The sequence below is a fragment of the Lynx rufus genome, unplaced genomic scaffold, assembly GCF_022079265.1.
Source record: "Lynx rufus isolate CCGP_SWC_20201006 ecotype Redwood Valley unplaced genomic scaffold, mLynRuf1.p SCAF_7, whole genome shotgun sequence".
NCBI lineage: Eukaryota > Metazoa > Chordata > Mammalia > Carnivora > Felidae > Lynx > Lynx rufus.
In genome coordinates this window covers 25,262,001-25,406,179 of record NW_025814889.1, presented here as the reverse complement: position 1 = coordinate 25,406,179, position 144,179 = coordinate 25,262,001, and the positions used below count along the sequence as shown (strand labels likewise).

The 144,179-nt window shown below is 39.5% G+C and overlaps 1 protein-coding gene across 1 annotated transcript; it reads left to right on the top strand.

The window, feature by feature from the left end:
* The first annotated feature begins 41,229 nt into the window (after nt 1-41,229).
* Nucleotides 41,230-104,217, top strand: MKX (mohawk homeobox). Its single transcript, XM_047065050.1, has 6 exons — nt 41,230-41,417; nt 43,199-43,358; nt 52,075-52,228; nt 52,657-52,992; nt 103,892-103,925; nt 104,031-104,217. The coding sequence occupies exons 1-6, from the start codon at nt 41,230-41,232 to the stop codon at nt 104,215-104,217; spliced, it is 1,059 nt and encodes a 352-aa protein (XP_046921006.1).
* Nucleotides 104,218-144,179: the final 39,962 nt, after the last annotated feature.

The following is a 144,179-nucleotide window of genomic DNA, read 5'->3' as shown; positions in this document are numbered from 1 at the left end:
CTCTTTCTGGCTTCTATCCCTCCTAATAAAAGTTCTGACGGTATTAAAAAATCCATCCAGTCAAACAAGGTGGGTATAAGACTTTTTCTCATTCACTATCAACAATGCAGGAGATTCCTGGTATAGTTGCAAAATTTGAACAAATGGTGTCGTTATCTTTTTGTTCTAAACTGTTCTACATTTACAGTCTGCTTAATTAAAAAAAATGTTATATACGTGAAGGGAAGGTGCTTAGAAATAGGACTTGGGGAATGTGTCCTTATCTATTGTGACAATAACAATGCAAAACAGTCACAGACCCTCACTGGCAGAGAATTTTGTGTTCATTACTCATGCATCTGGGGTGACTTGAGGATTGGCTTAGCAGTTCTGCCGATCTCCACTGGACCAGTTCACACAGCTGGGGGTCAGCTGGCCATTACCTGATCCAGGTGACTAGGCATGACCAGGGTCATTTCTCACATCCTCCAGTAGGCTAGCCCATAGATATTCTCATGGTGATGTCCAAGGTGTCAGCCACAGATGCCGTTTTCCAAGACTTCACTTGTGTGTCAGGTCAGCTAACATCCCGTGAGCCAAAGCAAGTCAGCTGGCTAAGCCCAGTGTTGAGGGATAGGCCGTCACTCCATTCATTCACTTGCAAGGAGATGGCCAAGGGTGTGAATACAGGCAAGGGAGAAAGAACTGGAGCCATCACTGTAATTCTACAACTATTGGAAAAACAAATCCAATAATATCAAGCCCTGAAATGGCGTACTGAGAACTAAAGAAAGATGTTAAAATGATGAAATAAAACATTGGAAAAACAGAATTTTTAAGCAGAAATGGGAGACTAATGGTGTAACTCTGTCGGCTTTCAATCTGCTAAATGCCAGAGAATATGAAGGAAGGAATTGGCTCCTAATTGCTACTGTTTTTCTCCAATCTAATAGATGACTGTTAAAATCTATGGACAAATTATAATGTCTTCAAGAAAACTTGAAGGAAAAAAACATGTCACTGTGAGTATACTTCAAACTAAGCAGTTAAACTGCATCATAAAATATCGATGAAGTCACCGAAATTATCAGGGAATAAATATGTTTTCGTCAACTGCTAAGAAATATATTAATTAGGTACAACAAGCTATATTCTTAAATCTCTTAATAATTTGAAAATCAACTTTGAGATGCTATTCTATCAAATTTCATATTATTTGTTTATTTGATGTTAAGCAATGAAACAGATGTTTGGCAGAACATTATTAAAATAGGGAGCCTGGAAACTTCCAATAGCTCTACAGCACAGTTCCCTTGGTTTTCTCAATTCCAATTAGGTGTTCCTTTAAATGATTTCATTTATATACAAATCAAAATAAAAGTGGTTCCTAGACCTTTTAACATTCCCAAGTTGCCTGGCTCTTGATCTGAAAAGGCAGATACAGTTTTTTAAACTTTACAAAAATGCCTTAAACTGACTGCATGATATTTAATGAAATTATCACATTATTTTCAAGATTTGGAATACAGAAGATGAATTTGTGTATAAATGCTAAAATGGCTTTCTCTCTGGATCAGATGAATTACAGAAACAAAAGGACTCATTAGTAATCACCTCCACATAAGACACAGAAAAATAGAAATCTGGTAAGATTTTAAAATTTCACGTAGCTAAGATAACAAGAAATTATAAAGTATGCATGTTTTTTAAATGTTTAGCTATCATTTTTTCTACATTAAGGAGTACTTTTCCATAAATGTGGTATTTTTATGTGGTATTGGAACATCAATATATTTTTTAGACAAGAACATTTTTGTACTTGAAGGAAACTTAGGGGTCACCTTATTTATCCCCTCAATTTACAGAACTGGAAAGTAATCCTCAAATAAGTTGAAGTGATTTGCCCAAAATCATGCAGCAATTTAGCCATCATCATGATAATATCTATTACTTACGTAGTTTACAAAGGATTTTACATTCACAATGTCCATTAATTTTAATAACAGCTTTTTTAAAGTATGTAGTACAGTTTTCATCATCTTTGTTTTGTTTTGTTTTTTTAGATGAGTAAAGCAAAGCACGGAGAGATTAAATAACTTATCCAACATCACAAAACTATATAAAGGTACACAACGATTTCACTATATCTCTGCGTATCCTTATAGCATCAAGGTAGCCCAGCTGGCAATACAAGCTAAAACCACAGCGGGATGCACCACACACCTATTGGAATCAGAATGTCTGAACACCAAACAAAACTGACCATATCAAGTGTTGGTGATGATGTGGAGGAAATGGAGCTCTCACACCCTGCTGGTAGGATGTGACATCCACTTTGGATAATAGTTTGGCAATTTCTTTAGAAATTAAGCATATACCTACCGTAAGACCCAGACTTTTTACTCCTCAGTATTTACCCTAAAGAAGAGAAAGCCTATGTCCATGCAAAGCCTTGTACACAAATGTTCACAGCAACTCTTTGCTAATGGCCTCAAACTGGAAACAACAATATAGATGACTCTCAAAATAGTTACGCTGATTGAAAGAAGCCAGACACATACAAAAAAAGAGTATGTAATTTATGATTTCATTTATTTGAAACACTACAAAAATTCAAACTAATCTTCAGTGACAAAAAGCAGCATGGGGAGTGGGAGTGTTGGAAGGATCTGGAAAGAAAACAAGGGCCAAGAGGAAACTTAGACATGATGGAAAAATTCTTTATCTTGATTGTGCTTGATGGTTTCATGGGCGTATACACATGTCAAATTTATCAAATTGTGCAGTTTAAACTCTGCAGTATACCGTATGTTTCAGTATGTATGTCTACCTCGATAAAAAATAGTGACCCAGCTGAAGTTCAAGATTCTGAAAAATCTACTTAATTATACTCAAGCTGTTAGATCACACTGATCCAACATGCATCTTTCTACTTTTTTCATTGAAATAAACACTAGAAATCAAAAAGTCCACAGATACACAAAACAAAATAACAACAGCATTGTCACAATAGCATTTATGCCTTTTAAGGCAGTTGAAATTATATTTATGCTCTTTCTAACTCATACTGCTGTAAATTCTAACAACAAGAAGTTAGTTATGTGTTCTATTCATTTGTTTTGTTTAAATAAGAGCAAAAATTCAGAGAGGCACACTTAACCCTTGCTGGTGCAAATGCAAATTAGAGCAACCTTTTGGGGACACAATTAGGCATAGGTGTTTCAAGGAACTTAAAAACCAGCTTATTTCTTTGGTCAGATAATTACGTATCTGGCAGTTTAACCTAAGAAAATCATCTCAAAACAAAAAGATTTATACAAAAATTGCTCCTCCAAGCATTATTTATAATAGCCAAAAATGGAAACAAATGTAATGTCCAAAAATAAGGGAATTCTGGAATAAGTCATGTTACATTCACTCCATGGGCTATTAAATAGCAAATAAATAATTTATAATAATTTTTAGAGAATCGCCTGAAGACTTTCCTGAAAAAAAAAAAAAAAAGCCAAATCACAAAATGTCCCTCCCCTTAAAACTAAGAAAATGAGCAAAAATAGGTTAAAAACAGAAGAAAAAAACAACATTCAGAGAGAAGGCTAACTTCTTATAATAAATGTTTACTTGAAAAGTGGCATTCAAGGCAAGAAAGAGACCAATATATTATGTCATTTGGATGAGCTCCTAACTCTCCATTCTAGAACAGTGGGAAGTGAGAGGGAGGAAGAAGGTGAGTACATGAAATCCTAAATGGTCTTGTGACTCCTACTCAGTTTGGAGGGAGACTTATTTGGGACAGCAGGAAGCAGTATAGAACATGAAAAGCAGCAAACTCTTGTAGAAGAGAGAAGCCTTTTGCCCACGCTGGTGTGTTACCAGTAACAAGGAAGTGTGGCTTGCCATTCCTGTTTTTCTTGACTAGAAGACATGGAGAACACTGCAGAGCAGTCCCTCATGAGGTGCAGACAAATAGCTCAGTGATAAACAAGGATTTGCCAGAACAGAAAGCAAAGGAGAAAGAAGGCAAGTCCACTGTTAGAGAGAGAACATGGGGCAGAGAGCTCTAAGGGGATTCCCACTGTTCCATCCCACCCACACCCGCACCTAAGAATGCCTGCATCAAAACCCTTGGGATTCCGCCCCTCCCCCCGCAAACCCATGAGACACAGCAGCATTATTCATAATAGCCAAAAAGTAGAAGCAACCTAAACGTTTATTAACTGATGATGTAAAATGTGGCCTATCCATACAACAGAATAAACAAACAACTTGAATGAAGAAAATGCAGTATATACAGTGGAATGGTACTCAACCTCGAAAAAGAGGGAAATCCCATAATATGTGACAACATGCATGAAACTTGAGGACATGATGCTAAGTTCCCAGTCATGGGACAAATACTGCACGATTCTACTTCTATGAAGAATCTAATATAACAGAACTCATAGAAGCAAAGAATAGAATAGTGGATGTCAGGGACTGGGAGAGGGGAAACGGGGAGCTGCTAATCAATGTGTGTAATTTTCAAGTGTGCAAGATGAGTAAGTTCTAGAGATCTGCTGTTCAATATCGTGCCTATAGACAATACCGTACTGTACACTCAAAATTTTGTTAAGAATGTAGCTTACATAATTGAGTGTTCTTACTATAATTTTTTAAAAGTACATGGATGAACCTTGAAAACATCATGCTAAGTGACAACAGGTCACATACCATACGATTTCGTGGATATGCAATGTCCTGAACAGGCAAATCCATGGAAAGTAGACTGGCAATTTCCAGAAACTAGGAAGGTGGAGGGGGGAAAGGACAATGGATTGCTAATGGGGAGAGGGTCCCTTCTTAGGGTAACAAAAATAGGGATGATGGTTGCACAGCACTGAAAATATATAAAAACACTGAGTGCACTTTAAAATGAAAATTTTTATGGTATGTGAAATTTTTTTTTTTATTTAATGTTTTTTATTTATTTTTGGGACAGAGAGAGACAGAGCATGAACGGGGGGAGGGGCAGAGAGAGAGGGAGACACAGAATCGGAAACAGGCTCCAGGCTCCGAGCCATCAGCCCAGAGCCCGACGCGGGGCTCGAACTCACGGACCGCGAGATCGTGACCTGGCTGAAGTCGGACGCTCAACGGACTGCGCCACCCAGGCGCCCCAAGGCATGTGAATTTTTTAATGTTTATTTATTTTGAGGGAGAGAGAGAGAGAGCAAGTGGGGGAGGGCCAGAGAGAGAGGAGAAAGAATCCCAAGCAGTCTCTGCACGATCAGCACAGAGCCACAGGTGGGGCTTGAACTCAGGAACCATGAGATCATGACGTGAGCCAAAACCAAGAATCTGACACTTAACTGGGCCACCAAGGCACCCCTATGATATGTAAATTTTATCTTAATAAAACTACTATAAAATAATGGGGCGCCTGGGTGGCTCCATCAGTTAAGCATCCGACTTCGGCTCAGGTCATGATCTCACAGTTTGTGGGTTTGAGCCCCGTGTCGGGCTCTGTGCTGACAGCTCAGAGCCTGGAGCCTGTTTCAGATTCTGTGTCTCCCTCTCTCTCTGCCCCTCCCCTGCTCACGCTCTGTCTCTGTCTCAAAAAATAAACATTAAAAAAATTTTTTTAAAAAAAAGAAGAAGAAGCCAGAGAAGTGTGTGTACAGCTTCTCTGGAGAGCCAGGGGAAGGGAAGGAAGTAACTCTTAGCTGAAGTGCTACAGCCGGAGTTGGGGAAAGGATTTGAAGCTTAAGGAAATTACCTAAGGGAGTAAGAAATGCCACTGCCTAGACAGAATTAATTCCATTACAAGGTTTTATATCACATTACAGAAGAAAGATCAGGACTCATTCACTAAAGATCAAAACCCAGGTACTCACTGAGTTTTCTCTCTTCATCCAGAATCCCAGGCTTCCAAAAGCATTCAGAACATCAGCAACCAGCCCTAGATATTCTGAGGTTTCACAGAAATGAGAAGGGAATTAAGATGACTCACTAAATTCAGATGAGAGAGAAAACACCTTAGTAGAGCTGCCTAACAGTAACAAAATGACTTATCAAATATATATAAATACACTAGAGCAAAGATAATAATGAGAAAGATCACAGAAAGATAAACAGTGAGCAACCCTCACTCGGAGAAAGCACAATCCAAGGACTGGTAGAAAATCCCATGAAAACAGAAAAATGATATGCTATAAAAAACGTGAAAGGACATAATCAGATTCTTAATAAGATTTTAGAATCATGAAAATTATCACTTAAAAAATAAGACTACTGGGGCACCTGGGTGGCTCAGTCGGTTAAACCTCGACTTTGGCTCTAAAGTTCTTAAGGGGGTAACAGATGCCTTTAATGTTCAAGCCCTACCTAATTAGCCTTTTCACTACTTGCAGCTGAAAACACCCTAACTGATTCGAAAGAAAACCCCTGTATTAGTCAGCTGGCACTGCCATAACCAAATGCTATAGACTGGGTGACCAACAATGGGAACCTGTTTCTCATAGTTCTTGAGGGTAAAAGTCTGAGATCAGTGTCAGCACGTTCAGAGTGTCATGAGAATCCTCCTTCTAGTTGGCAGATACCTGGTCTTGTCACAGTGCCCCCCCATGGGAGAGAGAAGGAGAGGGGGAAAAAGAGGGACAGAGAGAGTTCATTAGTTCGTGCTCTTCCTTTTATTAGGATACTAATTCCATAATGGGAACCTGACACTTATGACCCCATCTAAACCTAATCACCACCTAAAGGCCCTACCTTCAAATACCATTATCTTGAATGAACTGGACAGGAGGAGGAGAAGGGTGCGGGGGCGGGGGGATGGACACAGACATGCAATCCATAACAACTCTTTGAATCTGATAAAGGATATCTGTCAAAAACACATAGTAAGTACCATATTTACTGGTAATCTATGGAAACAATCCCATTAAAGATAAGATCAAGACAAAGATGATTGATATCAACACTTCCATTCAATATTTGATTGGAAGTCCTAGTAAATGGAAGGAGAAAAAATTGTATAAGAACTGGAAAGGCAGTATTTAAAATGTCCTTTTTTGGAGCACCTGGGTGACTCAGTCAGTTAAGTGTCAGACTTTGGCTCAGATCATCTCAGTTCGAGCCCCACATCCGGCTCTCTACTAACAGCCCCTTCCCCGCTGGTTTTCTCTCTCTAAATAAATAAATAAACTTCTAAAAGTATTTTTAAAATATTAAAAAAATAAAATATCTTTTTTTGTGTGAATTCTATGATTGTACAAAAATCCGAAGGAATTTTGGGAAAAAATTATCTATTTTTAAAAAGTTTGTTTTTAATGTTTATTTTTGAGACAGAGGGAGACAGAGCATGAGCGGGGGAGCGGCAGAGAGAGAGGGAGACACAGAATCTGAAGCAGGCTCCAGGCTCTGAGCTGTCAACACAGAGCCCAACCTAGGGCTCAAACTCGTCAACTGCGAGATCATGACCTGAGCCAAAGTCAAAGGGTCAACCGACTGAGCCATCCAGGTGCCCCCCAAATTATCTATTTTTGATGCAATTGTAAATTGGTAAAGATTTATGCAAAATAATTAGCATCTATGAAAATTTTAAATGCAGAAAGTCTAATCAAGTATATCATTTCCAGGAATCTTTCTTACAAAGAATTTTCTAAGTGACTAAAAATGTATTTCTACATAGTTGTTTTTCAACATTATTTGAAATATCAATTTGATTAGAAATAACCTAAATTCTCAATTGATAGAGGAATGGTTAAATAAATTCTAGCACATAAAATACTATATAATTAGAAGAATGAATTAGATTAAACATACTGTCATGGGAAAAATGTCAATGAAAATTAGGGGGGAAAAAGCTTGTTAAAAGTCCATATATGTATGGAGGTATGTGTAATGTCTGGGAGAATATACACCAAAGTGTTAAACTATTATCAGAGAGATTGAATATTTTTTATGTACCTCTGAATAATTTGAAATATTTCCAAAAAAAAAAAAAAAGGTTTTTTTGATGGACTCCAAATAGTTTATTTTTTATTTTATTTCCCTTGCCTGAGGAGACATATGTAGAAAAATGTTTCTGTGGCCAATATCAAATAAATTATTGCCTATTCTTTATTTAGAGAGCTTTATTTTTGATAAAAATAAATGTGTTAAAATAGAATAGTTTTCCTGATTTTAAAAGAATTTTAAATTAAAAAGAACCTAATATATATATCAAAAATTAATTATTGAAGATAAGAAAATGTACAGTGGTCTTCCAGATCTATGTATCAGAAATATGTCACATTTTCCCAGGACTATAATCAATTCACATCTAACTTTAGGATTAGAGAGAACAAAAACCAATTCAATAAAAAACTAGACATGTCACTTCAAGCTTTTGAGATTATTTTGATATTTCATTTAAGTAATAAATTTGAATATTTTTAAAAATTGACAAAACTGTGTTTATATCCATTTTGCTCCTATCAACTTGTTTTGAACATCTTAGAAGCTCAATATGGTTTTTAAAAAAACTGTACTACAAAAAATGCACTCAGAGTAAGATCCATACCCCCTCACTCCTTTCAAAATTTTAACCATTCTCCTTTTCTGTGTCCACCCTCACAACACAAGGAATTGGATTAGCACCCCCTGAAAAGGAGCTAGCGTTCAGGGGAGTTGTAGAAAAGGAAAAGATGGAAATGAAGTGGTTTCACCTGTGATCATGAAAAGAGCACTCAATCAACCAATAATAAAAAAAAACATGCAAGTCTCAATTTTGACCCAAAAAATCCATGACGTGAATCAATGTGAATTTGATTTGTGTGAAGTGTGATTTTCCTCACAGTGTTCCAGAGCAGAGCTTGACGTTGCTAAACAGTTGCTCTCTTTGTCCCCAGGGCCATCAACGACAAAGAAGCCTGGGCACAGGCACTTGCTGAGAACCTCCAAACCAGGGTGACCTTACCAGACAGTGAGACTACAGGCACCACCTTTCTAAGGAGTTTCACCTCCCAAGCCTGAACCACTCTGCATTATTTCCTGAAAGAGACCCCGCATTTATGGGATGACCATCCTTCTCTGATCCCAACTGCTGCCAGAGCTACTGTGTCTTATCGTGTCATATGAGGGAGGGGAATACTATTTCCGAAGACATGGTCAGTAAAATTAAGAAGTGGGCATGTTTTGAGAGCCTTCAGGAATGAAGTTTTCTAAAGTGAGAAAATTGGTTATAGGTGGCTAGAGGTAGAGGATTTAACCTCCTTTCCTTATTAGTATTCCCTTTTCTTCTTTTTACCACTTTAGTATCCCCACAACACTCCTTGAGGAAGTAATACTCAAAAACAACACGTTCATGTTATCAGCTTGCCTCTGTGAAAGCAACCTGTGTAGATGCCATAGCTCTCTCTAGAAAGACAGACTGGCACTGGAGCTGCTCTAGTGTCTGTGCTGTTTGGGTCTCTGTTCACCGAAAGGAAGCAATGACTTAAGGAAGCAAGGTTTCATCATGGCATGACTGACAATGGGGTTCTGGATGGTTCATCTTAGGGATGGTTTGTGGAAACCTCCAACGAGTTTACACATCTCTTCTATGTCTAAAAAGGCGTGTGGGGCACCTGGGTGGCTCAGTCAGTTAAAATTCCAACTCTTGGTTTCAGCTCAGGTTATGATCTCATGGTTCATGAGTTTGAGCCCCACATCAGGTTCTCTGCTGGCAGTGTGGAGAACGCTTGGGGTTCTCTCTCCCTCTCTCTCTGGCCCTCTCCTGCTTGTCCTCTCTCCCTCTCTCTTTCAAAATAAATAAACTTTTTTTTTAAAAAAGGCATGTTAACAATGAGTCTCATAAAAAAAATAATAAATCTCTGGAGAGGTTTTTAACCCCTCTATGATGTGATTAGTCTAAAGCTACTCAAATTATGGTCTAGGAGGAAAACTTCAACAAGAAAATCTCTCTTGAACATTAAAAGAATCTACTTGTTTTGGAGCTCCTGAGTGGTCAGTCAGTTGAACGTCCCACTCTTGATTTTGGCTCAGGTCATGACCCCAGGGGCATGAGATCGAGTCCCAGGTCTGTTCTGCACTGAGCATGGAGCCTTAAGATTCTCTCTCTCCTTCCCTCTGCTCCTCTCCTCCAGGTGTGTGGAGACTCGGACCCTCTCCCTCTCTCTCAAGTGAAAAAGAAAGAGACAGAGAGACATAAGAGAGAGAGAGAGAGAGAGAGAGAGAAAAAAAGATTCTACTTGTTTTGTAATCTTCATTTTTATTCCCAAAGGGCCTCTCATCCCTGGACTAATGCTGCAGGGTTCTCTTTTTTTCAGGCTACACTCTTGATGTTAGCATCAGCCCTATTAGTGGATGGTCCCAAGTCCGGAAATATTTTGAAAGCAGCTCTTGCCTGCAATAGTAGGGACACATGAGCCTTGTACGGCAATCCCTTGATGGTAAAAGTATCTGACAGGATTTGGACGCTCAGAGTTCTGCTTATGGCTATTCTGCCAGGTTTCATCATCTGCATTTGGCAGTTTATCTTTTTACTTTCTATCTTTCTTTTTAGAAACCAAGAGTAGATGAGGGGTGAGGGAGAGAGGAAAGTGGGTGATGGGCAGGGAGGAGGGCACTTGTTGGGATGAGCACTGGGTGTTGTATGGAAACCAATTCGACAATAAATTATATTTTAAAAGAAAGAAAGAAAACATTCTTTCCTGTCTTTTAATCTCTGTATGACCTGATAGCAAATTTTACTTGTAATAGTCACCTCAACAAAAGGGAAAATATTTGAAACTAATAAAAAGAGGCAGCAAGGCAGATAGTAGAAAAATCTTTATGTTGAAATCAGGCAAGCCCTCGTCAGACCCTATGCCCTAAAGCCACCGACCTCTCTTGAGTTGCTTCCATGTCCTCATCTATAGAATGGGTTTAATCAGAACTACCTAAGGCAGAATTTCTAAAACTTGATTAATCCTTGGAGACCTTTAAGAAAAAAAAAAAAAAAGAACCCTATTGTTAACTCAAAATGTTACTGAGCGGTGTATAAACATAAAATGAGGTATGAGTCCTTTGTGCTTATACCTCTTATGTGAATTATATCAATCAACTAATACTAACTGCATAACTGACAACTCCCAAAGTCTCAGTCGCTTGCACATGAAATATTTAGGGTTTTTATTTACTGTTTGGTTTGGCTGGTGTCAGCTGGACTCGGTGGGGACTAGTACGAGGTTACAAGTAGAATCACTTCTCCTCATGTCTTCATTTTGAGATCAGAGGCTACAGGGGCTAGGGGGGTTTTGTTTTGTTGTTGTTTGGTGTTTTTTGGCTCTTGGGTTTTGGGGGGGGGTTTGTTTGTTTGTTTGTTTGTTTGTTTTTAATGATGTATCACAGGACTGAAGAGGCCACGCCAAATCATGCACACGTATTTAAGCCTCATCATGTTTACTAACGTTCCAGCCAGGTCCAGCCTCAGTGGGGCAAGGAAATATCCTTAGCTGACTCTAGTGGAGACCCCGCAAAGTCTCATGGCAAAGTACATGGATGAATAGATCTCTAACACGAAGTATATGAAGAATTGAGAACAATAGTTCAATCCACCACAGTCTCCTTCAAATAATAATTATTCACTTTGCTCCCTGATGCGATGTACTTCCCTGCTGCCTCTCAAGACAGGTAAAAAGTCTCATCCAATCATGGCAGCAGGCTCAAGGTTCAGGATCTGTGCTTTACACTGGGGCCAGGTGTGGCTCTGCTTTAGTAAAAGGTGAAAGATTTATGTGATCTGAAGAGAAACCAGAGCATTGGTGTGGCTCTCCTTGATCCAGATATTTATAAGCTAAAACAAAAACAAGGAATCTGTCACCCTATATGCCAACATACTGTCAGGAAACAGGGACGAGAAATAGTAAATACTCCTATTTGAAAAGGGAAAGAATGGGAGGCATATAGGGGTCACCTGGTCCGTAGGAACTCTGAAACAGGAAAGTATTAGCCAGTTTCCCCACTAGGGTAGGGAACAGTCCTTTACTAAGCCCTAGCACTGCTCCCTGGGAATAACACACCAGTCCCATTTTCTCCATAGCCCTGCTCTGCCTCAGGCCTGACCCACCTTTTCCACCCTTCAGGGCCACATCTGAAAACAGAACTGCAGAATATGAGCAGCTCTCTTGTCTACTTGCTACTTGCAGAAAGTTGGGAGCCCAGAGCTCTTTTATCCATCTCAAAGTCAGCCTCTTAATCCAGCATGGCGGTGCTTCTGCAAACAGGGCTCTCACAAGCCTGTTGGATTTTTGATGCAGTTAATTATGGCCAATCCTTGTGCCAAAATCCACACTGTAATTTTTGTGAGGCTTGTCTCTCTCTAGACTTAATTACAAGTACTTTGGGTTCATAACCACTTTTCTCAAAGTCATTTTGTCCAGGTGAAAGTATCGACTGCCAGACATTGCCTTAAGGCTTGTCTTAATGAGGTGGTGCCTGGATTTTGTTATTTCCATGAGGCTATTTTAGTAGGTCTGTTAGATACAAGGTATTTTTCAATATTATCTTTCACTGATTGGAAATGAGAATTTTATTTATCAACCTTACAGCTTCTGGAATTTCTAGGCTCTCTACATTCCTTCTCGGTTTTACCTGCAACTGGCCAATTTTTCTGAGCTCATCACTTTCTTGTTCCACCTTTTCAAATGCAGCAAAGTGCAGCCTGTTCATATTATCAACATTCTCATTGAGAACCCCCTTGTCCAATGCCACGGGTCCGTTAGGTACAGTTTTTTTTTTTTTTGCCTTTGTGTTACTGAAAGCGGCAGTTTTGCCAATGTTTTGTTGCCGCCTAAACAGGTTGCTTTTTTTCCCTCAGTCCCCTATACCATTCTGCCATCTGTAGCAAAAGATGCTCTGCCTTCTCTAGCAAAAGGTGCTCTGCCTTCTCTAGCAAAAAGTCACAGGACACAAGCTTGGCCATATAATCGTATAATAGAGAAACAGAGAAAAATTGGGAAGAATAATCCAATTTACCACACTGATATAAATTAACACATATTTGTAAATTTGTTAAAATACTCGTAAAAACAACAAAACTCAAGGAAACAGCATTAACGACGTGATGATGTTTTCTTCCTCAACCACATCAGTGTTCAAATGTTAGTACTGCTGTGATGCATATTCTTTAGAATATGACTGTCCTACCATATGCCAGGGGATGTCTCATTCTCTTAGCCCAATTCTGAATTTGATCTCCTGCAAAGTCATCATTCATTTCATACAGTACGAGGTCTTTTGACCTCTACTTGGCATACACGTATCATTTACATATTAAGTCTGACTTTGTGCCTTTTTCATTAGTCTACCTCAATTAAGGTAGCAATGAGATACTATGTGACTCTTTGGTTATAATTATTTGATTATAAGATAATCCTCCTGATGATCTAGAACATGCCCCAGTGTTTCTGTCAGTGTCAGCCTAATTGTTACTAAGACGTTGGGCCAGGAACGCCCGAGGCCAATGACCTGGGCCCATATTACTTACAGCAGCCTTCTATAGACATTTCCCCTGACCAGAGTCAATGGATGTGGCTGAACCAGACTTTGTGTTCTTACAACTGAAAGACACAAGACACACCTCAGCAACAACCACAAGGGAACTTGGTGGGAGGCGGGGCGGGGGCGGGGGGCGGGGAGGAATATTACAAGTCCTGGAGGATACACAACATGTCCAAGGGCCACATAACGAGGTCATAGAGAGAGAGGGAGGGACCGTGGACCTGGGGCTTTGACATTACTGGGTCCAAGTGTGGGTTTTCTTGGGTTCACTCTTTCTTGGTGAATTTAGAACATAAGAAGGCAGGAATTGGGGTCCAGGGAGGAAAAAGCAGGATCACTCAAGCAGTCAGTTATCTAGGTTATACAGGGCTTTCTGGAAAGGGGACTTCCCAAGTGGGGGCACCCTAACTCCTCATCTAGTTGTTCAGCTAGTGGCCGTGTCACACTGCCGGCTGCGTGTTTATTTGAGATGGTTATATTTGAAATGGATGGCTCAGCAACCAAAAGCTTAATGTCAGCCACTTACATGACAATCAAAAAAGCATATCATAAGGCACTCACGCTGTATCGTGTTAAGCATTTTCATGTTATTTTTGGTATGAAAACACAAGCACTTTAAAATCTCACCACTCGTGTTCTACTGAGAATAGTATATCCCCAAGCCGAGAACACTGATCTGAAGGGTTATGGGGGGTTTTAAATGACATGACATTGTTTAAAGAGCTTAACACAATACTTGAGTAAGTGCTCAGTAATTTTCAGTTTCCTTCCCTTCCCTTTTCACTTTATAGATTAGACTTTCATAGTCCACTGTGAGCATTAATTTGTTCAGCTCTGCCTTCAGGTGGAACATCTGTATAAATCCAGCTTTGTGAATATTTTTAAACTGAGAGATTTTCCATCTGTTTTGGAGTTACAGCGGCGCACATTATCCTCACTTGAGCTCTTAATGATATATGTGTGATGGAAACAAGACGTTTTAACGCGTAAGCATTCATGGCCTCCCCATTCCTGTCCATGCAGATTCTACCCTTCCCCCCACCACCGTAAGCAATTCTTTTTTTTTTTTTTTTTTTTTTGCCAGTCTAGTTCTTGGTGTTTTTGTAACGCAAAACTAGAAGACAGGGAGAGCAACTGGGCCAAAGATGCTTGAAGAGAAAGGGAAAAGAGATTTGCTTTCTGGGTCAGCCCTGGGTTCTTTCTTGTGGAGAATCCAGGTAATGAGCAAAGCAGAAATGAAACCATAAAAAAGAAGTTCAATTCTAAATTGATCTCAATAAGAAAGAGCTTGAGGTGGAGGCAGGAGGAAAGAAGACAGAAAAGCGAGAAAAGGTGGGGGTCAGGGGAATTGGGGGATTTCAAGAAGACTCTGGAACAAATACAGAGTACGAAAGAAGTGTGGAAGAGAGATGATATCTTTTAAAGTATTGTTATGGATTATGGCACAGATCTCCCTAACAGTCCTTGAGAAATGCATATAAAATATTAAAATGTCTTTTCATTCATTTTGGGCTACAGGACTATATATTCTTCAAACGGAACGCTATGCTAAAATTGATTCATCTGAACCCCATATGCACACACATGTACACACTTTATATTTGGATCATATGTAGTCCTTCCTAACTAAACAGCCAGCATCCACATTATATATTCTCTTTAAATTCAGCCTGGGTCTCTACCTGATCTTTTGACCACCCAGCCTGGGAAACCACGTCCTTTCAGACTGCATGGGAGAGAAATACACTTTTATGTCTGAACCAGTGACTTATGGAAGTATTTGTTATTGTAACTTAGCCTGTACTATAATCCATACATTTAGAATATGTTGCTTTCTGTTTAAGGAATTATTTTTTTAATGTTTTACTTATTTATTTTGAGAGAGAGAGTGAGCATGTGTGTGTGTGTGTGTGTGTGTGTGGTGTGTGTGTGTGCTGTCAGAGCAGAGCCTAAGGGAGGGTTCAGTCATCAGAGAAGAGCCATTCACTGCTATGAAGATTCATCTCCTCCTGTATCATTGTGTTGTGATTGATTAAAACAAAGTTCCGATTTGCAAACCTAGACCAAACAATTGTAATGAACCAGCTGATAGCTATACATTCTCAATAGCATTTATTCACTTATTTATTAAAAATTAGCAAATGGTTTCCAATTTACAGTCCAGCACATAAGAAGTTTAGAAGTCATTTCTCCTATCCATACAAAAAAAAAAAAAAAAAAGCTGAATAAACTGAAATCAACAAGTCATCTGGGATCCATTAGAGAACTGAGGTCACAGGACAAACCTCTGCCCCCAAAATTATGGACAGACAGGTGAATCCCACCAGGAAAAACCACCTAGAGACCCAGCACCAGGGTAGGAAACCTAAATTGTAATTGACAAATCCTGGAGGCTATGTGCTGACAAGTTTGAGAATTAAAAACTCCAGAGTGGGATCCAGCCTTGGGAAGGTGGGTGGCACTTTTATGAGTTTTACCTCCAAGAGCCTTACCACGTTCTCATAGCAAAGATCAGAGAAAATCCCCCTCTTGTTTCTGGCAGAGAAACTGAAAAAATATTGAATACTTACTACGTAATGTACCAGGCAATGTATTTGTTGGAGTTACAGTGGTGTTAAAAGCTCTCCCTTCATGGAGCTTAAATGCTAGTGAAGAAATGGGACAAAAAACAACATAGTTTCAACTAGTGAGTAGTGGTATGAAGAAAATAAGGTAAAGTGAGTGAAAGCCTGGAAAGTGATAGGGGAGGAAGATACAGCTATTTCAGATAAGGTGGTCAGGGAAGATCTCCCTGAAGAGGTGACATCTGAGCTGAGGCCTGAATGGATTAGAAGCTCACTTTGTAAAAAGAGAGAGATCCATATTCAGTCCACTCACGTTTTTTTCTCCTGACCTTCTAGACATGCATCGACACCATGGAACACAAGAGAGAAGTCCGACGTCCAATGTATCAGTAAGGTCAACTGCTTGACCTCTGATGCCTAAGGTTATTACAAGGAAATGTTTGATGAGGAAAAGAAAGTCTTCAAATTCCTGGATGAGTCATGCAATAGGTATGTTCCCCCCAGCCCCCAAATCTGCCATTCTTTCTTAGAAGTCCTTCTGAATTTTGTGTACTCTGTTGAGATTGCTGATTACAGTGTACTATGACAATGTACTTTATTAAATAAAATGTTCTGTGATTGGTTAATACAGTTCCCATTTATTTGAATAATACAACTTTATTTCTATTGCTAATCAAACACACTATTTCCAGCTGGTTAAATATACTGTCTGTAGTAGTTTTTATTTTAGAAACTGGGCTTTCAGTCAGGACCCTTAGTGCCTATGTTAACATCATTTTCATGGAAAAGTCAGATTCAAATGATATCCAATTGTATCACTTTGACAAACAATGCTGTTTCCAGTAAAAGCTGGATTCCATATATAATAACTTAAAACCATATTCATGATAGTTTTCATACTCTTTCTGAACAGTGGGAATTCTGTCTGTAAAACATAAATTCAGGGGTGCCTGGGTGGCTCAGTCGGTTAAGTGTCCGACTTCAGCTCAGGTCATGATCTTGCGGTCCGTGAGTTCGAGCCCCGCGTCGGGCTCTGTGCTGACTGCTCAGAGCCTGGAGCCTGTTTCCGATTCTGTGTCTCCCTCTCTCTCTGACCCTCCCCCATTCATGCTCTGTCTCTCTCTGTCTCAAAAATAAATAAACGTTAAAAAAAAATTAAAAAAAATAAAATTAATTAAAAAAAAAACATAAATTCAGAGCTGTTCTCAATAAAGTACAGTAAGAGATCAGCACCTGCCTTCCCCATCCTCATCTACCTGAAAAGTAATACTCATTTTTTATACAACTGTTTACATTCCAAAACCAGAGGAAAGGGTATTGAAAAGCCTAAAGTAATGGTTTACAAACTGTGCCCCCCAAAATAGCTACGTGAAGCTGTCTTAGGAGGTGGGTAGAAAGCAGAGAGAAAAGGAGAGGCAGTGAGAGGCTGGCAGTGAAGGGATGAGAGGTGGGGACTACAAGACTTCAGGCCCATATTGTCAAGAGAGACACACTATGTCGTGATGACATATGATCTCAGCGGCATCATGCAAGTGTTTATTTCTCTCCCCACAAACACCAGTGTAAGGCAAAAGGCCTTCTCTTCTATCTGGTAAGTCTAGGGTCCAGCTGTTATGGTGTGATGCTACTTTATCAATACATGGACGCCACTGTTGCTGCAATGGGGAAGAGAGAAATGGAGGGTCCACAGGGGTTTTAGGACCAGCTAAGTGTGACATGTTTCATTGGCAGGAATGCAGTCACATGGTGTTAACCTAAGTTCAAGGGAGTCTGGAAAACATAAGCAAGCATCTGGAATATACAGGGAGCACACACTTTCTGGAACAGGCCCTATTGCTGCTTTGATGAGAGCAACTATTTATTTATTTACTTACATATAACGTTTCCAAGGGATATTTTACCAGAAGAATGCTAAAAATACATATATGTGAAGGCACCGATACAAAAAATACAAATGATCATTCTGGAGGCGCCTGGGTGACTCAGTCAGGTAAGCGTCTGACTCTTGGTTGTGGCTCGGGTCATGATGTCATGGTTTGTGAGTTCAAGCCCCACGTCAGAGCACGTCAGAGCCTGCTTGGGATTCTCTCTCCCCCTCTGTCTCTGCCCCTCCCCTGCTTTCTCTCTCTCTCTCAAAATAAATAAATAAACTTTAATATTGCCTCATTCTGGTATACTTCTGAGAATATAACACTTTCATGATCTGACCAAGTTCAGGAAGATTGTCGATGTACTGACTTGCCATAATCAAGAAAAAAGGACATCATTCCATATAGATGTTGTTTCTGTTCTAGAACAGGGCAAGTATTGGTGCCTACCATTCATTCCACCCTTTTTCTAGTCTTTTTCTAGTCTCCTCAGGCTATGGAGACTAGAAACTTAAGAGGTACATTTCCCAGACTACCTTGCAGCTTGGATTCTGAATGTGATCTAGGTTTGGCAAATCAGATGCACTCTGCAGCAGATCTGGCATTTGGGAGTAAGGTAGAGGCCTTGCCTCAGCTGTTTGCCATTTCTTCTGGCAAGCCTCCTCACAGAGACATCTGAAGTTTTTCATGCCACCCTCAGCAGATGCTGCAGTGTCCACAAACAAGGTCAATGGGTATCAGAGGCACAGTGCAGGACCTTGAGGCTGCTTGTGTGAATCATAGTTCTGGAACCAGCAGAAGTGGTGGCTTCTTCATTATGGCAATTCTTGACAATGACACAGGGTGGTGGTGTTCTGGAGCCAGTAGCTCCCTGATCAGGGACGAGACATGGAAGCTTTTTTGGTGGTCCCGCTTTGTAGTGCACTTAGGGAGACGTTTCCAAAAAAATCTACCTAGAATTTACCTATTTACACCTCTCTTGTCCCCAGTCTTAAGCTCTTAATGATTTCCTATGTCGTATAATATCCTGTAATTCCTTCCTGATTAAACTAGCTAGAATAGATTCTGTTTACATCAATTAAATCCTGACTGATACAAGACCAAAATGTGGAACAATTATAAATCTTATTGATAAAATAAAGAAAAATACCATGTGGGAACATTTGAGTAATTTACTCAAATAGTCTACTCAACCTCCAGGATAAGTGCAATTCTCACTTAAGCCCTATTTTTTTTTAGCATTTTGTAGAAGCTACTGGTTTTTATAAATGAGCTAAAGTTGAGAGAGGAAGGAAAAATAGCCTAAAATATGTAACAGAAGCTGCAGGTTTGTCTTCCTTTTCCTTCATAGCAGGGATGAAGGAAACATTTTTGGTAAAGGACCAGACAGAAAATAGTTTAGATTTTGTGGCCTGTATGTTTCCTTTCACAACTACTCAGCTCTGCCATTATAGTGTGAAAGAAACAATAGACATTATGTAAATGAATGGGCATGGTTATGACTTAATAAAATTTTACTTACAAAAATAAGCAGTGGTCAGATTTGGCCTGCGGGTCATAGTTTGCCAAACCCTCTTCCAAAGTAATAGTATCCTAAATTTTGTAGATGGCCACCATGGCCACTTGGAATAAAGATTGCATTTCCCAGCTCTCCCTGCAGCTAAGTGCAGTCATGTGATTAAATGTGATCTGTGAGATACAAAGAGAAGTAATGTGGGGGTGGAAGAAGCATGTGTTTCTTTCTCCTGTTCTCCCTTTCTGCTTACCGGAATGGGGTCACAATGACTGAAACTCCAGCAGCCATCTTGGACCAGATAATAATCTCAGGACAGAAAGTCATGCCTTGGAGAAGTAACAAGACAGGAGATGACTAGATCTTTGATATCTTGGAATGTCAGGTTGGATCCCTGGATATATAAGAAATAGGTAGGTAAACTATTATCTAGGTTGAACCATTTTGATTTAGGCTTTTTCTGATAATCCCAATCAAATAATCCTAACAGATCAGGCAAAGATTCAAAAAGCACAGGAAATAAATAAGGAGCTGCTCAATAAATAATTTTTACTGAAATCATAAATGACCATGAATTGAAGTAGCCACTACATGAAATAAGGCTATCAGGGTTTGGCTCAAATAATCTAAATGTCAACTCTAGTTACAAGGTAAAAAAATGTATTTGGTTTAAATTTGCAATACCTCATTTCTGTAAATGAACTTTCTTTGTAGAAGGTAATTTGATATATGCATGATATGAAAAATTAATTTCATCAAAGGGGAGTAAAACAAATCTAAATCTACTTATAAAGTATAAATTAAAAATTCATAACTAAAACACTCAGCAATTATAGGATAATCTGCTATTATATATAGTATTCATATTTACATCATAGTCTAGTCACTGTGTTACAGAAATAGCTTTCTTTTTTTTTTTAATTTTTTTTAAATTTTTTTCAATTTATTTTTGAGACAGAGAGAGACAGAGCAGGAGCAGGGGAGGGGCAGAGAGAGGGGGAGACACAGAATCTGAAGCAGACTCCAGGCTCTGAGCTGTCAGCACAGAGCCTGACATGAGGCTCAAACTCACAGAGTGTGAGATCATGACCTGAGCCGAAGTCGGACACTCAACCGACCGAGCCACCCAGGCGCCCCAGAAATAGCTTTGTTTAAAAAAATTTTTTTAAGGTTTATTTATTAGAGAGACAGAGAGAGACAGAGAGTGAGCAGGGGAGGGGCAGAGAGAGAGAGAGATACAGAATCTGAAGCAGGCTCCAGGCTCCCAGCTGTCAGCACAGAACCCGATGTGGGGCTCAAACTCACAAACCACGAGATCATGACCTGAGCCAAAGTCGGACGCCCAACTGACTGAGCCACTCAGGCGCCCCCAGAAATAGCTTTCTTAATTAGTTTTTACAAATACTTCTCCATACCAACAATACCATTGAAGTAGTTTTTCCATCCCTATCCATGTCCCCATCACTTCCTATAAAGAGAGTATCACAGTGGGTACTATTTGTCTTTCCAGGTTGACAAGAGAAAGTTTGAACTAAGCTATAGCTAAGCTCTTTACAAACTTGCTATTCAAACCATGGTCCTTAAAAAGACAAAACAAAGGCAAACAAACAAAAAAGCAAAAACAGACCCATAAATACAGAAAACAAACTGATGGTTGCCAGAGGGAAGGACAGTTGGGGGAAGGGCAATTGGGTGAAAGGGAGTGGAAGTACAGGTTTCCACGTAGGGAATGAATAAGTCACAAGGATGAAAGTCACATCATAGGGAATACAGTCAATGATACTGAAATAGTGTTGTATGGCGACAGACGGTAGTTACACTTGTGGTGAGCACAGCATAACATATACAGTTGCCAAATCACTATGCTCTGCACCTGAAACTAACGTAACATTGTGTGTCAGCTATACTTCAATTAAGCAAAAGAAAGAAAGAAAGAAAGAAAGAAAGAAAGAAAGAAAGAAAGAAAGAAAGAAAGAGGAAAAAAAAGTATGGTCTTTAGGTCATCAGCACCACCTAGGAGCTAGTTAGGAATGCAGAATCTTGTGCTACACTGAATCATAAGCTGATTTTAATAAGATCCCCTAGGTGACTTCGCATGCACATTCAAGTTTAAAATACTGCTTTTTAATTCTTCTGCACTGATATCAAGTAGCAAATATCCTTTAACTTCTGTTAGCTCTTTCAATCTCAAAAAACTCAACAACCTAAATAAAATATTTCTTAATCTACCCACCAAACACAATAACTCAGGTCAAATATCTGGAAACCAGAAAAAGAACTAAAATAAAAATATATGTCTCATAGGATCACATTCTTTCCCTTTTATGATCTCAAAGGAATTTTTTTTAACTCAAAAGCACCTAGGATTAGGCTTATCTCTCTGTTCCTGAGGATGAAGAATGAGATTTCAGTCCAAATCCTTAACAATAAGTTATCATTATCATATCTGTAAAACCATTTGGAGATCCTGCAGTCTATTAAACTAATGATTTGATTTCTTGAAACATCAAATTATTAAGACTCTAAAACACAGATTATTATATAATACTATTTTCACTACAAATATGACAGTTTCATGACTGCTATAATTTAAAGAATACAAAAACTTGTATTTTTTTTATGCTGGTTAACATACCCAAATGTATGCTTTAGGGATTTGGAGGAGAACACAGATATAACTAAAGGCTTAAAAGTACAAACTTTGAAGAAAAGTTGAAAGCTTCTAGAATTAAAATACTTAAAGAAAATTGAAAAATAATCTTCTAATCTTTGTCAAAGAATGGGTTTTGGCTGCTCACAATTTTTGCCATCAACCAGAAACAAAAAATCCGATCTTTATAAAGGATGAGAGTTTGGGATAAGGCATAAAATTAACAACGGAATATCCTTTTTTGAGAGTATTTAAAAATATATTGGGTATAATCCCATCATGATGTAGTTGTGGCCTTGACTAGATGTGGAAAGATAGATTCTATAATTCCTCAAGGTCCTTTTCACCTTAACATTCAATGAATAGTCTCTGTAAAATTCCATACTGAAAATCAACTCAAGCACATTGTACCTTCCACCATTCTCCTTTCTAAGCTTTAGCTGAACTATTCAGAAATACTGGCAATTATGTTACCTCTTCTGAAGAAAACATAGGTAGTAAGATTCTTGATCTCTTTCATAACTAGCAGTTTTAAAGACTTTTAGTGCATTCCTGATACTTCTTTGAATTCATATTCTTATGTACTTAATAAGTTATCTTCCCGCCAGTTTGACACATCAATTCATGTCTGAATTAAAGGCCTTATTAAATGTCTCAGTCAAGGGGCACCTGGGTGGCTCAGTCAGTTAAGCATCCGACTTCGGCTCAGGTCATGATCTTGCAGTTTGTGAGTTTGAGCCCCGCGTCGGGCTCTGTGCTGACAGCTTGGAGCCTGGAGCCTGCTTCGGATTCTGTGTCTCCTTCTCTCTCTGCCCCTCCCCTACTTGTGCTCTGTCTCTGTCTATCAAAAATAAATAAATGTAAAAAATAAAAAAAATTAAATGTCTCAGTCAAGAATAGGAAGATTCAGGGGTGCCTGGGTGGCTCAGTCGGTTAAAGTATCTGACTTCAGCTCAGGTCGTGGTCACGGTTCGTGAGGTTAAGCCCCGCGTTGGGCTCTGTGCTTCCCTCTCTCTCTGCCTCTCCCCTGCTCACACCCTGTCTCTCTCTCTCAAACACAAATAAACATTTAAAATAATTTGAAAGAACAGAGATCTGTTGCTGAATTCCATGCTGTTTTTACCTGGCAATTTTCAGGTCACCAACCATCCCGTTTTGCCTGGGACTGGAGTGTTTACTGAAACACGAGACTTTCAATGTTAAAGTCAAGACAGTTGGGAACTCTATAATTTAATAATACGTCTTTCTGGGGTACTTGGGCGGCTAAGTCAGTTGAGTGTCTGACTCTTAATTTTAGCTCCAATCTTGATCCCAGGGTCATGGGATGAAGGCCTGCGTTGGGCTCTGTGTTGAGCGTGGACCCTACATAAGATTCTCTTTCTCTCTCTCTCTCTCTCTCTCTCTGCCCCTCTCCTCTGCTCACACTCTCTCTCTAAAATTAAAAAAAACTGTTTTTAAATAATATATCTGTGTGTGTGTGTGTGTGTGTGTGTGTGTGTGTCTGCACATGCTCACATGTACCTGCTCATACACATTTATCATTTTCATGTTCTTCTGGGTTTAACTTCACTGTAGAAGACAGTATAATAAGGAAAGAAATACATGCCTCTTTTCATGTATGTGCTATAGAATTAACTGTGCCATTAAGCCAGTAGTTAGCCATTTATCAACTCATTTTAAAAAAAGAAAAGAAAAAAAATCTAAAGTCCAATATCTGTGTTGTTACATAAAAAAGAAAAAGTCCCCAAATAGAGACATCTTACCTTGATTCTGGTGCAAGTGAACAGTTACTGAAATGGTGCCTCCCTTTCAGTCTCAGTAACTCCATTTTTCCAAGAGTGAATTCATTTTAATCTTGTGAGGCTGACAGACTGAACTTCACACACTACAACTGGTGGAGGGCATACTCTGAGCCAGGTGGCTCATCATGTGTAGTGAAAGGGATTTTCACCATCTTGTCAATCTCATTTTTTCAAAACATTCGTAAAATTGTAGAATTGGCTGTATCTGTTTCTTTTAAAGAACACTGCAGTGTAAAACAACTGATGCTGAATTACTCAACTTATAACTTTTGAGACCAAAAGTGTTTCGAGGTTGTAAGGACATTGAATGCATCAATGAAAATCCATGAATAGAGAATGGTACTTAAAAATGGGAAGGCACCATTCCCTGTCAGATATTATCATTTGAGGCAGTTAATTAAGTAAGGTTTTCCCTTTGAACACATGTATCTAATGGGGAATATTAAACATTAGTTATGCCTCTCCAGTTAGACTATATTACAGAGTAACCAAAACAAAACAAACAAACAAACAAAAACAAACCCAACCCCACCTGATGAGAGAAAGATTTACTTTATACAAGAATGTCACCTATTAGGAGAAAAGGAAGGATTGAATTAGATTTTAATCATTGTTGATCCCTAATGAAATTACTGACCGAGGCAAGGATTGTCAGGTAGTGTTAAAAGCATTAAGTGCATGATTTATGGGGAATCTGACATTCACAGAGTGCCAAAGTAATACCACAAAGATTTCTTTCTAGTCACAGGAGGAAAATGTAAGTGTACATTCATGGAGGGATCAGATTTTCATCACCCAAATCCAGTGCTCAAGTTTAGCCCCAAGAATGGTGGAGCTATCAAATAATACATCTCCTGACGTGACACATAGTAGACTGCAAACCATCCCGTATGGTATATTCTAGCCAAAATGTTTAACCTGAACCCAAAAAAGTTTAGACCTAACTTTCAGCATAAGAAAACAGTGGGGATGGGGGGAATGCAATGACAACACCAGAAGGCACCCAGACAGAATAAAGATGAATCATTCTGTTGAGATCCTTGGTCTGGTCTAGTCAACAAGTTGCTGAACAATGGGGAAAAAATTAAGGATGATGCTAGGATAGAAAACTGAGAGCCATAAAAACTAGTCCAATATGTAGGACTAACTAGCTGTAAAGTGTATTATGAGGATAATTAAGGATAATTGAGAAAATTAGTGATAGATAATTCGATAAGATTAAAATTTTGACACATAAAGGGAAATCTAGCTTTCTTAAGGTACGTATGCAGTGTTTGAAACAACAAGACATATTTCTTTATTAAACAAACTATAAGAATTATGCACTGAGGGTAGGAGTGCCATGATTCGAAGACCTTGGGGATTTATGTCTTTCTGATACATGGCACTGATTACTGCAATAATTTTAAAGACAACTTTAAACAGAGAACTTTTAATCCTAGGTAAGGGCTATTGGCGAAGATTTGCTTATCCTCCTTTTGTTTATTGTTAATAATATGACTTCTGATACTAAGAAAGTGATTCTGTTTGAAAGGAAGGAAGGAATTAAAAACAAAAACAAAAACCAGGGGGCGCCTGAGTGGCTCAGTAGGTTAAGCATCTGACTCTTGATTTTGGCTTTAGGTCATGATCTCATGGTTCGAGAGATTGAGCCCTGCATCTGGCTCTGTGCTGACAGCGTGGAGCCTGCTTGGGATTCTCTCTCTCCCTCTTTCTCTGCCCCTCCCCCACTTGCTCTCTCAAAAAATAAACATTAAATAAATAAATAAAAATTAAAAATTAAAAATTAAAAAAAAAACAGAAGGGCAATGATAGGAAATTTGTGAAGACAGAAATGAGGAAGGACAGAAGTGAGGAAGGAAAGAGAGAACACGTGATGTCAAATTTCAAGTACCCTGATACACGTGAATGAAGCCTTCTCTACAGCCCCTACCACTCTACCTACCTGACTTCATTCATTCCTTTTGGAAGCCTTCTGTCTTCTTGAGTCTGTGCACAGACGTTTTAGCCCTATTAACAACTTCAACACGCTGTATTAATTACCTACCCACTTACCTCCTTCTTGCTAGACTGTAATTTTCTTGAGAGTAAAGGGACAGATTTTTGAAACCACTGGATCCAGGCATTGCCTGGAATAGAATGGATGCTTATATATTGACTCATTCAGAGGAAGCCGTCCAAGAAAACACAAACTAATATTTACAATGGTCCAAGAAAATGCCCCAGCCTCTAATACTACATCTCTATGTCACAGAAATTAAAGAAACACATTCCGTAGTAAATGATATCCAAAACAACCATACAGAGAACTTCTGCCAAGAAGTCTGTAGGCTTCAGGAAATCAATGCTCCACAAGATCAACTGATGATTTCAGATACTCAACCCTCTGCTCTGTTTGCAGATTTGGGAATGCAGAGGGCTCCTTCAGCAGGAGGGAGGGTGCTTCCTGAGGGTGTAGCATCCAGCCCCTGGGCACCCTCCCACATCTCCTCCATCTTACTGGGAAGCCAGAGTTGAGTGATAATCAGTAGGTCTGGGGTCATACCTGCATTTTAACTCCTCATGTCCACAAATGAAGTCCCCAAACTTGCCAGACTCCTGGCTCCATTATTTAGTAGCTACATGACCTCAAACTCAAATTCCTCATCCACAAAAGCCCGAAGACTGTGCCCAGGGCATTGTGTGAGTAGTAAATGAAGTGATTCACAGAAAACCCTAGCAGGGCCTGGCACCTAACAGTTCCATAATTATCAGCTCTTGTTACTGTTACTATTCTTTCTCACAGTGAAGGATTCCACGACCTGCCCGGTTACTTAGGGCTAAGCGTCATCTGAGAGGCCTCTGTGCCCCTCCCACAGTGAATGGAAATGTCTACAATTAGAATTTATGACCGCTCCATTTTTACAAGATACAAATGAAAGGAGTGGGCATAAAATACAGGCCTCCCATTTTCTAGCCTTTGCCCATTTCTTGGCAGTACTGTGATTTTCACCACTTCCTTCTCTTACACTTGAGATTTAAGCCACAGTAATTTGTTCATCTTCTTGAGGATGGGACTTTCAATGGGAATCTACCTTTTGTTACTTAAAAACATAAAACACTCTTCATCTGCCCCCTTCAGGTAAAGATGACATTTAACAACAATTGACAAAGTAACTGCTTTCCAAAAGACACTCACGATTTAGAAATGTACCCATCACTGTGTGATTTTGTTCCTGAAAATGACTTCAATTACCTAAGGAAACTCCTGTCACACTTTAAAAACTTGAAAACAGAATTTTCACATCTATTTTAAAATCTCTCAAGGAGTTTCAGGGAATTATTAAAGGCATTTGCTGAAAATAAAAATGTAACACTTTGTGATTCATTTATAAGAACTGGCTGATAATCATGGAAGACTTGTAAGCACAATTTTAAGTAAACTCTTTACAAAACTTGTGGATGGGCTGAAAACAAATGGTAAGTACAGTCAGAAATACACCTCTTCTGTGTGAGTCTGTCTTGTCCCAAAGTATCTTTTTTTGAGATGACATGAAAAACAAGTCTCTAATTAACCTGAACTTGAGTCCCAACCTTTAAACTATTATTAAACCAAGACAGTTTTTTTAGTTTTTTCTAACGTTTATTTATTTTTGAGAGACAGAGCATGAGTGGGGGAGGGGCAGAGAGTGAGGGAGACACAGAATCTGAAGCAGGTTCCAGGCTCCCAGCTGTCAGCACAGAGGCCAACGAGGGGCTCGAACCTAGGAACTGTGAGATCAGGCCCTGAGCAGAAGTTGGATGATTAACCGACTGAGCCATCCAGGTGCCCCTAAACTAAGATGTTTTTTAAAGCATGAAGCAATTCAAATTATATTGCTTTCATTAAAAATAGCCTGTTGATAATATTAATAAATATGTATTTATTAACGATGGTATTTTTCTGGAAGCAAAAAATATTTTTGTATCACTGAGAGATAAAACAATTAATTTAAAATATTGTTTATTTATCTCACAGCTTCATGGGTTCGAGCCCCACATGGGGCTCTGTGATGGCAGTGCAGAGCCTATGTGGGATTCTCTCTCTCTCCCTCTCTCTCTGCCCCTCTTCCATTAGTGCTGTCTGTCTCTCTCAAAATAAGTAAATAAACTTAATAAAATAAAATAAAATAAAATATTGTTTATTTCACCTTTGCCTTTTAAAAATCTGTTTTGTGTGTGTGTGTGTGTGTGTGTGTTTTACAGTTTACATAATAGCACAATAGTACGTGTATACCATTTACAAAGAAATGATTATATACTAGAGACGCCTGCCCAAAATATCTGTACTAATCAGGGTGTATAATTTAAAAAGCTTATGCGTCATTGCCCTACATCAATTTCTTTTACAAAGCAGGGCTGGAGAAACATCGTATCAGCATCACCATAGGGTGTAAGCCCAGAAAACCTGATTTTCAGCATATATAGATGGGATCTGGAATGTGCATTTTTAACAAGCGCCCCTGTTTAAGGCGGCTCATGGGCTACATGTTAAAAACATGGCAGTGAAGGAAATAAAAAGTGTTTTGTGGAGCTCATGATTGCCTGTGAATAGGCACGTAAGTGGTAACCATATTCAGTGCCCACAATCAGCTGTCTCCTCGTTGATCTTAAGGGAAATAACTTGCAAAGCTGACTTCACTCAGGCGTATAATCCTCTGACCCTCAGTGAAGACATTATTTCCTACAGGATGGCTCTGCAATAATTGCCCCTGTTAAAAGTGTATGTTACCCTGTCAGGGCTTTAAAACTGACCCTGCTTTCTGTAACTTCAGAGGTTGTAACACGTGTTAATCATTGCAGGATCATCAAAGGAAAACTCATGGAAAGGTTTCAGTAAGTGTAATTTTATTTTGATTCATCAGAGGGCTTAAGTTTAATAAATTCAAAAAAATAAGTAAATGAGTATGTAAATAATTAAATAAATAAATAAATAAATAAATACTTAAAAACTTAAAAACACTCAAAACAACCAGTACCACCCATAGACCCAAGCAAAGAGCCACTACCCTAAATCTTTCTTTGAAAGGGCCTACATCTCTCTCACACACACACAAACACACACACACACACACACACACACACACACACACACACAAATACAAACACACACACAAACACACACACATACACACAGAGGCATGCATGCACGTGCATGACCAGCATCATTCAGGGCCCATAAAATGCTTCTACACATCATTTGCTGTATGTCCTCAAAGTAAAAGGTGATCACATCCAAATATTGTAAAGGCTTGGGCTGTACTGCTAAGAACATTGGAGGTGAGTACTGCTTCCAAGAGCAAGGAGAAAAGGCAAATTAATCAACTCAGCAGATCCCATAAATGCAATATAGCCTTACCTCATGCAGTATTTGTTTTCCAGGACTGCCTGGCATCATTTTCTTGCTTCTCTAATCCACGGCTCTGTAGGTATTCAGTATTTAGCAAATCTTTGCAATGTTTGCACCTGGCAGCAAAAGACATTTTGCAATATTAAACAATTCATATCACTCAAAGACTGGTGTGTAGATCTAGACAAATCATTCATGAAATCAGATACCAATACTTTATATTGACAACTAGCTGTGCATTGAACACTAGCGTTAACAAATAATTTTATTTATATAAGATATTTTAAGTTAATGTTCCAAAATATTAAATAAAATTTCAGCTTTACTTAAAATCCTATATTCATTAGTTATTGCTTTCTATTTTCTATTTGAATTCTATTTGAATCTATTTATTATATAATGTAAGCATTTTAGAATAAAAATAGCACTTCATAATAAAATAATTTTAACTTTGAATTTTTCTCTATTTATTTTAATGTACATTCTTTTTATTTATTTTTTTTAAATTTTTTTTTTAACGTTTATTTATTTTTGAGACAGAGAGAGACAGAGTATGAACGGGGGAGGGTCAGAGAGAGGGAGACACAGAATCTGAAACAGGCTCCAGGCTCCGAGCTGTCAGCACAGAGCCCGACGCGGGGCTCGAACTCACGGACAGTGAGATCATGACCTGAGCCGAAGTCGGACGCTTTACCGACCAAGCCACCCAGACACCCCTTTAATGTACATTCTTGATGAAAATATATTCATGTATTTCATATATTCAATATGTTTTGGATATTTTTAGTAGATTTGCATTTTATTTGTAATCTTTCAGAACACAAATTCTGAGAGAATACTGGTTACAATAACATAGCAATTTTTGCTGAAATGAAGACAAGAAAAATAAATCTAATTAAATAAATACATAATAAATGATGAATTATGTCTCTTTAATTTTATTACTCATCTCAACATTGCCAGTCCAACATCAAAGAGTCCAGACATGTGCAGTAACAATGAAACCAACTTGTCTTTGATATTTTCCCAACAAAAATCATAACTTTACAGTTTTTGATTTTTCATCATGATAGTATATTTGTCAAGGTAGAGGGATGCAACATAGTTTATTTAACAATGTTTTAGCTTGCTTTGCAATTTTTAAATATTTAGGCATATGGGGTGTAGGCGTTCATTTGTACTCTTGCCTTCGACTAATGTCCTCTAACAAATGCTAGAAGCAGGCCTAACAACTATCACAAACAAAAACAAGACAAAACAAAACAGAACAAAGACATAACAGCAAGAAGAAGTTCATGAAGTTGTAGGAGCCACTATCATTTCCTCAGGCTCCTGAGTCAAAGCTACTGATTTTCACCTCCCTTGAGATATGCCACTTATAATCATGCTGTGTCTACTCCTACAACAAAGCAACATTTCCAGATTGCTGGGGCTATTCCAAAGCATGTTGTTTTTCATCGCTGAACCACTTCACTGCCTGGTGGGAAGGATGTTCTCCAGATTTAGAGAACCCACAGAAGAGTCAGCAGTTATTGGCTCTTGAATGTGACCACACACATGAAGATTAGCATGAAGTACAACCTTTTGACCATGATGTCGGAGCTGTGGGAAGACATCACATTCTAGGTGACGCGGAGAAAAAAGGCCACATACGGAAAGGAAAGCAAACACATTGGCACTGAATTTCCTGCTCTTAAGTGAGGAACCAAAAGGTGTGCAACATATTTAGCTGCGCCTACAATTACGCAGTCAAGTATTTAGAGTTCTTTCTTTCTACCATTCCTATGTACCGCAAAGAGGCAGTTGGTTATAGTTAGGTGATTCAGCAAACAAACCCTGGCACCTGCCAGACTGCATTCAAATCCTGGCTCCACCAGCAATCAACCTGTGACTTAGGGCCAGTCTATGCCTCTGTGTCTTCTTCTACCAAATGGGTACTAATGGGTGCTTACCCCAAAGGGTGGCTGTGAGAATGAGTTAAGTGTCTAGAATAGTACATAGTAAGTGCTGTGTTCATATTATGTAATTAAAAAAAAATCCTTTATTATGTCCCCATTTATAAGAGTCCAGAAGAGCAACGTTAGGCTATTGTGTCTTGAGCTGACTGCTACTACAGGTCTAAGAAAAAAAATTGTGACATTTGGATATCACAAGGCTTCTCTTATCCTAGACTTTGGGCTATTTAAATTGCACAATTCATTGGCAAAACACCTTTTTTCCTTTTCCCTTTCCTGTAGCCCACACTCCTTTCTAAACAGGATTTATGACATCAAAGCACACCTAGGAAACTTCAATGAATATCAAAACAAATGGATGGCTAATGACTTAAGATCACTGTGTAGTTCTAGGTGCAGACCTGATGCCCCCACCCCCCCAACCCCAACCAGCTGCCTGCTGATGGGCCTGGAGTCCAGATACTTGGGCAAGAATTTGTCTCTTCTTGCTGAGGAGCAGTGGAGGCTTCTCCCTACAAGTCTCGAGAATTACCTCACCGCCACATATGACAAGTTTATTCACAAAACTCCTCTCCTTCAATCCCTCTCTCCCTTCAACAGTTTTCCAAAGGAGTGTGAAGGTGGAGGGCCAGAGGTAGGTTGCAGGAAGGCCTGGACAAGGAAAGGAGGAAAGAAAAATCACCCGCTAACCTGTGTGTTTACTCTCGCTGTAATTTTTTTTTTTCAATGGAAGCCCTAAAACTCTCTCTTGAAATCCAGAGGTTTTTGGCATAAAACTTAAAAAAGTCTGATGTAAGAGGTGAAAACGCTGTTTTTCAATCAGGCTCAAATTTCTGAAGTAATGATCTTTTTGCATGTTTTCGGGAAGGATGTTGGTAATACGGTTACAAAATTTTTAGCAGACACATAAAATGGCCCTTCTATCGTCTTCAAGCTCCCTCATGCATTTCTACAGATGATTTACAGATTTACTGGATTCAAGAAATCTTTATATCAGGCACCTTAAAACGTTTTAGATGAGGTATGTTTGTTTTCTGGTGCTTTCTTAACAAGTTTGTAAGCTAGGCAAGGATCATGTCTTTTAAATCAAGATCATGCAGTTCTTGGCACAGGATTTTGCATGCAGGTGTCCCATAAATATATACTGTTGATTATTAAAAAAGAAAACAATGAAAAAAATCGTTTGAATTTTGTGGGGTTTTGGGGAGAGACAGGAGGAAGGGATCCAGAAAACAGTAATTCTTACAAATTAATCACCATTTTCCATTCCTTAAAAACATAAGCACCAAAACTCAAACACCAATACTGGGTCTAAAGGTATGTCAATACCTTTTCTAAAGGTGGTTAAAATAAAAAAAAATAATAACAGCATCAAGAATATTGTAAAAATAATGAGGTTGATTCTCTACACACATGTAACACGTTCTTGGGAGGAGAGGGGAGAAAGCATGCTTTCTTTACACCCCCTTTCCCATTCTCTTTGTTTGTGGCAGCCTCTAGTCATCTAAAAAGCACTTTGCTTAAGCCCACTGGTAGTAACTTTGTACAGGCATGCATTATGTAGGGTACGGACTAAGTCCTCTTGGCCAGGAAACCCCCTAATACAGTGACTTCCAGGAGGGGCAGTTTATTTGTCTCTCACATCAGTCCAGCTGAGAAGGCCACATCCAGGGGATCAGCAAACACAACCTCAGGTCACATCTAGCCTGCTGACTGTTTCTGTTTCTGAAGGAAGAACGGTTTTTACATATGGCTGAAAAAATGTCAAAGGAAGCACATTGGGTGGCACAGGAAAATCCCATAAAATTGAATCTTCAGTGTGCATTAAATAGTTTCACTGAGACACAGCAACGCTCATTCATTGACTCATTCATAGTCAAGCATTATCTATGGCGGTTTTCACACTGTAATTGGCAGAGTTGAACACAGAATTTATGACCCACAAAACCTAAAATATTTACTGTCCAGCCCTTTCCAGAAAAAGTTAGCTGAGCCCAGGCCCAGAAGCTCTCACCCATGTGGTCCATGCAAGGTCCCAGATTGCTTTCATCTTGTGGCTCTGCTGTTCTTTGAGTTGTTATCTGATTAGTAGGTGTGGACCTCGGCCACATCCGTGTTCTAGCCCTTGGTAACTGGGAAGAGTTAAAGAGGAGGGCAAGCAATTTCTTTTTAAGCATGTTAAGCAAAAGTTGAACACATCACTTTTGCTCAAATGTATTCCTTTGGTGAACTTATTCAAATATCCTACACATAGGTGAAAACAGGAGGATGAAAATGAAAGCAGGAAAAATGGATGGGGTCAGTCAAAAGCTTGAAACAGCATGAGGTACATATAGTAATTAAATCTTAAAACTGAACTAAATCTTAAAACTTAAGTACCTGAAGTCCATTAGGTTCCAAATATAGAGTCATACTAACTTGTGATCAAAAGTCTTTGCTAAATTTATTAAAATGGCCACTTTTTGATGTGCGAGCAAATTGATTTTCAAGATACAATAATCTCCTGGGAGAAATTCTTGTGTTTCAATGTACACTTCGAGGATAAAATGTTCTCCAGATTCTCCTTATGACCCCAGTCTATAGTGTATTTTCATGTGTGTAATGGAATAGAGACTCTGTGATTGTCGGTGGCTACTGAAAATATTTTGGAATCAAGGGAAAAGATGAGGTATTAGTGTCCCAGGGTTACTTCAGGTCCTGTCTCAAGCTGTATGAAGTAGAACAAAAAACAGCAATCCACCTGGATCTCAATGCTACTGACTGTTTACCATTTGCATTTCTGTACTTTTATGTAGCTAATGTTTTGTAGAAATGAGGGCAAGAAGATATTTGCATTTTTGTCCAGAGTGAATTTGACTCATATGCAATCAGATTGAAGGTTCTCATCTTAACAGGTTGCTTTGCAGGGGGGGGGTGGGGAATTGGGGGCAGTGGGGAAGGGGGGGAATCACACTTCACAAAGAGTTGAGCAAGAAAAAAAATGCATTTTACTTTCACAAATCACGGATAGCAGGAACTCATCACTTTTACAAATAACCTTATATTGCTCATGGTCGGTTATCGTTTGGTTCTGTGATGCATTTGAAAAGCTCTGTGCAGCCGTACTCTACCCTGGAGAATATGGCTGCCTGAAACTGCTCTCTTCCTTCTGAGCAGGACCGCGACAAAATAAACGGCAAGTTCGTCCTAGAACAGTATTGAATTAGCCTTCTAAATTAGAACCATAACCAGGCCATGCATATTACTATTTCAATACTTGACATGCTCTGAAATTAGAAACAGAATAATATTGGAAGTCTTTGGCGGGCAGGATGCTTTTAAATTTTTGAAGATTAAATTTATTATAGTCTATTGGGTTTTGCAACATCTCTTAAAGCCTTCTTAGACCAACCTACATGTGGAAAGGAATACGCCATATATACGAGAAAAGTAATTTCAAATCAATGAGGGGAAACTCTTTAATAGACACCATAGGAATAACTGACTATTCAACTGAAGAAAAAAAAGCCAAATTAGAGCTCTATCTCACAACATATACAGATTAATTCCAGAAGGATTAAAGAGCCAAATGAAAACAATTTTTTAAAGTATTAGAAGAAAATATTTTAAAAGCCTTTGTAAGGAAGACACAAAACCCAGAATTCAAAAAGGAAAATGCAGACCTATTGACCTATATTCACATTTAAACCTTCTGTGAGGCAAAACCAAAAAGGCAAAAGGTGGATGTCAGGCCAGATGACACTTGCAATATATAAAGCATATATATCATGGAAAAATCATTTATAAAGACTTTATAAAAGCGACAAGGCATCTAATAAAGATATAAGCAAGTTGCTTCAATGAAGAAACCCAACTGGCTTATAAACAAATGAAAAGGTTCTCAAACAAGAAGACATTATTTTACCCATCATACTGGCAAACATTATGAAGTCCAAACATACGAAACATATGCTGTGTTAGCATGTCAGGAAATGGTGACTTTGTGCAGGTACAGGTTGGAGGGAAATTTGGAAATATTTATCAAAATTTTAAAATCATGATTCCTTCAACCCAGTAATTCTATGTCTGTGTAGCGATTCCTAGAAAAATGTTTACACGTGTGCAGAAATAATCATAAACAAGGGTGTGTAATGCTTATAATAGTGAACATTGAAAAGGCAGAAATGATGATGAGGAATGGCTAAATAGATTATGGAGCATTATGTAACAGTTAAAACTATGGATTTGTATTTATAGGTACTCACATGAAAATTCTCTATGAAATTGAATGAGAAAGCAAGTTTTAGTTTAGTTCTGTGTGTCTCTGTATGTTTATACCCTTCTGTAAGGTATGGTCTCATTTCTTTCAGAAGGTCATAAAACAAAACTATTATGTTTTGTTTGTATTCATGGATGTGAACGCAGAGAAAACCATCGAGAGGATACACATCAAACCAGTGGTGGCCACCTCTCGGTGGTTGAGTCTCAGGAACGTGACTGGGTGGAGCTAGCAGAAGAGGGACTTTCACTTGGACTCTGTTCCTTGCTTGAGAATGAATTTATGGAGAAGACCCCCCTCTCTGACAAAACTTATCCTGCATTATTAATGCAATCAACGTCAAATTATAAACAAAGTGAAAATGCCTTGCGGAATTTGGAGGGCTCCTATTCTACTAGTTTGCCCACGATGTTTCTGCAGCTGTGTCTTTCTCTGCTTGTTATGTTGTTCCACTTACGCACTTCAACATGTATCTCCACGACTCATGCTGGCCAAGTGTGAGGTTGAACCTGCTATTTGTCCATAAATTTACTATTTAATAACATTTGGATGGAAAGTGACAGAATTTCCCTGGCTTTGTAATTTATTTCATTGCCTATAAGTAATAACCAGAAAAGAGAGTTTAAAAGCAATCCTTATTTTCAAAAACTTTGACCAATATTTGTTGTGAAACATCAGGCCCCTTGGTAAAATATCAAAATGCTTAAAATGAAAGCTTCTTTTTTTCTTGTAAGAAAGGAAAATTATTTATATTTATAACTACACTCTAGGTCTAACAGAACGAATTAAGATTTCTGCCAAATGTTCTACTTGACATTTTTCTAGCTTTAGCAATTGCAATACGTTACTTTCACATTTAAAAAATATCTCAATAATAGTATATGGCAAATTTATGGAAAAATTGACATCTTCATTTTATACTTTAGCAAATTCAGACTAAGCCAACATCAAATTAACCAGAATTCAAACTCGATTTTGAGAATTTGGACTCAACTTTTCTGACTTCTGGCCTAAACTGTTTTTCTCTTTTCCCTGCATATGGCTATCTCCCACAAACTATATACTCTCTAAAGCTTCTGATAGTGCTTTCTAAAATTGCAAGGTTTAGTTCTGAGGATTATGATATAGCATTTCATATACTGACTTTAGAATACAGCATTAGAAGCTAAGTAAAATTCACCTTTGGAAAAGGTGGAATTAAAGATAATGATAACTGTATTTGAACTGTGGGTTAAAATAAAGAAGAAACTTCACTCTTGCATAGAGAATGAAACTTGCAAAAATAAAATTTTGATCTATCGCAAAATACATGCTTATGTGTACATTACAGAAGGATTCTCCATACTATTTCATTTTAAAACCTACCCTCCATTGTGGGTTTTGTTTTTTCATTTTAAAATGGATTCTAATTACTATATTCTAAAGTAATTCTGCATTACTTTTTCAGTGACTTAAGTCTAAGGTGTATATTATTCCTACACCAAATTAAAAATTTTTTGCAACATTTTTTGCTGTATATTTTATATCAGACTTTAAGAAAACACATCTCACATGTAAATTGATCTTAAGTCAAAGTCCTCTAAATGCATTTTTAAGTTGTGTAAATGCAGTTAAGACTAAAGCAACAAAAGTAGTATCTTATGCTAAAGTATCCTGCTCCATGAGTCCATGAGTCAGTATGGTACTATGAAATTGCAAGCGACTACATACTGCCCATTGCTTTACCGAGAGCAGCTGACCAAAATATATGTCAGAGGGGCGTTTTACAGCTGATTTCCTGATAATGTCTGGTGACCACATTATAGAGAGTGTTATAGAGAGGACAGGGGAAAACCGGGCTATTTCCTCTTGTGAATTATCAAATACCAGTTGTTGTGAAACTTACTCGCTGTAAGTCTGTGGCTGAAATGTTCTGATGTTTCCCTCACTTTAAATTCCCACAGCGAGGTCCGTAGACCTCTGTGTCTATTGAACTCACACTGCAACAAGTCAAGTGCAGCGCCAATGACGAAATGAGAATGCCCAACCGCAAATGATACAATAAAAGAAAACACGGACATTGGAAAATGTGATCAAATGATAATATTTATCTACCTAATGCGCAAAAACTTAAAAGTTCGTCCTTCTATGCTTTAGATTGTGCCACCGCCCGTTTGCCGTCGCATAGTTTGGGAGATAACATAGAGGAAAATTCAAAGGTGTGATTAGTCTTGGCAATAATAGCTTTAACATATATTTTAACCACTTCCAGGCCACATAAATGGAAGATGCTTAGGTGGGCCACTGCCCCAGAGCTGGCCAGCCACCTTGAAGGAGAAAAGAACAAATGATGCCATAACTTTCAGGTTTGGAAAAATCTACTTTCGCTCTTATAAAAAGATGAAGGTGTCGCTGCTGCCTCAAGGCCGGCGGCGAGAAGGCGGACGGCTTCGTGCTCGGCGCCTTGCGGATCTTCAAGCACCTAAACCACAGCTTTTGTTGCTCTCCTATTTGGGGTGATGGTGGGAAGGGAACCATCATCAATAAAGGAATCTGAGAGGCATTCTCTCCCCTTGCACTGTGTCCCAGCTCGGGATTCTCCCAAGTGCCATCCCCCTTCCTCCATGCAGATGCCTGGCCCTGGGCTCGCCTTCTCTTCCATACCTGGGTCACAGTGGGTTGGGCACCTGGGCTCGCTCGCCCCGGCCTTGCCTCCCTCCACCCCTACGTCCCGTGGCGAGCGCAGCCTCTCCAGCCCTGGCCTCGGACGGTGAATGTGTGTCTGGCTTTGAAACAGCGCGGACCTCAGAAGCCCAGTGACAGCAGAAAAGGAGCTCCCGGGGCGCCAAGCACCTTCTGCAATACGCTCACGCGTTGTAGACACAAACCCGTGCTCTAACTGTACTCCAGCTAATCGCGAAGAAAATTAAGGGCGCGTCGTAAAGCTCTCTCCCGCCTAGCCACGCGTGGCTAAATTTCCAGCTCTCGGGCCAGCTAACACGCGGGATTTGCACCGCAGCGTCTCGGCTTCCAGAGCCCAAGCCCGGCGCTACTCGCGGCTTCTCCGATTTCTCCCCTAAGTGCGAAGGAAATAGCCCCTTTTGCTCAGCGCCTGCGGGGCCGGCGGATCTGAGAGCGGGGCCCCGCTGGGGAAGACGCGGCGGGCCGGGGACTCCCCGGCGGCGCCTGCAGCGGCGGCTCCTCTGCGAGGGTTAACTGCAGTGCCCGCTGCCGGGAGGGTGCTGAGGCTTCCTCTCGCCGGCCCGGGAACGTGGATACCGCGCCTGCAGGATGTTCGCCGGCTGGGCCCGGCAGTCAAGAAACATGAGAAGGCCTCGATATTCCTGTTCCCGGGCCGCGCGCGCCCGTCTGAGTAAATAAAGCCGAGACGACGGCGGTGGCGGCGGTGAGCGCGCTGGAGCCCGCGCGGAGAACATGAGGCGGGGATGGGAGTGCGCCTAGCCTCGACGCGGGAGAGCCAGCCGCCCTGCCGCCGGCCGCCGGCCCCACCGCCACAGGTACAGCCCGCGGGTCCCGGCGTCCCAGCTCAGGGCCTCGGGACGGGAGGCTCGCTCTGGCCCCGGAGCTACTCCTTCCCTCTGCCCCGGGAGCCTCCGCTGTCCCCGCCCTTCCCCCACTTCCCTCCGAGGTCCAGTGGGCACGCGCCCGGGTGGTGGCCAAGGCTGGCCAGAGGGTCCGCGAGGCGCCTGGGCGCCCACCTGATTGCCCCTCCTTGGCTTTAAAATTGCTCGCGGGCGTTGGGCGGGGTAGTTCCGCGGGGAAGGAGCTCCCCAAGCAACAGTTTGGAGTGAGTCCGGGTGAGGGTAAGTGGGGAGCACTAGAGCGGAGAAGAGGTGCTGAGGACCGTAGTGGGGCGCCGGGTGAGGTCCAGGTACCGCGCTTCACATGCCCTCCCCCACCCCGCAACCCCTCGAGTCAGGACCCAGTTCTCGGACCTTCGCAGCCCCCGGCCACCTCGCTTGCTGCCTGCAGACCCGGACCGCGCCGGGTGTCTGTGGTTGCGATGTCTCTGTGGGCTTGGGACAGCGCGGAAGGGTCCGGTAGGACAAACCTCGCAGCGGAGTCGCTAGGAAAAACTAGCCGTTGAATATAGGAGGACAGGACTGTGGTGGGGAAACACCGTGGGACTGGAAAAGGGCGTGTTTTACAAATAGCGCAGCGTGAACGCAAAGCACTAAGCGCACCGATTTAAAAAAAAAAAAAAAAAGGCTAGTCCTGACCTTAGAACAGAGGCTGCGAGCACGGAAATTTGCTTTGACACTTTTCGCCGAGGCTGCGTGCACACTCCAGACACGTACCTGTCTGCGTGGGAGGACTCAGCCTTGTGGTACACGGGGCAGCCAGCAGAAGTCTGACTTCACCTCTCCACGAACACTGACGGTAGCCGTCGCTTAGCCTCTGTGGTCACGGCCCTAAATGTCGCGCGTGGCCGCTCCTGTGATGGCTGGAGGGCGGGGCAGGGGGCGTTGGCAAGTGTGGGAGCTCGGCATGGCTGATGATATGTGTGTGTGTTAGGGGTAGCAGCCCCCGCTGCGGCGGGGCGGGGTGAGGGGGCTCTGGCAGTTGTGCCCAGGCTACTGGGAAGAAACAGGAGCTACCCCGCAGCGCGAGGGCGGGGTGATGGGGGCGATAACGCCACTGCTAAGCGGCGGCGCAGACTTGAACCTGAGGCCTGCGCTCTTCGGCAGGAGGCTCCCGGCCGCCGCGACCTGGGAGGTGAGCTGAAAGCTTTTTCAATGACGGCAGCCGCAGGCTTGGTGGTGCGCGGACCGCGACGCCTCCTTCCGCTCCTAACATCTATGCAACCTCTGAAATGGTTCCCCGAGACCCCAGAAAGGGGCGGGTGAGTCAGGGCTTCGAGTTCGAGGCTCACACCCACGCTGCGTAAGAGGACAGCACTGACAGCGGGTTCTGGGAGGCCCGGGACTCCGGCGCCTTTGACCAGCCGGGACCTTGCGCGTCCTGCAGCGGGCAGGGGGGTGGTAGGAAGACTTGGGGGGAGGGAGACTATGTGGTACATTTGTCCCTGGTGCCACTTAACTTTGTAGCTTAGAAGTCAGCTCACTTTCCCTGCCCTTACCTCCACCCCCCAGGGACCTCAGCCGGAATAAGAATTTCGGGGTTTCAGCCAAACCATCCAGGATCTAGAAAACATGAAAATCCCGGGAATCCCGGTGTGGCCTGGGACTCATTAACCGGGGCTTGCAGATGCAGTTGTTCATATTACCCAAAAATTTCCCTTCCTTCCAACCCCTCCTTCCAACCCGAGTGAGAGCTCCGAGATGCTTTAGACTTCCGTTGTGGCTGAAGAACGTCCCCCCCCCCCCCCGCCACTCCGCCGCGCCTATTCCGCTCCGCTAACCCGAGTGCACTTCTTCCAGATTAAAACCGAGAAAAGAACTCCTTTAGGAATTACTTCCCTTTGCCTACGCGGGTAAATTATCCCTGGTTGAGGTTCCTTGGAACGATCGCCGGGACTAGGAAGAGGGTAGAGACCTGGAGCGTGCGGGGGATTGGTGCGAAGGGAGGAGCGGTGTAGCCAGGTGGGGAGAGGCAAGGGTTCCCTTGTCCAGGTGTGGCGCCGCCGCTCCTCCTCTCGGCTCCCCAGGCCAGAGCCTCCGCGGAGTCCGGGGCTCGGGACGCGTAGGGAGGTGAGCACTGAGCGAGTAACGTGATGCATCTTCTCCTAGAACCCGAGCCCTGCGGAGCTCCCGGCGGCCAGGCCTCAAGGCGCAGCGGCCGCGCGGCGCGCCTCTGCCTGCCGGCACCATGAACACCATCGTCTTCAACAAGCTCAGCGGCGCCGTGCTTTTTGAGGACCGCGGTGCTCCCGAACGGGAAAGGGGCAGCCGGCCCTATGGTGGCGTCCTAGACAGTCCCCACGCCCGCCCCGAGGTGGGCATTCCGGACGGCCCGCCCCTCAAGGACAACCTCGGCCTGAGACACCGCAGGACTGGGTATGCGCACCCTGCCGGGACCCCTGCCCGCCTGCAGCCTGGAGGGGTGGGAGTGGCAGCCGCAGCCGCAGCCCGGGGGTCAGGGGCCCGGAGCTCCCGGGAGGGCAGGTCTCCGCCCCTGGTCTCGCGGATTGTCCTTTTAAGGCATTAGTTTCTCAAAATATAGGGGAATCGGTTCATCAAGATAGCTCAAAAGGCTTGTTGGAAACGGTGCCTCAATCCTCCCATACCTGGACCTCAGGGTAGGGGGCTCCCTGCCCCTCTGTGGACCACGGGTGCAGAAGAGCGGAGGAAAGCGAGGCAGAAAGGACTGAGCGGGACGCCCAGGAACAGGGCAGGGGCAAGCAATCGGGGCTTCCCAGGTCAGGCCAGCCCCGTGGGCTTCCCCTCTCGTGTCACGACAGGGCCTCGCCACGGCCTCGAAGCTCGAGGTGCCTCGGCCAAGGTGTTGGCAAGGTCGGCTCTCCGCAGGACGCCCGGGACGCGCGCGCGGCTCGGCGGGGCCCGCTGCGAGCCCGGAGGGGGAGGCCGCGGGCCTGCCGGACCGAGTTTCGGTTTAGCCGGGTGAGGGGCTGCCGGGGAGCGTAGAGCTCGCGGGTGGGCCCGCAGCGCCTGCTGCGGAGGCGTCGCGGCTGCGCCCGGAGTGCCCCGCGGGGGGAGGGGGAGCCGTCCTGGGCGTCTCCACCTGAGAGATTGCATCAGCTGCTTGTTCTGCGGCGTTGTTGGTTAGTAAAATAGAGATTAGGTTTCGTCAAAATGTTACTACCAGTCCTTTCGGATGGAGTTGCATTTCAAAGTGTTTAAAGAGGCGAAAGTCCCGGAGGCTAAGGCGCAGGCGCGCGAGCCTCCCTGACTAGCCGGCCGCGCGAGCGGCCGCGCGGCGACACCTCCCGGAGCCGCGGGGGAGCGCAGCGCCCGGCACCCGGTTCCGGGCTGCTCCGGCCTCTTCCTCCTTTGAATGTGCTTTTCCTCAGGGTTTTCTTTCTTTTTTTTTTTTTTTCTTTTTCCTTAACTTTACCCAATGAGACGGAGTGCTCCACGCTTTTTAACCCTACCTTAAGTCGGGAAAAGGCCCCTAGAGTGTTTTTTAGGTTCAGCCTCTATCCTCTACAAACAACTTGCTTGGAAAGTTCCCCCTGTTTCCAGAGGACCAAAGGAAGTAGAGAGCGAGAAGAGAAGCGGGGCGGGGGGAGGGGGACGGCCGTCATTCCTTGCTTTATTCCCGACGTCCAGTGGACAACCTTTACTTTGACCGCGGGCGACTGGAAGCCCCGAGCGCCTGGAAGCCAGGCGTGAGTTCCCCAAAAGAACGTTCGAGAGCTGGCAGCAGCCTGACCCAACCCGCGAGGCCACAGCCTCTCAAGGCGCGGTGCAGGGGGGCGAGGGGTCGCCAGTCAGATGACTTAGCCTTCGTCACCTAAACCTCTAACCCCTGGGTGCTGGCTTCAAGATATCCCCTCTTCAAAGATAAACTTAGTATCCCTCACTGCCACCTGACCCCCTGCGACGGCCAGGCCATTTCAAAGAGAGGTGCCCAGGGAAGGATTTTCGCGCCCAGAAGCCCTGTGGCTCCCGCCCCGGCCTCGCCTCAGCCTGGAGGCGCCTGGCGGGCACCTACCTCCCAGCCGGATGCCCCGGGGTGCGGGACGCGGGGTCGGCAGCCGTTCCCGGTGGGCGCGTGGCCGCAGGCGCGAAGGTGTCCAGACGCGGGGGACCCCGGGGGTGGGGGGCGCTGCAGCCGGGCGGCGCGGCTCACCCGGGCTTCCTCTCCCGGTGTCCAGGGCCAGGCAGAATGGCGGGAAGGTGAGGCACAAGCGGCAGGCTCTGCAGGACATGGCGCGGCCCCTCAAGCAGTGGCTTTACAAGCACCGTGACAACCCGTACCCCACCAAGACCGAGAAGATCCTCCTGGCGCTGGGCTCGCAGATGACGCTAGTGCAGGTAACCGCCGCCGAGGCGCGGGCGCGCGTCGACTTTGCGCGGATCTGCACGTGGCGCGCCTCCCGCCGCGCAGGGATCAGGCCCCCGGAGGCCCGTCTAGGTGCTCAGGCTCCTGCCTCCAAGGATGCTGAGGGCTTGGCACGGGGGCAGAGTTGTGTTGTAGGAAGTTTCTGGGTTTCCTCTCAAGCTTAGCTACCAATTCAGTGCGCATGCCCCGTTCAGGCGGGACTGCTCGGTGTTTTGTTAGGGAGGGCGGTGAAAAGTCAGCTGCGAGTTATGAGAAGGTGCCTGGGAATCTGGACCGGTGTGCGGCACCTAGATGGCTACAGATGGGACTATCTGCAGTGATTTTCAAACCTGAGTGTGCGTTGGAATCCCTCAGAGGACTTGCTCAAACTCACATTGCTGGGCCCCACACCAGAGTTTTTGATTCAGTAGTAGGTTTGGGGTGGGGTGGATGATTTGCATTTCTAACAAGTTCTCTGGATGATGCCGAAGCTGCTGGCCCTGGATGATGCTTTGAGAGCCATGCAGAAAGGCATTCCACATTAGGGCCCCATATGAAAGGTCAAGTACAGGATAACTTTAAAAATTGCCTTTACTGACAGCTAGGAGATGGAGTGGAAGGGCAAGAAGTGGGCTTTGAATTTTTTTTTTTTTTTTTTTTTTAATATGAGACATCCCAAGTGTTAGATAGAAGCCACAAATTTTGCTTCTGGAATCTTCCCACTGTGGTTAGGAAGAGACCAATTTCAAGTAGTTGGTTTACTTTGTCAAGAGTAGAGAAAGGGTACAAGTTTGTTTCTTCTCCAACCAACAACACTCCAACCAACAACATTTGACTAAATTTTTCCCTACAGAGTCTTATTTGATATTCACAGAAACATGGCGAGGAAGAGCAGTTATCAGCATTTTACAGACGATGTGACCAAGGCACTGTGGAAGTTAAGTGTTAGTAAGGGGTAGAGGTGGGCCTGGAAATAATGTAATTCCAGATCAAATGCTTTTTCCAACACACCACAGTCTTCTTTAATAAATTTGGTGGCATGAACTTTTATGCATGCAAACAGAGCAAATTTATTCAGAAATAGGAGGAGCTAAATGAGCTAAGAAGTTTCATATATTATAGTAGTACTACATGACTGCATCTGTGAAGTTTTGGTTATTTCATTAAATTTATAGTGAGGGAGACCCCAAATAAAGACAATATTTAACTACTAGATAAAATAAAACTTGCTTTCCAGAGTATTTAAAATTGTCATTTTAGGAATTGCTGGAAAGTTTGACAAAGCATGAAAGTTGACTTGTATTCAAGCTTATTAAAACTATAATATGCATTTGTCTGCTTATATTCAGAATACAATTGTAGGGGAAAACATCTGTTTTGCTTCATGTTAACAGGCAATAGTATTAATAGTGATTTGCTGCAGCACTGGAGGGGAAAATTTATTTAGTGTTCTTGGCTTAATATCTGCTTAACATAAAACTATGAATTTTCAGTGATTCCAGTCAGAAAAACTTGACTTGTGAAAATAAATGCATATGTTCAAATTTCAGTTTAAACAGGTATGCCATTTATTTTGAAAATACACCAGTTTATAGAGCTATTTGAATGTTTCACAATGATGTCAGCAATAAAGCATTAGATTAATTTGTTTTATCATACAATTCCATATTTAATGCTTGCATTCTTTCATACAGAAAGCAAAAAAAAATATGACATAGCTAGATCATTTTTTTTTGAGAAAGAGAAGGGAGAGCATGAGTGGGTGAGGCATAGAGGGGAGAGAGACAGAGAGAGAGAGAGAGAGAGAGAGAGAGAGAGAGAATCTTAAGCAGGCTCCATGCTTAGCATGGAGCCTATCTCAGGGCTCGATCTCACGACCAGGAGTTTAAGACCTGAGCTGAAATCAAGATCAGACACTTAACTGACTGAACCACCGCACCCCAGGACATTTTTTTTTTAATTTTTAAGTTTATTTATTTATTTTGAGAGAGAGAGAGAATCCCAAATAGTGGGAATCCTCACAGTGAGGTAAGAGCCCAACGTAGGCCTCAACCCCATGAAAGGGAAGACCATGATCTGAGCCAAAATCAAGAGTCTGAGGCTTAACCGACTGAGCCACCCAGCTGCCCCCACACTAGAACATTTTTTAATTATGAAAACTAATATTGTCATTAGCAGAGACGTTTAAATTTTTGTGTACAGTGGCTTTGTTGAGATGCAGTCCACATAGTTGTAATTTTAATACAGAATCAAATTATTTTCTACCTCTAATGATAGTTTGAACACAAATAATCATTCTTTTTGTATTAAAGATCTTGGTAACCCTGTTACAGTCTTCTAATTAACGTGAAGTTTTCATTCATGTAGTGAAAACTTGTCATTACATTTTCTTTCTCTTACACTAAATCTCAGAAAATAAAAATGCACTAAATTATTTAATTTTTAAATGGAGCAAAGATAATTGTTTATAATAATAAGTCATCCCTGCCTAACGATTTCCAAATTTTTATAGGAAATGAAGTTGGTTTCTGGAACTGTGTAGTGATAAATGGAAAAAATCAAAATGTATAGAATAACCAAGGGATGTTAAATGTAGTAATCCAATTTGGGTCTAGTTATTTTCAATTAGGCATAATAGGATATCTACGTAAGAATATACATATATATATATATATATATGTGTGTGTGTGTGTATATATATATATATATATATACACACACACACACATATATATCTATCTACACCTGACCCTTGAACAACACAAGTGTTAGGGTGCCAACCCTCCCCACAAGTAAAAAATCCACATATTTTTGACTCCCCAAAAACTTAACTACTAGTAGCCTACTGTTGACTGTAAGCCTTACCAATAACATGAATAGTCGATCAACACATATTTTGTATGTTATACGTATTCTGTAGTGTATTCTTACAATAAAGTAAGCTAGAGAAATGAAAATGTTATTAAGAAAATTGTAAGGAAGAGAAAATACATTTACAGTATTGTATTTTGTTGAAAAAACTGTGTAAGTGGTCCCATGCAGTTCAAACTTGTGTTGTTCAAGAGTCAACTGTACTTATGTTGATATATGTGGGACAGTTTGTGAAAGTCAAATATACATTAAGCATCCAAGCAAATTCTGACTCTATGGGAAACCAAATAAATTATGTAAATACTTTACACTTCTGGAGGAAAAAATATAAACCTGTGAGCTGAATAAAGCTTTTGATCCCTGCAAATTAGACCCCAGTGAATAAATTTCTCCTGTGGAGTCAGGCTTCTTGAGTAGAGCAATCATGTCTTTTTCATGTCTTTCAATACCCCCATATCACCCCAGCACTGTACTTTCCATAAACTGTTCGTACATGTTTGTAGAGTGAAGAGGTCTAATTGGGGAATACCATTATAATCACCATGTGGTTTTCCAAAACACCATTCTGAAACTTGGTTAATGTCTTGAAATCTGACAAAGATATTCTAGTTTTAAAATACATTCCATTGAACACACATTATCTTTAATGCTATATGAAGGTTTATAGACCAGCAAGAATAAAACTCATTTTATTATTTTCAGTATATCTGGAAATATGTCGTATTTTTGTGTCGGTGGACAAATATGGAGCGTTCCCCTTATTTCTGGTTCCAAACTCCTTTTCGTTGTTTATTGCAGTACCTCCTATCTGTTTCTCATGACTGATGTTAATAAGTGGCTAACATAACTTTTATTCCTTAATTACAAGAGTATCCTATTTCAAGAATGTCTATTACACTTAACATTTTCCTTTTGCCTGTGTGTCAAATTGTTAAACTTCTCATGAAATGTAGTTTTGCCTTGTTTTGTTGCTCTTAAATTGATAAGGAAGGGCATAAAACCTGGTCAGCAGTCTCCACTAGACCTAGAAGCAAGAAACTGAAACTTTAGTGGAAGAAATATCTTCAGGACCACAAAAGGTACTTTTTCTGACAGATAGAAGTTCTAAGGACGTTAATCCATGGCTACATTTTATATAGCCCTGAAAAACAAAGCAGAAAGAGCTATTTATTGTTAATCTGGCATCTTCCTAACGAGATATAAACATTTTCATAAAATTGACAGGTAATGACGTGTGTGTGTGTGTGTGTGTGTGTGTACTTTAATCAACCAAAATATTCCATTGTGCTTAATTTCTATGGCTGCCCACTGTTTCAACATTATAAAAAATACACTCTGTAGTGCCTAAATGTAAACAGCTTTATTGTGGAATAACACAAAATGGTATGCAGTTGGTGTTTTGTATTATCATAGGATATAGAGCTTACTACAGAATAATTGCCTTGGAAGAAGTTTTTCAGAGAAGGGCAGATGGGGGCTATATTTGATTTCAAAGTTTCCCATTGTTCATGTGTATATATTTTTAAATATGTGTATATATATACATATATATGTGTGTATATATACATACACATATTTATTTATTTACTTACTTACTTATTTATAAGAGTGAAATGTCTTCTTGGGATGCCTTCTTTCATGATCACAATACAGAGTGCAATGCATGTGGAGTTAGTTTGAGATTCCATTTAATGAGTGAATGTTAATGCTTCCTCTTCTTATAGAAGTTTCACATTCCTATGATAATGTCCATGTGCCATTGGTTAAAATTGCTACTTTTTAAGATTTTGCCCCTTCTGTTGACATAGAGCCTTTTTTGCTAGCTGAGTGCTTCTGTTGAGATATATATGTAGTTATCAACTGCAAGGATTATGGCAACTGTTAAATATTCAACAGAATCTCAGATTGCTCTTTCTACATTATTCCAAGTGTTACACTACATGGTGTGGAAATGAGGTTTTCAACGTTTCCATTGAGTAACTCAGAATAAGTTTGTTAATTCTATATGTTCAAAGGTGGACAGATGCCATCTTATCCCTTTGGGCTTACTACAATGATTGCTCTGTCAATACGATCAATGTAAACACCTCTGTTAGAGTAGGGATGAAAACTACTTAGTTTTCCCTTCCAACTTCTAGATATTTGGTTCTCCAAGCTTTCACTATAAAATACAGTGTTTTTAAAGCTCTGAGTTTGATATCAAAATGCTGTTGCAGAACCTATCCATGTTACCATGGAGGCCTATTTCATGTAAAATAGAAGTTAATGAGATTTGCAAGGAATCCATAGTAAGTTGAAGGTAGAAAATCTGAACTGGTATTTTTACCTTCTGTGAAACAGATGGAATTTACATTAATTCATCAGGAAAAAAAATTGCAAAACAGCATTTATGCAAATTTCTTAACCAACTGTTTGTTTGCTGTTTGCATGACTTAATGCAAGCAGATATTAAGCACCTTGGACTATATCCCGTCCTTAATTGTACTGTAAATTTCTGGCAATAAAATACTGGCAGAGTAAATATATTAGCTTTTTTTTTTTTTTGCCAGTCAAAGTTATGAAATCAGGTCAGAGACAGCCCATGTTAGGTATCAGCAAACCTTTCTGGGAAATCTTCTCATATGTAATTAATATATTATGGTAAGAGCTGAGTATATAGAGCACAAAAAAAGGATATGATCCCTGTATATGAAAATGTAATCCCACCATGACATTTAAAGGTCCCCATTTTGGGGCACCTGGGTGGTGCAGTCATTTGATCTTCCGACTTCTGCTAGGGTCATGATCTCACAGTTCATGAGTTCGAGCCCTGCATCAGGCTCTGTGCTGACAGCTCAGAGCCTAGAGCCTGCTTCAGATTCTGTCTCTCTCTTTCTCTCTCTCTCTCTGCCCCTCCCCTACTCACACTCTATCTTTCTCTCTCTCTCAAAAATAAATAAACATTTTTTAAAAATTAAAATAAAAAATAAAGGTTCCCATTTTTGTATGCTAGAATTATAGTGTGTTAATGTTTTTGAAATTAGAAGGCCATTGCATTTTAATAAAAATGTGAAGACTTGCATAAGAATTGTATTTTATACTGTACTATGTGATGGTTGTACTAAGATTTAAGGTTAGTTAAGATTTAAAGTTAGTCTGAATTATATGATGTTTAGTAAAGAAAGTAATAAAGTTTTGGTGCTGAATTCCAATAAATATAAGTTACATAGGCATAGGAGAAGTTGCGGTTTGTCCTCTGCATGTCAAGGGGGCAGAGAAGGACATAAACACACATGTCTGATTGCCTGAAAGGGTGGTGTTCAAGAGCACAAGATAGGTTAGTACCAACTGTAAACGGAATGAATTAACACTTCTGTAGGAGAGTGTAGACTATATTCACAGATCTTAGTTTTCAGGGTTGGCCAGGATGTTAGGAACCATCTAATGCATTTTATACATGAAGGGTTTGAAGTTCAGAAAAGTTGAGTGACTTCCCAAATCCACACATGTATTTGGCAAATTCAAAACAGGAAACCAAGTCTCTTTCCATTTACACCACAGTTATAGGACAACAGGACACTAATGAGGATTTGAAGAAGGTAAGCATTTAAATCATAATGGCACATCAACACTTGAATTTGATGGTGGTGGTGAAGATTCATTCAAGTTCATAGAATGGAAGATATGGAAGTTCAGGAAAATAATGTTCTAAAATTCCCAGTTATTACTAATAAGGACATGGGTGAATACATCGGCCATGATGTGCACCAGGCATTTCGTGCTTCCATAGTGAATGTTCACCCATATATCACAGTTAATATGTAGTTCTCTGCTAATCCTTCCATGTGTGCAGGGGACGAAATTTATCTTAACAGTAAACATTCCTAGCACTGACCACCATGGCTAGAGCACAAGAGCTACTCAATATATATTTGTTGAATGAAAAGTCCCAGAAGTTGTCTGTCTATAGAGGTTGGAGAAGACTGAGAATTTGAAGCCAGATGAAATCATAGCTATAATAGCACAACTTAATAGGAAAGAGGGGTTGATAAAGACTAAGACTTCTGAAAAGCCACGTGAGTTATCACATCAATGCACATAAATTTAAGACTAAAGTTGTTACTTAAAACACAAAGAAAGTAATTAATATTGAATGTATATATTATATATGATATGTTTTGTATACATGTGTGCATGTATGTGTATGTGTATGTAAATTGGGGAAAGCTACTATGCTTTAAAAACCCCTGGAGATAAAGAGGAAAAAGTTGTGGTTTTGTTTTATAAAAAAGGAGGATTCACTATAGGCTCATTCAATAATTAGGTCTTCGGCAATGTGTAGAACTGTATATTTATATTATAAATCTAAAAAAATAAAAAAGAAACTTCCAATGCAAGCATTGCCACACAAACTATTATAGTAATGTGGACTCATGTTCTAGAATAAATTGGCAGAAAGATGTAATTCTCTTTCCACATTTCATTCTTTTAAAAGCCAGTATTGGCCTTTCTGGTTATTTACTTATATATCTTTTCCCTGATGATAGCCTGATATTTTGAAGGAAATCTCAAGTACCATCTTAACCTCTGGAAATCCAACAGCATCTTTTACAAACATGGAAATACTTTCCTTTGTTTTACAGTGTTTGTTTCTTTGTCTTCACCTATTTGCTTTAGAAGCACTTGACTTTCAACTTAAAGCTGGGTGTTAGTTGGCGTTTTTTCTTCCTCTACTTGTCTCATTGCTCTATTTGATTGTTTTCCTAGCTCCTCTTTTATATTCCTGCCCTTGGATCTCTAGAGGTGTCCAGGGTTTGGTCTTCAACCACCTTTCTGCCTACTCAAAACTGCCTGCTGTCACTTCTGTGCATTTGACACGTGTCTGATCTTCCTCTCCCTTAAGTCTCAGATATCATTTTTGTTTTCTTTCTGCCCATCTCACCAGTATGCTTATCTAGTACCTCAAACTAATCATTCCCCAAACCAAGCACATCATTTCATCCTTAAACAGTTCTACTTTCTTTCTCAAAATGGCACTGTCCTTCTCTTGATTACACAGGGATGACTCAAGGTCATCTTTAAATTTTCTGTCTTCCTTACCCACCACAATATCTCTGGAATTTGACTTATATTTGTTCCTAGGTCCTCTTTATTGGGAACACACTTCCCTATCCATTATACATGATATATTCCTTCAACTCTTCACTTAATTCCTCATGATGTCTTGAATCATATATGAAAGTAACTCCTCCTTCCTTTGGATTCCTGTATCATTATATTTCAATGCCTTTTAAGCCATTCATCACATTCTTTCCTATATTAAAGTTATTTAGGGGCACCTGGGTGGCTTAGTTGGTTGAGCGGCTGACTTCAGTTCAGGACATGATCCCACAGCTCATGAGTTCGAGCCATGCATTGGGCTCTGTGTTGACAACTCAGAGCCTGGAACCTGCTTCCGATTCTGTGTCTCCCACTCTCTCTGCCCCTCCCCTGCTCATGCTCTGTCTCTCTCTCTCTTTCTCAAAAATAAATAAACATCAAAAAAAATTTTTCAAGTTATTTGTACACTCTCCTACCCCTCTTACTATTCTGAACATTTGATTGCAAGGCCTGTTTTTTGGTGGTTGTTGTTGTTGTTGTTGTTTGTTTATTCCCAGAATACAGTATGCGCTCAGTCTCTATAGTAAGTGCTCAGCATGTTTGTTGAATGAATGAACGGGATGAATGTCTAATACTATTACATTCAGAGAATACTTAATGATCAGATATACTGAGAAAGGCTTTGGTCCTTTGTGGGAAAGTAATTATGTGATGGGTCGTATTTTATGTTTTGTTAATTGGAAAATAAAACTTTTTTAGGTGTCAAATTGGTTTGCTAATGCAAGACGTCGGCTTAAGAATACTGTTCGACAGCCAGATTTAAGCTGGGCTTTAAGAATAAAGTTGTACAACAAATACGTTCAAGGAAATGCTGAGCGGCTTAGTGTAAGCAGCGATGATTCGTGTTCCGAAGGTTTGTTAATATTTTTATTTTGCTTTGCCTCCATTACCAGGAAGTTCACCCCAATTGCTCTTTTTAAGGTTGACTCCACAAAACATAATGGTGCCATAATGGTTCTTTTTTATTGCACGAAGTAACTTCACTTTTACAATACTATAAATGACCAACAGAATTATGGCTGCTTCCTCTTGTTTATAGATTTATCGTGTATCAGAATAACATTTTCTCTGAAATTCATTAAAATTAAAATACCATAGGGAGAGATTACATAGATTCCTGCTTCCTGTGCCTAAAAATTAATCTTGAATATCAATGACAATTTTAAACACTTTAAATAAATATTCTTTCTTTATGTATCTATTCAGTGATTAACTGTAACAGTTGGGTGGCTGGGAGAAAAGTATATGTAAGTTTTACCTAGTGATATTTTTCTCCCTTAGACGGAGAAAATCCTCCAAGAAACCACATAAATGAAGGGGGCTATAATAATCCAGTTCACCATCCTGTGATTAAAAGTGAGAGCTCAGTCATAAAAGCTGGAGTGAGGCCAGAGTCACGGGCCAGTGAGGACTACGTATCACCCCCAAAATACAAGAGCAGCTTATTGAATCGTTACCTTAACGACTCTTTGAGACACGTCATGGCCACAAACGCTGCCATGATGGGAAAGACAAGGCAAAGAAACCATTCGGGATCTTTTAGCTCCAATGAATTTGAGGAAGAATTGGTGTCTCCTTCATCATCGGAAACCGAAGGCAACTTTGTCTATCGTACAGGTAAGTCTGTGCTTTTCATGACACCTTGTTTAAAACAGCACTAAAACTGCAGGAAGGGGTTTATTTCATCAGGTATAAAGGCATAATTTTTATTGCTTTTGCACAAGATTATTCACATATAGCCCATAATTTAATTTGAAAGCTTTGTTTTGTTTCTAATTACCAGATGTGCTTCTTAGTGGATAATGGTCTACTGGGGATTTTCACTCTTAATGATGAATATGAGAATTTTCATTCTTCATAGTAATTTTTAATCTCAATGGTACACATTCTTGGAGGAGGAATGCCCTGAATTATAACCAGCCATGCAAATACTTTGTATTTCATCTTTTCTCTTAAGATGATTGCTAATAGTGATGGAAAATGAACACAAATTAGCATGGGTGCCAAGACTCTTGTGAAGGAAAAGTGTAGGTTTGGCTTAAATTGCTTTGCAAATTTTACTTTTATTCCTGGAAAGCACAAGTAGAGCTGATAAATAGCTTTGAAATTTTTACTTTTATTCCAAAAATGATTGATTTCTGCCTGTCCAGATCTTTCTGGTGGAGTAGTGAGTTTGGTAAAAATTTCTGTCTTGACTTCAGTTTCCAGAGAGTTTTGCTCATAAAGAGTGTTTGAGCAACTTGCTTCAGAGCAAAGGATATGTGTGACCTACATCTGGTATAGATAAGAGTCCAGGTCCTGGAAATGCCTTCAAATGAGACTTAGAAATGTTAGAGCTGGAAATAACCTCAGGAAGCATCTAGTCCAGCCATGTTAGATCATTAAGAAGAAAACCCAGACCAGAAACGCATAGCTAGTTACTCTTCTCCAGATCAGTAATACAGCTGAGCCTGAATAAGAGGTAGGAAAACATAACTACTACCAGACCCCGATGACTGTTATTATTATATCTACTACCTCCAATCATTTATTGAGTAGTTATGACATGCTAGGCCCTCTGCTAAATACTGCACAAACTTTGCTGCAGGTGACCCTTGTAAAGACCTTGTTATGTGAATAGTAGGGCTTTATAAAGGAATTTAAATTTGGTCTATTTAATATACCTTTTAGATTATTTAACCAGAGGTCTTCTTTTCAAGTAAGATGTGTTATCTGTGAGGATTCAGAGGAAATCTCAACACATTTTTTTTTTTTTACTTAAAAATTTTTTAATGTTTGTTTTATTTTTTGAGGGAGAAGGAAAGCATGAGCGGGGGAGGGGCAGAGAGAGAGGGAGATACAGAATCTGAAGCAGGCTCCAGGCTCCAAGCTGTCAGCACAGAGTCTGATGCAAGGCTTGAACCCATGAATCATGAGATCATGACCTGAGCCAAAGTCGAACATTTAACTGATTGAGCCACCCGGGCGCCCCCTCAACACATTTTTAAAGACTTAAATTAGCCACATTGTTTGTTTGCGGTTCCAGGGCCAACAGTGAAAACAACTCTAAATGCTCTGAGATATAAAATGAGTCTTGTAAATAATGATTGGGTCTAGGAAGAAGTAAAAGATGCAATAAAAGACTATTTCGCTAATAATTTTAAAAATTTAAAACTACGTATATCTAGTGTGAGCAGAGCGGACAGAACTTGGAGATGATTTAAAGCTTTGTTGAATTTTATTTGAAGAGATAAGAAAGGATAGGAAATCAAGTCATTCAAGTACAGATAAATGAAAAGAATAAAAATAAAACAAAAAAAAGTTAGAATGGAAAGCTGAAAACTAGATAAATTAAGACTTCACTCTGAAAGAAATACTAAAAGAAAAAAGCAAAAATTGGTACGGAATAAAATTGGAAGTGAAAAAAGAGCTATAGCAATCAATATATAGTTATTAAAAATATTTTTAAATTATGGTGTATTATGCACAGTTGTTTGACAGTATACCATATGCAAATGTGCAGATGAATTGGTATTATCCACACAAATTAAATTATAAAATTATAATGAGAAAAGTTGTAAATGACCACTGATGCAGGAAAAATCAAGGTTTTTAGTAAAACTCCATTTCCAAAACACATGATTTGATATTCAGTGGATTTTTCTCCAAACTTTGAAGAAGTAATTAATTCTCATGCTTTCTGCATTTTTCTCAAGCATGTAAAAATATGGGAAGTATGTCAGTTTTTAAAAATGTAAATGTTATCCTAATCCAAAGCCAGATTAAAATAGCATAAAAATCAACCTTTTTATTTATGATACTGATACTGACTATAAAGCAACATGAGGAATATTGATAACATAAGGTTAAGTGAAAAACAATTTAAAATTGTGGAAACATTGAATGCAATTGTGACATTACAAATATGTATGGACAAAAACAAGGAAGATTTTTTGGAAACAATGAAAATTAATTTTGATTAGATGGAATAATTGAAGGTCTGTTACTTTTGTAAATTTCTTACACATTTCTTTATGTTGCCCAGTAAAAGCAAATTTGAAATTTACCCAGTGTGATGCGTCTTATGAAAATGCATAAGGGTCCAACTTCGGCTCAGGTCATGATCTCACAGTTTGTAAGTTAGAGTCCCTCATAGGGCTCTGGGCTGATAGCTCGGAGCCTGGAGCCTGCTTTAGATTCTGTCTCTCAATCTCTCTGCCCCTCCCCTGCTTGTTCTCTCTCTCTCTCTCTCTCTCTCTCTCTCTCTCTCAAAAATAAATATTAAAACAATTATTTAAAAAAAGAAAATGCATGCTCTTTTCAAAGAAAATAAAATAGAAAACCAAAGAGTGATTAGCATGCCTGTATAGTTGATGCTTCTCAAAGTGAAATATCTTGGCCATTTATTTTTATTAAAGTCTTCAATGGCCTATTCATTTGCCAAGTTCTATTTTTAAATAAAAACCTATTTTTTAGTTTTGCAAGCAATGAGAAAGCAGCCTAGACACGTAAACTTCTGGTTTTCCATGCATGTGTATAAACTTTTAAAAGAACAGAATACATTTTTTGGTTTTGTGGATAGAGAATTGAGAAGGACTGGTGGTCTAAGACTGGTCTGCTAAATCTTGGCCCGAAACAATAAATGGCTGTCTTCTGGGGGAAGCGAATGACAACGTTGCTGCAATTGTATCTGGCTGATGCCACTCATGCATAAATAGAACAGGGGATTTCAATAAATACTTTCTGAGCAACTACTATGGTTTTCACTGGCATACAGGCTTATTCTGAATTCCTTCAATTCCTTCTGGTTATATCTTTCTTTCTTCACCTAAACAGAAACCCTCTAAATCTGCTATTAAACACCACTCCCCTCCCCCACCCCAGTTTTACAGTAGTGCAAAGATTTCAACTTTCAAATTGTTTTTCAAGAATAGATCACCTTTAAACACAATTTCTTAGTTTATCTATGCTAAAAAATTTTATTCATTTTTCCACACATTTTTGCTATCTTATGATGCATTTCACTAATGACATGAAAGAGTTCGTATGTGGAAGGATAATGCATCGCTGAATTCTATTTCACTTGTTCTCGTTAAATTCTAGGAGAGTTAAGCCCACTATATTATAAAGTAATCCTAATTGAAACATGTAGGTGAATAGAACTCTTTTCTAAGTTAGTGTGAATTAATCAGATTAGCTTTCTCTCCACCTGACTGACAACATCAACGTAGATACAAACATGTTTCTGTTGATTTTATGTAGACATTAAATATTTCTCTGTAATCTTAAGTCTCCCCGTCGTGTAGAAAAAGAAAGATTTTTATTTTCATGGGGTGTATTAGACTTTCAACACATATTGGCTAAAAAAAACATTTCTGAGAGCAGAAATTATACCGTTAGAATTGATTAGAATTATTAAGGCTATTGCTTCTAAAAAAAAAATACTACTCAAGAAGATTTAGTTACTCAGTGTTGTCTGTTGAATTAAGTTGTCTGCATTAAATTATAATACTTATCATCATGTTAGGTTAATGGATGACAATTTTCAGGTATTTGATGGAGTGAATTCCCATTACAAACTGACCTCAAGGCCTCTAACCCTTCGATGGGTCTGCCCTCTGAGGTGTCTTTAATATCCACCTCCACTCCTATTGAATCAGTACCGATATTCTCCAGATGCGACCATCCGTGAAGGAGCCATCTGCCATCTGTCCCACCTACAGAGTAAGTTCTCATTGGAGCCTTTCCTGACTTGCGTTCGAGTCTGATTTACCCTTAAAAGCCTATTAAATTTCCTTCTTTGCTGAAGGAGAGCAGGGAGGTTTCTAAGAAGTGTACTGACGAGGGGAAAATCAGGCAAGTCTTGAAATAAAATGTGTGGACTTCCCCGCACTTCTTTTGCTCAGCTTGAGGACAAGTCCCTGTTATGTTCTTTCTTTTTGCAGCTCACAACTTATAAATGGCTAGTACATTCGAATGGTTATTCTCCGAGCCCCACTGCTCTGCAAGTATATAATTCATAAATTTAACCAGCTCCCACAGGCTGAATGCTTAAACTTCATCTTGTTAAACTGTCTAAAATCCCTCTTAATTAGACACATCTGGTGCAGCAAAAACATACATAGGAACATAGAACTCTTTTCTATGTTAGTGTGAATTAACCAGATTAGCTTCCCTTCCACTTGACTGAGGTGAATATCCCTGAAGAAATGGAGATTTTTGATTGAGAGAAAAAAGAAGTCACTTATTTGGTGCATGGAATTCTCTGGAAGATAGAGTCCCTTTGGATGGCCTGCCACAGTTGGAGCAAAAAGAACCAGGGATTTTGGTCACTAAGGAAAGAAGTAGGAGGTAGAAAGTGTGAATGGATGCCAGAGGCTAAATGCCATTTCCAAACATTTTTTTTTCTCAGCTAATGATGCGCACCAAGAGGAGAAATGTTCCTTTTTCTCTCTCTCTTCCTGCATATGCATGTACTTCAGAATTGAAGCTGGCATTATCAGTAGTATAACCCAGGTATGCTAATGAGTTCAGAAAACCATCGGATTAGCCCGGATTTAACCTTAATTTATGTATAGCATGGCTTCTTTGGAGTTGTGCTCTCTTCCGTTCTAAACAGCCGACTTCACAGGTACATTTCTGAGATACAGTCCACTCATATAAGAGGTGCTCTTTCATGCATTCATTCCACACACAAAAATGTTCATTAAGAGCCACTCTACACAGGCCCTGTTCTAGGCTCACTGAAGCCCTGTGTTTTGTGCTAGGCTGCTCATCCAAGAAACCCTCGTTAAAAGAAGCAGAAGAAAGATTTAAAGAGCTGTCTTGGCAGATCTTTTTGAACAGTGAATACTCACTCCTAATTTATATGTTTCATCAATTTTGGGTTTTGTGTCTGTGAGTAGCTTAAAGAAAGCATCGTAGTAGTCAAGAGAAGGCTTTGTCAAGAACCGATTGTTAAGATGGTATGTGTCTCTGTGTACATGCTAGTTTCTCTGTGGGATTTTGTTGAACAGTAAGTCTGCTTTGGATGCTTTTATCCTGTTTCATTTCCCTTTTTGTGCCTGTCACGTCCTTGTTTTTGGTGAAAGAACTAAGCTTTGCCCTTTTGGATTATTCCAGACGTTCTTTCCTGGCATGCAAATGACTGCTGATGTACTCTAGCAGAGAATAAAAAACCCTCTATCACCATCCCAGTTAGTGACATTTAAAGGATACTTGAAAGGTTATCCAATTTCTTGTCTTGTATCCTTACTACAATAATACCTCACCTATCTGACACCATCTGGGAATGAGGTATTCCACATAAGTGAAATTTCCAGATAGAAACTCAAGTACTGGTTTTAAAAATACAGAATTTTCTGCTCTCCTAAGCTTATAATATTAAACACAGCGTATGAAGTGTGCTTCAATATCCTCTCTCCTCTAAACTACCTCCTCCTATTACTTTTTATATGATATTCCATCCTTTTAAATCAGTAATGTTGGATTAACCACAGTTCCAAACTTGCCCCTAACAGCTTTGAATAAAGAACGCTGTCTTTCTGATAGCCTGTTGAAAAGAATTCTTCCTAATTACTCACTCCAAAGCAGTGATGGTTTAAGTGAGATCTACAGAAGTGATTTTTGGGTAGGCATAGGGTTACTATAGAAATATCAAAACTTAAGCATGATATTCAGAACACCATAGATTTTTAAGTATATGTCAGTGATGATGGCAAAACATTCATATGGAATATTTTTAAAGTAGCTTGATTTTTTAAATTAAATGTTCATTATAGATTCACTTGCAAAATTGAAATGAAATTGCATAAGTGTTCCATCTCCTGTTCGAAACTGAGAGATTAATGGCAAACAAAAATAGAAAAAGAGAACAAATATTGGCATGAGCAGTTTGCTGGCTCCTTAAGGGGTAGCTTTTCATTTGCTTTGTTACTTGGTATCGTGTGAGAGGCTGGAAAAACCTAAGTGTAAATACTGAGACCTACAGCCCCAGAAAACAACATGGCTTACAAACAAATTGAAAGTATATGGCAGGTTAGTTTAGAAAATTTTTAAGGACTGTTTTTGATCCCAATGTTTTCTACCCTTTTACATTGTGTTTCTTCCATGTGTTACCTAAGAATGATAGCAACAGTGATATCACATTTGTGTGAATGTTAGAAACACTGTTTTTCTGAAATGTAGCGACATTGTCTCTTCTTTTGTGCTGATACTCACTGCCTTATGTGTATTAAAAGCTCTTTGAGGCCCTAAAGTGGCGTTTTATTCATTTTATAGTCCCCTTAGCACTTAGTACAGCGTCTTTCACATATTTGCCCATAACCGTTACTTAAACGAGTTAGTGTTTTAATGATGTGGTCTTTTTTGCTTCTTAAACCATGAAAGACATTTTAATGTGCACATATATATGTTGATCTGTATCTGTGAACATGACAAAAGAAAGAAAATGATCTTGAATACGTTTGAATGGCTTTAAAAAAAAAAAAGACAAATGTGAAAAATTTAAAACCAGAGGAAAATAGTAAAAAAAAAATGTAGCTGGAAACTCTGAGGTGTTGAAGGGATTCAAAATAATAACTGAGAAACTATAAAATGAAACTAAACCAATTTTCAAGTAAAAAAAAGTGACTTTCAGGAAAATGAAAGGATGATAAATGGAAAAGTTTAGCTAGTTTTTAAAAAACCACCAAAGAATTAAAAATATAGCAAATAGACAAACAAAAACAAATATTTGTTGTCTGTCTCTGTCTAGCACAAAACCATGTAAGATCTGAGAAAGAAAGCACAGATTCAGATCCACTGATTTAAACTCTTGAGTCACATTTGCTCTCAGGATTGACATGACAGCTTGGACTTTTTTTTTTTAAGAGTGACTGTTTTTAATCCTGTAATACAATTGGAGAGAGTCTATGCAGAAATTTTACATTTTCTCTTTCCTCCACGTATCAGAGTAAACATCCCATACATTTTGCATATTTTCCTGTTAAAAACAAGTTTACCAACCTGAAATTTTGATTCTCTAACTTGCCATTACATTTCTACCGGAACTGAGTCCATTGTAATTGATTGTATGATGTTGCCTGCATTTCAGACGTGCTGGAGTGGTCAGTCACATCCTGGTGCTGTTTCATAGACGTGCTTGTCTATGTCACTATATTTAAGCCTGTGTCAGTATTTCCATTCAGAGACTTTTTTCATTCCCTAGGGCTTCTAAATAAGTCATAAAAATTCAAGCCCAACTCCAAGCTGGCATAAAAGGGCCTTATTTTCTTCTCTTATGTATAAGGAACATAAGTGTGTAACTCCCACTAATTCTAAATTTGGTTAGGTTTGTAAACTCTTTACACACTGAAGAGGTCAAATAAGATCCATTGACACCTCTCCAGTCTGAGACTAAATGGGATGTCAAAAAGTTTTTACTGCCTGTGAAAATAACAAGACATTCTATTTAATGAATATGGAAGTGGTTTCTTTTCTTTCTTTCTTTTTTGGTTAGCTGTAGTTAGTTTTTCCCTTCTGCCTCCCTACTTTGTTTCTAAAATTAAACAGGTATTTTTCTATGTCAAAATGTGTCTTGTTGATGTAACAGAATTTTTACTCAGAATAAATATGTGTTTTCTTCCAGGCCAAAATTTTGGTACTTTTAAATTTTGGAAGCTTCTGCTCTTGTTTTCTGTTAGAAATTATATCATTTATAATTATGAGTTTGGGGGAAGCAAAAAAGTAACAACTTTGTTCCCTCACAAATGAGATAGTTCTTTTACAAAATTTGAATTTTCTCTTCGTTTTCAGTTTAGATGCAAGACAGCATGTTTAATGCATAATGCCTCTTTTCTCCCTTTCTTCTTTCACAACTTTGTTACCCAATTTCTCTCATATTCATTGTACTGAAGAAATAAATAGTCGACGATTTTTATAAACCCAACAGCGAACTTGAAAGGATCCTCTAGTTCAATTCTTGAATTTGCAGATTTGGAAATTGCTATAGGCTCTATACTAAGCATTGAAATTGTTAGTTTTTTTGGATATGAGTTGCTTGATTGCTTGGAGATATGATCCAGACCCTTGGTACAATTAGTCTAATTGCTTTGGGCAATTTCAGCTACTTAATTGACATTTACTTTTATTTATTTATTTATTTATTTATTTATTTAGACGTTTATTCACCCTTGAGAGACAGAGAGAGACAGAACACGAGTGGGGGAGGGGCAGAGACAGGGAGACACAGAATCGGAAGCAGGCTCCAGGCTCTGAGCTGTCAGCACAGAGCCTGACGCAGGGCTTGAACTCACGAACCATGAGATCTTTTACTTTTACTTTTAAATAAAAGTAAATACTTAAGCATTAGTGTTGAAGTTTCGAGAACTTAGGCTAGCTGTATGTGCATTTAAAATTCTTTTCTCTATTGTAACGGCTGCAGTAAAAAGGTCTTTACACACGTTTTTAGACTACAGGTTGTAATAGACATCATTACCTGGGGATCCTCCTTTGCTTACTAAGGGAAATATGAATGATTTGCAGAAAATGCCTAAAAGCTAATACTGCTAGTGTGCATCTCTCTCTGCACATATGTATGGTCATAGTGGTAATAACTGAATTGAATGTAGTTAGGAAGACAAAGCGGCTTTTGAAAATGACCAGTGATATCTTCCCTCTCCCTTTGGTGCACACTGGAGGCGTTGAGTCCTTCCTTACCTGGTAGTGGTCAGATAAAAGCTCTCGGGTGATAACAACAACCCAATGGAATGTGGTTTGGGGAAGATAGATTAGTGTCAGGTTTGAGCAACAACATCAGTCATCCACTTCCAATGATGTTAGGTCCTCATTGAGAAGGAGGCCATGACCTGTTTTTCTCAGGCAAGTAAGACTCTGGTGCAAGACGCGCTGAGGGACTGCAGAGTCTGATTCACCTTTAGCATTTCTTCAGGTCAGACACATCCAGATGTACCTAGAAGAGGTAAAACTGAAGTTTAGACTTCGCCGTGTCACAGATTCGGGCAGCCCTTTGGTGATGGCATGTGAGGATGCTCTCAAGTGCGTGTTGTGTCTCCCACAATCCCTGAACTACAGATAGGGTTAAAAACAGCCTCTTGCCCACTTACTTCAGTGCTTTGGAGTCTCTTTGATACAGTGACCAAGGTGGATATCTCTGACAGAAAGAATGTGTTCCCTTTGTTATGCCATTACACACACACACACACACACAGTACGCAAAAACCGTTTTACCTTTGATCAAGCGATAGAGAACAAAAAACTTTAAACGGTGACTTTGAGAGGAATATTTGGGTGATATAACATTAAACTGGAAAACAGCACAAATGAAAACGAAAACTTTGCAAGTGCTGAAAAGTGATCAGAGACATTCATGAAATGGGATGTCCAAGAAACAGTTTGCTCTTTAAATTTTTACATAGTTGCTCATGTATTTAAAATTTAGAACTGATAGTCCCTTTGACTGAGCCAGACTCAGGTTATGGTGGACAAAGCTCTCAGTATGGCAGAGACATTTCAAGTAAGAATGCCCCATTCTGCCAAAACTGTCATTATGACACTAAAATGTACCCTTTTGCTAAGGGCCAGAATTCAGAGTCTCTCCTTCCAGTTTCTACACTGATTTAGACAACAGATGCATAAAAGGCAACGTGGTATTCAGGATCATTTGTCACATGGCTTCGGGGCAAGAGGATGGCTATCTGGCAGGAGGGAGAATTCCTTAAATGTTACTGGGTCTTACATTTCTAAATGTAAAATCCCTGGCCAGAAGCTGCTTGGTGCCACGTGCCTTTGGTGTGATGTCTCAGCCTAACTCCAAGCAAGATGGTTGCAATATTGTGGCTACTTGAGAACCCACATAGCCTTCTCTAGTTTGCAACTGAGGTGGAGAGCCATTGTTTTGCATTTTCTTTTATCCTTGTCTTGACTGCATTTTTTGTCTTGGTGTTTGTTCTGTCTCTCTCTCTCTCTCCCTCCCTCCCTCCCTCTCCCTCTCTCCCTCCCTCCCTCTCCCTCTCTCCCTCCTTCTCCCTCCCTCCCTCCTTTAATTCTTTCTGAGCTGCTAAATCTATCCAGCTGGATCAAGGAGTTTTTTCACAACCTTGTCAGTAGTGCAATTGGTCGTGTCTTAGTTTTTACTGTGTCTCCTGGGTTCCTTTACTTTAGTCCTTTTCAGAAATATGGCACCAGTTCAGATTTACTCATAACCCATGGGGCCTCTGGTTTATCTAACCTGTGTACTTTTTTCCTTCAGATTTATTTATTTATATTTTTTCCTTAAAATTGTGCTTTAAAAAGTATAAACATAAATCATCTGGAATAGTAATTTTCAACTATCTTGAAAGGTGTTTGAGGACTATTTCATGGTTACTATGATTGAAGCAGTAAAATTTAGTTTATAGTTACAATAACTTTCCTCTCATTAGGAAAATATAAAAAAGCTCAACTTTATGATTTCATGACATATTACCAACCCCCAAATACCATTCCTAATCCCTACCCTCTAACATACACACTCAGTGAAATGCTAGTAGGAAGCTCAGAGAAGAACAATAAAGACAAATGACCTATCTATGTTCTGTTTGACCACATCCTGTCTCTTAGGTGCTTTATTAAAATGACAGTATAAAGGTCTGAGTAGAGACTCTGTTGAAACAATACAAGTTTAATCTGTATCTTGGCTATAGTTAAATCCCTACTGTTTCGTATGTGGTTTGGAAAATGACTTTGCTGGGTCTAGATTTTCTCTGTAGTCAGCCTCCTTACCTGACCTGAGATTACCCACTTATAGATTAGGCCACAGGAAGTTATAATGTGGAGAGAGCAGATTTGCCTTAGAAACTGGGAGCACTGTATTTAGCCAGAACTGCGAGCAACTGGGGATGTGTTCCAAGGCAAGTCTCTTTATTCACCGGGGCCTTCCTTCCTTCAGCTGTCAAATGAGGACGCGTCATTGCCTTCTGCCTTTGATAATCAGGGATTCTATGAAATGCATAGGGAGATAAGGAAGCCCACGGTTGACAGAAAGTCGTAGTTAAATGCATACCATTTTGTCACTATTAGAACCAGGACTTGGACTCCAAGCTCAGAAACATTTCAAAGGAGCTTCAGGGGGCATGGCTATAGTAAGCCCCCATGGTGGCAGGTAAAGGACCTTGCCCAAGGAGGGTATTGGGCCCTGAGTGGGTAAGGAGGCCAAGAGGGGAAAGGGCTGATGATTAAATATGGCAATGTGTTCTTTATGTCTTGTGTCACTTTTAGGAATACCTGTCCCAAGATTATAAAAGTTCGCTTTTACATTTTCTTCTACTACTTTTATTATTTTAATTGAACACTTATATAATTATAATCTACCTACAATTTTTTGTAAGTTATGTGAAGTAAAGGTCTGACTTCTGGTTTTTCCCCAACACGATCTGTTCCAATGCAATTTATCGAGCACTTCCACATTTCCTTACTGACTTGAAATGCTACCTTTAGGGACACCTGGGTGGCTCAGTCGGTTAAACTTACAACTTAGGTTCAGGTCATAATCTCACAGTTGGTTGAGTTCAAGCCCTGCGTCGGACTCTGCTGTTGTCAGTGTTGTCTCTCTCTGTCTCTGCCCCTCCCCTGCTCGTTCTTTCTCTCTCTCTGAAAAAATAAACATTAAAAAAAAAAGAAAAGAAATGCTACCGTTAGTATACTCTACCTTCCTTTATGTGTGTCTATTTCTAGACTCTAATGTATTCCGCCAAACTTTTTAAAACACTTCTACATCAGTAGCACACTGTTTTCATGACTGTAGCCTTATTGTGCATTTTGACATATGGCAAGGTATGTCCGCTTGCAATTTTTTCAAAATATTCTCAAGTCTCTTGAATTTGCCTTTCCAGTTGAACTTTGGAATAAGATTGACAAGTTCCATTTTAAAAATTTCATTGGAAATTCATTTGGGATTACATTGAATTTATGTATTAATTTGGGGAATATTTTTATCCTTACTATACCAAGTCTTTCCACTCAGGGACATAGTATATTTTTCCACTTATTCTGATTATTTTTCAGGACATCCAATAAATTTTTATAGTTTTCTTTACATAGAGTTTGCATATTTCTCATTAAATTATTAGATGTTTTGGGGCACCTGGGTGGCTTAGTCGGTTAGGCGTCTGACTTCGGCTCGGGTCATGATCTCACCGTTCGTGGGTTCGAGCCCCGCGTCAGGCTCTGTGCTGACAGCTCAGAGCCTGGAGCCTGCTTCAGATTCTGTGTCTCCCCCTCTCTCTGCCCCTCCCCTGCTCGTGCTCTGTCTCTCTCTCTGTGTCTCAATAATGAATAAATGTTAAAAAAAATTTTTTTTAATTATTAGATGTTTTATTTTGTTATTCTTATTGTTTCCATTCTGGATGAGTTCTTATCTATTACATATTATAATAGTTATCACAGATATGTAGGAAATCTGTTGGATTTTGTACATTTTTCTTATATAATATTGATATAATATGTAATTGATATATAATATTGATGTAATATTGTGAGAGTACACACAAGCATATAACTGTCAGATAGTAACAGTTTTATATATTTATTTTCCTCTTTTCTCTGCTTCCCTTCCTCCTTCCCTTCAGCAGTTACATTCCATTGACCAAATTTTCCAAAACAATATTGTAGTGATGGCAGGCTTTAAAGGGAGTTTTTCTTATATTTTTCTCATATATATATATATATATATATATGAATATTATATATTTTATCTTATATTTCTTATATTTTACTATTCTTATATCTTACCATTGAGTATAATGTTTGCAGAAAATTTCTGATATAATCACTTTATCAAGGTAAGGATCCCCTTCTCATTCCTAGATTATTTAATAAGAGATTCTCCCCACTCCCAAAACACACTCATAACTAAATAGGTTATTGTAATTATCAGACACTAATCCCACAATTTTTAATACCATTTGACTGTCCCTTTTAACCTAGTTATATTGAGTAAATTTCCTAGTGTTTAAGTTTCCTTAAATCCTTGGGAAAAATTCTGTTCCATCACAATGTATCATTATTTTAATATATTTCTGAATTTGATTCATTAACTAGCCATTTTATATCAAAATTCTCAAGTGAGCTTTGTCTATAGTTGTCTTTTTTTCTAATGCTCTCCTTGCACAATTTTGATATTCCAGGTATGCCAGTCTTGTGGAATGAGCTAGAAAGTTCTTCATCTTTTTTCTGCTCTGGAAAAGTTTAAACAAAGTAAGGATTAGCTTTTCTGCATGTCTTGAAGATTGGAGCGAGTTCACCTGTGAAATCATCTTGGTCTGGGATCCCTTGGTTCTCTATTCTTCCTCTTACACCTTTTCTCATCTTTCCCTTCCACGTCATTTACAGCTGCCTCGTCTTCACCTTCCAGATCTCTTGCTTGGTCTTCAGCTTTGCCCCATCCATTCTACTGATCAACCTTTCTGCTGCAGTCTTTCTTTTAATTTTGGTATCATGTTTTTATTTTCCAAGAACATCTTATTCCTTTTTCATAGCAGTCACAACCCCTATAGAGATTAGGGGTTACCTGAATTTCTACTCTCTACTTCTTTTTTTTTAAATTTTTTTAAGATGTCTATTTATTTTTGAGAGAGAGAGACAGAGACAGAACATGAGCAGGGGAGGGACAGAGAGAGAGGGGGACACAGAATCTGAAGCGGGCTCTAGGCTCCGAGCTGTCAGCACAGAGCCCAACACGGGGCTCGAACTCACAAACTGTGAGATCATGACCTCAGCCGAAGTCGGACGCTTAACTAACTGAGCCACCCAGGTGCCCCCTGATGTCTGTGCTTTAACTGGTGACCTTCATGATTCTTCCGGTGGCCCACTTTTATTCTCTGTGAACTGCTGAATTGCAGTACCTTCCCTGTTGGGAAAAGCAGCTAACACTTTGCCACAGTCTTGATCTCCACCTGTTTTGAGTTGTGGTTCTCTGTTTAGATTTCCTCATCAGTTTAATGCCATTTCATCTTTCATGAATTTTTCAACTTTTCTGATTTGACGATGGTGCCCTTTATTGTTTTCGAGCACTGCTTGGCATTTATCTGTTTTTAAATTTACATTCTGTAGTTTTAATGGGATTTTGAGAGAAAAGTAAATAAAGCTTATTCAGTGCACCATCTTAAAGGGAACTCTGTAATACAGACTGTTAGTAAGTGATTTCATTACAAAAGATGTTTATTGCTGATAGTTTTTAGTGGGAGTTTGCACACATTCAGAATTATGCATAGATTCTGAATATCAAAGGAGTAATGAATAAAGAGTAATTATATACAGAATGGAACATGGGAACTCCTGGAAAATTCTTGCTAGGTTTCATGTACATAAACATGACACATTTTGATGGGTAACACTTTCCAAACTACAGTGCTTGAATTAAAGAGCTAAATATAATTTAAATTAAAAAATGTCTGTAATTATGATATAGTAGTACTTGGCAGTCTTCAACCTAATAAATACTACACTTCTAGGATGTGATTAGAATCTGAATAGATACTGCTTTACCCTGTAGTTAAGCATGTGGTAGGATATGCTAGAACTAACTTTTCTTTTTATCCTTCCAGTGGAGAACTTAAGTCCTTTGTTTGAGTGAATACTGTTGGGAATTTTTAAGTAAAAACAAGGAGCTAAAGAATTCCATTTCTTTTTGCCAATCTTTCCTTCAAGCAAAATTATCAATTAATGGAGCATTAAAAAATCATATGTTTCAGATTGGTTTCTTTTACCCTTTTGTACTTGTATTGCTTTAATAATTTTTAGCTAGTGTGATAAATGTAGCTGATTAAAGTTATACATCAAAATATACTGTGAGAGGGAAAGGGTTATATTTCAAAAATATCATATTAATGAATTGCATATTAAAATTTGCATGTTATTTATTTTGAAAATATCAAAATATCTCAACTTTCTCTAATACCTTTTTTCTTCCTTCCTTCCTTCCTACCTCCTTCCTTCCTTCTTCCTTCCTTCCTTCCTTCCTTCCTTCCTTCCTTCCTTCCTTTCCTTCTTCCCTCACTCTCTCCTCTTTCTCTCTATTTTTTCTTTTTTTTTTTTTTAAACAGTAAAGGGCATGGTCTTTGTTCAGGGCTCTGCTATCCAGATTCTTCCTCAGTTTGTTCAACTGTGGCTAAGCTGACTGAATATTTCGCCACATTTCCATGTCTCTGGGCAGTGATGGACTGACCACAGAATACTTTTCTATGAGTTTTCTTTCTTCCCTCAGGGATATGCTTGATTGTCCAGCTGTCAACATGTGGAAACTGTACTATTTATACAGTAATTAATATAAAATAGACCACTGTTCCCAGTATCTTTCCTAGAGCAGCACCCTCTTTTATTGGAACACCTAACATTTTCAGAGTCTTTTGCTTCTGGTAACTTAATTGTCATTGTGTTAGGCTGTCTCTGTAACACTGGGTGGGTCCTTCCCCGAATTAGATAGCAAATGCTTTGGTATAGGCTTTGAAGCACTCGAATCATACTGATGAGGTCGAGGGCTTTACCTACCATCACTGGTCGATGTCCTGTGTTGGACAGAGAGAGTAAGCGGTACACATAAGACACGATTCTTAGCCAGACGTTGCAGGCACTGCCTCCCTCACAAGAAGGCTTTTCCTGGAAGATAGAGATTTGAAGGGCTTTCTTTTCCAATGATCCTGTACAGCCTCTGTCGAATATGCTAATGGGCAGCAGTATATCCAAGCACTTATTCTAAGAAAATATGGAGTGAAGGCCTTGAAACTAAGAAGGGTGAGAGAAATGCCAGAAGGCCAGCTTGAGATCATGGCATGTACATTACTAGGAATAGACAGCTTTTTGTCACAGTCAGGAAATGAATATTTTTAAATTAATTAACCATGACAGATTCAAAAGGGATAGCTGTGGTTATAAAGCAAAGAACAGTTCTTATGCCTAGGTGTTGGTTTTCTCTTGGTACAACCACAAACAGGGGCGCCTGGGTGGGTTCAGTCGGTTGAGCATCTGATTCTTGATTTTGGCTCAGGTCATGATCCCAGGGTCGTGGAATCTAGCTCCGTGTTGGGGTCTGTGCTGGGCATGGAGCCTGCTTGGAATTCTCTGTCTCTGTCTGTCTCTCTCTCTCTTCTCTCCCCCTGCCCGTCTCCCCGTTCATGCACCCTCTCTGTCTCTAAAATTAAAAATAAAAATTACCACAAACAGCAACTTAACACCATTAATTATCTCCGAGTTTTGTAGGTCAGAAGTGTGGCATTCATGACTGGATTCTCTGCTCAGAGTCTCATTAGGCTGACATCAAGGTGCCAGTCACACTGGGCTCTTAGCTGGGGGTACTGGACAGGAGCTCACTCACAAGCTTACTTAAGCTTTGGCATAATTCATTTCCCTGTAGTTGTAGGACTGAGGTCCCCACTTCTTTGACTCTTGGCTTCTAGAGGCTGCCCCATTCCTCTGTCTGGTCCCCTGCATTTTCTAACCAGCAACAGCACATAGGTTCCTTCTCACACTTGAATCTCTCTGCCCTGCGCCCCCACAGGAGACACTCTGAGTTAAAGGACACATGTGATTTAACTGAGTCCACCCAGATAATCCAGGATAATCTCCATATTCTAAGGTCAACTGATCGATCATCCTAATTGTATCTGCAGCACCGCTTTTAACATGTAATGTAACATATTCACAGATGGGACCCTGGAAGAAAACTCATGGGGGCAAAATTCTGCCTATCCCAGCAGAGATCACTCAGTTATGGGGATTTAGATAAGATTTTGCCCATTCAACCTCGAAAGTTTAGACAACAAGCATTATCATTAGTGTGATCTTTTGATTATCACGTATGAAAAATATACTGCTTTAAATGCTTTCGGTATGGACGGTCTTTAAAATGGGTAATCAAATCTTGTCTAAATAAATTAGTTGAGATTTACATAATTAGTTACATATGAGCACAAAAATCACACATATGTATTCCCTTTATACATTTGGTTAGTCTTGCTTTCCTTAACAATGCTTTTATCTCATAACATGAGGCCTACGTTTTAACATTCTGGCAACCGTCAGACAACTGACAGTGTGTTTCTTTTTTTTTTTTTAATGTTCATTTATTTTTGAGGGGGGGGGGGCAGAGAGAGAGGGAGACAGAATCCAAAGCAGGCTCCAGGCTCTGAGCTGTCAGTACAGTGCCCAACATGGGGCTCAAACTCACAAACCACGAGATCATGACCTGAGCCAAAGTCAGATGCTTAACCGACTGAGCCACCCAGGTGCCCCCTGACAATGTATTTCTAAGGTAGATGCCTAGATGGTTACCAGTGGGATGATGAATGTTGACTACACGTAGTAACAGCAGCTGCCATTTATTGAACACTTACAATGTGTTTGTGTTGTGCTTTACCCTCATGTGCTATCTTATTCAGCCCCCACAGTAGTTCTATGATCTATGTTGTACTATCCTTGGTTTGAGAGAACAGACTTAGCAGAATTTGCCCACATAAGCTGTGATGTTGCAGAGCCAGGATCTGAGATCAGATCTGTTTGACTCTAAAACCTTGCTCTGCACAACTGTCCTTTATTTTTTCACATACCTAGGGAAAGTTACAAAGATTGTAGTTTATCCTTGGGAGATCCTCCTGCCTCCTTTTCTAAGCCACCTTCTACCTCCTGGCTCCCTTTTGTTACCTCCAAAGGAGCCTATGTCCTTGTGCTGTGGGGAATCCCCCACCATGAGATGCAAACAGCATGGTCTAAATAGTTTGGGGCATAACAATGATAGTAATAATAGCTGGTAATCACTGAGCTAGGCACTGTGCTAAGTACTTGACATGCATTTTCTTACTTAATCCTCATAAGATCCCCGTGAAATAGGTACCGTTATCATCCCCCATTTCCCACACGGTATTTTGAAAGCAGAACTTGTAAATCTCTAAGCGATTGAATGTGTGCGAGAGTTTCAAAGGAGACTCCTTGGCTTCTCTGGGCCATCCTAATCGTGTCCCCATTCCAGAAGATTAGTGTCAGCCCTGTGGCTCCTTCGTCTGTGGCTACAACCTTCAGTCCAGAATTTATGTCATCACTTCCTTTATCGTACCGCAGCCTCTTTCTTTCAGGGTCCCCGTTGGGCATTTGAGGCTGGAGATGATGTCATGAGGACAGAGCTTTCTCTGTAGGAGAGGCAATGGCACTCAGGCCATAGACTCCCAGGAAGAAGCACAGAGCATCTCTATAGAGAGGAGAAGGAATCCAGGGACGTAACAGTGGCCAGAGGGAAGCAAGCATCTGCCTGAAGCAATCTCCCTGAGAGCTGTGGAGTCCAAACATGTGGAGAAGGAATTATCTTCCTTCCCCAGCAAATCGCACAGAGCAGGGGTGATATGGGCCCTTTATTACAGGGGCCTGTTCCTTTGGAAGTGGAAACAAATATGTTGAGAAAATGAGCAGGGCTACAGTCAGAGCCCTTCCTGTAACATCCTGAGTGGCCCCAGAATGCTGAGGCAGGAAAGGAGCCGGCACTTGCCTGGAGCCTGGGGTAGACGTCTAGGGTTTCCCTTACAGCCCCTGCTAGTAGCCCCTTCTACTTGAAGCCACTCTATATAAATCCACAGAAAAATTGTGCCTTGAATTGCAGAATAGATACATTTCACAAACATTAGATTTAAATTAAACCAAGTTTTGAGGATAGTGTAGACACTTGGTATTTTCAGACGCCTGCACTGAATCCTTGTGTTATATGAACAGTGTAACTTAGCTTCTGCTTCTTAAGTTTATATTGTGAGATATTGGTTCTTTCTTGCATTTAAGGTTAAACAACAATATCAACTGCCTTTTATTAGGTCTGTCACTGTGTCAGCAGTAATGCCTATTAAAATATTGCATCCTGGTCGTGAAATGTAACTGAAGTTACTGGAAAATATCATACTGAGTACATACACTGTGACTATCCTAGTTTTCAAACCACAAAAAATGTTGTCTTTACATGTGAGCGTATGTTCTCGGTGTTTGATCTTCCTGTATTAATGAAGATCGTTACTTCAGGGGAAGAATTAATTTTTTTGTTTTAAACGCTTTCCCCAAAAGTTGGACTCAATAGCATTCCTTTATAAAAAAGAAAAAATAAAACCCTCACTTGTAATCTATAATTAAAGCCAAAGTTTTCTTTTAATTTTAAAAGCTTGTCCTTGAACTAAAATAACATGGAACATTTTAAAACATGGCTCCAAGCTGCTGTAGATACATTTTATTTAAACCACAGAGACTGCAGTTGGATTTCTCAGGGCCAGACAGACTACAAATTATAACTGTAGCAGAAGCGACTGTGAATTTCTGGACGTTGTAGTACCAGCAAGGCTGGTTGTTTTTCTGGAGCTGTTCCTCCCTTTGGGCTCTGCTTGTGAATGACTTAATCCCTGTGTTGAGATCAAATGTCATGCCCCGTTGCCATGCGTAGATGAAGCAAGCAAAACCTCTTTTTCCTGTGCACAAGTTTGACGTGCTCGCCTGCAGAGGAGCAAGGCAGTAGGTCAGAAGAGTCACAAAATAGAAGTTGTCAAGTGAAGCTAGAACCCAGTGAGACTCCACAAGTTGGATGCACGATAAAAATATCCTTTAAAGCAGAATCCCATTGTTTATTATGGCAAGAAAAGGGGATCGTATCCATGATTGAATTGTAAAAATATTTTTACTAAGGTCATTTTTGTACTTACTATTCTGGTATTAGGTTAGCAACTCTAATGCCAGATTAGAGCTAATAATATATTGTGTTGCTCTATGTACTTTAGAAAGCACATGAACATCTGTTATTTCGTTTGATCGCCACTACAACTCTGCGTGGTAAAAATAAGGATAATTACTCCTGCTTTCTCGCGGAGTGGGAGGGAGTGACCCACTGATACATAGCTACTTAATGGCAGAGCCAGAAAGAGAAGTTGAGTCTCTCAGCAACTCTTTCAGGCTCTTTCCACTTGATTTTACGGTGTTTTCCATCCTGGTGAAGTGCACTCAAAATAAAAAATCATTTATGGAGTAGAACTCTCCAAAGCAGTGACTCTTAACTTATTTGGAGCTGTTCCCCCTTTTGTACACGGGCTGCTTTGAAAACTGGATAAAAAGCTTCGATCCTTCTCCAGTGGAACTCACATCCACTCTCCCCACCCCACACTGTAGTGTGACCCACGTGGCAGAAGAGCTTTCTCTGATTCTTTAGATCTCAGGAGGATTCTCTTGGACACACTTTATTCGTGCTATGTAAGATTGAGCCCTTCTGAGGATTTCTGACTATGCCTGAGGGTTCTGTCTTCAAAGCATCTGTCGCCATGTACTTTCCAAACTATATTCAGTTTATGGGTTACTTTGCCATCCCACATATGCAGTCCCTGTTGTGCATCACACTGATTCAGATACAAGATGTACTCCCTTCCTCAAGTGCCAGCAAAGCCTTCCACTCTCAGGAGACGTGTGCATGTAGCAGACCGTATGCACCATGTGGAGGGAACGGAGGAGGGACTTATATCGCAGCAGTCACATACGGAGCACTACTTTTCCTTGTTCTTAAGTGTCCTTTAGACAGCCCACATGGGAGTCTTCCCTTCCTGTTGTGTGGTCCACAGCCTAACAGCATCTCACTAGTTTCACGCTTCCTCCTTCCCCCCCTTTCCTGCTACCCCCTAGGTCCCCAGTTGCCTCAAACGCTCCAAGTTCTTTTCACTCAGTGTAAGTGTAATCCAGCTGTCTCCAGCTTCAGCTCCCAAACTCTGTTCCAGGCCTACCTTTGCATGCTCAAACCCACCCACCAGGATGCTAAGCAAACCTAAGGGGCCTTGGGGCTCCTTCCCTTCCCTTTCCTTATAAGGTATTTGTGATATTAAATGGGAGCTTCTCTTCTTCAGCTCTAAGTCTGTATAATTTTCGGAGTCTCAAGGATTCCTTAAAACCCAACCATTATTACCCCTAGGTTTGGAACCCCAGTTGAAGATAGTTCTGGAGTTTCTAGTCTCCTTGGGGCTGTGTGAGTTTAGAACTTTCTCGGAGGGGCGACTGGGTGGCTCAGTCGGTTAAGCGTCCGACTTCGGCTCAGGTCACGATCTCAAGGTCTGTGAGTTCGAGCCCCGCGTCAGGCTCTGTGCTGACCGCCCAGAGCCTGGAGCCTGTTTCAGATTCTGTGTCTCCCTCTCTCTCTGACCCTCCCCTGTTCATGCTCTGTCTCTCTCTGTCTCAAAAATAAATAAACATTAAAAAAATATATTAAAAAAAAAAAGAACTTTCTCGGAGTTCCTCTTTGGAGCAGAGTTGATGATTAGGCACAGGGTGCTCTCACGACCTCCGTGGGGTTGGATCCAGGTCAGGACAGCTGGTGTGGAGGTCATCTCTGTAATGGACTTGCCCATTCCATCCCCCTGGCCAGTCGGGAAACTGAGGGTGGTATTGAAGCTTCTGGGGAAAAGAAGAAAACAAATCAATGAATCCAACAGAAAACACTTTGGTTCATGAGATGTTCTTTAAGAAAATGATACATATATGATGAGGAAAACTCAAGAACATAATATAGGAATAGAAAATGGTGTAAAAAAATGGATAGTGATTTAAAATTTTTTTTCTTTAACATTTATTTATTATTGAGAGACAGAGAGACATAGAGCATAAGCAGGGGAGGGGTAGAGAGAGAGAGGGAGAGACACAGAATCTGAAGCAGGCTCCAGGCTCTGAGCTGTCAACAGAGCCCGATGTGGGGCTCAAACTCACAAACTGCAAGATCATGACCTGAGCCAAAGTCAGTCGCTTAACTAACTGAGCCCCCCAGGTGCCCCTGGATAGTATTTTAAGAAAGGAGTAGATTAGATCATTTCTTCCATTTGATCCCAATTTGAAACTGTGTTATTCTAAGAGATACATTCTTTCCCCCAGTGATAGGTTTTCCCTTGTTGATGGTCTGTGATTTTAAAGCATTGCTGCTTTCATTCTATTTCCATTTCCAAGGTTATCTAGCATGTATAGTCTTGTTCTTACCTGTGATTGAGCAGGACAAAAAGATTTTCATCTTACTTGAAAGCAGGGATAGGACTGGGCTACAGTGTATCGTATTTCTGAAGGAAACATCCCGTTCAGTCCCACGATGGGACTTAGAAATATCACTAGTGAACATTTTTGTTGAGAAACTGGCAGAGGTATGGACTTAGGGGTAGACCAGAAATGTCATTATAACCTTGTGTTGATGAGGTAGAAATCTTCAAACTGGAAATCAGGCCCTGTGCATGTTTCCCACAAGCACTGGAGTAGCTTCTGTGATTCCCTGATCCTTAGCTTACTCTCTGACCGATCCCAGAGGAAGGCTGGGGGGGGGGGGGGATGTTAAAATAAAGGTTGGGGCGCCTGGGTGGCGCAGTCGGTTAAGCGTCCAACTTCAGCCAGGTCACGATCTCGCGGTCCGGGAGTTCGAGCCCCGCGTCAGGCTCTGGGCTGATGGCTCAGAGCCTGGAGCCTGTTTCCGATTCTGTGTCTCCCTCTCTCGCTGCCCCTCGCCCGTTCATGCTCTGTCTCTCTCTGTCCCCAAAATAAATAAACGTTGAAAAAATAGATAAATTAAATAAAATAAAATAAAATAAAATAAAATAAAATAAAATAAAATAAAATAAAGGAGCAAGTTCAGACACATTTTGCTTTCTCTAACCAGCTCATCACAATTAGACTATTTTCTTCAAATTCTTTCTGCTGTCATAAAAAGACTCAGCCAGAGTCAAAAGTCACTTCATTCACCTCTTTGTTTTAACCATTGATCTTTTAAATTTGGGTACTTGAGGTAAACTATATGTAAACTTCTTTCCTGGGAAGAAAGGACTGTTTTAATATTTGACTATGCATCAGATAACTCTATCTTTACAGAGAGCTAGGGAATCTGATTTTGAGAGAGAATAATCTAGAGCAAAGATAGAAAGTATAAATATGATTACATGCCAGGTATAAAAAATAAAGGTATCAGAAATAGAAAGGCAGAGGAAATGTATAATAGGAAAGAAAATCTAGAGGAGAAACCTCCAAAAAAACACTCCATAGTGATGTGGGGAAAAGAACACTTGAAAAGTTACTTGAGAAAGGAAAGGGCTGAAGGAAGAAGGGAAAATCAGAATAGAACTGAAAAGAGTGGCTCTTATTTCCAGGCCACGTTCTGCATGCGAAAGGATCAGAGAATTTTTAAATACCAGGAATTATTGACAAGTTAGGCCTGAATAGGCTCTTGAAGGAATTTGTGGATTCCATCTTGAGTAGTGCGGGTGTGTCTTTAAACTGATACTCTTTATTTATTGAGTAGTACGGGGCTTACGTATAAGCCTTTTATAAGCCTTGTTCAGTCTTCTCCCAGAGTCCCATAAATAAGATAAGAAGGGACTGTGAAGGGGAAAAGAGCGTATTGAAACGTGCACCGAGTCAACAACATCAAGGAATCTTTCCTTCTCGTACTAATGCAGAAACTGAAGATAAGCTGGTAAAAAGGGGAAATGGTCATCGTGACCAGTTAGCAGTGAATCTGGAATAAGAGGTTTCTTTAAACCAGGGATTAAAAATAGAAAGCAAAATATATGGCCGTAGTCAAGCCCTGTCTTATCTTCAGCTTTTTCATTGTGGGACAATTCTAGGAATCTCTGCTTTCACAGGAATGCTGTAGGAAACTATGCACATTTTCTGTACTTTTGAAGATTCCTTGGAATTCACTATATCACTGTGAGAGTTAAGGAATGACTCATAGAGTGGTTCATGTGTCCACTCTCTATCTGGAGTCACTTAGAACTGTGCTGTCCAATATAGCAGCCTCTAGTCACATGAGGGTACTGAGCACTTAAAATGTGACTAATCCAAATTGAAATGTGTTTAAATGTATGGGGGGAAAAAGCATGGAAAATATATCATTGCTTTTTATATTGATCGGATGTTGAAATGATAATATCTGGGGCTATATTGAGATAAAAAATATTTTATTAAAATAATTTTTATCTTTTACCTTTTACTTTTTTTAAGTGTGGCTACTAGAAAACTGAAAACTGCTTATGTAGTTTGCGTGTGTGGATCACACTGTGATTCTTTTGGACAGCAGTGCCTTTGTGGTGGCTGTAGGCAGCAAGTTAGGGAAAGAGCTTCTCATTACAACCTGTGATTGTCAAGGAAGAGGCGTCAAAGATAAGGAAGTCAGAGTTCCATTTGGCTGAAAACTGGTTGATACACCTTCAGTCCCACTCCGGACGGGCACAGAATTCTACTCTTAAAGCAACCCTGCTATCTTCATGGCCGTTCATGCATATGGTAGGGAGCCACATCTGTAGCTCACCTTTGTTCTTGTCACCAGAACTGCCAGAAATCAGTGTGAAGGAAAGAACGAGTTTGTTGCCCTTCTTACATTTTGACTTCCTTAAAATACAGGTCCTGTCTCATTCATCCCTAGCACCCAACAAAACTGATCTGTAGTTGATTTTGTGTGTGTGTTAAGGTATAAAGAAAATGCATAGATGAATGAATGGCTGCATAAATGAATGGTTCACAAGAAAAATATAGGTTCTGTATAGATTCAGGCAAAAGATCAAAGGCCTTGTGGGGAGCCTGGGTGGCTCGGTCGATTAAGCATCGGACTCTCGATTTCGGCTCCATCATGATCTCACAGTTGGTGAGACGGAGCCATGCTGTCAGCACGGAGCTTGCTTGGGATTCTTTCTCCCCCTCTCTGTCTCTCTTTCTTTCTCTCTGTCTCTCTCAAAATAAAAAAAAATTTTTTTAAAGACTTTGTGATGGTCAGTGAACTAAACCAGAGGGAAGAACACGTGAGGTTGGAAGCCAAGTTTTTTCTACAACAAAGCATAAAACACCTGACAGTGTGTACCAGTGGCCCCTTTCTGTACAGCCAACATCTCTTCTAAGTGGCTGCTGTTCGTGTCACACTAGGTGTTAAATACTTTAATATTCTCGGGTTGGAAGAATTTCTTAAAAAAAATTCTTTAAATCAGTGAAGAGAGGTAATAGTTTCCCTCTTCACAGACTGTAGGAGAAAATTATTTAGAAAATTTACAGAAGGTAGTATTATCCACTTTTCCATCTTTTTAAGGGTGCAGAGTTGACCTTGGTTTTATTGCTGCTCATTTCTGATGGAATCACGCACAGGCCACTTTAACTTCATCTGCACATGTACGACATGAGTCACTATGCTTTCAAATAGAATTTTTTTATAGACTATAAGCTTCCATTTAGAAAAGCAGAGTTGTTTTTAAAATAAATTTCCCTTGAAATTTCAAGTGATTTAACTAAAGGAACATTTTAGAGAGTAGGGTGGGAAGAAAGTTCTATTTTATTTTTCATTGTCTTTGAAATTCAAAACTTACTAAGTTAGTTTTGCAAGATTCGCCCATATTTGGTGCCGGTGGATGCCAACTACTGTGGCAAGTGATTGTCTGAGAGGGCCAAGGAACAGTCGTGCGGGAGCAGGGAAGATGAGCCCCAATATTGTTGAATTTGTGTTTCTTTTACCTGTCTTTGTGCATGCTGGGCTCATGCATACTTATGTTTCCTCTCATCCCCCAGGACCAAGTCTTTGGTATCATAAGCCTGCTTCCTTTAAGAAAAATACTTCACATCCACTACTTTTTCCTTGGTTACTTCTCTGAGAGCCAACTTCCCACAGTAGCACAAAGCCTAGGACCCATGGAAATACTTCCATTTTAATTTCTTTTAAAACCAAAAGAAAAATGAACATAATAGTAATGCATATATAGGAAATGTGGCTTATATACATCAATATGTTGATGTAGTCATAAAATATAACTTTAACATGGGTGCCTGGGTGGCTCAGTCGGTCAAGCGTCCTACTTCGGCTCAGGTCATGATCTTGTGGTTTGTGAGTTTGAGCCCCGCATGGGGCTCCATGCTGACAGCTCGGAGCCTGGAGCCTGCTTTGGATTCTGTGTCTCCCTCTGTCTCTGCTCCTCCCCTCCTCACACTCTGTCTCTCTCTCAAAAACAAATAAGCATTACACACACACACACACACACACACACACACACACATATATATAACTTTAACATTTTTTTATGTAGGAAAGAGTATGCAAAGACAAAGGTACCTAGAGCACACAAAAATCATAACGCAGCCCTGAGCTTACTGCTTAATTCCCTCAGGTCCTTCCTTCTGCTTTCCAACATGACTACTACTGTTTGTAATCCGACAGTTTAGCATCCTCATAACATAATATGTTCTAACGTGATAAATGACTCTCTTCATCAGTTAGTGAGTCTGTTAACAAAGAATCAGTAAGAATCCTTCCTGCTACGTGGAGCTAAAACAATGAAGATGACAAACAGCATATTGTGGGAAACAAGCATTGAACAAAGAGGTGTGCCAAATACTACAAAGAAATACAGGACGCTATAAATATGTAACAGAGGGATGTCATCTAAGTACATTTTTTAAATATTTGACTTTTAATGTGCCCTTGCAGAGATTCCTTATATATTTAAAAGAAAATATGAATATAAGTTATTATTTTCCCTATTTTATATAAAAGTTAGACTGTTCAACTCAGCAACAAAATACAACCCGATTAAAAAATGGGCAAAGGACTTGAATAGACATTTTTCCAAAGATATACAAATGGCAAATCATGAAAAGACGCTCAACATTAGAGAAATGCAAATCAAAACCACAATGGGGTACCACTTCATACCCATTCGGATAGCTACTACCAAAAAAAAAAAATTCAGGATGCCTGGGTGGCTCAGTCGGTTGAGCGTCCGACTTGGCTCATGTCATGATCTTGTAGTCCGTGAGTTCAAGCCCCACGTTGGGCTCTGTGCTGACAGCTCAGAGCCTGGAGGCTGCTTCAGATTCTGTGTCTCCCTCTCTCTTTCTGCCCCTGCCTGCTTGTGTTCTCTCTCTCTCTCACTCAAAAATAAATAAGCATTTAAAAAAAATTAACAACTATTGGCGAGGATGTGAAAAAATTGGGACCCTTGTAGACCACCGGTGGGAATACAAAACAGGGCAGCCCCTATAGAAAACAGTATGCTAATTCTTCATAAAAACCAAAAATAGAATTACCACATGATCCAGCAATTCTCTTTCTGGGTACATATCTAAAAGGACTGAAAACAGGGACTCGAGCAGATACTTGTCCACCCACATTCATAATATCATTGTTCACAATAGCCAAAAAGTAGAAGCAACTCCAGTGTCTGCTGACACATGAATGGATAAACAAATGTGGTGTTTACACGATTCGAGCTTTAAGAAGAAAGGAAGTTCTGACACATGATATAAAATGGATGAACCTTAAAGACATTATTTTAAATGAAATAAGCCAGTCACAAAATTTCATTTTTCCTGTGTGTGTATCTATTCATATCTTTTTTGATATGGGATTCTCTTGTGGATAATATTTTATTAATTTGAAGAACACTTTATGGAGTAGGGAGATACTTGTGAGTAACACATATTTTGTCCCGGTTGAATATATATGTGTTTATTTTCCTTTTGATTTTTCCCCAAGCATTCACCTTTAAAAAATGTAATTACATTCCATACTTTTTCTCTGTATGACTTCTAGATTTTAAGCGATAGAACTTTCTCACTTAACAACTTTGAAGGGAGTATCACAAGTTTTCTTCTAATATTTCCATGGTCTCAATTGTTACCTTTAGTCTTTTCTCTATTTGGAACGCATCTTAGTTTGAGATATGGTATCACATGACGTGAAAAAAAATATTCAACTTTTTTTCCATGTAGCTACTCAGTTATCCTAATACCATTTATTGATCAATGTATCTTTTTCCTTCCTCCCTGGTTGGAAATACCACATTTTAAACTGAGCCTATCTTATCTTCCTGTTATTCTCTACTGAATTCTCTTTTTACTCATGTTCCAGTCTCACACTGTTTTAATTAGTGAGGCTTTAGAATATGTTTAATATCTGGCAGTGCTTACTTTCATTCTTCTTTTTTCAGTTTGTCTAGATATTGTTGCTTGATTATTTTTTCATATTAACTTTAAGATCAACTTGTCTACTACAAAAAACCTTTTGTTATTTGTGTTGGAATTGTGTTACATTTACAAATTAATTACAGAAAATTGATATTTTTAGGATGTAGAATCATCTTATCCAAACGTGTGGTATATCTGTCCATGTCTTCTTTTGCAGCCATTAGTAGGGCTCTAAAATGTTCTAAATAAGTCTCGAATATTTCTTTTTAAATTTATTCTTAGGTATTTTATTGTTTTTATGTTTTGCCGTAAGTCGAGTCCTTTCTTCCATCGCATCTTTCTAACTAGTTGTTTTTTTTTATGTGAGAATGCTATTAATTTCCAAACGTTAACATTATACTCTGGTACCACCTTAAACTTACTTATTACTTTGGGGAGTTTTTCACCTGACTTCCTTGTTTTCTAGTAATACAATTGCATCACATGCAAAGAGTGATGATTTTAACTCCCTTGTGAACTTTTTGCCATGAGTTTGTTTCCCTGGCTTATTGCATTGACTTACACCCCCAAGTACAGTGTTAAATAATAGTGATGAAGGTGTACATTCTTATCTTGCTTCTGACCTTCGTGGCAACACTTCTTGTTTTTTCCCATTATGCATGATGCTGGCGTTTGGTTTTCAATCCATGCCTTCCAGTTATGGCTTTAGACCTTGAAGATCTGGTTTCAGATATTTTTTTCTCTACCACTAACAGAGAAACATTAGATAAATCATCTAGCTTCCCTGATTTATTTCCATATCTGTAAAATGAGGGAAAGAAAATTTCCTGCCTCCCAGAGCTATTGATAATGATCGTGAAAGCACTCGACAAGCTGTGCTTTATGAATGTCCCTTGTTATTCCTGTTTCCTCCTGTACAGAATGCTTCCCCACACAACTCTTTTCAGAATTGTAAAACTGGATTTCCCTTTTGTGGCTCAGAGCCTTTTTGTCATTCCATTCACAACACGGTTGCTACGTATATTCCAAGGTTGGAAAGAAAAAGTGCTTTTTGAACGATGAGCAAATTCCTTTGCTGACATTTAACCAAAATGTATTCCAAACCTGAAGCTTTTTGGAAGGCTAAGAAAATGTTGGTCACCTTCTTGTAAAAAAGTGAAATAAAAAATGTTTATGTACCTCAGCACTTCCTGACTGAGCTGGAAGTGAGTGCACTGAGGTGGTGTTATTTTGTGGTGTTTCAGTTCTGGGAAAAATGAAACCAGAAAATAGAGGAAATTTTTCAAGATTTTTGGTTGTGAAAGCTTTCCTTTTTTTTTTTTTTTCCTTCCAACTTTGGTTAACATTGAGAGCCGTATAAGTTTGATTCAATTACATGTCTTCTGCAAACTAATACCCATCAGTGATCTGCTAACTAACATTTTCTTTTGTGTTAAATTCTGTGTTTTAGAGAGTGAACTGCTTGTCTGGAGATACCGATGGCTGCTGTTCCTTTCTTAGACCTAACACTGCCGCCCGGTAGCCGGGACTGAATGGAAAATAATTTGTGCATATAGGATGTTAGTATTCCTTTTAAAAATGAGCTTCTGTCCTAGTTTTTGTGCAAGTACTTGGTTATGTCTCGGTCCAATCTAACAAGATTTGCAAATTTACTTTTCCTCTGTAAGAAATCACCCAGCAAGTGATTGAGTATTGGCTTGGAACTTAAAGGGTTTTCATTACTTTAATATATCACCTGCCCCACCCCGGCCCCCATGCTTGGAAAGTAAACTGTGCGGTCATCCGCATGTCCCCCATGTTTTCTGACACCACTTACCTTCCTCTTTGAGGCAGCTCTCACAGGACCTACATGTCAGGCTGTGAAAGTCATTTCTTTTGAGCAGCAGCAGCCTTCTCACCGGGCTTGCTGTTTCATCAGTGGCTTTGTCATGTGGCTGGGCTTCAGAAGAGAATTTCGTACTCCCTCATTTTCCTGGATTCAGTTCTCTGACTACGCGTCGAATCTGAGAAATCTGCCCTTTCTAGAATGTTTGTGGGTGCAGTTTTACATTGAAAGCTAATGAGGCTTAAATGTATTCTCTTGCAGAGACTGGTATGAGGAGGACAGTAGTTTCCAGCACATGTTATGGATTTGTTTGCTGACCTTAAAGGCATGCACATTTAGAAAGATATTCCATATATACACATACACACACACACACACACACACATGAGATCATCTTTTGTGAATCTCAAAGTCGGTAAAAGAAGACAATGGGGGAATGTGCCGTAAGGTACGTGGGTCGATTCGGTTCTTTAGAGGGGAAGGCTTTTGGAGATCTTTGCTTATTAAGTGTAAGCGGCAGTTGCTAAAACAGTGGCAGTGCCCTCCTTTACGTAAGTTCCCTTTACGGAGCGCTTATCAAAGCAAATTTAGTAAATTGGAATAAAAGCCAAAATAGAAGGCATTAAATGAATCAGTCCAAACCTAATCCTTTCACAGACATGGCCTAAGCTGGTAGAGGGCCTGGCACAACACAGAACCTGGGGCTCCCTTGACAGACCACAATTCCGAATGAAGGGCTCCAGCCCTAAGTTAATTCAATAACAAAATGAGAGTCAGGGTTGAGAATATATCCATTTCAGTGGAGGAAAACCCTTCATAGTTATATAAATTAAACTGAGCAACCCAGAAAGTGACAGCATGTGTTCCATTTATCATTTTTCTCATTAGGTAAATTTCAGAAGGCAGAACCGTCTCCTTCTGGTTCACTACTGTATTACCAGCTGTTAGCAAAGTGCACTAAAGATCTGTTGATTGATTGGTTTACTGACTGATAGCCGGGGAATATAATAAGTACTCCCACCTTGGAAATGGTCTTAGTTTGGAGAGGAAAGTATGTACACCTTTTGTTACGTAAATACAACAGCAAGCAAAGTAAATATGATGGGCCAGCATCAATTCTTAGGTAATCGGGAACAGACTGTATGCTGTGGAAATGGTTTACATTACTCCAAAAGCAAAATTGTGCGTTTAGTGTAAGCTATGGTGGTAAAACATTGAGCTTTTGCTTTCTACCGATAGTATAAACATGACTCCAAGATGCAGTCTCTGGAAATAATTTAGTTAACTCTTATTTTTATATGCATGTTCTGCTCTGGAGAATTGTTGCAAAAGTTGATGGAAAGTTATTTTCTTTAAGTGACAGTGTGTTTACAGAAATTCCTTGAAATCTTGATGGTTATTGAAAAGACTGAAATAAATGTTGCCTCAAAGTGCCTGTTACAGAGCTACCCCACACCTTCCAAACCAGTACCATACTTTGTTAGTAAATCACCTAAAATCCATAAAGGTCAGAGAAACGGCTCCCTTTGTAAAATGAAATATTTATGTTTCATTCCCAAAAACATATTGTGGATCGTTTTGGTGTTTTCAGTTGAAGGTACCTAGTAAATTATTCCAAAATTATGGAGGCCAAATGTCATTCTCTCCAAAAGTTTGTGTAATATCTATTTATCTGTGGGCAGATGACTGCACAGTATAATAGTATAATCAGAGGCAGACTTTGTCATGTTAAGTCTAAGTAAACACAGCTGAACATAAGCAAGTTGGACTACAAGGTTTTTTTTGAGCTTTGCCAACAGCATATGACCTTGGAGAATGCTGCTTTTTTACTACAATCTGCTTTCAATGGAAAAATAAAGAATTCTTTTTGTTTTGAATTAACAAGTGATGATTAGAAGCTTGTTATGTTCTAATTTTTCTATGCAAGACGAATGAACATCATGGACGCACCCAACAAAAAGCCACCTTCCTGAGGGACTTGGTCCCCATCAGGGAGCTGAATATAAGCTGCCAGAGTGGAAGCCATTTAAACGGAGCTTCTTGCTAAAAGACAACCTTTTGTGTTTATTCGTGCTTTGTTCTTTGTCTTTGTGCCATTTCAACAGATTGAAATTGTGGTTCCAGATGCCACTAGAAAATGAACTTTATTGATTTATCCATTCTATAAGAAGCGTCTGTCCTCAACAGCAAAGAAACTTTTGTGTTGTCATTAGCCTTTCAGTTTTCAATAGAAACTCTCATGAACTTTTGGCTTTCCACAAGTCCCTTCTCCCATCCCTTTTTTTTAAAAAACTTTTTAAATGTTTTTATTTATTTCTGACAGAGAAAGAGAGAGAGAGAGAGAGATAGCACACGAGCAGTGGAGGGGCAGACAGAGAGGGAGACACAGAATCTGAAGCAGGCTCCAGGCTCTGAGCTGTCAGCAAAGAGCCTGATGTGGGGCTTGAACTCACAGGCCCTGAGATCATGACCTGAGCCGAAGTAGGATGCTTAACTGAGCCACCAGGCACCCCTCCCCACCCCTTTTTTTAAAATGCAAGTTTCTTTTCAGTCACCTAATCTTCTTGTTTTAGCCTAGTACGGGGTCCAATATTATATTCTTTTAAAGGGTGCTTTGTGACTAAAATAAGTTCCTATTAAATATTTCATGTCAAAAGGTGGACTTTAAGTGATAACTTTGGTAAAAGATGGATTAGTGGAGATTTATCTTGAAACATCTAGCTTTTTCAATATTCTCTCACTTGGCTAGCGGCCAGACAGATCGGCTCTTCCCGTTCCTTCACTCAAGGAAACTATTTTTTCCCCTTCCCCCTTCGGGTGTACATTTCCTTCTCAGAGTAAATGCAGTATGTCTTATGGGTATGGGACTAATAAAGATTTTTAAATAATTCACTTTTCAAGATTGGTATTTTACACACTTTTTAAAATCATATATTTGAATAATATTAACAGAGCACATGGAAAAATATTTAGATCTATGTGCTTCTGTATTTAGATTCCTGTTAAGACCCACCCTTACTTATTTGTATACCTACTTTTCCTATATGTTGATGAATTTCCATGGTAAAATAAATGCTTTCAGTCGAAAATATCAAAAAATTCCTAAAAATTATCCAGAAACACAGTTTTCTCTTTTACGTTAAGGGTGGCATCATACATCTCTATGAATACATCAACATTCACACCTGAAGGTTGTCAAAGCATCTCATACTCTCAACATGTCAGAATCGGACATATTATGGCCTGCCTCCTCCAAAGGGAAATTTGTTTTTCTGCCTTTCTTCCCTGACTCAGAGAATGTCATCACTGTCCACCCAGTCATCCCAGACAAAAATTTAAGGGACATCTCAGACTCCTGCCTCCCATCCCTGCACCCACCTAGTCATTCAACAAGTCTGCCCCCTTATGTCTCAAATCTTGGCTTGCCACCCCCACTGCTACCTCCTTAATTCAAGGACTCCTCACTTCTGCTGCAGGTCCCTGCCGTGATCCTGCCTGGCTCCTCCAATCGGGTCTTCCACTAGGGCAAGAGAGGGCTTTCTAAGACCCAGATCTCATCATACCACTGCTAAATATCCTTTGCTCACTTCCCATACCTTTCAGGGTAGAGTTCACATTCTTTATCTTGGTACACAAACCCATAAACCCCTCAGTGCCTGGCCTCTGCTAATCTCTCTTGGTTTATTTCCCTACTGCCCTGTCTCATGCCTCCTTCGTTTCAACTACGCCAAAAAGAGTTTCCCAAAGGAGCCATACAACGTCATGACATTGTGCTTTCACACAGCCAGCCGTTCCCTTTCCTTGGGAGGCTTTTCCCCATGTTCTTCCCCTGAGTAACTCCTGCTCATCTGTACCCCAGGCCTGTGCTTTCCCATCTTTTCCAGGACTTGGCACTCAAATGATGATAACATTGGTTGGGCGTGCTGGCATGAATGGAGGCTTCTACCTGCTGCCCAAGGGTATCTTCTCCTTTTACGACCCACCTCCACCCCCACCAACCTTGGCTTCCTCCTTTCCTTTTTTCCACAGCACTTCCCATCAGGAGCTGTTGTCATTTATTTTTCAAAGTATGAGTTGCTTAGGGATGAAATCCATTTGTGGTCTGTATTTCTAAGGCCTACAACAGTGCCTGGCATATAAGATACATTCAGTAAATATTTGCTGCATGAACCGTGGACTCATGAATAAGTAAATAATGTAAATAAAGACAACTTGGAGAAGAACAAATTCTGTTGCACTGAACATTAAAAGATTTGGCTTCTAGTACTAACCCTATTGTTTACTAACAATTTGGCCTTGGACCTGTCATTTTTTCTGAGTCTCAATTTCCACATTATAAAATCGGGTAGATGATATATGTGCACAAAGGAAATGAGATAAATTGCACATTTATGACTTGCAAAATGATCAATAAAATATTATCAACACCTGAATTGTGTTAACTTAACCTAGCCCTTAACTATGCCCCCAAAAAGGCAGGGGGGATATAGGGAAATAAAATGATATGTACAAAGTATAATTTTCCATTTGACACAGAAGATAATTTGGTTTTCTACAGTTCAGATTCACTGTAATGCAGTTATACATTCTCTATCAAATGCCAGCCATCCAAAACGACAAAAAAATCTAGAAGAAATCAAGTGTTCTTCCTATTCTGACATGCAGTGGGAAGAACTTTTAATAATTATCAGTCTCTTTGTAACATATCATGAGTATTTGAAATTATATATTCTTTCTCCAATCAATCAAGAATTTAAGGATATCAAATACAGTTGTTTAGGATAAAGCAGTGATGCAATTAACATCTTTTAAATATTATTTAAGTAGTTATTTTATTCCTTGTGAAAAGGACAGGTATATAAGTTAGTCAGATCTTCATAGAAAATTCTTAATAACAAATATAAGAGAAGTAGCTTGTAAGAATTGGGAATTTCCAAAGCTGTTTCCCCAAATTCAAGTGCTATATTCTATCTTGAGTAAGGGCCTTCACATTTAAAACTTTCTCCAAGCAATTAAGAGTAAACACTGCAACATAGCTATATGATTGTGTGGTAACACATGAAAACCACTGGTCCAATAGCTGTTACATGGGCCTACCCCAAAATGAGCAGCAGAAGAGCAGTTGCTGACATAATCCTGGAATTTGCCTTGGTATGCTCATTCTCACTTTCACCCAAGATTCCGTGCTCATGTTTTGCATATTATGGCTACTAGAGCAAATGAAGTGATATTCTCTAAGCCATTGCAAAACTGAAGCCTTCATAATATGCAGTCTTGCTGCTTTGAGAATTCTGCACACTAGAGCATCGTAGACATAACATGGCTGTCCTTGACCTAGCTTAGATGATTCAAATACAGAAACTATTTCAACTTGTTATGTTACTTGTTATCTGCTCCCCTTCAAGGTAAATCCAACATTCATCAAAGATTGCTATCATTAGAAAGAACGTATTTCCAATTGCGGAATAATTGTAGCTGCCGTGTATTGAGTATTACTGGGTGCCTTGTGTCTTAGAGTGATTATTTCTAATTTCTACAGTACTCCTCATTGTTCAGTATTTTTTGTATCTATCTTGCAGATGAGAAAAAAGAGGCTCAGAGAGATGAAGTAACTTGCCCCACACCACATGCTAACATGCAGCATAACTGGGATTCAGACCCCAACCTATCTGCTTCCAAATCTATACACAACAGTGTATCTTGCTTTGGGGGGAATCAAGTGTGGTTAAGTGATTGCATCCTTCACAGTTTGCACTGATTAGCAGGGAACAGGTGTACTTAATTCATGATAAACCGAAACAAAGGCACGAATCCCATTAAAGCAGCTGAAGGAATTGAATAACTAATTGGTTATTCTCTTTCTGTGTGCCTCCAAGACTGCTAAAGTTAACATGGGATCCAATTTGAAAAATTCTTCAATTAATCATGAACTCTGACTCCCATTTCTTTTTTTTTAATATATGAAATTTATTGTCAAATTTGTTTCCATACAACACCCAGTGCTCATCCCAAAAGATGCCCTCTTCAATACCCATCACCTACCCTACCCTCCCTCCCACCATCAACCCTCAGTCTGTTCTCGGTTTTTAAGTCTCTTATACTTTGGCTCTCTCCCACTCTAACCTCTTTTTTTTTTCCTTCCCCTCCCCCATGGGTTTCTGTTAAGTTTCTCAGTTCTAAAGCAACCTCTTGGTAGATGCTTTCGACACTTGCCCCCATGCAACTCCCATTACTTCCTCTTTTCTTCAGTATAAAAATCATCTTTTTTCTATTTCTGGGACCACTTTCTGCTTTTTCTAGCCCTGCCAATTATTTTTATTACTATAATGATTATTCATGTGAATAATTAAATGCATTTTTACCTAGGGCTCTTCGTCACTGCTCATCTTTCATTTCTTTACTCTTTCTTCTCCTATGAGCTCCTATAAGTCAACTCAAATTTCTTGTTTCTTTCACTTTGAGAGTATTCTTGGTCATCTTCTTGTCCAAGTGAGAATCAATGTATTATGTTGTCTAATAAACTATCTATCTTATAGAACGGCTTTTATAAACCTCCTAAAGTAGGCTGAAAATCAACTGGAAACTATATACAGCTACTTCAAATTTGGAAAATAAGAGAAATACTTTTTCTAAAATGCCTTACTGGCCAACTCCATCTTCTCACCTCCTGTTCTCATCTGACACTGAGGTCTGTGTAACTAAGTGCTGCCCTGAGGCCTGAAGCAATGGCTCACTTCTTCATGTGTGTTTTGTAACTTTTGTTCAGCTCCCATTGTGGGTGGCCTAGGAAGGATGGTTTCTCCTCCAATGCTCAGTAGACGCCTTCAGCAACCTTGGCTTTGGACCCATGTGCAACCTGTATGCATAATAGAGAGTGGTGCACTCAAGCAGGGAATTAACTGGGTGTGCATCTGAAATAACAGAAGATGTCATGAACAATGGTGCTGTGGTACTTTTCTAGGGTCAGGGGACTTCACAGTTCTTGGTTTCTTGTGCAAAACTAGTCTGCCCTTGAATACCAGTCCCTCTTGCTTCCACCTCCTGGGCGTGGAAAAGTGACTAGAACTACCAAATCCTATTAGGGAGGGGAGAAGGCCACATACCTACAAGAGTTTGGGAATCTTACAAGGAATGTATGATTTTTCTGGCTCTTATTAGTCTCCCCCCCACCCCAAAGAAAAGGGCAATTTTTTTGTGTGCTTTCATGGTGAAAATATGTAGTTTGTTTACTCTTATGTATGAGAGCCAGGCTCTTTTATACAATACTTTGATTCAAGGCAATAATGACTATCTTTTTCTCATTTCTTATTTACCATCTATTTCTGGGTGTCTGGACAAAATTTATAATTGAATAATTTCATTTTTAAATTATTTTTAAGAATGTTTCATGTATTCTATCACCAGAAACAAAAGAGTGGGTAAGTGGGTCTAGTTTGTTCTGGAAATGTAACTTTTGCTTTCTTTTATTCTTTGCACAACTTTCTGCCTTTCCCTTCTATCTCTCTTTTGTTTAAAATTGGTTTAGGAGGACCTGGGTGGCTCAGTTGGTTGAGCATACAACTCTTTATTTTGTCTCAGGTCATGATCTCACGGTTTATGGGATTGAGCCCCCCACAGAGCCTACTTGGGATTCTCTTTCTCCCTCTCTTTCTGACCCTCCCCCACTCACATGCACTGTCTCTCTCTCTCTCCCTCTCTCTCTTCCTCTCTCTCTCTCTCTCTTTCTCTCTCAAACTAAATGAATAAACTTTAAAAAATTGGCTTGTATTATTTGTTAAAATACTACATATCTCTCTAAAGTCCAAAAAATATGGGAAGGGGTAGAAAATATAAAGAATAGCAGAGGATTACTATTAATCTGGAAAAATCATTAGGTTCATCGTTCCTTTCTCTAAATCAATAATTTTTAATGACTAAAATAAATCTTTATTTTTTTATTTTTAAAGGTGCCTGACTTATAATAGCACATGATATTTATAAGACAATAATCATGGTAGCTGCTTGTATTTAAATATATTTAAATCATGAAAGCATGCCATTCTTTTGTATTTAAATTGTTATGAAATGCCTTCGCGAGAACTTTTTTGTATTTTGTACTTGTTCTCCTTTCCTGGTAGTCATTGAGCTCTGGTTTTTGGGGTTTTTTATGTATGATCTTAAGGGTGATTGCTTTTCTCTTTATGATCTGTTTCCATGCTTAAGTACTATATTTTTAATACTTGTAATTTTTAATACTTGTAATGCTCATAGAAGTACCCCTCCTGAATACTACATTTCTTTTTCTTTAAAAAAAAATTTTTTTAATGTTTATTTACTTTCAAGAGAGACAGAGACAGAATGCGAGTGGGTTAGGGGCAGGGAGAGAGGGGGGCACAGAATCTGAAGCAGGCTCCAGGCTCTGAGCTGTCAGCACAGAGCCCTATGTGAGGCTCAAACCCACGACCTGTGAGATCATGACCTGAGCCGAAGTCGGATGCTCAACTGACTGAGCCACCCAGGCGCCCCTGAATACTACGTTTCTTAAGGCTATGGTGGAAATTTGTCATTTTAGACTTGCTATGTCTAATTTTGGTAGACCCTTGGCAGTAGTGACCTCAACACAGAATGAGTATGCGTACTCTGGGGAAAGAACATTCTCAGCTCACCCTTCCGCAGACACCCAGCCAAGAGTCATTCTGAGTTCTCAGCCTGCTCATGGACCATTAGGTGGCTTTGAGGCAACCACCATTTAGCACTCTGGTTCTCTTCAGTCCTTTGGTCACAGATGCTCTGGCATTCTGCCATTGTTCAAAAGAAAATCTAGGACAGGACCCTCTCAATCCTTCTTTGGAACTGTATTCAACATCATAACCACTGCATTCAATTTTAGTGATTTTGGCCTTGGTGTATGGTGGTTCTGTACCCCTAATCCTTATTCCATGGTGGTTCTGTACCCCTTATCCGTGTTCCTGTGTAGAGATCATATAGCTCTAGCTACGTCTCAGTGTTGCTGTAAAAATAACATTAAAAATAGCCAAAAGCTGTTTGTAGAACCTCATCACTATGTTGATGTATAATAAAACAATGCTCTTTTCTTTTTGAGACAGGCCTGAATAAAATATTCTACTAAAGGCAGCAGAAACTAAGTTTACTTTAGTTTAAAAAAGCTTATTATCCTACCCTAGAAATAAAAAATTCTATGTTAGGTTGAATAATTAGTTTTTGATGACCCTATGCGGATTACTAACTGTCACCCTATTTTCCCAAAGGAAAGATAAAAAAATAAAAGAGTTACAAAAATAAAAGACCCCACCATCACAGCAATATAGAGCTTTGCCAGCAAGTTTATTTTCAAAACAGAAAACACAGATCTTATAACAGTATATTGTTACCATCGCTGTTCCAATTAGAAGAGGATGATTTGATTTTTCTGAAGTATTCTGTAATATATTACAGTGAAAATCTTGGGTTTCTTTATTCTCAAGTTTGTGTTTGTAATTACTGTCCCTTAATTATATGTCATAGCATATTAAAAATTATAATAACTGGGGGTTTTCCTGGGTGGCTCAGTGGGTTAAGCGTCAGACTTCCACTCAAGTCATGATCTCATGGTTCACAGAATTCAAGCGCCGCATCAGGCTCTGTGCTGACAGCTCAGAGCCTGGAGCTTGCTTCAATTTCTGTGTGTGTGTGTCTCTCTCTGCCCCTCCCCTGCTCACACTCTGTCTCTGTCTCCCTGAAAAATAAACATTAAAAAAAAATTTAAAAATTATAATAACTGGGAAAGCAATGCAAGTAAAGTTTTATCCCCCCCAAAAAAGGCATTTTGGGGGGCACCTGGCTGGCTCAGTCAGTGGAGCATGTGACTCTTGATCTGGGTTAGTGAGTTTGAGCCCCACATTGAATGTAGAGATTACTTTAAAATAAAAGAATAAAAAATCTTTTAAAAGTCATTTTTAGTGTTATTATATTTCTTTTTGAGCAAAAAATAGTAAAAAAGTATCTCTGAAGCTGGAGTGCCCATTTCTGAACAATATTTTCCAACAAAAGTGTTATATTTCCTATTCACATGAAGGTAGAATCAAGAACTTGGTTTGTTGAATACAGCCTTGTTATTTGACCCTTGTTGGAACACCAAGAATCCATAATGATTTTTGAAAACTACCAAAGAAATTCTGCCTCATGCTGCTACACTTGAGTGAAAACCCAGGAATTCCAGTGGCTGGGAATTAGCCACTCCTAATGCTCCAGGGCAGTTTTCTCCAGTGGCAGCCCTCTTCCCATCTGCATTAGAACACCTGCAGAGTTCGTTCAAAGGCACGTGCCTTGGCATCCCTGTGACCTACAGAATCATCATCTCAGACGTGGGATCCAGGAGCCTGCCCTTTGGAGAAGTTCCCTAGTGTATTCCAACGCTCTACACCATCTCGAGAATATGCGTTAGAGGTTAGGACGTGGTGGTGGAAGCCCCTTATGGGGCTTAGCCTCTCCATGGAATTCGACATAGCCCTGTGACTGGTGAAGAATGACTAACAAGTGTCTCTTCTTCACTTCAGGAATCGTGACACCATAGACTTTCCTTCGGGTCAGGCACCGTTCCAAGAGTTTAACACTCACTACCTCATTTAGTCCTCACAGCAACCCCAGGGGGAAGTAGGTGTTACTATTATCCCCATGCTATAGACGAAGACACTTGGATGCAGTGTGCATAAATAATTTACACAAGGTCACATACCTCATGAGTCGGCTATTTTCCTATAGTCCTAGGACACATCCTGTGCTTCAACAAATTATTGTACAAAAAGGTGGGTTTTGATCCATAAAATGTATTTGTTTCCCGCCCCCCAAACAAATCAACTTATTAATATTCAGCAATTTATCCCCCCCTTTTTTTCCTAGAAATCTCTTGTAATTCTAAATTTAGGTGATAATAGTGGATTGGGATCTGTATTCCACTGGAATTTACTATATGCTCTGGGATGTATATTCCTGAACAAAATCTAGAGTGGATACCTCTGGCAAGATTTAAAGTGGGGGGCACGGGGTATTTGGTATGCTCTTGGTCAAAACGGATCATCAGAAGACCTCTAGACTGGGAATAAATACTCTGAGAACTCCAACCACAGCCAAAGCATAGGAAGGAATTTTACCTCCCCCTTATGCCTACTTCCATTTTTTTTAATTTTTTAAATGTTTATTTATTTTTGAGAGAGAGAGAGACAGAGCATGAGCATGAGCAGGGGAGGGGCAGAGAGAGAGGGAGACACAGAATCCGAAGCAGGCTCCAGGCTCTGAGGCTGTCAGCACAGAGCCTGACACGGGGCTTGAACTCACAAACCACGAGGTCATGACCTGAGCGCAAGTCCAATGCTTAACCAACCGAGTCATCGATGCACCCTACATCTACTTCCTTTTTTAAATTCTCATGTCCTTCAATATCATTGGCAAAAATATTCCCAATCTTCATTTCAAAGCCCTCCCCACCCCACTTGAGACTTTAAGTGACTGTTTCTGAAATGAAAAGCAGAAAATCGCAGAACCTTTAAATGTAGAAATGTGTGAACATAGAACGCTGACATGCCAAGTACAGTTTTAACATTTTAAGTATATTAAGAACATTGAAATGTATTTGAAAAGTAGAAGGGCTGGTAATACTGTTCATCTTATGTCTAAAATATGTTTCTTTTCTATTAATAAATACAGCAGATGAACTGTGAGTAGAGAAGCTGTCATTTGCTACTCCTCGGAAAGATCCAAGAAGTTTGTGAACGTCATCTCTTTTACTGTGTCATTTCTGGTGTTAATGCAGTCAGACAGGTTTAACAGCAAGGTCTCCTGGTCTCCAGTGCCATTTCTGGAGATGGTAATTTGAGGAATTTGAAAAGCATGGCAAAAATGTGAGCCAATTCAAAGATACACTACGGTTCATATATCAAAGGAAAAATCCTTTCTGATGGTTTTTCAGAGATACTGAAGAGCTTAAAAATACATAGATGGAGCCACACTCTCCAGCCAGTTTCTAGATTATTACAAATGCATATTTTCCATTTCTTTTTGCCGAAGAAACACATATTAATACTTCATAACCTAATACTATGCAGTTATATATTCATTAAACAAGTCAACCTTCTAGAACTACAGTGTGGCAGCTATAAAACTGATCTCGGAAGAAAGAGTTCTTGTGCTATTGTAGAATTTAGAGAATGAGTATCAATATCAACTTTGGACCAAAATTAAGATTTAGCTAAGAATTGGTAAGTCCATTCAGTTTTCAGAACTAGTAGCCCAACTTGCATGTAAAAGGAGTGATTTTATAAACAATTAATGCTCCTTGCAACACACAGGCACACACAGAAGTTATTCATGCATCGTTAGGAAGTCACTTTCTGAGACTTTGGCTGGAAACCTAGCTTTCATGGAGGAAACATTTTGGGTAACATCTCCAGTATTCCCCTTGAGAAAATGAAGTAACAGAATCCATTAGACACTTAAAGTTTGTAGCTATTCTTTCTTGTGGCTCCAGGATTCTTTATCTTGGCATGTTGTGTTAGTTTGGCACAAAACTACATCAGAAAAGCCATTTTGTCCTTAAAGATGATAGATTCTGCACACTTAATCCATGAATCTGAGCTATGGGCTTTGCCCAGAGTTAAAGTATTTTGTTCTTCCATAATGGTTTTCTTTTTTTTTTTTAATTAATTTATTTATTTTGAGAGAGATAGCATGTGTACAGGGGGTGGGGGTAGGTGGGGTGGGGTATAGGGACAGAGAGAGAGAGGGAGAAAAAAAATCCCAAGCAGGCTGTATGCTGTCAGCAAAGAGCCTGACGTGGGGCTTGATCCCATGAACCGTGAGATAATGACCTCAGCCAATATCAAGAGTCAGACACTCAATCAAGGGAGCCACCCAGGCGCCCCTACATAATGGTTTTCTTATTAAATCTCTGAACCATACTAATTTTCCTAGTGACTACATTCAACCCCATATCTTAGATGTAAAAAAGTGAGAAAGGAGGTTAATTTTTTTATTATTATTATTTTACAAGGGTTTATGTAGTGTTTGGTATGTATACTCAGGTTCCCTTCTCTTTCAGAAAATGTTCACTCATATGGTCCTCATAAGAAGCTTATGAGTCTAGTACTATTAGCCCCATTGTATAGGTGACAAAGTTGAAGCACAGAGAAGTCAAGGAGCTGGCCAGCTGTCACACAGATAGTAAGTGTTAGAGCAGGGATCCAACTCCTGCTTCTAGTTCCAGGGTCTGGGCTCCAACCACTGCCCCGAGCTGCCTCCATACCAGACCACCCTCGTAGTTAATAGCGATGAGCTAAGAATAGAAATGAGAATATTTAACATTTCCAGACCCCCTTTCTGGTCATTCACCAACAATTTCCTCCCCATAGACTGCATTCTAATCTTCAAAGTGAAGTTTCAGACTGAATGTTTTAGACTTTGGGAAGGTGGAGTCTTTGAGATCACAGAGGAGCAATCTTAGCAGATAGGAATATGCAGAATAACTTAGCATCAAGGATATTTAATATATTTAGTGAAAAAGATTAAAAGTGAAGTTGAGACATTATAACTGGGTGGTACTCTGCTTATTGAAAAGTTACTTTCAAGTTACAAATCCCACTTCCTACACCTTTAGTCCTCCAGCCTAGACTAATGAGGTCAGAATACCTGTTTCACAGTAAGAAAGGGAGCTAAGGAATGCCCTCAAGGCTACTACTCCCTGACCAATAAGGAGCCAAGCAACACTTTTACAGGTTTACACGCAGACATGGGTACTACGGAAACAATAAAGATGTTCTGTTGTTGTTCATGGAAATATAATCTTATCCTGAAAGCTTTGAGATATCAACTTACCTACGCCCTGACCAGGGAGCTCTTCGTGATTGGTTCAGAAGGGAGGGGTGTGGTCTCCAATTTTTGTTTCCTGGCAGGAGTTAGAGGAGATGATGCATTGACAGAGAGGCAGCTGAAGGTGGGGATCCTGTGGATCTAGGACATCTGGGCATCATTAGCCATAGTGAGGGGCCAGCCCGCATGAGAGGTAGCAGGAAGGAAAAGAATCTTGGGCCAGATGGTAGAAGTCATGGCTGGAGGAAACACTGGCTTAATTTTTGGAAAAGATTTTTCTTCAAACTCTGGAATGATTTTGGAAGCCACTCATTCTTTAAGGCCTCAGGATAAATAATTTAGCTAGCATATTGCAAAAAGGGGAAAAAAATACTAACTCTACCCATGAAGATGGGGTGGGTTTCATTTTATAATTCTCACTATTCAGAAAGCTTTCAAAACTCCCCCACCTCAAGGCTCTCAAAACTCAATGAGCAATGTCCGTGGTACCTCCCCAAGTTCAGTTACAATCTTGTCCTGTCATGCTGAAGTGTTCAAGTAGAACTCACTTTTGGTTGTGGTAGAACTGGAAGAAGCAGTTCAGTCATCAAAAGATAAGTGTTACAGGTTGTTGGGTATTTTTTTTCCTTCCTATTGGGGCAGACATCACTTAGAATGATTTATCATTACTCATTCAGAAGCTCCAACTACCCCCAAAGAATGGCTAACCACAGAAATTTCCTCTAAAAGTGATGCAGCCACAGCTGTCTAGGAGTTATTTAGCAGTAATTCACTCTGGGCAAGAGAAGAGTGGTTATAAGGCTATCACATCTATTAAAATGTCACTCTAATTAAAGCATGGGGAAGAGCTCAAGAGAGCTTAGAGTCCCTACTCTGTGATTTGGGCAGATTTTTTTTATATTACAGATGACATTATAGGCAGAAAAAAAGTCTCTTTTTGCACCTCTGTGGTCTAAAATACTAACAAAAAGAACAGAAAATGTGCTTAATAGATTTTTTAAAGCTTATTTTTACTTATTTTGAGAGAGAAAGAGAGAGAACAAGTGGGAGAGGGACAGAGAGAAAGGGAGAGAGAGAATCCCAAGCAGGCTCCACACTGGCAGCACAGGGCCCAATGTGGGGCTCGAGTTCACAAACCATGAGATCATGACCTGAGCTGAAGTCAAGAGTCAGACGTCTAACTGACTGAGCCACCCAGGCGCTCCAATAGATTTTTAATAGGTTGTCATTCCACAGGCTTTCCATGTAAACAGTGCATTAAACCTTGCCGTGGTCTTTGAAGGTGGCTTTATCAACAGAGAGCACTCAAATAATTGAATGCAAGAGTTAAAAAAAAAAACCATGACTTTCAGAGTCAACTGATGTAGAGCTGAGACTCACCACCCCCACTGCCAAACTGAGTCCTTTGTAAGTTTCTGGACCCCTCTAAGCTACAGTGTCATTTGTAAATAAGGGCCATGACGTTCTTCCACAAAGTTATTGTAAGCATTTCAGCAGATAACGGTTTAGAGCTCCTGGCATAGTGCCTGGCATCTGAATAAGCATTCAATCAATGTTAGTAATTGTTTACTTTATTTTAAAGATAACCCCTTCATGTAACATTGGGGTCTGTCAATATTCAAGTTTAAACTGGATGAAGCTGGATTTTGAATTCTTTCAATCTGTTTCTATTTCACAGACAAAAACCATTGCCACATCAGGGAAAGCCAAATGGCAGATTATTACCTTATTTATTAACAAAGTGTAAGACAAAAGTAGAAGTTCAGTGAAAAAAGCAAACATGTACGGAATGACCCCATTTTTAAAAACGTATATAAACTTGCTTGGAAAGCCATATATACAAATATTATATTCATTATCCCTAAATTTCCTTTTTTTCTCTCTTGTATATTTTTCCCCAGATTTTCTGCAGTGAACCTGTGTTCCTTTCTTATTAGAGAAAAACAGCATATGCTAATTTTAAAAAATTTTAATGTTTTATTTTTGAGAGAGAGAGTGTGTAAGCAAGGGAGGGGCAGAGAGAGACACACACACAGAATCCGAAGCAGGCTCCAGGCTCCCAGGTGACAGCACAGAGGCCGACGCGGGGCTGGGACTCACCAACTGCGAGATCATGACCTGAGCTGAAGTCGGATGTTCAACCGACCGAGCCACCCAGGCTCCCCATCAATGCTAATTTTAAAAGCAAAGAAGCATAGAGTCACAGTGGAACCAATCTGTAGGTGTGTGTGTGGCCCTGCCTGGATCTAGTAGTGTGTGGGGGAAGTAGAGATAGAGACCATGGGAAGTGGGAGCAGGGAGCCCCGAGGATCGCGCCGTCCATTTGGTGTAAGGTCCTGCAGATTTTGAGCCATCGGTAGTTTGTAATCTTCAGAGAGGTCTTCCGTCTGCCCAGTTCGCCAGGGTTGCGTTCTTTACTTCAGTTGTTCCAAGTATGTAAATCACTCCAGAAACTGATCTGGCGTCCCGGGGGCTCTCAGGACGTCCAAGATCAGAAACACATCAAACCCTGGCTGTCCACACCTGCTGTTCTCAGTAATAGCCCCAAAACAGACACAGTGTGAAAGAACACAGTTGTCAAGCATCTGGAGCTCTGACTGTCTCCATTTTAAGTTAGGGAAATACATAAAGCATGATTTTTAGATTATTTATTTTTTTTAATCCTTATATTCTTTATTTACATTTCAGTGGTGTGAGTTACTACTTCACATTTGCAGAATTTTTGAAACATTCCTAACTTTAGGGCTTATTGATTACATTTGGAAAAAAAATCTCAGAGAAACAGATTTGGCCATATTTTTGTCTCTTTTTATGACTATAACTCTTTACTTCAGGAATATATATCAGAACTAATACGTTTCTAAATTGCACTTATCAAAATTGAGTGGACACTTTGCCCACAGAGCTCGGTGCTTACACATCTCGAATTGCAATAGAAGTGGTTTTCAATATAATTGTTTCTCTACGTAACTTTATAAGGAAACACATGTCCAAACTGAGGATAGCCCCACTTTAAGTTTTAACATGGTTTGGGTTTTACGGCATCCAAGATTTTCCTAACTACGCACCTCTTTTTTTCTTTCCTTTTCTTTTTTGGTCTTAAAACACGCTCTTTTGGCTGGTTCAATAAGTTGTTCCTGCCAACCAGTTGCTTTTATGGTAATTGACAGCGTAGCTGATTTTTGGAACCTTACAATCTAAAAAGGCGTTTTAGCCCAGACTTTGGAGAGGCCGAGCCAAGCTACTTGCAGAGTGAGAGATACAGCTGAGCTGAATGTGGGGCAGTCAGACCCTAAGTCTGTGCATGTTAATTAACAGCAGTGAAACGTCTGCTCTGGCTCAGACTTCAGATTTCTCTCTTTTCAGCAGCATTACAGAATCCTTCCTTCTCCTGTCAGATTGTTCCTCGATGCCACTTCTGGAGGCGAGCCTATGAGACCACCTGTCTGTAGTGACAGAAGTGGCATGAGCCCCCTGAGCCCTGGTGATGGGTCAGTAGACTCACTGCTCTTAACTATTGGCTGAAAAGACACAAAATACTTGAATCAGATAAGAGCCAGCATAAGAAAAAACATCTTCACGTTCAATACAGTTATTGAATATAACGAGTGGATTGTAAATTTTCTGAGTTCCCCTCAAATGATATCAGTTCTCTAAAATAGCTGGGGTATCTCCCCAGATTTCATCTCCACATGAGGAATAGAAAAACAGTCTCCCCAAACTACCAGATCTTGATTGTCCTTTGCTTTCCTACAAAAGCACAAATGTTTCAGAGTAAAAGGACCCCTGTTTGTTATCTTCCTGTTGCTGGTTCTTCTGGGAACTAGAACACCCAGCTCTGAAGGAGGTGGCTCTTGGACGCATAATATCCTAGTGACAGCAGGCAACTCACCAATAACACCAACAGGAAAAGCATGTCCTCCTAATACCAATTTATGTTTAAACCAAAAGCACCCTGGACACAGAGACTCCTCCCCCACCAAAAAAAAAAAAAAAAAAAGTAGTGGTCACCTCTTCCTTGTTGGTTTGAAATGTTTGACATTGAGTTTTGTTACACACTGTTTTAGCATTGCTATTGATAGAGAAGCAAAATGTTTTCTTCTGTTCATTACTTTTTAATGAAGACTTTTCTACTGTTGATGGGGAAAAACCTAAATCCATACCTAATGACATTAAACATACCCATCTGCCTGAGAAATAAAATACAGGATGCGTTCTTTTGAATACAGGCGAGCATATTGTTGAAATTTGTGAAACTAATTAAGAATACCCAAACAGGCATTGGAATCTATGTTTTACACTTCAAAGGTATTTTCATAGGCACCAAACTGTAAAACACATACACCCCAAGAGTAAGCAGAGTTTTATAATTTCACAGTTGGCTGTAGTAAACTTGTTTCTCAGTGGAATGAGTTCAGGGAGGCAGCCCCAGGGAGCGCCAGCAGTATCCAGGCATAAATGGGGCTGCAGGACATACAAGTTCACTCTTCGTCTTAAATGCAAGCTCTCCATGGACCTTAACAGTGAATTACATGTTCCCCTTTCACGTGCAGGCTCCTCCACTCATTTAGGGCATTTCTGGGTTCTGTAACCCATTACATATTTGATAGCCCCAGGCTTCCTTCTTGTCATCTATGCAGCAATCACTCTCGGGTTGACCATTCAGGTAGGGAATCTGACTCTGGTCCCCTTTGAATCTGTGAGACTGCTTTGTTTGTAAGCCAGAGCATCAGTTACATGGTCTTTTCTAAATTATGTTTTGTTATTTCCCTAATGTTATTTAAGCTTCATGGAACTTATTCTGCTTTTGCCAAGTCTTTCCATTGAATAAATATCTCCATAACCTATTGCTTCACTTTGGCAACAGAATTGTTGCAATTTGTGGGCAAAATTGAGCAAAGGCCTAGATCTTTTTTTTTTTTTCCTCTGTAAAATATCCAATGTTGCTGGCTTCCCTCCTCCTAAACAAAGGCCTTGACTTGTTCTCTGTTTTAGTAGTGCCTTGTCTCTGTCATTCCTGAGTAAAGATTTACAGATAATAGTATGAAACAAAGAATGACTTAGTGGACATAACAGAGACATACTGTGCACATAGAAAGTCACTAATACTAAATAAGCTAAGACACAAAGTGTTTAGAATAGTGCCTAGCACATAGAAAGTGACCTGTAAACTAAGATTATTGGAGTTCCATGAATTAAAACTTGTCATTCTTTGCCTCCAATTACATAAGTAATTTTACAATTCAAAATATCAAAAGCAGCAGAAATATAGCTAACCATCCAGGGCAACCTAGTAGGGACCAGAAGATCCAGATGGTGACCATCCATCTGCTCACAGACCCAGCTATTTCCCCAAAGGATAAGTGAAAGATCAAAGAAAGAGACTAATGTTTGTTGTTCTGTTTAGGGCCAGACACATAACATCTCATTTATTCTTCATAACAACCTTGTCATTTATGTTTTTGTTTTGTTTACTTGCCTTCTTTCTTTTTTAACTTCCTGGGTCTCTAGCAAGGGTTATGCAAAAGAGCTCACAGCGACCTGAGGCCTGACTCAGGATGCACTAACAGGCTTTCCCAATTCTTTTTCCTTCCTAAAGGACATAGCAGTTCAGCTGCCTCATCTCCATGGACATTTAATCATTTTCTCTTGACCATATCTTCCTTGGAGAATTTTATCCTGGTCACACTGTATTATGATTATGTTGATGCTCTTATTCTCAAGTCGCATGACTCTCTTAGAGCCCAAATCTGGAAATTATGCTGTCTGACCCAACTAGCCTTGAGCATTGCAGAGAAAAAAAAAATACCTTTTGAGCTGGGGGGGGTAAAACAAAGGGAGAGGACTGCAGGCAGCAAAAGACAGCTTTCCAAAGGCCATAGAAACAGAAGAAGGCCTTGAACACACATTGTGTTTTTCATGTTTCCTGTGTGGGGCAAAGTGCCTCATTCTGTAGCTATTGTTGTTGATGATGATGGTGGTGGTGGTGACTTAACCTAGTTTTGGAGACTCATAGGCTGATGGGGAGTTTCAATTCTACTCTTTTGTCCCCACTTCCCATGCCATGCTAGCGGACCCTCTTTACCTTCTGAACATCTTTCCCTGCAGCATGTCTATTTTTTGTGTTCCCAATACCATATTCTTTTAGCCTGAGAGCTACGTAGGGAGATTTAATCAAGATCAAGAGGCCATTTCGTCCTTCTTGATAACGATGTTTGCATTGGTAGACATTAGTGCCTGAGAGAGGGAGGGAATCTACACCAATAGAGAGAGTGCATAAGCAAAGCTCACACCCTAATGCTCATTTCCTACAGTAAGAGGGTTTCCTTTGCAGCTTGAAGACTGATGTCTGCTTACTCTAACATGCCAGAAGTCCAGTGCTGCTGCCAGTGTTGAATCTGTCACTCTGGCTAGCTAGTCAGAGGGAACTATTTGCCAGTCCTTTTTCTGAGATGAAGGTTTGAGTCCCATGAAATCACAGAGGCACTCTAAAGATCTTCTAGGAACTCCCTTATTTTATAGTTGAGGAAACTGCATCCCAGACTGTGGGGGCATCATAGTCTATCCAAAGGTAGACAGCAGGTGAGTGAGGGAGTGAGACCAGAACCTGGCCCAGGAAGAGCTAGTGTTCCTGTCCCTGTGTGCTGTCTTCCTCCTCATGAAAAGGCCCAATTTTTCAGCATACATTAACATCAGATTTTTGTTTACTTATGAAAGCTATTTTTAATTCTTTATTACCTGTTCTCATCTCGCTTCTTTGCAAAGAGATTTCTTTTGTATCTTAATTTAAACTGCTTTTTCTTTGTAAAAAAAAATTAATTAATTTCAACCAGATTTCCTGATGAATCTCTATGCCGGTAAATTAATGATGCAGCTCCTAAGGTTAAAAAAGAAAGAAAAAAAGAAAAGTAATTGAATTTTCGCTTGTCTTTACAGACGCTCTGGAAAATGGATCCAATAAGGGTGACAGGTGAGAAATATGTTTTTATTTGCCATTTATGCGTTTCGCTGATGGCATTTTCTGTGTATGCTGCAATGTGTTTGATCATTTTCTTTCTTTTTTGCTTAAATCCAGTGCAGCCAATAGGAAGGGACCAAGCAAGGACGATACATACTGGAAGGAGATTAATGCAGCGATGGCCTTAACCAATCTTGCACAGGGCAAAGACACACTGCAGGGAACAACCAGCTGCATCATCCAGAAGTCATCACATATAGCAGAAGTAAAGACGGTCAAAGTGCCACTGGTTCAGCCATTTTAAGGGTTTGTCACTTTTCAGACCTACGGCTGCTCTTCGTGTCAGTGTTTTCCCATCAACCCTCATCTTAAGAGCCGAAGCAAAAGTGAAAATGACTCCCTTTCAAACCTCTTCTTGTTTTTAATTATCCTAAATATATCATTTAGTTGCTTCTATAAGAGACATATAAATTATAAAAACCTCACTTTAATCAAAAGTAGTAACTTATTTTATGTTACTCAAACTATGCATAAAGTGTCTGCATTGCCATTACAGTAAGTGCCTTGCTTCCCCCCAAAATAAGCAACAACGTGGGCACAGCAGAGCTGCTGTGCCTCAAATGACAACGCCACAATGCTTGTTAGTCCGTGTGTGTCCTTCCAGATGGGCCTAACCATTTCAGGACAGAAACCAGAACTGCTGAAAGCCCTCAAAATGTTTTCAGTAATTCACATGTTAAAACTTGGAAATCTACACAGCCCAAATGAGATGTTCCTTTAAAAAACAAAAAACTGCTGCAGTATTTAAAAATTGTTCAGCATGCTTTTCAGAGTGACAGTGAGAATTTCATGCATGTATCTTGCCTGCCTATCTGACACACTACAAAGGTCCAAAATGAAAGGAGCGGCAATCACATAGTATGTTTATTTAAGAAGAATCCCAGTGAATCCATTGTGATCTGGAAAACTTTTTCCAAGCACTGCTGGGAAACACCACAATGCCCTTTAGAAGTAATTTGGATTTTCTCTTTCTTAAGTTTTGCATAAGTGTTTTAAAATTTTATTACGTAAGTTACTCAGAATTTTCCCGTGCAGAACTAAACCTGTAGTTTAGTTTTAACACATAATCCTGTTTGCATTAGAGGTCAGTGCTTTTTGTGATGGAAACTTTTTCATATGGAATGGCTGAAACCCTTTTATTTGGTTCATTTCAAATTATAATTGCTGATGGACAATTTATATTGCAACGAGAACAAGACAATGAAAGAAATGTATCTCTATGTGAATATACTTATACAGACATAAAATTGATTTTTAAATTTAAAACATATGGAAAACAAAACATTGACAGTCTTTGAATTTGCCAAGTAGGACATTTAAGTAAAAATTAAGTGAAATCATGCATTAAAAGAAAGAACATTTTGTTTCTAAATTAGACTATCACTGAGTGAGAATAATCAATATCAAGAAGAATATAGGTTTCAATCAAACAATAATATTCTAATCAGCTTGGGGAGACTTGAAACTTGAATAAACACCAGAGATGCCAAATATAACAGAGTATATGTGCTACAGAGAAGTAAAAAAGGATTTGACTCTTTTATGGTGGGATGTTTTTTCTGGGTATGTAATCTATTTTGTAATTTTTTTTTAACTGGAAAGCATTTTTGTGAGTGTGAATGAGAGCCAATAGTGCAGCCGTGTGGTGATATTTTTCCTTATTTTGCAAAACGCTTTTAAAACCAAAGGCTGCTCTAGTTGATACATGGACAATATCATTCTTGATATAAATTGTAGGACACTTTTTCATGTAACATAGCATTTGGGGATTGGGTTTATTTAGTGTAATGAAGATAATTTGATATAAAAATATTTTGTATATATATATTTTTACTTTGTTTTCTAAATTGCTGTTTGCAGTAACAGTAAGTGCAAAGCAAGATATGTTAAGTTATGACTGTATGATCGGATGAAGTATGAGTTCTTTTGGTTTACATCCTTAAGTAGTTACAGATCCATGATAAAAACTTTGGAATCTTTATAAATTAATTTGTCAAAATGTGATCATGTCAGAGAAAACTAAGGACAAGTACTTCACTCTTTTTCATACTATTATAAGTTATTCTGGTATTAAATATTTTAATAAAATTGATTTTGTTTTGACATATTTCAGTTAGATGAATGGATGCTGGTTGTTTTTTGTTTGAATTAGTCATAATTCACTTTTGCCATCTTTTTAAAAAGAATCAGCAGATTTGCTCTATGATATAAAATATGGATGACAAGCCAATATAGGAGAGCTTTCACATGATTTTTTTTTTAATACCAAAGCTTGGAATCTGGCCTATAAACACATCAAGAAGATTTTATAATTAGGACATCCTTGGCAATATCTCCATTTGCAATTACTTTTAATTTATTTTTTCTCTTGCTGCTTTAACATTTTCTGGAAATTAAAGTCTCCCCTCCCAAATCCTTTAAAAGAATCCTGAACAATGCTGAGCCAGCAGCTAAGAATCTAACTCATAATTTATGTTGTAGAGAAATAGAATTACCTCTATTCTTTGTTTTGCCATATGTAATCATTTTAATAAAATTAATAACTGCCAGGAGTTCTTGACAGATTGAAAATAAAAGTTAATTTCTAGACCTCAATGATCATATGAATTTTGTTTTCCTTTGAGAGTTGACCAGGTGGAGAAAGAACAGAAGGGTCCATTATATGTTGTAACTCTCTTTAGGTTGGTAAGGGATATGATATGGGAGTACTGCATTTGTATTAGGTTTGACTTTCATCACCTTAGACCACCAACCCACCTTTTAAGAGCCGAGGAAAAGAGAGTATGATGCTGTTAAAATACATAACTTCAAAATGAACATTTTCACTAAATACCTTCTTTCAGTAGCTATGACAGTAAGCATTATTACCACGTGCTATGTATGTACTGGAGACAATCTTGACTTTGAAGCTAGACAGATCTATGTTTGAATCTCAGCTCTTCCCACTCACTACTATAAGATCCAGATTCAGTCACTTCTGGGCTTGGGTCTCTTCATCTGCAAAGTGAGAAGAATGAGTCATACCTTGATTTGATACAAGGTTTAGAGATCATCATATAGGATATATAAAGTGCCTACCACAGTGCCTGGTATTGAAAGGTGCTTAATAAATGGAAAGTGTTACCATATAATTATAATTCCTCTATATAAGGTTTGAGTGCAAGTAGAAATACACATGGAATATGAGAAAAGGATAGTTTAATGAAGAGCCTTGGGAAAGGAAAGCTATCTGACACGAAAGACTGCTGTGAGGTAATAATAGTTGGGGTTCCTGGGTGATTCAATCAGCTAAGCATCCCACTCTTGGCTTCGGCTCAGGTCATGATCTCATGGTTCGTGAGATCAAGCCCCGCATGAGGCTCTGTGCTGAGAACATGGAGGCTTCTTGGGATTCTCTGTCTCTCCTTCTTCCTCTGCCCCTCCCCCAACATGTACATGCACTCTTTCCCTGAAAAATATAAATAAACATTTGAAGTACTAACAGTTGGGATCAGAGTTGGGAACACCTTCAAGAAAGATCATTTTATTATCATTACTTTGAACGTCATGGAGAAAAGCACAAAGTAGAACAAAGGTAGGAAAGAACAGACATACCAATAGAAAACAGCATGTGCGAGAGCTTCCTTCATCCATATCAACTAGAATTGCTTTTCCCTGTATTCATCCCGCCTGATCTTCTTCAAGATGACTAAGAACTCAAGCTGCGGTCTGTGTTCTCTGCTTGCTCCAAGTAGCAGTGTTTAACAAACAGTGGCAACAGCCATGGTCTGCTTTTAAACTCCTCCAGCTCAACAGCATAACATCATGCAAATAAACACAGAGAATAAGCAAGCCTCCCAGACTCTTCTGTCTGGGGCAGCTTAGGTCGGCCATGCCTTGGAAAGCAGTGTGGGGTGGTGGTAAGAACTTGGACTGGCATAACCTGGCTTTGCCTCTTCGCTGCTTAGTGACTTTGGGGAATAAGCAATAAGCCTTGTATACCCAGTGTTTGCATCTATAAAATTTGATCTATGAAATTTACCTACTCCAAAGATCTGTTGTGAGGATTAAGACAGTGGATATAAAAGCACTTTGCAAACTGCATGTACTGTACAACTGGTAATGATTATTAATGTGTTCCAGATGACTCAGAAAGGCCTAATATCCCGTAAGTTTTGGCAATATAAACTGTGGCGTCCATGAAGCATGTAGGACCCCCAGATTTTGTCCAATTCATACTGTGGTCTGCCATCTTTGGGCCTTCCTGAACAGTCTTCTGATCCTATACTTCTTTATAACAATTATGGTCCGAATAAGGTGAGCGATTGTCACACTGCAGGGACAGAATCCTGACTATTCAGACACATCTTAGAAACGGACTAAAAATTTGGTTTGAGAAGTGTATGCATTGCCCATAATAAACTCTTTTTTTTTAAGGTGAGAAAAACCAATTTCTGAGTTTGGACAAACAAGCTGATGTGCTTTTTACATCTTTACACAGATGACTCCGTGGAAATTCATGCAAAGATTGCCTCAGTAAGTCTTCTGAAACAAACTGCAGCCCAAAGCCAGTTTCTGGAAATTTGATCTGCAGTGAGTCTCATTCTGACTTATATTCACAACTTTTAAATAAAATTTAAAATTTGAAATCATGTTTTGAAAAAGTACAAATGTAACTTATGCTAGTTGTAGAAACATGTAAGCAGTGTAGAAGGGCATAAGATAAAAAACCCCATACCCTATCTCCCCATGACCCCAATCCCACACCCCAAAGATAACCATGGTTAACAATGTCTTGTGTGTATTTTCGGAAACTCAATGCATACACAAACTTGTACTTTTTCATCTTGCACTTCTTACTATATTCATATTGTTCTGCAATATTTTTTTCCATTCCATCGTGAGTGTGTGTGTGTGTGTGTGTGTGTGTGTGTGTGTGTGTAGAGTTCATTATTTTAAATGAATATGTAGAATTTTATTTTGTATCTAATATAATTTGCTTAGCAAATACCTCCTGGGTGGACTTTTGGGTTATTTCCATTTTTTAGTTATTATAAACTAGTGCTATTCAAAGTGCTATTTCACACTGAGCAAAGGAGCTTGCCCTAAGATAAACCAACATACTGCAAGAAAAACTTCTATGAAAAAAAATGTCACGTGAACTCACAGTACTCTTAGTTGATGTATATTCCGATCCCTTATCTCCTCACAGACTAATAACCAACAACTGGTGAGTTGTCATCATCATATAGACTATACTTCAACACCACTGTTATAAATACTGATGCAGCAAACATTCTGGTGCATATGTATCTTCAGCCACTCATTCCATCTATGGAATAAATACTTAGAAGTGTAATTAATGGGTCAAATGATAGTTACGTTAATTTTTTTGATGGATGCTGCCAAATCACCATGTCAAACTTCTACCAGTTTACACTTTTGACAGTAGGATGTGTCTGTTTTTCCTCAACTTGTTCAAAACCTTGATTTTTATTAAACTTTTCAATACTTGACAGTGTGGTAGACAAAAGTGATATTTTATCATTGTTTTAACTGGTACTTTTTCAAGATGAATGGCACATATAAGCTTATTGGCCATTGGTATTTGTTTTCAATGAACAGCTTATTCATGTCTTTCTATTTTTGTTGGCTTCTTTTTCCTTCCTTTTTGTCATCCGTTTGTTAGTGCTTTGTACATTATTTGCATATTTGAAAATTCTGTACCTTGTCTATAATATATAGTGTAAATATTTTCCAAGATTGCTTTTTATAAATATTTTTTACTTTGCGTAATGTTTTTAAATTCAGAAACTTAAATATCATCTGTGCATATACATAGGATGTGTAGGAGGGCACTGCATATATTTGGTTACCAGAGAAGCAGTGTAGTATTCCAAACACAAACTCTGGAGCTAGACTTCTGATATTCAAATCTTATCTCTTCTGCTTACTAGTTCTATAATCTTGGACAAGACACTTAACCTATCTAGCCTCTGTTTCCTTATCTGTAACATAGGGACCATAAAAATGATTACTTAGTAGAGTTGTGAGGATTAAATTAGCTATTACATATAAAGCACTTGCAATCATAGTACCTCACACTTAGACAGTGCCAAGATCATACAAAAATTCATCCATCTTTTCTGCTGTTAGTATTATGGTTTACTTTTGTATGTTTAAACCTTATAGCCATTGGCAATTTATTTTGGCATAAAAAAATGGTCCAGGCACCCCTCTCAAAATGAAATCTTTATTTATAAGCCTAACAACATAGTGTACAAGAACCATATGAATAAAATGACAACACTGATTAATGAAATTAAATAAGAACTAAATAAATGGAGAGATAGTCCATGTTCATAGATGGAAAGACTCAATACTGCTGAGCTGTCAGTTCTTCCCAGCTTGATCTATAGATTCAGTGTAATCCCACTCAAAATCCCAGCAAGTTATATTGTGGATATCAACAAAATGACTCTAAAGTTTATATGGAGAGGCAAAAGACCCAGAATAGCCAATATAACATTGAACAACAGCAAAGGTGGAGGACTGACATTACCAGACTTTAAGATCTACTATAAAGCTAATAGTAATTAGCTTACTTAAATTAAATCACTTACTTAATTAGATTACTTAAACAGTAATCAAGGCAGCATGTTATGGGTGAAAAATGTACAAATTAAATGATGAAACAGAATACAGAACCCAGAAATGGGCCCACACAACTATATACAACTTATATTTAACAAAGTAGCAAAGGCAATAAAATGAAGAAGATAAAATGGTAAATTTCAAGAAGAATTTTTGAAAGAGAAGATAAAATTTAGAAAATGGTGCTGGAACAATTGGATACCCACATGCAAAAAATAATAAACTTAGGCACAGACTTTACATCTTTCACAAAAACTAATTCAAAATGTAGACCTAAATGTAAAATGCAAAACTATAAAAGTCCTAGAAGATAACATAAAGAGAAAATCTAGCTGACCTTAGGGCTGACAATGACATTTTAGATACAACACCAAAGGTACAATAAACGAAACAATAAGTAAACTGTACTTCATTAAAATTAAAATCTTCTGAAAGACAATGCCGAGAGAATGAGCAGACAAGCTACAGACTGAAAAAAAAAATTGCAAAAGACACATATGATAACTATGACTGATAAATATGACTTTTATCCAAAGTATACAATGAACTCCTAAAACTTAACAATAAGAAAGCCTGATTAGGTTTTAAATGGGCCAAGGACCTTTTCTGACTACTCATCAAAGATACCCACATGGCAACTAAACATGGGAAAAGATGCTCCACATCATATGTCATCAGGAAGTTGAAATTAAAACAGCAATAGATACAGCTATATACCTATTAGGATGGCCAATGTCCAGAACACCGACCACACTAAATGCTGGCAAGAGTATGGAACAGCAAGAAGTCCTCATTCATTGCTAGCATAAATGATATAGCCACTTTGGAAGACAGTTGGAAAGTTTCTTATAAAACTAGGCATACCGTATGAACCAGTAATCACACTCCTTGTTAGTTACCTAAAAAAGTTGGAAACTTATGTCCGCACAAAAACTTATACACAAAGATGAAGCTTTATTCATAATTGCCCAAACTTGGAAGCAACCAAAAATGTTCTTCAGAAGATGAATGAATAAATAACCTGTGGTATAACCAGACAGTAGAATGATTCAGTGCTAAAAAGCAATGAGCTATCAAGCCATGAAAAGACACAGAGGAAAATAGCCAAACTTTCACTTAGTAATATGTGAAATAGGGTACATACTGTATGATTCCAGCAATATAGTATTCTAGAATAGGCAAAACTATGGAGATGGAAAAAAGATCAGTGGTTTTCAGGAGGTGGGGATGGGGAGGGGTGAGTAGGCAGTGCACAGAAGAGTTATAGAGCATTTAATACACTCTGTGTGATACCATAATGATGGACACGTGTCATTACACATTTGTACAACCCATAGAATGTACAACACCAAGAGTGAACTGTAATGTAAACTATGGGCTTTCAGTGTAATGATGTGTCAATGTAGGTTCATCAATTGTAACAAATGTACTACTCTGGTGGAGGATGTTGAACATGAAAGAAGATATGCATGTGTAGGGACATGGTGCATATGGCAAATCTCTGTACCTTTCCCCTCAATTTTGCTGTGAACTTAAAACTGCTTTAAAAAGATAAAGTCTAAATAAAAAGGTTTTACATTTTAAAAAGTGAACTAGGTATCTGGTTCTTCACCAAATACCCCCACCCCCATCCCACAAAAGAAAACCTAGCTGGTGTCTCAAAACAATTTGCTAGATAATCCACTAATCTAAATAGTTGCTTTTGAACTCTCTATTCAGTTTCTTATTATAGTAGTGAGTATAGAGTTCATTTTTATTATCCCTTCTCATAATTTTCCTGGTTTTTCCTCATCTTAACTTTTTTAATTTTAAGTTTATTTATTATTTTGAGAGAGAGAGAGAGAGAGAGAGAGAACGCATGAGTAGTGGAGAGGCAGAGAGAGAAGGAAAGAGAGAATCCCAAGCAGGCTCCATGCTGTTAGCACAGAGCCTGATGTGGGGCTCAGTCTCACAAACTGTGAGATCATGACCTGAGCCGAAATCAAGAGTTCGACACTGAACCTACTGAGCCACCTAGGTGCCCCTCCTCATCTTAACTTTTAGAGATAAACATGATAAGTTATTTTGTCAAATCCCCACTCTTCCCAGAATTGTGTGGGTATTTATGGATTGCATGAATATATAGGGCAATTGACACTTTGCAATATTGAGTTTTATTGTCTAATTTTCTTCTTTCATTTGATCCTCAACAGTTTTATTTTTCTTCATGTATCTTAATTTTTATTCACTGATATTTATTTTTGTATTACATTGTGAATGTGATTTTTCTATTTTTTATGATCTTAATTATCATTTGTCTATAGACAAACTATTGATATTTAAATATTGAGGGTTTTTTTAGCTAGCCATCTCACCTAGTCTTTAAATTAATTTTTCAGATGTATCATTTGGATTTCCAGGTATACAATCATATTATTCCCAAATAATGAAATTTATTGACCCCTTTCTGATATTTATACTCTATTTCTCTTACCTGCAGTGTTGACTAACATTCCCAGAACATTTTTTCCACCAGAACAATTTTTTAATGATATAAGTGATAGTGAGCTTCCTTGTATTTTTCCTGACATTAATGGGCTCACTGGTAGTATTTAAATATGATATGTAATAAAAGATATTGGTTTGTAGTGTTAGTTTTTTTTATATTTTAACAATATTCTTTCATTCTTGATTTACTGAAAGATTTTATTATAAATGCATGTTGATTTTTTCTAAACATTTTAATTAAATTATAGAAAACTTCACAAATCATAGATTTGTACAATTCAACAAACTTCTACAAAGGGAATATAATTGTATAAGCAAACACAATGAAGATAAAAATCATTAGAAATATTCCAGAAGCTCCCCCCTAAAGGTAAACATTTGTCTGACTTCTGCCTATTTTTGAAATTTAAATAAATGGAGTCATAGAGTTATACCCTTTTTTCTGTCTTCTTTTGCTCGGTATTGGATTTGTGAGATTCATCCCTCTTGTTGCATATAGCAGCAATTCAGTCTTCTTTTTAAAATAGTTTATTTAGGAGTGCCTGGGTGGTTCAGTCTGTTAAGCATCCAACTTTGGCTCTAGTCATGATTTGGGGTTGGTGAGTTTGAGCCCTGAGTTAGGCTCTGTGCTGACAGCTGGAGCCTGGAGTTTGCTTCGGATTCTTTGTCTCCTTCTCTCTCTGCCCCTCCCCTGCTCATGCTCGCTTTGTCTGTCTCTCTCAAAAATAAATAAAATTTTAAAAATTAAATAAATAAATAAATAAAGTTTATTTATTTTGAAAGAGAGAGAGAGAAAGTGAGCACATGAGCGGAGGAGAGGCAGAGAGAGAGGGAGAGAGAGAATCCTAAGCAGGCTCCATTTTATCAGTGTGGAGCCAGAGGCAGGGCTGGAACTCACAGACCTGAGCCAAAATCAAGACACTTAACCAACTGAACCACGCAGGCGCCCCGATTCATTTTTTTTATTGCTATATATTATTACATCATTATATGAATATACCACAAATTATTAATACATCCTACCCTTTTTTTGAAATGTTTATTTATTTTGAGATGGATGTGTGAGCAGGGGGAGGAGCAGACAGAGAGGAAGACAGAATCCCAATCAGGCTTCATGCCGTCAATACAGAGCCCAGTGTGGGGCTTGAACCCACCAACCGTGAAATCATGACCTGAGCCGAAATCAACAGTCAGACATTTAAACCAACTGAGCCACACAGGCAGCCCTAATATATCCTACTCTTGATGGACATTCGGATTGGTTTCCGATTAGGGGGCTATGACAAATAATGCTACTATAAACACGTTCTTGTACATTTCTTTTGGTAAATTTAGGTATGTATTTCTGCCAGATAGAAGTGAACTTACTGAGTTATATTTTAGTTTCAGTGGATATTATCAAACAATTTTCCATTATAGTGCACCAGATTACATCTCCACAAGCAGGATCTGAGAGACCTATTTGCTACACAGTTTTTAATGTTTTAGTCATTATGGTAGATTTGCAGAGGCCTCTCACTGTAGTTTTAATTTGTTTTTTTAATATTAAAACAAAATAATATTATAGATTCATATTATTTAATATTAATACCATTTAATATTAAATTTAATTAATATTTAATTTGTGGGTTTGTTATGTATCGACTATTTGGATATTGTGGAGTGCCTTTTCAACTTTTTTGCCCATTGTTTTATAGGGTTGTCCTTTTCTCACTGATTTTAAAGTGTTTCTTAGTACATTCTGGATATGCAGATGTGCATGTTTGTGTTCATGTGTATGTATGTGTGTGTGTGTATGTAGGAGGTTTCTTACAGAAAATATCTTGCAAAATACTATGCTTGAACTTCCTTAAATGCATTTGTTTGTCTATTTGTTTGTTATCCAGTTGTAATAGTTCTCCTCCAGCCATCGTTTCAGTAGAAACTGCCTGTTTCATTGATTGTGTTTGTTATTCTTTCTCTAGCTGCTCAATCCCCATTTTCATTGCCTGCTCAAGACTTTCTTCGATGTGAACCCAAGTTCATCTTAGGCAGTGGACAACTTATGGGTTATGGGGATGGGACAGACACTTTCAGCCCTTGTGATCAGGAGATGGACCACCTGGCAAGCTGTAATGCCCTGTTAAGGCACCTACAGTCATCCCTTCTGCTCACCAGACTGCAGAACCACAAAAAAGAAGACCCTGGCTAATTGCTTAGCAATTTCAGAGTGCTTTGAAGGTCAGGGCCTCACCCTGCCTAAGCTGCCTTCTCAGAGAGCTCTCTATTTTCACAAGGTAGACTTTCTTTAAGAACTTGGAGCTCCATACTCACCTTGGGGCTCTTCTCTAGGTTCTGGTCTGGACAAAAGGAAACAAATAAATCACCTCCCTCCCCCACTTCCTTCTCTCCTCCCCTTCCTACTCTTCCTTGGTTTTCTCTCCCTCTTCTCCTTGCAATCTCCCTCCCTCTCCCTCTCTCTCTTTCCTCTTAACTCTGTAGGTTCTGCCTGACAACGTAAGAGCAGCTTCTTCAGGCATTGAGTAGGAACCAGCAGCGGGGGAAAGGGCAGCTGAGAAGCACACGTGTACTGCATCTTCCCCTTCTCTATTTCTAGAGCTACACACTTTAAATACTATCTGCTGAATCCTCAATATGAAGGATGAAGTCACTAAAACTCATACTTCTTTTCATTCTCACAGGCCATTTAAACACTTTTCTTGTTAATTTTACATTGTTGGTATTTGTGCTACTTATTCTCTGAAATCATAGGTCCCACTGTTACAGAAATGGGTTTAACGCTCACTATGAGTCCTTTTATACACTGCTTCCCTTTCCTGAGTTCTCTATTCTCATTTATCATGTGATTGGATGGATTTTGTTTTTTATAGTTTTCTTTTTCCAAGACGGGCTCATGAATGTTGTATTCCCTCAGGTGGAAGCTGTCCTTTGTTCCCGTATACATTCATAACAATCTAGAAAAGTATATGAGTCTGGGTCTTACTTTCCCACTTGGAACTCTTGTCACTGCTCCACTACTAACTGACTAACGAGATGGTGTGGTGGGAAACTCTGAGGCCAGCCCTACATTATCTATATTCTCGTCAATACATTACTTGTTTTTGTTTTTGTCTTTTGTTTTGTTTTGTTTTTGCCTGAAGGCCCATACAACTCTTTGTTTACACTTAAAAGTTCAGCAACTTAACCGTCTGAAGCATTCTACAGCATTCTGTGTCTTCTGGGTCTACAGACTGAAATCTAATTTATTTCAGGAAAAAAAATTCTTATATCTAAATTATTTCTTCAGTTCCCTTTTCTGTTCCCTTCTTCGAAATTGCCATTTTCCTGATTCATTTATTCAATGATATGTACCTACACTGCACCAGACACTCTACTAGGTGTTGGGTATCAGTCATGCATACTAACAGAGTAGAGTCAAATTCTAGTTAAATCTCCTATTTCAGTCTTTCATCTTAAGTTTAGTGGTATTGAGTTTTCCTTTTTCTGTTTTCACATCTCTATGGGTGTTGTTGTTGTTGTTGTTGTTTTCAATTTTTTAATGTTTATTTATTTTTGAGAGAGATAGAGAGAGACAGAGTGCAAGGGAGGGAGGGGCAGAGAGAGAGGGAGACACAGAATCCAAAGCAGGCTCCAGGTTCCAAGCTGTCAGCACAGAACTTGTCGCGGGACTCGAACTCACAAACCGTGAGATCATGACCTGAGCCGAAGTCGGATGCTCAACCGACTGAGCCACCCAGGCACCCCTGTTTTGTTTTTTAAATTATCTTGTATTTCTTTCTTGCCCTTAGGAGGCTCACTTTTCATGCCCTTATTATTCTCTCCTCTGTGATAATTGTATCATTTATATCCTCTTTGAGATTGCTTTTCAAAATGTATTTCCTTTTTAGTTTCTGGGTAGAGTACATAGAGTAATATTTGTCATAAATGTTATTCTTTTTCTGGAAATTTTCTTTTCATATAGGTTCTGCACTTGCTTTTTGCTTGTTCTGTTTGATTTTGTCCTTTTTGAAAATAACATTCAGGTCCCACCTTTTGTCCTTAAACTTACTACTACTCTTTGCTCAAAAATGGTGTGGGACCAGGGCACCTGGGCGGCTCAGTTAGTTAAGCCTTCAACTCTTGGTTTCAGCTCGGGTCATGATCTCATGGTTCGTGAGTTCGAGCCCCATGTTGGGCTCTATGCTGACAGGGTGGAGCCTGTTGGGGATTCTCTCCCTCTCCCTCTCTCTCTGACCCCCCCCCCAATAAATAAATAAACTTTAAAAAATGGTTGTGGGACCAGGGAGGGCAAAGTGTCCCTGGCAACTTCAGTCCAGGTATGTGCTTCAAAACAACATTGGGCTCATATTTCTCAGGCAATCTGCTCTGTATGAGGGCATAACTCCTCTCTCCAGGAGGAGCAGGTGTCCCAGGCAGGACTTGAAAAAGCTCATAGTGAAATATGGCAGCTCTCACCGTTAACTTCTTTGTTCAACTGACTCAGGTAAGCGCCTGGAAGCCAGGTCATGTTTTCTGTCTTTTGTTCAGGCCTGTCTCACTTCTCATCCATTTCTGGATAGGGGAAAATAAGTCTGGCAGCCCCCTTCCCTCTAGCTCTAGGTTAAGAAACGAAAAGCCCATCAGGATTTACACTTTTTCCTGTGTCTCCTCATGACCCAAGTCCTTGTCTTTCTAAGTAAGGGATAGTTAGTTGGCTATTTTAGCATTTTGTTCCACTTGCTTTCAGAGCACTCCCCTGCCTGAGAGGTAGGACTCATCTGGTGAAAATGTCACGGCATACAACAGATATTCATCATACTCTGTGGTTGAGCCCAAGCCAAGTTTCATCAACTATGGAACCGTGCCCTCTTTTGTTTTGCTTTTCTTCTTGTTATTTGGGGAGCTTCTAGCATAGGGAGTGGAGTCAGTATAACTGTGCCCTACCATCTTCTGTCAGAAAGTCTCAGAGGAAATTACATTTTTGTTATTTTTCTTTATTGTGGTCTTAAAAATTCCTTTTCTGATATATTGTTTTTTTTTAACGTTCTCTTTTTGGATCTTTACTAGATTTGCACAACTCTCTAACTCCCTCCCTCCCTATCTCTCTCTCTGCCTGACAATATCACATTACCTAGAAATGATTTCCGCCTTTAAATAGCCTCCGCCTTGCCTTTTCTCGGGTGCCGCAAGACCCCCTGAGGTCGATAATGAATGGAGCCGCTATGAAGAAGTGATAACCTCTTTTTCCTGTTCACCTTCTCACAGGCGGTGAAGCTTAAATGTGTGCTATAAAATCTCTTCAACCAACAAGCCCAACCATTTATCACTATAGTCTGAACTACCTCTGCTTCTTGGATATCTTAACTCCCCAAAGGACTGTCAATTTAACCATAACTACCTAACAACTGCCAAGCCTCACTTTATGAGCTGCTGTTGAGAGTTTAGCTATTTAAGGCTGATTTTTAAAAATTTTTATTGGCACTTCATGGCATTTGCTTGATTTACAGTGCTGTAAATAACCACAAATTAGGAACATTTCTTTTCCTTTCAGGTGTAGGCAAAGATTAAAATGGACTCTGAATCATCTTTCTCCATATATTTAACTCCTTGCCGGGCCATTCTTCCAAGTTTGCCCAACTCAGAAAGGTCAAATGTGGTCAGTTCTTGATGGGGAGGAGATGTCCGTGGAAAGAAAGAGTGGATTTATTAAGGCGGCAACTCTTCTCTTCAGCAGCCTGAACTTCTAGGGGCTGCTTCGCCACCAGCCCTGGTGTCTTTTTTTAAGACAAAAGCCTTCAATGATGTGCACGGTTTCGTGTATGCCATGGAGTACTCTGTGTTTTTGCAAAGTGGGAGAAATCCGGGGGTCAAAAAAGAGACATCGAATATTATTCAGCCATAAAACCGAAAGAAATTTTGCACATGTACAACATAGATGAACCTTGAAGACATTATGCTAAGTAACAGAAGCCAAACACTAGAGGAAAGATATTTTATGATTCCACCTAACTGAGGTATCTAGAAGAGATGAATTCACAGAGACAGAAAGTAGAATAAAGGTCACCAGGAGCCAAGGAAGAGGCAATGCACAGTTACTGCTTAATGGGTACAGAGTTTCTTGTTGGAAGTAAGGAAATGCTGGAAATAGATAGTGGTGATGGTTGTACATTATGGATGTAATTAATGCCACTTAATTGTACACTTAAAAATGGTATTTCTGTGTTTTTCGGTAATATATACATTATATATATATATATATATATATAATATATATATAATACATACATTATATATACCGTCATAATCTCATGGCTTGCAAGCTTGAGCCCCGCTCCAGGTGAACCCCACTTCTCTCTCTCTCCCTCTCTCTCTGCCCCCTCACACACTTGCACCCTCTCTCTCTCAAAAAAAAAAAAAAGTTAAAAAAATAAGAAGTAAAAAGTAAAAAAGCAATAAAAAGACATCAGAAAGTAACTTCAGGACTTTTACTTCCTCTACATTTACCTTTTCTTTTTCTCTCTCTCTTTTTTTTAAGATTTAATTATTTATTTTTGAGAGCGAGAGACACAGCGAGTAGGGGAGGGGCAGAGAGAGGATCCCAAGCAGGCGCCACGCTGCCAGTGCAGAGCTGGATGGGGGGGCTCGATCTCAGTTTGGGAGATCATGACCTGAGCCTAAACCAAAAGTTGGGTGTACAGGTGGATCTCTCTCCACCCGGCTCCACCATTTCTCCATTCCTGGGCCGTCCTCCTGGAGGTGCCACCTTGACCTCTGTCTCCCACGCTTCCCCCCCCCCCAAACAGTCCCACCCTGGGTCCCCCTGCCTCGCTTCGCAGGCAGTCTGTGACACCCGCTTGAGTAGTCCCCCTGCCATGGACACTGAGGCAATTCCCTTGGACACCGCTGAGATTTAACAAAAGCACTTGCCCAGTTCCCTGGGGGGTGTGGAGACCTGGGCAGGTACCATCACCAGGCTCCTGTCCCTCTGCAGCCCCTCCCCAACCGTGGCCACGAAGAGCCACAGCCTCGGCAGGCGGTGGGGCCACGAAGCAGGCAAATCACGGAGCCCGGTGTTCCAAATCACCAAGTGGGCTGGTGACCAGTGTGACCTCTGCCCAGGCCCTAAATCCCTCACACCAGGCGGCCAGTTTGCTGCGGTCTCACTGCCAGAGGCAGGCGGCAGGTACAGGCATCTGGCAAGGGTGGGGCTGCAGAAGCAGTGGTCAAATCAGCAAAAACAGAGAGGGCCCTGTTTCAGGAAGGATCCTCCTCTCTCTAAAACGCTATAGAGGCAGGGGCAGATACTGCTGAAAACGCAAATACCAGGTCAGGGGCAAAATCTGTTGGAGTAGAAGACAGTCAGCATCTTGTGTAGTTACCGAAAAGCTGGCCACTTGCATACACAAGTGACAAGGACAGAAGCGGGCAGGGTCAGAGACCTGTGGCCAGGTCAAAGCAACACCAAACTTGGGAAGAAATCCTCATTAATTGAGGAAATTGGTCATGAAGTGAATTGACATTTAGTGACTTTGCTTTCATGTCGTTGGAGTCTCTACCCAATGACTCCCAGTTAGAGTCAATGCTGGTTCCTATAAAGCTTATGTTCAGATTTCTCAGGAAATCGTATTTGTCACATAGACACAAAAGAGAGAGAGAGAGAGAGAGAGAGAGAGAGAGAGAATACCAATATGTATACCAAATATTTAAGTTATTTTACCCAGTCACCACAGACAATGCCAGGTTCCAGCTTCTACAATAAGTAGAGCTTACATTTATCTGCTTACATTTGTTAAGAATCATCAGAAGGACTTGCACATGAGCAGGTGACAGTGGCGAAAACCAGAGTGGCAGAGCTTCTGAGGCAGGGTGAGCTGGTGCAGCCACAAATGTGCAGGCACAGAGAGGGGGACTGCCTTATTAGCCGAAGAAAAACATCATTAGGAAGGAAATCTGCTACTGAAAACTCTACCATCATATATCATGCACCCCCAAAGCCAAATACATTCGAAGATTTTTGTTTATCTACTGTCTGGAATTTTCCATACTTTTGCCATTGACCAATGGAGAAACAGCTTCAACTTTGAGCTGGCTCATTAAGACCTTTCAGAAAGGAGCCAGTGGATTTAGCATCTCATCCCAGAGGGAAGGCTCCTGATCACGTTAAACCAGAACGGAGCTGACTGCTTCCTGTGCTGCCCTCTTAGCTCAAAGTGTAGCTGCAATAAAGTATCTGGAATTACATTTCACTCTCTCCTCCACCATTGTCCTCAGAAATAGCCTATGCAAGCACACAATTTTTTTAACCGAGCCCCACCCTTTGGTTTTATTTTCTGACTCCTTTTTAATTAATTATTTTCCTTTTCTGTCTCCTTTTTCTTCTTTATATAGCTACTTAGCAATTCATTTCTGAGTTGAAGTCAGCATTCTGATACTAAAAACAAACTTAACACACACACACACACGCATGCACACATACACCTACAGCCCCAGTGAACACTTCTTTCTGTAAACAACTCTTTACCGTATTTGGGTGTCTTGTAGGATGAAAATGACATGGTCGTGTTGTGTTTTAATATGGTTTTACTGTTGAATCCACAAGGGCTGGATTGCACCCTCGTTGGTAGGTGGAGTCTCACTGGAAAGATGGAGTGATTCTTGGGCCAGCTTTTTTGGGAAAGAAGCTGAGCTTCAAAAAAGGAAATTGGAACCAAGAGCACGGACCTAGGTAGGTGTGAAATAGGGTTCAGCTTTTCTTGGTCGGAACATCACAGGGTCTAACATCTGCAGGGGGAGGGGGAAAACACTCCTGAATGGTGGTTGTTAAATATGGCATTTTTGAATTGACACCCAGAAAAGAAAGTCTCAAAACAAGGCTGGATTTGATACTCAGGTGTCCCACAAGTGGCTGTGACTTGGGCTGCACACTACCGCACAAGGTAAACTCCCTTCATTTTCAGTATTTTGTACATTTTTTTTTCCCTTTGGTTATCCTTATCCATGATTGAAGAATTTTTCTCAGGGAGTCAATTTTTGACCTCTTTGCCATTTTTTAGGCCTGAGTGCCTTAAGGATTCAGTGAGTCCCAGAGGCCAGCATGACCCTGACAGCAGAGTGTCTATGGCAGGGAGAGGCTTAGGACCTCTCTCAAAAAAGAGCATCCCGCTTGAAAACTAACGGAAGGGTATTTGGGCCTTAATTCATTATGGACGTTGGTGCTTCTTTTGTCTTTTCATGCCCAACTCACTTAATGATCTCCTTCTTCCTTCCCCAAACATTTGCAGCCAATATCATGAATGAATATTGAACCTTAATACATGTTTATTTCACATCTATTGAGATAATTTTTTTAAGTGTTTATTTTTGAGAGAGACCAAGCAAGCAAGCAGGGGAGGGGCAGAGAGAGAGGGAGACAGGATCTGAAGCAAGCTCTGTGCTGACAGTGGTGAGCCCAATGCGAGCCCCACGTGGGGCTCAAACTCACACACTGCGATATCATGACCTGAGCCTAATTTTTGTTCAATAGCATTAACTCGGTTAAAAGAAATCAGGGCCAGCACATCTGACTGGCTCGGTTGGAAGATCATGGGACTCTTGATCTCAGTGTCATCGGTTTGAGTCCCACACTGGATGTAGAGGTTACTAAAATTAAGTAAATAAATAAACTTTAAAAAGAGAAAGAAGAAAGAAAGAAAGCAAGAAAGCAAGAAAGAAAGAAGAAAGAGAAATCAGGACCTATTCCAGACAGGAACCACCCCCACCATCAACACACAGAATCTGCAGTTAGGGTATCCTGCCACCAGATGGTGCAGTAATTTAACTTTTTGTTCAAACCCATAGTTTTTTTTTGTTTTTTTTGTTTTTCTTTTTAATTTTTTTTTTCAACGTTTATTTACTTTTGGGACAGAGAGAGACAGAGCATGAACGGGGGAGGGTCAGAGAGAGGGAGACACAGAATCGGAAACAGGCTCCAGGCTCTGAGCCATCAGCCCAGAGCCCGACGCGGGGCTCGAACTCACGGACCGTGAGATCGTGACCTGGCGGAAGTCGGACGCTCAACCGACTGCGCCACCCAGGCGCCCCGCAAACCCATAGTTTTAAAACCCTGGTCAGAGCCAGCTGTGTCAAAATGAGCTGAGATCATTTTTTGAATTACAGAGTCTCATGCTCTGTCCCAGACCTACTCAAAAACCGTCTGAGGCTAGGGTTCATGAATTTTTTGTTTGTTAACAGTTCTCAGGTGAATCTGATTCACAACTGGCTTTTAGAATTCCTGATACAAACTATGACACACATTTAAATTTTTTTAACATTTTTATTTATTTTTGAGACAGAGAGAGACAGAGCATGAACGGGGGAGGGTCAGAGAGAGAGGGAAACAACACAATCTGAAATAGGCTCCAGGCTCTGAGCTGTCAGCACAGACCCTGACGCGGGGCTTGAACTCACGGACTGTGAGATCATGACGTGAGCCGAAGTCGGATGCTTAAGCGACTGAGCCACCCAGGCGTTCCACATGACACACATTTATATCTTGCTCAAAATCTAACTTTTAAAAAATTTAGCCAATCAACAACTATATGATCAACTAATCTTTGAAAAAGCAGGAAAGGATATCCAATGGAAAAAAGACAGTCTTTTCAATAAACAGTGTTGGGAAAACTGGATGGCAACATGCAGAAGAATGAAACTGGACCACTTTCTTTTCTTTTTTTTATGTTTATTTATTTTTGAGAGAGAGCATGAGCAGGGGATAGGCAGAGAGAGGGGGGGACAAAGGATGCAAAGCAGGCTCCACACTGACAACAGCGAGCCCAATATGGGGCTCAAACTCACGAACCATAAGATCATGACCTGAGCCAAAGTCAGACATTTAACCGACTGAACCATCCAGATGCACCAAAACTGGACCACTTTCTTACACCGTATCCAAAAACAAATTCAAAATGGATGAAAGACCTAAATGTGAGACAGGGAGCCATCAAAATCCTAGAGGAGAACACAGACAGCAACCTCTTTGACATCAGCCAGAGCAATTTCTTACTAGACACATTGCTGAAGGCGAGGGAAACAAAAGAAACATGAACTATTGGGACCTTAATAAGATAAAATTTTCTGCACAGCAAAGGAAACAATCAACAAAACTAAAAAGCAGCTTCCAGAATGGGAGAAAATATTTGCAAATGACATATCTGACAAAGGGCGAGTATGCGGAATGTATAAAGAACTTATTAAACTCAACACCCAAGAAGCAAATAACCCAGTTAAGAAATAGTCAAAAGACATGAATAGACACTTTTCGAAAGAAGACTTCCAGATGGCTAACCAACACATGAAAAGATGAAAAAGATGCTCAACATCACTCATCATCAGGGAATAACAAATCAAAATCATGATGAGATACCACCTTACACCTGTCAGGATGGCTAAAATTAACAACACAAGAAACAACAGGGTTTGGTGAGGATACGGAGAGAGGGGAACACTTTTACACTGCTGGTGGGAATGCAAACTGGTATAGCCACTCTAGAAACCCGTATGGAGGTTCCTCAAGAAACTAAAAATAGAACTACCCTGTGATCCAGCAATTGCACTATTAGGTATTTACCCAAAGGATACAAATATACAGATTCAAAGGGGTACATGCATCTGATGTTTATAGCAGAATTATCAACAATAGCCAAACTATGGAGAGAACCCAAATGTCCATCAACTGATGAATGGATAAAGAAGATATTCCACCATATATATATATATATATATATATATATATATATATATGGAATATTACTTGACAATAAAAAAGAATGAAATCTTGCCATTTGCAATGACATGAAGAGAACTAGAATGTATTATGCTAGGCGAAATAAGTTAATCAGAGAAAGACGAATACCATATGATTTCATACGTGGAATTTAAGAAATAAAACAGATGGATATATGGGAGGCAGGGAAGAGAAGAGAAGGAAACCGCAAGAGACTTAACGATAGAGAACAAATTATCGGTTGACAAAGGGAGATGGGTGGGAGATGGACTAGATTGGTGATTCTTACTAAGGAGGGCACTTGCTGTGATGAGCACTGGGTGTTGTACGTAAGTGATGAATCACTGAATTCTACTCCTAAAACCAACACACTATATGTTAACTAAAGTTTAAATTTGAAAAACAGGAAGAGGGGAAATTTAGCCAAAGGTCCCTTGGCTTTATAATAAATGTTCTATCTTGCATTAACCAAAATATAAAACTCTTTACTAAGTTTAGAAAGATGGCCTCTATAACTATTTTCTTCTCTCAGAATATGTTTTCCTCCTTTTCTTTTTTGTGAGGTTTTTTTTAAGCTTGTCTTCCATATTACTAACTTGGTATTCCAGGATAGCAATTCAGATATTTTATTTCGTCTTGTATTTCATAGCATTCCTTCCATACCCCATTTAGCTTTTCAAGAGAATCTTAGCTTGATGACTGATTTCAGTCCCATTTCATAAAGTCCATGTTTTCTTAAATTTGATTGAGTCCTTAGCAGATGCTGCCTAAATATGACTTCCTTTTTCTGCAACAGATCTTTTATAAAATTACATTCCCATAGCCTTTTGAGGGCTATGTTTTCCTTCTTGTGTTGGAGAATTTCTTCCTAATCCTGTATGAGTCAGGGTTCAATCAGGAAAGCATAAACACCCGGGGTATTTTAAACTGGGAAGTTATATAAAGGGAACTAGCTGCAGGGTTGAAGGAGGAGATGAGAGCAGAGGAGCTAGGGGAAGCCAGGAGCCAGGCTACCTGGCCCTAGCTGCACAGGGGGCTGGGACCACAGAGAGAAAGGAGGAGCCGTCCAGTGGGAGCTGGAGCTCTGGGGGCCACTGCGGAGCGGCCTTCCAAGCAAAGACAGAACATCCTGGTTTCTACTTTTCTCCCTCCCTCTGGTCTCTGGCTGGTGCCTCCAGAGAGCAAGAAGGCCTTTGATACAGAGCGGTCTCCAGAGGCAGGGAATCTAAGAACAAGCAGGAAAAAAATGACCTCCACATTGTTGGCTGCTTTTGTTTCCTTTCCACTCGTTTTTGAACAAGGAGGGTTCCATGCAGGCCTAGTATTTATGCCAAAAGGATTCTGCTCCAAAGCCCCCTTACATTCTTAAGCTGGTGGGATCCACTAACTGGGGGCTGAGGACAGGGTTTGGGACTCTCCTGGCAGTGGAACTCCAGTCTGCTTCCGGCAAAGCTGCTCTGCCAGTGTCCTGCTCTCCGGCTTCCCGGTATCTGAGCTTCCTCCTGGGTCTGCCTGTCCCAGAACAACCTCTGCTCAAAGACACAGCTGGCCCCTGCACACCATGGTGGCCCCCACGGCCTCCCAGCCCAGCCAATCTCTTTGCTTGGCCTTCTGCCTGCTGCTGCTGCTTGAAAAACCTTCTAATGCCTACCACTGACCACGGCCCGGCGGGCCTCCCAGAGCCACACACTTTCCCTTGACCCAGCTCCTAAAAGGTAATATGTTGACAGAAGACCCTTATCGTGGCCTCTTCCCCCAGTGCTGCTCTCTGGGTTCCCATGCCCTTGCTATGGTTGCCTTTGTCTAAGTCTGGGGACCAAACCTTCTTCATGCTGGCCAACGGTACTGTAACCAGGGGTGCCCTTCTCTGGCCACTTCTCCTTGCCCTTGGACTCAGAGGATATTCGTGGAGTTTGAGATCCTCTCTGTTTACTTTCTGCAAGATCACCACAACCAGGGACTCCATAAAGCTCTAAAGACACAAAATGGACAGGGCATAGTTCCTGAGGCCTGGAAGTGGAAGAATGGTGGGTGTGGGGGCAGGCTTTGTGGCAGGGGAAGCGGGGAGAGTAGAGCACAGAGCACGTGGGGAGCCTTCTGATGGATGCTTCCAGAGAAATGAAAGCGCTCAGTCCTAAATGAGGGCAGAGGGTCTGGGAGAGTAGTAGCTGGGTGACTGGAAGAATAAAAGAAAGACAGAGGTAGCATACATTTCATGGGAACCAGGTCAGGTCAGCGGTATTATAAGGGAAAGTTTGGTTTCTTTTCTTTTCTTTTCTTTTCTTTTCTTTTCTTTTTTTTTTCTTTTCTTTTCTTTTCTTTTGTTTTCTTTTTTCTTTTCTTTTCTTTCTTTTTTCTTTTCTTTTCTTTTCTTTTCTTTTTCTTTTTTAACTTGATGAGTTTGAGACACTTGTGGAAAATCTGCTTAAACTAGATGGCTCTGGAGTGCAATTAGTTATACATACAAATTGTAAGAATTTTTGTTGATCTAGGTAATACTGACATTCCAACTAACAAGGTTCTGTTGCCTTATAAACTCTGAAACCTATGATAAAAGTGGCAAAGAATACTGAACATGCTCTATTTGGATATGATTGCAGATGTTGTTTCCATGATCACAACAGGGACACGGGTCAGTTTTAAAGATGATAATTTTTATTAGCATGCATCTTGCAGTGACACCTATTCCAAGTTTTACAGGTCAGCAGATCCACCTTGAGTTAGAAGACAGATTTAACACACGTTGAGAGGAGGCCAGGAGCATCAGCCACCCGCCCGCACCCAAGGCCTTGGTGAAACTGGCTGGTTTCTCAGGAAGCTCCGCCTCACAATTACTGAGCAGGACAAACAAGACTGTCTCCCTGAGCAAACACAGCCAAGTCAGGAACTGTGAAATTTGGTCTCTATCAAAAAAGTCCCCAGAGAGCCTGAAACTCATTTAGAGCTGTTTCATAGAGAACCAGTTCGAGGAACACGACTGGCTTCGTGCAGCACCTTTAAAATAACAACTTTCCATTAAGCTGTGAACACTAAGGAAAACATTTCTCACAAATATTTTTCAACCAACTTCCAACAGAGCGTTGCCTTATATAGCTGCCCTGGCTGAAACAGTGCTTTCGTTCTATAAGGAGCTATAGGACCTCCTGCAGACGCGAGCGTGCTCTCAGGGCATGGCTCTTTGCAGCTTTTCTAGGAGCAAAATGGAGCGGGAATTCTCCACATCATTTGTAATGTGAAATATTCTTTGGCCCTGTCGCATAAAAATACATACCAGAGTGAAAGTGATGGTAAGGTGAACATGGATTTACTCTTGAATTCCATTCTTTCTTTAAAAAAAAAATCAACATAAGCTCTTACCAGATGGCAGGCACGGTTATAGGTGCTAGAGACAAGAAGCTAAATCATAAGGTCTCTCTGTTCTCATCAAGCTCCCATTCTAAAGTGGAGAGAAAGAGAGTAAACGAGAAAACATGTAAATGAACAAAATGGTTTTAGCTCATGCTGAGTGGTATGAAAAACTATGAACAGAGGGTTTATGGAAGAATGTGAGGAGTTGGGGCAGGTTGTGCAATTAGAAGAGTGGTCAGGAATGCTCAGTTCATCCATTTCACAAAGAGAATAATATTGCATGACTTGTGAAAAGTACAAAAAATTCAAATTTTAGCATCTATAAATAAGCTGTATTGGAACATAGCCATGTTTATGTATTGTCTATCACTAATTTGCGCTCTATTGTCAAAGTTAAGTCATTGCACCAGAGAGAGTATGGTTTGCAAGGCAGAAATATTTACTATGTGGTTCTTTACAGAAATAGTTTTCTGATCTGGTCTAGATTTAGGAAAATGAGAAGGAAATGTTAAGAATGCAGATTCTTAAACATTAAAATTAAGAGTGTTGTGTCTCTTAGTGTTACATTATGAATAGTACAAAAAATTGAGTAAATATGTTCTCAGTGTTCGGAAACTATTATCCAGGTCAACAAAGAAATCTTTCACATCATTACCAAACAAGTGAAGTTCTGGCATACTTCTAGTTTGCTTCACTTTCATCTTAAGCAAAATAAACAAAAATATCAACCAACACTAATGATGCGGGTGATTTATTTGCTAAATCATACAGTAATCAAGTATTATTTCCAGCCTGATTTCATGATGCGGGTATAAAACTTGCTAGTGGAGGAATGACGTCAGGGAAGACAACAGAGTGCATAGCTCCAGAAATCCATCTCTCCACCTACATGACAACTGTATTGTTAGGATCTGTCTGATGTACATATTTTAGAACTCTTCAGTCTATTTAAAAGTTTGCAGCTTCCAGGGGAAAGCTTGGCCTGTAAATTGAGGGTAAATTCAGTCAATATCAGCATTTAGCATAGTAGTGCCTTTCCAGTCCCCAGCTCCTAACCCTATGGCAGGCATCCATGCCAACATTCCTGAAGCAACTTGTGGGAACCAAGGTAGCCAAAAAGGACCTTGTCCCTCACATATTTGGAATCTGTGTTCTGATCACTGATTGCTGCTTGATTGTAGAGGTGCAGACACAGAGGTGGGCCACCACTGTTGGAAGCCCCATCCACTGGCTGAAGTGACTTCTTAGGAATTTAAAGAAACCAAGCTTATTTTTAACCCCCCTTTATTTTTCCCTTTTTTTTTTTTTTACATTTGGGAGCCAGATATTTAGGACTAGGACATTCAAAAGCAACCAAACATGTGCAGCAATTTATACAGTCACCAATATGCTCAAGGAAAGACATAGGCTCAGAAAAAAATCTAAAAATCTAAGAAGATCTTAAATTTATATATTAGGTTTCTTCCCAGCACAGAGAGACCCTATAATATTTTTTTAATATCAAACCCTGGTAATAGGGAAGCATCTGACTTCCAGACTTAACATAATATTCAAATGTCCAGTTTTAAACAAACAAAAAAATCACAAGATATTTTTTAAAAAGCAGAAAAATATGTACCATTCAAAGGAGAAAATATATTGGGGCACCTGGTTGGCTCACTCGGTTAAGCATCCATCCTCGGTTCAGATCATGATCTCATGGTTTGTGAGTTTGAGCCCTGTGTCGGGGTCTGTGCTGACAGCTCAAAGCCTGGAGCCCATTTCAGATTCTGTGTCTCCCTCTCTCTCTGCTCCTCCCCCTCTCATGCTCTATCTCTCTTTCAAAAATAAATAAACATTAAAAAAATTCAAAGGAAAAAATAAATCAACAGAAAACATCTATGAGGAAGATCAGATGGCAGACTTACTAGACAAAGATTTTAAAATAACTATTTTAAAGATTCTAATGGAGTAAAGTAACATATTGACAAATTCAAGAAAATAATGTATGAACAAAATAAAATAGATGTATCAAGAGAGGGATAGAAAACAAAATAATTTTTGGAGTTGAAAATTACATAACTAAAATGAAAAATTTACTAGAAGTATTCAAAAGCAGATTAGGCAGACAGAAGAAAGCTCAGTGAATATAAAGATAGACAACTGAAATATTAACTCTGAGAAGCACAAAGAAAAAAGATCGAAGAAAAGTGAATAGAGCCCAAGGAACCTGGACATCAAGCCAACCAACACATGTATTGTGGGAGTCTTAGAAGATGAAGAGATAAAAGGGCAGAGAGATTATTTGAAAAGGTAATGGCCAAAAACTTCCTGAATATGATGTAAGATATGAATCTGAAAAGCCAAAAAGCTTGCAAATTACAAGTTCTATAATCTTAAAAAGACCTCCCCCAGAAATACATTATAATCAAACTGTCAAAAGACAAACACAAAGAGAACCTTGAATATTCAAGAGAGAAATGACTTGTCACATACATTGTCTCAATAAGATTAGCAGATTTCTTATCAGAAACTTTGGAGCCAGAAGACAGTGGGATGATATATTCAAAGTGCTGAAAGAAAAAACTTTTCAAACTTTTGACTTTTATGTAGCAAAACTGTCCTTCCAAATATGAGGGATAGGGGCACATGGGTGGTTCAGTTGGTTAAGCATCTGACTCTTGATCATGGCTCAGGTCATAATCTCACAGTTTGTGAGTTCAAGCCCCATGTCAGGCTATGCACTGACAGTGCAGAGCCTGCTTAGGATTCTCTCTCTCTCCCCCCCCCTCTGTTCCTCCCCAATTTGTGCCCCTCCCCAAAATAAATAAACTTTAAAAAAAAATGAGGGATAAATTAAGAAATTTCTAGATAAAGAAAGCTAAAGGAATTCATTACCACTGGATCTGCCTTATAAGAAGTGTAAAAGGGAATCCTTCATGTTGAAATAAAAGGATGCTGGACAGTATCTATAAATTATATGAAGAAATAAATATCTTCAGTAAAGGAAAATATATGGACAATTATAAAAATTAGTTTTATTATAATTTTGGTTTGTGTCACCACTTTTCAGTTTCCACATGGTTAAAAAGACTAATTTATTAAAAAATATTACTCTAAGTTTTTGGACTCACAATGTATAAAGACGTAATCTGTGACATCAGTAAGTTGACGGGGTTGGGACAGAGCTATAATGGAACAGAATTTTTATATGCTATTAAAATTAAGCTGGTATAATGTCAACTTAGAGTGTTATAACTTTATGATGTTAAATGTAAAGCCTATGGTAAGGGCTTTGAAGAAAATAGCATGAATAGCCATAGACTACACTAAAGAAAATGAGAAATAAATTTAAGCATTTCACTACAAAAAAAAAAAAATCAACTCACTACAAAAGGAAACAGTAATGAAGGAAATAAAAAATTAAAAAGGGGCACCTGGGTGCCTGACTTCGGCATCCAACTTCGTTGAGCATCCAACTTTGGCTCAGGTCATGACCTCATGGTTCTCGAGTTCAAGCCTGCTTCAGATTCTGTGTTTGCTTCTCCCTCTGTCCCTTACCCACTCACACTCTGTCTCTCTCTCTAAATAAATAAATAAACAAATATTTTTAAAAAAATTTTTAAAAGAAGAAACAAACAAAAAAGCTATAAGACATAGAGAAAACAAATGACAAAATGGCAGAAATAAGTCCCATCAGTAATTACTTTAAATGTAAATGGACTACTGTCCAATCAAAAAATAGACACCAGAAGAATGGGTTATATATATATATATATATATATATATATATATATGATATATATGATATAGATAGATAGATATATCATATATATATATATATATATATATATATATATATATATATATGTTAGTCCACAAATCAAGCCTTGCAGATTTGGAAAGATAGATATATGAAGTTATCTCCTCTAACCACAACTATATATATATATATATATATATAATACACACACACATAAATAGTGAGACTCCTGGAAAGAGCATATAGTTAGATTATATATTTTTATATATAATCTAACTATATATACTCTAAATATATGCTCTTTACAACAGTCTCACTTTAGATCCAGAAACATAGATTAAAAGTGAAAAGATGTAAAAAGATATTTCATGCAAATAGTAACTAAAAGAAAGCTGGATGGCTATACTAATGGAAGACAAAATAGAAATGAATTTTAGGGGCTCCTGGGTGGTTCAGTCAGTTAAGCATCTGACTCTTGATCTCAGGTCAGGTCATAATCTCACAGTCTGTGAGTTTGAGCCCCTCATTGGGCTCTGAGCTAACAGAGCAGGGCCTTCTTGGGATTCTCTCTCCCTCTCTCTGCCACTGCCCTGCTTGCACTCTCTCTCTCTCTCTCTCTGTCTCAAAATAACTAAACTTTAAAGAAAAAGAAATTAAAATTTACCACTTCACAAAAGACAAAGAAGGAAATTATATACTAATAAAAAACTCAGTATAAGAAGATATAACAATTATAAACACTTGTGCACCTAATAACAGATCTTCAAAATATATGAAGCAAAAATCAACAGAATTGAAGAGAGAAATAATTCTACAATAACAGTTGGATATTTCAATATACCACTCTCAATAGTGAATAAGACAACCAGATAGAAGTAAGGAAATTGAGGACTAAAACAGCACAATAAACCAACTAAACCTAATAGATATATGCTTTATAATTCATCCAACAACTACAGAATGCATATGGGACATTCCTCAAAATAGACCATATGTTAGTCCACAAAACAAGCCTTGTAGATTTAGAAATATAGATATATGAAGTTATCTCCTCCAACTACAACAAGATCTAGTTGAAAATCAATAACAAAAATAAAACTGGAAAAGTCACAAATAGTGGAAATTAAACAACATACTCACACAACCAATGAATCAAAGAAGAAATCACCAGGGAAATTTAGAAATATTTAGAAATGAATAAAAACAAAAGCACAACACATCAAAGATTTATTGGATGCTGTGAAAGCAGTGCTAAGAGGAAAATATATAGCTGTAGCCACATACATCAATAAAGAAGAGAGATCCCAAATCAACAACCTAACTTTGCAATTTAAGCAACTAGAAAAGAAGAAAAAACTAAACCTAAAGGTAATGGAAGGTAGGAAAAATTAGACCTCAGAGTCAAGATAAATAAGATAGAGACTAGAAAAGAAAAATAAAGAAAATGAACAAAACAAAAAAAAATTATTAGAGATCAACAAAATTCACCAAACTTGAACTAGACAACTAAGAAAAGAGAGATAAGCCTGAAATTACTAAAATCCAAAGCGAAAGCAAGGACATTACTGCTGATTCTATGGATTAGAAGGATTACAAGAGGGTACTATGAGCACTTGTATATCAACAAGCTGGATAACCTAGATGAAATGACAAGTTCTTAGAAACATAAAACCTATCAAAACTAACTCATGAGAAAGAGAAAATCTGAATAGTATGGAATTAGAATCAATAATCAAAAATGTCTTCATTAGTGAATTATACCAAACATTTACAGAAGAACTAACACCAGTTTTTCTCAAATCCTTCCTAAAAAGTTGAAGAGGAGAAAACACTTCCTAATTCATTCTATGAGGCCAGCATTATTCTGATACTATAACCAAAGACACCACACAGAAAACAGACAAACTACAGACCTATATCCCTGATAAATATTGATGCAAAAATCCTCAAAAAAGTACTATCAACCAAATGCAGTAACATATTAAAAGTATTATACAGCATGACCAAACAGGATTTACTCCTGGGGTATAAGGATGTTAAACATACAAAAATTAATCAGTGTAAAACAGCACTTTAACAGAATGAAAGAAAAAATCCACATGATCATCTCCATTGATGCAGAAAAATATTTGAAAAAATTCAACCTTTCAATGATAAAAACACTCAACAAACTAGAAATGGAAGGAAAGTACTTCAACATAATAAAGGTCATATATGAAAAATCCACAGCTAACATTATGGTGACTTGTGAAAGATTAAAGTCTTTTCCTCTAAGATAAGGACAAGGATTTTTGCTCTTGGCACTTCTATCCAACTTAGTATTGGAACCTCTGGCTAGAGCAATTAGGCAACAAGGGAAGGGGGGAGGGATTCAAATTGGAAAGGAATAAATAAAATTATCATGTATGTAAAAACCATAAAGATTCCACAAGAAATCCATCAGGATACAAAACCAACACACAAAATCAGTTGCATTTCTAAACGCTAACAATCCACAATCCAAAAAAGAAATTAAGAAAACAATCCTATTTACTATAGCATCAAAAGGAGCAAAATACTTATGAGTTAATTTAACCAAGGATCTGAAAGACTTATACACTGAAAACTACAAAACATTGCTGAAAGATATTAAAGAGGACATCAATAAATGGAAAGACATCCCATGTTCATGGATAGAAGATTTAATGTTGTCAAGATGTCAATATGGTTCAAAGTAACCTATAGATTCAAGACAATCCCTGCCAAAATTCTAATGTCATCTTTGCAGAAATAGAAAAATCCATTTTAAAATTCTCAAGGGACCATGAATAGCCAAAACAATCTGAAAAAGATCAAATTGGAGGACTCATACTTCTTGTCTTCAAAACTTATTGCAAAGCTACAGTAATTAAAAGAGTGTGGTACTGGTATAAAGACAGTCATACAGACCAATAGAACAGAATAAGAAGCCCAGAAATCACCCCTTGAATACATGATCAAATGATTTTCAATAAGGGGGCCAAGACCAGTTAATGAGAAAATTTTCAACAAGTGTGCTGAAAACAAACAAACAAACAAACTGGATATCCAAATGCAAATGAATGAAGTTGATCCCTTAACCTAACACCATATATAAAAATTAAGTCAAGATGAATCAAAGGCCTAAACATGACAGCTAAAACTATAAAACTCTAAGAAGAAAACATAAGGGAAAGTTTCAGAACATTGGATCTGGCAATTATTTATTGGGTATGACACCAAAAGCACAGGCAATGAATGAAAAAATAAACAAATAGAACTTCATCAAAATTCAAAGCTTTTGTGAATCAAAAGACACATCTACAGAGAAAAAAAAAAAGGAATCCACAGAATGGGAGAAAATATTTGCAAATCATATATCTGAAAAGGATTAGTAACCAGAATATATCAAGATCTCCTACAACAAAACAAAACAAAACCAAAATGCAATTTAAAACTAAACAAAGGAATTGAATAGGCATTCCCCCAAAGAACATATAGAAGATATCCTATAAGCACATGAAAAGTTTCTCAACATCACTAATCATTAGGGAGATACAAATCAAATCCATGAGATGCCATTTCATACCCATTATGTTGTCTATTACCAAAAAATAGATAAATAAAACAGTGTTAGTGAGGATTTAGGGAAACTGGAACCTTTGTGCACTGCTGGTGGGGATGTAAATGGTGCAGTTACCATAGTGAATGCTAGGAAGGCTCCTCAAAAAAGTAAACACAGAATCACCATATGATCCAACAAATCCATTTCTGTGTATATACGCAAAAGAATTATATGCAGGGACTCAAGGAGATGTTTTTACACCCTTATTCATAGCAGCATTATTCACAATAGCCAAAAGATGAAACAACTGAAGTGTCCATTGAGGGGTAAATAAGCAAAACGCAATATATACATACAGTGGAACATTTTTCAGCCTTACAGAGGGAATAGGATTCTGACAAATGCTACAAAATGGATGAAACTTGGGCACATTATGCTAAGTGAAAAAAGAAAGACACAAAAGGGTACACTCATTAGTGTATGAGTCCACTAATATGAGGACCTAAAAGAGTCAAATTCATAGATACTGAAAGTAGAACAATGTCCCAGGGGCTAGAGGGAGGAGAGAATAGGGAGTTATTATTCAATGGATACAGAGTTTCAGTATAGGATAATGAAAAGTTCTGGAGATAGATGGCGGTGATGGTTGCACAACGTGAATGTGCTAATGCCACTGAACTGCATACTTAAAAATGACTAAAATGGTAAGTTTTGTGTTATGTATATTTTACCACAATAAAAAATAACTATAGTAGATTTTGCAAGATAAAAAGGGTGCAGTGAAGTGACAGGTGTATGTTATTTAGAATGAAGATTATTGTTTATATTGTCATAGGTATTTATATTTTATTACTATTTATTAACTGTATGCTACTACATATCCTTTATATCAGTAAAAGTCTGTAATAAACAATATACATATATTTAGAGAGCCAATTGCTAGAGATTTCCAGCACACCACTATCCACAACTCTGTGGATCCCTTATCTTCAGATTCCATGTCTTCCTACCCCTCATTGTCCCCTAACCCTCAGCCCTTCCCAGGATCATTCCAAAACCCTGGCAAACCAGTTCCTTCAGCACCTCTTCTCCAGTGGTCTTGTCACCATCCTATCTCGGTCACTCACTCCTTTGGTCACATGTTTTACCCTGACATTAACAGAAATTTCAAATCCTCTTTCTCGAGTTCCAAGCTCTTGTCCTCTATCCAATATCTCCTCTCCTTCCAGTTCCTTCTTTCTGTTACCCCAACACCAGCAAGTCCTTAGACAGTAGAACTTACGATTTATTAATCCTACCACCTTTCCACCGTCCCTTACCTCCTTCATGTTCTCATTTTGCTCTTTAGTCAACTAAAATTTCACTCACACCCTCATATATACCCACAGTGCCTTGGCTTTTCTCTTGCTTCAGGGTATTCCCATGACAAAATCCCAACTGTGGTTAAATCCAACTCTATTTGGAACAGCTGTCTGGGGGTAGATTTCACTGGTCTTGTTTTAAGACCACATTCACTGGTCTTGTTTTAATTCGTGATCACTAACTTCTAATGGATGTTTCATGCTATTTGTTGGTTAAACAGATTTTTTTTTTCAGTCTGTTCACTCTCCTACTATCTCAGAAAACCTAGAAAACCATTTCATGCTTCTTTCTCCACCTTCCCTCCCAGCTTATAATCTTCTTATTTCATCTTAAAAAAAAAAAAGAAAGACAGTAATCAAAAGTCTCCCACTAGGAGTGCCTTGGTGGCTCAATCAGTTAAGCATCCTACTCTTGATTTCAGCTCAGGTCATGATCTCACAGTTCATAGGTTCGACTCATGACTTGTGGGTTCGAGCCCTGCACTGGGCTCTGCGCTGACAGCTCAGAACCTGTTTGGGATTCTCTCTCCCTTCTCTGTCTCTGCCTCTCCCCTGTGTGTCTGCTCTCTCTCTCCCTCTCAAAATAAATAAAAAGAATAAATAAATTAAAAGAAGGGGGGGGTCTTCCACTAGTTCCAATCACCACATCCATCCACAAATCCTCTTTTGTTCCCATATTCTCCAGATTCTCTCCAGTTAGGATCCATACACCAAACTGAAGCCAACCCATTTACTTGTACATTCGATATTGCCTTCCCTTCAGTAGTAAAGGACATTGCTCGAGCAATTCTTCCCTCTTTCTATTAATTTCCCTCTTTGTGTGCAGCACTTTAGCAAGATTTTCACCCATACCACTCCACTGAAATTGCTTTTGTCCATGCCACTGATAAACTCCACTTTGCTACATCCAGTGGTCAAATCTCATCCTCAGTTTCTTTGACCCATCAGCGGCATTTGACATCTGATCGTGTAGTCCTTCCTGAAGTGCTTTCTTCCCTGTGCTTCCAGGACAACCCATTTCTGGCCACACCTTTTAAGTCTCCTTTTCTGGTTCTCCCTCACTCCCTGACTTTTAAACATTGATGTACTCCAGTTCTCCGTCCTTGGGTATCTTCTCTTGTCCATCTATAGACGCTCTCCTGTTGATCATAAACTGTCTTGTGTCTTTAAATAACAACCATGTAATGGCAGCTCCCTGATCTACATCTACAGTCCCAGCCATTGCCCTGAACTTATCGGTACAGCTACCTACCTGGTACCCCCATTTGGATGTCTTCTAGATATCTTCAACTTAACATGCCCAAAACCAAGTTCTTGATGTTCCCATCCAGGTCGGCTCCATTCAGTTTTCCTCTTTCTCGGTGAATAGGAACTCTATCCTACCGAACGTCTAGAATCACTTTTGAATCTTCTAGTTCCCATACATCCTGTATCTAAATGGCCAGCGAATCTCATCAGCTTTTCCTTAAAATATAATGCAATCTAGTCTTCCTCCCTTCTAGTGCTATTACCCTGGGGCCATCCTCCATCGTCTTTCATCTAATCACTGCAGAAGCTCCATAGCTGGCCTCCTTGCTTCTCTCCTCAGCTTCACTCTCTGCTCAAAACAGAAGCCAAAATGACCCTGTTATAATTTGTCACGTCCTGTCCCTTCTCTTCTCAAATTCCTCCAGTGGGTTCCCATCTCACATAAAGTAAAAGCCCGAGTCCTCACTATGACCTGCAAGGCTCCCTGTGATCTCCCCTACGCCCCCACAACTTCTCGGAAATCATCTTGAGTGGCTCCCCTGCCTCCCCTCCCCCAGTCGCTCAGTCTTCTTCAAACACTCTGGCAGGCACCTTCCTCACAGCCTTCCTCTAGCTGTTCCTTCTACTGAAATGCTCTCCTTCTTATGTCCTTCAGGTCTTTACTTAAACATCACCTCCTCTGTAAGAACTCACTGGCCACCTCATCAAAAACTTCAACTGTCTCCATCTATTCTGATAGCTTCTAGCCTTATCCTCCCTTCAGTTTTAACTCTTAATGCTCACCCCTATCTATCTAATATATATCCCCCAGATTGTAAACACATGAAAGCAGATTTTTTTTTAATCTGTTTCGTTCTTTTTGTCTTGCCATATCCTCACACTTGGAGAGTGCCTGGCACACGGGCATTTGATAACTATTCATTGAATGGAAGCATGCATATAACATGTAGGTGTTGGCAACTGCCTTTCAGTGAGTGCTTGTGTGTTTGGAAGCAGAAGGAGGGTATGAGAGGAAGCAAGGACCCAGCATTGCACATTTCCACTAGAGACTTGGGTTTTGTTTTGTTTTTTTAATGTTTTCATTTATTTTTGAGAGAGAAAGAGAGAGACAGTGTGAATGGGAGAGGGGCAGAGAGAGAGGGAGACACAGAATCAAAGCAGGTTCCAGGCTCTGAGCTGTCAGCACAGAGCCTGATGCGGGGCTCAAACCCATGAACCGTGAGATCACGACCTGAGCCAAAGTCGGACACTCAACCAACTGAGCCGCCCAGGTGCCCCTGGAGACCTGGGTTTTGTAATTCAAAAATAATACCATTATGTGTGTAGATAGCCAGTTGGTAGGGAACATCCTGCAGTCATTTTAAAACAAGTAATCATGTCCAAACAGTTTTTTCCAGAGTGGCGCCTGGGTGACTCAGTCAGTTAAGCATCTGGCTCTTCATTTTGCCTCAGGTCCTGATCTCACAGTTCATGAGTTCAAGTCCCTCATCGGGCTCCACATTGATAGTGCAGAGCCTGTTTGGGATTCTTTCTCTCTCTCTCTCTCTCTCTCTCTCTCTCTCTGCCCCTCCCCTGTTCATTCTCTCTGTCTTAAAACAGATACATTTAAGAAAAGGAATATATTAGAAATTTTCTTCAGAGTCTGCAAATGAGGACAAAGATGAGGTGACACTGGTAGTATTTGAGATTAATTTTTTTTTCTTGATGTATTTTTACCTATACGGAGATTAAAGGAATTGGGAAAGGGCAGCCTGCAGAGAGAAGACCCATGAGCAAGGAACAGGAGAACCCTTATATGAGGCAAAAAGATGGGGCAAGGCCAAGAGAAAAGTGAGTGACAAGGGCCAAGAGTGATCCAACCTTTGGCTTTTGTGGCGTAACCCAAATATAACTGGAACCCACTTGGCCTGGCTTCGGCACATACGTTTTGATTCAAAGAACCACACTCTGCTGAAAAATATAAATGAAATCAGTTCCAACTTGCACTTACAGAAAAATTGCCAAGAAACGTGGAGAAAGCTACACGCTCAGTGCAGCCAGTCATGCGGAGTCCTGTCTCCAAGGCTGCCCACTGCCAGTGCTCACCCCCAAGATGGCAGCTGAGCCCAGACCTGGTCTCCCTCCCTCTCAGCTCCCAGTCCCATGTCTCTCCGTGGCCCAGTCGCACTACTCCTCATCTTCCTCCTCCCATTCATCTCTGCTTTCTTTTTCATGAATAATCTTGCCCTTTCCAGCATCAACCCCCCTGTCCTCCCTTGTCCAGTTGTGTGTCTGTCTGAGCCACTGCCTCCCTCCACATCCTAAACCTAGGCTCCGAGCTGACAAAGCCAGAATTCTCTTGAGAGAGGCACAGGAGGTCCAGGAAAGGCTCTGGCCACAAAACATTAATAATTTTCTTCCCCATTGCAGTAGAATAAAGTCTATTTTCCCTCTCTGGATTTCGAATTTCTTAAAATATCTGATTTCAAAAGAAGGAGGAGGAAGAACCCCTTGGAAAGACAGAAGTACTAGTGAAAAGAGAAATCCCTCTCTTGGATGAGGGATTTCAGCCAAGTGAGCTAAAAGGCCAGGATTCTTTTTAACCGTCCATGCCACAAGATGTAAACGAATCTATTTACTCAGCAAAATATTTCCTTATTACATTTTGAGTAATTTCCCATTGAAAACAAACAGTGCATGTCAAAAAGCTCCAGGAGTCCCTCAGGCCCCCGAGGCCAGAATGGGCCATCTCAGACATCTTTCCTCTTCTTTCAAGAGAGAAAGCCAGACAAGTTTATTTTAACTTTTGTCTTTCTATTTTGATTTACCAAATGCCACCGCTCAATTGAGCTTTGAAAAGGACAAACAAATGCAGAACCATCTTACTTTGGATTTGAGCTGAGAGGGATCTTAGCAGGCAACCATTGCAATCATGTTTTCTTTACCAATAGGGAAACTGGGAACACTCAAGGTTACCAACTTTGACATGGGATGCCCCTCGTTCTCACAAATTTTCATTAAGTAGCCTTTGGAAAAGATATCAAATCATGCCTCTTTCCCTCTTCCAGTGGTTAGCAACACAATGCATTGTACAATCTATTCTTTCCCTACTAATGTAAAATACCACTTCCTATAAATTTATGATTAATTTTTATATCTTATATAATAAATCTACTTACTTTTTAAGTCCTTATCCTTTCAAACTTTTTGTCTTTTATATTATTCTGAATAAAATTTAGAACCATTGGACTGATTTTGTTAAAACCTATGTTATGATTTATTTATTAAATTAGGGTGCACTTAACATCGTTGCAATTTTTTAAAGATATTCGTCTCTTTTTGCTATTTTCTTCATATAGGTATAATCCAGATGTCAACTGCACTCTGTATTTTTTACCATTCAAATCAAATTTTCTTAAATCCTTCTCCAAATGCAGTAGGAAGCCCAGATTAGGTGGAGCCTCTGGGACAGTTTGGGATATTGGTTATAAGCTCTCCAGGTGATGTGCAGAATGTTGAGAACCAAGAGCCTGGACACCAGCTGGCTGTCTCACTGGGGTCCTGTTGAAAGCCCATTCTTTGGGCTTTAAAAACACAGAGTTCTTGCAAGAAAGGATTAAGGTAGTCTTTCATTAAGGTAGCTCTGAGGTTTTCTAAGAAAGGAATCAATTAATTTTCTGTGAGTTCACGCTGGCTGTAGTTGTCTGAGACCCAAATGAAGAAAGAGGAAGCTGAGTTCTCACAACTGAGGATGTCAACTTTCATTTGACCATCATTTTCTTTTCTTTTTTTTAATGTTTATTTATTTTTGACAGAGAGAGAGAGAGTGCGCACGCGCGTGCACGCATGAGCGGGGAAGGGGCAGAGAGAGGGAGAGGGAGACACAGAATCTGAAGCAGGCTCCAGCCTCTGAGCTGTCAGCACAGCCCCCCAATGCGGGGCTCGAACTCACAGACCGCGAGATCGTGACCTGAGCCAAAGTTGGACGCTTAACCGACTGAGCCACCCAGGCGCCCCCTATATTTATTTGAACTATCCATTTTTCTTTGGTCAGAAATGGCATTCCACAAGTTTTGGTATGCCGCATTTTTATTATTATTGATTTCAAAATATCTCATAACTACTAGGGTGATTTCTTTTTTGATACATGTGTTATTCAAAGTTGGAGATTTTCTTATCTTTCCATTACTCTTTTCAAGTTTAAGTCTGCTGTGGTCACAAACATTCTCTGTGTATCCTTAGTCGTTTGAAATTTTTTGACACTTACTATATGATCCAGCATATGGTCTATTTTGGTAAATGTTCCATGTAACCTTGAAAAGAATGTGTGTTCTGTGGTTGCTGGGTGTGATATTCTGTTATGTGTCAGTTACATTCAGATCTCCCATGTTTCTGTTAATTTTTTTCTCTGCTTATTACTATCAATTATGATCACTTACTGAGCACAGTGTATTAAAATCTCCAACTAAAATTGTGGATTATCAGTTACCACTTTTAGGTCTATCAAAATTTGCTTTATAGCTTTTATAACCAGTAGGTATATACAAAATTAAAATTTTTGTGCCTCCCTGATGAATTGGCTCTTGTGTCTTATGGAAATCCCTCCGTCCCTATTAACACTTCTTGTCTGAAATCCTGTTGTTTGCCAGTGATGCAGCTATATCTGCTAGGTTTTGGTTAGTGTTTGTATCTAACCTACTTTTCCTACTTTTCCATCCTACTTTTTTCTTCCTACTTTTCCATCTTCCTGTGCCCTTATAAATAGAGTCTCATACAAACAGTATTTTGTTTAAGGTGAGTCTCTTGTAAACAGCACACAGTCAGCTTCATATTTTAACCAAATTGGCAAGTGGGCTCAGCAAAGAGAGTAGCCGGTAATTGCCAGAATTCCTACCCATCTAGTTCTCTTTGTTTCCACAACTCTGCTGTGTCTTTAAACATATAATTTTGGAAAATTTCTAAATTTGTCTGGATTTTACAGGGAGAACATCAGGGAACTGGGACCTACTGCATCCTGCCACGAAGCCAAGTCTCTGAGTATTTGTCATTTAAGAGCAAGTTAAGTTAATGTAGCAACTGCTTTACTTGATCCAACCTCGTATATCTTATTTAATGCTTTGTGGGTGTTGTTCATTTTACTTTTTCATAGATGTATCTTTTTAATTCTAATGATATAGACATTGTGTACCCCAGCTGTCACATGGCTCCTTGATTTTTAAAAACAAAACGATTGACCCACTCTTCCACATTCAATGAGGCAAATTTCTAGGAACTTAAATTCTCATGGTGAATTTTGCTCAGATCGTTTGTCTTCCACCCTCAATATTTTTTGCAGCACTTGCCGTGGCTCTGGGATACCCACAGTTTCATTCTGGCCCAGATGTGTTCTCTCACCCATCTGCCTTTAATCCCCCTCAATGTTCTGGTCACTCCAAACCTCATACAAGCTTTTAATTACTTCCAAACCTTCTGTGAAGCTTTTACTGAACACTCAAGGTGGTGAAGGGAATGTGAATTACAGCAGCCTAAGAAACAAAATATCAGATGGGGCAAACCTCTTCTTAAAAATTCTTTGATCATCCTGACATTAGAGATTTCTTACCAGCCACCTTTCTCCACAGGTGACTATTGTCCCACCATGTAAGGTTGACTTCTTCATGGGACCTTTACTTCTGCATAGGTAACAGGTAAGCTCTTCGCTCCTATGCAAGTCTACCTGCCTTTGCAGATCCCCAAAACTCATTAACATAGCATGCTAGAAAAAGGGTATAACTTTTCTGGATGCTATGCTTATTTGCGTGTGATTTTAAGTTTCCGTCTTTCCCCCAAATTGTCTCTCTATATTGAAAAGACCGACACGAGGTCTTCTCTTTTCTTTTTGGCATGACTTATGCTATAATTTTTTTATCTCTCTATATTCCTATGTTGTTGTTTTTACAGGAGGTTGCCTTTCAATAATATTTGAACCCCAAAATTGGTCACAAACAGGCAAGAAATCATATCTCTTTGTTGTCCTTCTTGTAAAACAAGATTCGAAACAGCCTATTAACTCTATATCCCCCAGCTCCGCTCCACATTTACTGTTGAAATAATGTAAGCTTTTAGA

Coding starts and splice junctions, on each gene's coding strand:
- MKX (XM_047065050.1), top strand. CDS start 41,230: ATGAACACCATCGTCTTCAACAAGCTCAGCGGCGCCGTGCTTTTTGAG. Junction 41,418..43,198: donor CTGAGACACCGCAGGACTGG/GTATGCGCACCC, acceptor CCCGGTGTCCAG/GGCCAGGCAGAATGGCGGGA. Junction 52,993..103,891: donor CAACTTTGTCTATCGTACAG/GTAAGTCTGTGC, acceptor TTGTCTTTACAG/ACGCTCTGGAAAATGGATCC.